General features: G+C 41.4%; 1 protein-coding gene across 9 annotated transcripts; it reads right to left on the reverse strand.

Moving 5' to 3' along the window:
* Positions 1-27,530: 27,530 nt before the first annotated feature.
* Positions 27,531-84,611, reverse strand: CD47 (CD47 molecule). Of its 9 annotated transcripts, XR_013975075.1 has the most exons (12): positions 84,423-84,611; positions 73,011-73,358; positions 72,092-72,175; positions 57,269-57,358; positions 47,449-47,556; positions 46,319-46,411; positions 45,326-45,418; positions 43,498-43,590; positions 41,768-41,812; positions 34,985-35,016; positions 33,736-33,760; positions 27,531-31,137 (listed from the first exon to the last, which is right to left on the reverse strand). XR_013975075.1 is itself a non-coding variant. In XM_080918788.1 (11 exons), exons 1-11 carry the CDS (start codon positions 84,466-84,468, stop codon positions 31,133-31,135), a joined length of 1,017 nt encoding a protein of 338 aa, XP_080774914.1. In that variant the 5' UTR covers positions 84,469-84,611; the 3' UTR covers positions 27,531-31,132. The 9 variants fall into 9 exon arrangements, 8 of the variants coding, with proteins under 8 accessions (XP_080774914.1, XP_080774916.1, XP_080774918.1 ...); XM_080918788.1 differs by lacking the exon at positions 41,768-41,812; XM_080918790.1 differs by lacking the exon at positions 34,985-35,016.
* Positions 84,612-144,179: the final 59,568 nt, after the last annotated feature.

A 144,179-nucleotide genomic window follows, 5' to 3' on the forward strand; every position in this document is an offset into this window, starting at 1 on the left:
CATACACGTATGACACACAAACATGCATGCAGGCAAAACACCCATACACATAAAAATTTCTTAATTAAAAGAAAAAGTTAAGCAGTTGAGTTGGGCCAGCAATGGTTCGGTAAGCAACCATTGCATGTCTTTCACGGTATTGCATTTGTACCCTGAGAAGATAGCAAAGAGCTGCCAAGAATTTAAATAATTAATCAGATTTTTTTTTTCAGAAGACATGGAAGAAGCCCTTTTTACTTAGTATGAAAGAGGCTTCTATCTTCCTCACTAAATGACTCCTCATTCTTCAAGGATTCATTCAGGGTCATTTTCCAGAAGCCTCCCTTCATTTTCTTTTTCTATTTTTTTCTTCTGAGTGTCTTCCTTCTTGATTTATGATCCAGTAGTGATTGGTCAAGTATTTTTCTGGGCACATTCAGCAGCACAGCAACACTCACAATGACAAACCTACAGGTTACAGTGACCTGCTTTTGCCTGGTAGCTCCGCCAGAGCAAATATATATTTCTGGGGCAGATATATATTCTAGATCTTATTTCAAGGGATACTTTTGTATCTATATTAGTTTTCTATAGCTTGTATAACAAAGTATAAAAACTGAAGTGAATTTGAGAACTGTTATGGAGATCTGAAGTTCAAAATCAAGGTTTCAGCGGGCTATTCTCCTGCTGACCACTCTATGGGAGAATCCTTCTTTGTGTCTTTCAGCTTCTGATGACTCCAGAGGTTCCTTGGCTAGTGCTTGCATGAATCTAATCTTTGCTTCTTTTATGTCTCTTCTGTCCTTACAAGTACCTTTGTCATTGAATTTAGGGACCTCTGGTCAATTTAGGATAATCTCATTTCAAGATATTACCTATGGTCAGATTCTGAGATGGCTATTCCTTGGTTTATATCTAAAGAGTTGACTTAAAGACTCATAAAGATTACAAAGTACCAAGGAAACGACTCAAATCAGGACCAAGGCAACTTATAAAATGAAAGGTTCATTCTGCACTTACAATTCCACGGGGATAATAGTTCATGCAGGATAATGGAGTAGAGGCAGCAGGCAGCTGAAGCAACAGCGGAGAGTTTTCATTTCACACCACAAAGAGGAGGTATAGAGTGCAATGGGCAGGGCACATGGATTTTGACAACAAAGCTGCCTCCAGTGACACACATTGTCCAACAAGATCACAACTCCTAATTCTTCCCAAACAAATGCACATATTTGGGGACCAAGTATTCAAATATATAAGAGCCATTCTTATTCAAACTACTACAGGGTCTGAGAACTTGTTTTTTTTTAAAGGGTATCATACTAATACAAATGATTTTCTGTTTTGGTTGATATGTTTGGATTATGTAAGCTTTGGCTTACTGTGCATGAGCCTACCCACGATGCATTTGATTGTCCTCTCCCCACTTTGGGAATATATCTTTTATTTTTCTCTTTGAGAGTCTCATGGACTATTTTGCTCATATTCACCCCCTCTCCAAATCCTTTCCAAACCCCCTCTTCTTTACTCACCCAAACTGGAGTCATATATTTTTAAGCCTTCAAGACCAATTGATGCTGCTCAAATATTCTTAGATGGCTTTCAGCTAGAGAGTGGTCAACTTACTAGGGGCTACGTCCTTAGACAGAACTATCTGTACTTCTCTCATTAGCTAACAATAATGCATCTGGTTTTAATCATATGCATGCCTAATTATAAGTAGGTATTATTTCTAAAAGTTCACTCAGAGGACAGAGCTTGCCTTATTGGTATTCATCCAAAAGTGGTCCAGTCTGAATTGACTCCTTACTTATAGGTTCCAGATGTGTTTCCAGATGTGTTTGGGTAGAAATGGGCATTATCCAGGGATCACTAAAGGAAATGGCTTACTTCCATTTTTAAAAGCAAGTATATGCAGCCTGGCACAGGTACAGGTACCAGGTTGCCAGCAGATTGTTATATGTATTGTTTATAAGAGAGGTGTGTTCTATGCCATTCTCTACAGTTGCCTAAAAGAGTTAGCTTAATTGCATTGTCAACAACCCTTTTATAAAAAAAAAAATCCAAAAAACAAAAAAGCTATCACGGTCTCAATTTCCATCTATTAGAAGAGTGTATATTATGAGAGGGTCACTACCAATTATGCAGACCAGGCTGTGCCTGCTCCAAGTTACTGTCTTCCTCTAAGTTATTTGAGACTGTGACGGAAACACCGTGCCTTGTCTTGAGTGACCATTTTATAAAGCAGAGTTTGGCTTCACATTGAGGTAGAATGAATGTACATCTCATTTGTGGATACCATCTGTCCAGCTGCAACCATAAGGAACTAATAGCTGATAACTTTTTCCTGTAAATAAACAGATTCTGCCTATAAACTTAACAAAGTAGATCAGAAACACATGGGTACATGGGCATATTAAAACCCCATCAGATAATCTAGGCTCTGAACTTACCAAACACACCAGACCAACAAAGAGGCCAGAATCCTTAAGAAGAGTCCGTGAAAGGAAAGACAGCAAACACACACAGCTGTGCTGGTTGGTTTTTTGCATCTGCATACACGCCTACACATATCTGGGAACAGGACCTTAATTATGAAAATGCTTCCATAAGAGTGAACTGTAGGAAAGTATATGGAATATTGTCTTAATTAACAATAGATGTAGAAAGGCACTGTGGGCAATGCTATCCTGGGCAGATTGGTGGTCCTCTGTTGTATAAGAAAGCAGGCTGAGCAAGCCATGAGGATCAAGCCAGTACAGAGTTATGATGGGTTGAATGAGAATGGCCTTCATAGGCTTATATGCGTGAATGCTTGGTCTCCATTTGGTAGAACTGTTTGGGAAGGAGAGGGGGTGTGGCTTTGTTGGAGGAGGTGTGTCATGGGGAAGGGCTTGCAGATCTGTCTCTCCACTGTTCCAACTGCTGTGTGTTTGCCCTACCATCATGAACTCTAATCCCCTGGAACTGTAACTTTATCTGAACACTTTCATTTTTTTAAAGATTTTATTTATTTTATATGTGTGAATACACTGTTACTATCTTCAGACACACCAGAAGAAGGTATCAGATCCCATTACAGATGGTTGTGAATCTCCATGTGGTTGCTGGGAATGTTTACTTGGGATTTCTGGAAGAGTTGCCAGTGCTCTTAACTGCTGAGCCATCACTCCAGCCTTACTGTCTTTTATAAATTGTCTGACCATGATATTTTATCACCATTGAAAAGTGACTAATACGGCAATGCTCCTCTATGGCCTGACACTTCCAGGCTACCTCCCCGAGTCTCTGCCATGCTTCTGTCAGTGACTGACTATAAACTGCAAGTTGAAATAAACCCTTTCCTTCCCAAACTGCTTTTGGTTATGCTGTTTGTCACATTAATAAAAAGCAATACAACTACAATAAAGATGGGTCCGACAACCTATCATTAGACTACCCTCTGTGGTGTGTGTGGTTAAAGGACTGAGAAGCAGAGAATTCCTGCCTCTGAGGCTTCAGTTTAGTAGTTCACACTGCCTGACTTAGTTCACTCTGATATCTATCTATCAGTCCTACTATTCAAACCTGGACATGTGCCCACCCTATTAGTTTTTTTTACCCCTATTACAGACCTCAACAATTGGTTTCTGCAGATTTGGTTTAATTCCTCAAACCTCTAGCAGAATTCCGAATAGCTTCATTAATATTGAACCACTTGCAGTGACTTCCTCTGTTGCTGTTTCAACTAGGTCCCCACATCCAGGTATAAATAAATTATATTTAAAGTCCATGGATGCTTTGATTTCTTGTAGACGTTCTATATTGTGTGTGGAGTATAATACATGATCTTAGAGTTGATATCAGGAACTAAGATTGGAAAAAAAGAAAGAGGGGTTGTGGATAGTCAAACTGAAAAGGGCTAGGGTGATTGCCTGGCAAACTGAAAGCACTAAAACCAGCAGAATTTGTGATTTTACTGCTATTCAAGAAACTCTGATATTAATGTAAAGAAATGAATGTTTTTATGTTTCTGACAAAGAATATTCCTAATGCCAGTACATTTTCCAGTTGCAGGGATACCCCAGTTTTCAATTCTACAGAAATTTCCTTTTGGTCTAGACCACCTGGCAGCTATTCCGATGAGTCACTGAGCCTTAGTCACCCAGTCTCTGGGAAATGACTGGAAATAACCGGGGCCATCCACATTCTTTTATTTGTTCCTCACTGTGCTCAGGTGACTCACCTTCTTGGAGTTTCCCTTGTGTACATTTTCTAAGATTCTTTCAGTCTCTCACCTGAGAGACTAAAGTTGCTAGAGGAGGCATCTAATAGACTTCCTGCTCCTCATGGGCCAACCTTTAAGATAGGAAAGCCAGGATTACTTATCATGGTGAGTAATAAAGAAAGGTAAGAGCTTTAGAAAGAGAGCAAGGTTAGGCTGTCTTGGGCTCACTTTCCAGAGCTGTGATGTCAGACTGTCCTTTGATGTCTGAAAGTTTTCAACAACAGCCTCTCCTCTGCAAGCCTCTATGGGTAGGTTCCACTCACAAGTCTCCATGCCTACCTGGGACCTCCAAGAGTGAAAACGACCTTCAGCAGAGACAGGAAAAGGAAAGGCAGTTCACTAGCCTGACAAACTATGGGGCACATGAGACTGAGCATCTACACGAAGAGGGAGTAGGCTTCCCTACCTGGAAGAAGAGGAATTGTCTTTGGGAATGGAAGAGGGTGGGGTCTCTAGTATAAAACAGTAGCTGTGTATGGATGGAGAATGGAGCAGCTGTATAGAGGCTGCTCCGTAGCCAGTTAAAGGCAGAGCCTGGAAAGACTCCCAAAAGAGAGGTCAGAGAGGTAGGAGCTGAATGTTTTATTTTTTTAGACTCAATTTTTTTTGGATATTATATTTATTTACATTTCAAATGTTATCCCCTTTTCCAGTTTCCCCTCTGGAAACTCCCTATCCCATCCTTCCTCCCCCTGCTTCTATGAGGGTGCTCCCCCACCCACTCACAACTGCTCCCCTGCCCTGGCATTCCTCTGACTGGGGCATCAAGCTTTCACAGGATCAAGGACTTCTCCCATTGATACCATCATATGCAGCTGGAGCAATGGGTCCCTCCATGGTTGGTTTGTGGTTTAGTTCCTGGGAGCTCTGGGGAATCTGCTTGGTTGATATTGCTGTTCTTCCTATGAGGTTGCAAACCCCTTTGGAGTTGAACTTTTAAAGGAATGGAGGGAGGGAGGGAAGGAGGGAGGAAGATAGGGAGGGAGGAGGAAGGGAGAGGGAAAGGAATGGAGGGAGGGAGGGAAGGAGGGAGGAAGATAGGGAGGGAGGAGGAAGGGAGAGGGAAAGGAATGGAGGGAGGGAGGGAGGGAAGGAGGGAGGGAGATAGGGAGGGAGAGGAAGGGAGAGGGAAAGGAATGGAAGGAGGTAGGGAGGGAAAGAGGGAGGGAGATAGGGAGGGAGGAGGAAGGGAGAGGTGTGAAAAGGAAGGGAAGGCTAAAGCAGAGAACAGGAAAGCCAGCTTGAGAAGCTGCTGTGAGTGGATACCTAGGACTCAGAACAGAGGTGCCAGTGATGTCAGAAGCTCATGTGGGTTGTTGATTTATTAACTGGGGTGAACTTTAAAGGGAGAGAAATCTCAAATCATGCTAAACTGAAGAGCCTGGGAGACATTTAAGAGTACAGATTTTTTTTTTCAAGATGAGCTTGCTTTGGGACATGTTGACCTGCCATAATGTCGCGAAATTCAAATAGAAATGCCCAGCTGTTTGTCAGAGATGCCTCATGGAGGTGCTGTCAGGGCTGCAGGGTTGTCCTGTCATGGGCTGCTCTAACAGGCTGTCTCTTGGGGAGACAGCTTCCTGTTTAACTCCATAAAAGCTTCCTCTGCCTTATCTTGAATGTGACCTTTCCCTTAATTTATAATATCTTCACTGGAATCTTTTATTCTGTTAGCATCCATTTTATACTCTCTTGTAGTGGGAGGAAGGTCAGGGCAGCACACCTTTCTTTGTCCATCAGACATTTATCAAGAAGCATGGTTGTGTCAGGCACTGTGTTAGGGCTCGATGTGCAAGAGTGAACACAGCAAACATGATCACTATATGGGGTAGAGCAGATAAATGACAATTAAGAGTGACATCCATGAGAAGGAAGGGCAGGATATTCAGCTCCACAACTTTAAGCCTGGAGAACCCAAAGGTATAATACGCATTGTAGTCAGGTCTTGCAGAAACTTGAGAGCTGGTCAGAATTGATTCTGCCTCATTCAAACTGAGCTCATAAGACATTAATAAATATAAACCCACTTACTTGTTTGTTAATTTTCATGTGAAATTAGAGTATCTGTCACGAAGATCAAAGATTGACAGCCTAGAGGTGCTGACTCATGCTAAGTAAATTTCCAAGGCATAAATATATGCAAGCCTGCGTGCCGATTTGCTAATATTTTTTATGAGAAACAGAGTCTGTCTGTCAAGCAGACCTGAGATTGACAGTCTGCCCTCTCTCTGTATAGAGGGCTCCCTGGGAAGCTTAATTATCCCAGTGCTTCGTAGAGAGCCTAGAATCAGAGTCAAGAACAAATAGTTACATGACCCACAGATTTATGGACTTCAACCTCCATGTCAGATGTACTTGTCTCTCATGGGGACAGGCTCAGTGGACTTGTCAAGAAAAGGAGCAAGTCAGAGCAAAGACTCACACACACACATACACACACACAAACATACACACACACACACACACACACACACACACACACACACACACACACACATTTTTCTATGCTCCAGAGCTCATTAACTGGCCTGATTTTTTCCTCCTTTTCTTAAGCTTGATGTGTTTACCACATAATTTGATAGAATCAACAATATGTTAATTTAGTAGTTTAGTCCTATTGCCTACACTCTCCTGTGGTTTTCCTGCTGTCTCTGGGCCTCCCCATACCTATTAGCTAATTTGAAACCTTAGTGCTGTGGTTTCCTCAAAGCTCATATGTTTTTAGTCCCCAGCAAAATTGTGTTGAGAGGTGAGACTTAAATGGAACTGACAAAGTCACGATGGTTTGGCCCTCAGGAGTGAAGGAAGGCTATCTTAGCAGGAGCAGGGTGGCTGTGGCCAGAGTGGATTCTTGATAAAGAATGGGTCTGTGTACTTTCCCTCCTCATCCTTCTGTGTTCTATCAGCCTATGTCACAGAAAAATGATTCTCAATAACTGTGGGCCCTCTACCTTTGGCTTCTAGTCTTTAGAGTAGAAGTAAACCTGTCTTCATAAGTTACCCATTCTTGGACATTTTGTTACAACAATGTAAAACAGGATAAGATACTGGATCGTCAGTGATTGCAGGGATTGTAAGGGAAGCTGAATGTAAATCCACATGTATCTAGGGAAAAGGCAAGAATCACCCTGTGCTATCATTCACGTCATCTTGTCATGATAGGAATTCACCTCTTCAGACTTCCTGTTCCTCTCTGGTAGGACCTGGCCTTCTGTGTACTCAGTCCTGCTTGGTTGCATACTTAGTAAGTGGGTAGCATGAATGCCTTTGTCTTAGTCCATTTTGTTTTGCTATCACAAAAACCACAGACTAGATAAGTTATAAACACTTCAACTTTGCTCATTACATGGCTTTAGAGTAGTGGTTCCCAGCCTTCCCAATGCTGCTACTCTTAAATACAGTCTCTAATTGTGTGGTGACCCCCAGCCTTAACATTATTTTTGTTACTACTTTACAAATGTAATTTTGCCCCTGTTATGAATTGTAATGTAAATATCTAAAAAGCAAGATATTTGATATGTGACCCCCATGAAAGGGCTGTCTGAGCCCGAAAGGGGTTGCGACCCACAATTCGGGAGGTTGAGAAGTTCAGGAGCTAGAGGCCTTATCTTGTGCTGTCATTTTTCTTGCTGCATCTTAATGTGACAACAAGTATTTCATAGTGACAAAATACACATGGTGAAGAGCACCCAGTTCCTTTGATAATTAATATTGATTCTCAACTAGATCGGATCGAGAATCAGCTAGCAGACAACCTTGGGGATGTCTATGAAAGTGTTTCTAGGTTAAGTTAATTGAGGTAGGAAGACTCATCTTGTGCATGACCACAACCATTCCAGACGAATTAAAAAAAGAAGAAGTGATCTGGATACTAGGGTCCATCATTCTCCTTCCTGGATGTGGGTGAAATAAAGCTAATTGCCCCATGCTCCTGTCACCGTGAGTTCTCTGCAGTGATGGACTCCATCCTTAAACTGTGAACCCAAGTCAATACTTCTCTGCTTTAGTTGTTTATGTCGGGTTTCTTCCTAACAACAAGAAAAGTAAGTAATGCATCCCCTAACCTTTTTTATTCATGGGTACTAACCTACCCTTGAATCATCAACTAGTCCACCCAAAAGGTCACACTGTCACATTGGTCATCACATTTCAAGATGATGAATTAGGAGGAGACATTCAAACCATCACACCTAAAAACATACACACTCTAACCTCTACAAACTTCAAAGGTGATCTTACATTGCAAAGATATCTTGAGGATGTGATTGAGTTAGGAGATCTTAAGTAGGGGAAAAGACTGGATTATCTGGACCCAGTATAACCACAATAGTCCACATGAGGAAGGAGACAATAATGGGAAGAGAGGAGGGTTTGGAAGCACAAGTTGAGGATCTAAAGCTGCTTTTCCACTGGCTTTGAAGATGCATAATTGGGTCAAGGGGTGTGACAGCCTCTAGAAGCCGGAAAAGGCAAGAGAACAGATTCTGTGCTGGAGCCTATGGAAGAAACACAGCTCAGTCCACATCTTGGTTTTAGAACATCAGACACAGAACTGTCAGGCAGTATGTTGGTAATATGTTTATATTGGTTCATAGCGTGTTTGGGGATGTTACAACTGAACTGGAGGAATATAGCTACTGTTAGCTTCTCTCAGTTAGTTTCCAAGACCTGCATGGCACTATCCACTCTAATTTCTAGGACTGATCCCTGTACACAGTGAAGGTCATGTTGGTGGGTGAGGAGTCCTTAGTGTTTGGACAGGACAGAATCTTATTTCTCACAAATAGTACAAAAGCATTAAAGCCCCAGCTCCCTGTTGCCTGTAAGTGGTAACTCTATGCCCTGGACCAAAACTACAGTGTGGCCACGTGTGTCTGATACAGCCCTCCTGGAGAGCTGTTGAAGATATAGGCTCCCTTTGAAGTTATTTGCTCAGATCAGCTCTATGGGGTACCTAAAGCAAGATGAGAAATAGGTCCGAAACTCTCATCGTGATGCAGGTTTCATATCAAAATGCACAATCAACTGACTGGAACAGGAAATAATTAATCAGGACATTACAAAGTAGTTAAGTATAATTAATTCACACAAGAGAATGTGAGTGTGTGCAGTTTTAGCTGCCAGGGTGATTTTATTTCCCTGCAAATCTAACCCACAATAAACAAACATCGGAATAATCTTTTCAAATTTTTCATGACTCATGGGTTATTACTTCCTATTAGTTACCCAGAATATTAACAAATTCATACATGAGCATCTTGAGGTTTTCTGTTCTTAGTATGGGACATAACTGTAAGAGAAATCACTTTTTAGCTGTATTGATGTATGTGTGTGTGGTGTGTGTGCATGTGGTGTGTGTGTGCATATGTATGTGTGTATATGTGTGTGCGATGAATGAGTGTGTGTATTTGTGTGTGGTATGTATGTGTGTGGAGGGGTGTGTGTGTATGTGTGTGGTAGTGTGTGTGTGTGTGTGTGTGTGTGTGTGTTTCTGCTGGGAGAAAAGGTTGCTAAATAAAACCTGGAGGGAAGTTTTTATTTCTGCCTGAAAAGTTAAAATCTGAGCACAATGCATAAAGAATTTATGCTGTGAAAACATCATCTAAGAAAGTGACTTGATCCCAAGGGTAAACTTACTGATATTGTGTGGATTTTCCTTTTCCCTTATCTTTGTTCCCCCCCCCTTCTTCCATAGAACTGGGAACTCTTTATAAAGGAAGAAGTGAAAAAATATTTGGTATTCGGAGTTGGCTGCAGCAGCAAATATTATTATTAGTTTCAACCCAGTTCTCTTGTCATAGTAGGGAGTCAAAAAGCCAAAAGCCATGCCCTATACAGGGAGTTTTATGTAGAAGTGGAAAATTCATCATACAGGAGTGTGGGAGGAAATATTTCCTTCCCTTAGTGGCTTCAGAGAGCACTGTGTGCTCTGCTGAGCCAGACAAATAGAACTGGGTTGGTGTGATGAACAGTTATTGTTTGGAAGTGCAGATCCATCAAGGCCACAATAGGAAAGACAGGGTTCAGACAGATTGCAATGGACCAGTGGGCTTCTCTCTTCTTGATGGATGTCCACGGGGTTTTAATTTACTTCCCAGATTCACCCGATCACAAATTATATACAAAGGGCTTCTCTGATCACCTGGTTCACACAGGGGTGTCCTGTCATCTGGGAAATACAGTGCTGTTCCAGTTTCTGACCCCGCCCATAGTGCACGACGCTCATTTCTTTCTAGGAGAATAACTTGCAGCTGGAATCTGTCTGGTACCCAAGAACATTGCTTTTATGTCTCCAGTCTCTGCCTTCACTGTAGGATGTGCCTTTCAAGATGAAAGTTGTGACCCACCTGTGCGTTTTAAAATACATTTAGTGGGTCATAACCAGCATTTTCATTTTAGTTTTTTGTGCAAAGAAGTAGAACAGAAAAGAAATTGCCAGAACATGTCACATCTATCAGTAATGATAACCCAAGTAGCAAAAAAAAAGTGTGTGCTCCTACCTAACCATGCTCCCTTACATACATCCGAGTACACACTTACAGTTTGCATCTACAGAATGAAAACTAACTAGCGGTGCAGAAAACATTAGACCACCCCTGCCACATGTGTGCACACCCCTACTGTATCTCCTGCAGAACTAGATGAACCGAATGTGATGAAACCAGTTTATAATTAAGAGGAAATAATGGGTACAGACAAAAGGATGAAGACGTTCAGAGACACACTCATGGAACTGGCTTCTAGAGTTGCCTCTGACCCTGCTGAGGTTTCCATATCTACCCACAGACATGCCTCTCTCCCTGAATGCCAAGAAGAAGCAGTTACACTATCTGCTATACATGTACATGGAATGTTTGGGTTTTCATACACCAAATGGGATGTACTTAGTAAACTATGGGGTATGTACGGAGTCTCTTGAAGTGTACGCAGAAGTAGATTGTGCAGGGCAGAAGAAACTTCTGGAAGAGCCTGGTGCTTTCGTGCCACAGCTCCTTCATCATGCTAAAAATAATGGAACCCTGGGAGATAATGTGCTTCATAAGTGACAGCCCCCTGGACCACTGCTGAATGGGAGTGCCTTGCAGTCCTATGCTGCTCTTTCGTTTCATGGGTTTGGGTGTTTGTCTTACACACTCAGAACTGAGAGTACCGGTTTTGTAATAAAATTCTTGCAGTCTCTACTGCCCATTCCTTTCCGGTTAGCTGAAACAAAGGTTGGTATGGTGAGTGCTATTTAGTTTAGGTGTGGTTCTGTGGGGCCACCATGTTTAAGTCACTGCAGAACACACCGAGGGGTGAACAGAAAGTGTTATTCTTCCTCGTAATAGAAGGCACCGGATGATGAACAGAAGGCACAGCTAGTATCTCAGACTCACCATTTTTAAGGATTCTTTTTGTGGGGGAACCATGGTTTTAGAATGTGGGACAGTGATATCAAAGGTGCTGATTATGCTGAAAGCTAAACCATCATCACTAGCTGATAATAACTAGAGACAACCAGGCATCACATACCGCCTTACAGACACTGAAAAAACAAAATTGGGAACATAGGTCCTTACAGCAGCCGATACCCATGTAAAGAAACTGTGAGAGAAAGAGGACACAAATGAAGTGATGTTCTACAGAGCCCATCCCTGAAGTGAAGCCCCCGTGTGGGGCTCTCACTCAGCTTCCTTAGCAACAATAAACAGGGGAAACAACATGGGACCTATTTGGATCTTGAGAAAGATAACTACAAAGGTGAAAAAAGAGTAAAGGTTGTTAATAAAAGAAAAGCAGAAATGAAAATACTTCAATGATGCTATTGGAGAACTTATTAATATTAATTTGAAGGAACTGTGATGACTTTAGGGTGGTGTGTTAATGCTGTAATATTTTTAATAGTGTTTATTGTCTTTTAATAGATATAGCACCAAACATTTACTGATGAGCTGCCCCGACAGAGGAAATTTGCCTCACACTTTTTTTGGGGCAGAGAAGCTGTGGGTAGGGGACAGGAGACATGATATCCCATGTGGTGAAAATCATGGAGTTGCAGAAAGCATCTATTCAATTCATCAGAACCTGCTTGACAGTTTTCCTAATGAAAAACTTCAGTGTCTATTTTACAGAGGTATTTGTTCTTCTAAAAAGCATACTTTGAAATCATATTGCATACTAGGTATTGATGTTTTGGACAGATACTGCTTCAGTTTTTCTTTATAAGATGCCATTGATCTTTGGGATATACAATTATTTTAATTACAGCTTTTTAATTCTCCTGACTTGAAAGATTCATAACTTCTTGTATATATATATATATATATAGAGAGAGAGAGGGGGGGGGTTAGATTATCCATACTATGTATCTTAGAACCAAGAAAGAATGGTGACTCTGTTTTCCTCTGTTTGTTTCTATAGTAAAATTCACTGCTTATGTATTAAATTTTAAATATGTCAAAATGTAGCCGTCAAGCTGAAATAGGTCAATCTGGTCTTACTGCCACCAGGTCTGTCAGTCATCTGGAAGATATGGCTGCAGGAAGTCACTCTGGTTTGTTCTTCAGGAAGACAGCTGTAGGAACCATATTTCCAGCTGGTATAAACTGCTACCCAAAAGCCAACAGATTCAATGGTCTGAAAAGCAACCTTTCTTGGCACTGTGGGGAACAGAATAGAGCTCTGAAACCTTCCAGTGTCTGCTATCAACAGGGTGACAGCAGATAACATTTCTCCAAAACTTGTGTGTCTCATGGATAAAATGTGTCAAAAGAACCTTCCACATAGTGTTGTGGGATTTAAAGGAATGATTACAATTCCAAAGTGTTTAAGAAAGTGCTAGGAGTTCTTAGAAGCTTAAGTAGTTCTTACTAACTACTTCCTAGAACATGAAGCAAGTGTCCATCAATCTGCATTCTGGAAAGAAGTTTTGCCCCAAATTTCTGAAGGACACTTTTGATTATTGGTCATTCTATAGAGCTATGATTTGGTGAGTTCATAACCAAAAAATGCCCATGGGTCACAGGTTAACTTGGTGTGTGGCATCAGTGTCCTGTAACGAGCTGAAGAACAGTTATTTCTCATAGCTCTGGATGTTGGGAAAACACGGGTACAGCAGCTCTTGTGTCTGGCTATTCCCTCTACCTTACAGCTGTCAGAAAGGCCTTACCCTTATGAACCCAATCTAATTATCTATCCCAAAGACCATGTGCCCAACATCATCACAGTGGTGGTTATACTTTCAGTCTGAATTTGGAGGAGGAACACAAACATTCAGTTGATAATAGGCTGTTTCCACCCTTACTTAAAGGCTATAGGCACAGAAGCCTTGGGACTTCCTCAGGGTTTTCTCCTGATGTGATTCACACACAGCAAAGAATCATCTCTGTGACCAGTGTGGTCATAGGTGGTTGGAATGCTGCATTTGTCTAAGAACCTGAAACACCGTAGTGACTCATAGACAGGGATGGTAGGGGTGCTGCAATTGTCTAAGTAAGAACCTGCCACACAGTAGTCAGTCATAGATAAGGATGGCAGGGGTGCTGCATTTGTCTAAGAACCTGCCACACAGTAGCCACTCATTGAGTAGACCCAGTGACAGTGACTGATGAGGAGAATCTCAGAATCTAAGGCTTGGCCTGTACTTATTCCTACTAATAGCAATTTGTGGGTTTTTGCCTTTCTGAGGATGCTTACACACTATCACCTTCTTATTCCTAAATCACAGATAGTAAAAAAAAATCATAGATGTTTTATTGAAACATACCTATGATAAAATTTATAAACTATGCATAGTAAGAGACTCATAAATAATAATAGACCAACTATGAAAACTGCTATAATAAAAGCATGCAGTTATTATCTTTAAATATCCTATACAGTAGTCACACCTTTTGTAATGATGTGGTGCAATGCTTACATGAGAGAATCAGGAGAGGGGAAATAATACATAAACAAGACCACCCATGTAAAGATTAATTGAACAAGATATGCAGTACCATAGCACTTAATGTGACAACTCAAATATATTTGAAACCCTGAACAAAGGAGTAGTTCATATTATGGGTAGCATGTTGCAAGATTTCATTGTGCTACTCAGAATAGTGTGTAATTTCAATTCAAGCCTTGGTGGTTTGTTGTTGTTGTTGTTGTTGTTGTTGTTTCTGGAGTTTCCCATGTAGCATTTTGAAACGGAAATCATGGAAGGTGAGACCTCCGATGACAGTGGAAGGGGCTACTGTATATCCTCCATGTGTCATATATTCAGGCCTTAGTAAATGGGTCTATCTCCTCCTGCAGCTCTAGAACATGTATTCATTTTCTTCCCTAGGCCTTTCTGCTGGGATCCAGGAAGCACCGTGGAGCCAGACGCAGAAAAGGGAGGCAGCTTCTAATTGTCCTTGTTCCTAAGCAGCTGGTGATCTCCTCAGGACTTCAGGACCTGGATTTGATGAACAGGCTATATTGGCAGAGGCTGCAGGCACCTGGCTTTTCTCTCTGCTGTGCCACCTGCTAGATGGCGTGGCAAGGGGAGGTTGGGAAGAGCTAGTGGGCTTAGAACTAGAGGGCTAGCCTTAGAACTAGAGGGCTAGCCTTAGAACTGGAGGGCTAGTATGCATATTGCAGGCATCCTGGAAGAAGAGGGAAGAGGACCAAGGGAGGATGTCCTTGTCCTCAGGAAATGAAGCAACTACAAGATGTTCCATTTCCACCCTTTGGGCAAGTTGTTTGCCCTCTGAGCCTGTATTTCCTAATGCCTATGAAGAGTGGAAGAGACAGAAATAGAAATTCATCCTCTTAACATTCCAGGCAAACAAGCTAAAGGTTAGCTTCCCAAATCCTACCCCCTTTGAAGACTGATGGAGAAGATTTGCTAAGTTTGCTACAGGCAAGGAAACTAGCTAGGGGTGAAGACCATAGAACTCTGCCAGGAGTACTAAAGTAATCTCACCATGACTGGAGGAGGAAAGAGTGGGTGTGGAGGAGGAGGAGGAGGAGGAGGAGGAGGAGGAGGAGGAGGAGGGCATTGATGAGGAGGGGTTTGGCAGAACACTTGCAGGCCGTCTGCTCATTTCCACTCCATGGCTTTCCCAGAGAGAGGCAACAAAACCAGTAAGATCCAAGTAGGTAATGCAAATGAGCCTGGGGTGCTAGGGGCTTGTGCAGAAAGCATTAACATTATTTCTTGCTTCCAAAAAGATACTTTTTCTGCTTGCTGGGAAAGCCCCTGTGGGTGTGTGTTTTGTTTTCTCAAATTCTGTAGATTGAGGCACAGAGAAATACTTCTGTGAACAATAGGCACAGCACTGAAATACATGCTCAGATAGCTACGGTGGAAGGAGCTGTGAGAACCAAGATCCTCCTGTCTAGCAAAGGGCCTAGGCTGTGCAACCCCAGGTGCTCTCTGTTCCCCGGATGGCTGTCTCCTCCTCCTCCTGTTCCTCCTCCTCCTCCTTCCCCCTTCTCCTATATCTTCTGTTCTTTCTTTCCTTCCTTCCTTCCTTCCTTCCTTCCTTCCTTCCTTCCTTCCTTCCTTCCTTAGAAGCTGGAAATTAGAATTTTTTTAAAATGTAGGATCTCTGTTGTTTTGTTTTTTTAATTTCAAATCCTTAAAAAAAAAAAACAAAACAATCAAACCATCTTGCACACAGCTCTCTGAATGTTAAAAGGCCTTTGCTACACTTTTCTGAAGGTACCCTGGGCCCCCTTAAGCTGCTCCTACATGATCAGGAAGGCAAGCCTTTGAATTTTACTTAGGCCTGGTTTCCTTAGGGGTTGCCTCTGGTCTAAAGCAGGCTGGGTGGAAGTGATATCAATTTTTCTTCCTCAGCTTTCCTTTTTGGTATCTCTGTAATACCTGAGGTGGGAACTCCCTGAGGTGGGAACTGGGACCCTTGCTTCTTCTGTAAGTTACCTGTGACCTCTCCTTGGGGTCAAAGTAAAGACATGCACGTGGGCCTGGAGTGCTGAGCACAGGGCAGCAGTGCCTGGTGAGCAGGGTAGGAGGAGACAAGAAAGCAGCCTCTGGACCAGCCCCTCATGCTGCACAGAAATAAGCTGGGATGTAGGAAGATGTGTGTGTGTGTGTGTGTGTGTGTGTGTGTGTGTTTGTGTGTGTGCTGGCAGCTCACCAGCTCCCAATGATGAGCTGAGACACTGGCTGTGTGTACTGTAGGCATTCAAGGTCGCCCAGCCTCCCCTGGAGTTTAACCAGAATTCAAGCAGAATAAATGAGTGGACTTTAGAGCTGAAGTTAGGGGAACTGCATTAAGACCAGGGGAAGATCTGAGGTGAACAGGACGTGGTATGTGTGTGTTGGGGGGTGGGAGAGCGAGCGCTGCTAAACAGATTTTTGAGAGAACTGTTTCCTTTTTCATTTATCCAAAAAGAAAATCTGTTTCTGATTTTCTCTTGCAAGCAATATGTGCCTTTGATGTCTATGAGAGCTGAGGGCTTGGCCTGGGCATGGTTAAGTGTGTCTACCAGTCCTCACAAAGTGACTATCATTTGGAGTAAGGAAGCCACTGTCGGGAATCTGGGTTGTGTGGGTTCCCCTTTTCAAGGCTTCTTCATCCTTTTCGAAGCCTGGAGACCTTTGGGTTCTTGGGTTTGGCTAGGCCCTTGGCTCACTGCTGGTGAAGGATCCAGCCACCAAAGCTGCCCTTGATCTTGTGCTAGTTCTGTGACTTCTGCACTGTCGGCTGCTGTTTAGCACTGAATAGCTCATCCTTTTCTTAATATTAAAAAGGTCAGCTTGTATCCAACAGTACCCTTAGCATAATTAAGAAATGGGAGAAGCTAGAGAGCTGGTTCGGCACTGAAATGTTTTTTTGTTTTTCTTACAGAGGACCTGGGTTTGTTTCTCAGCACCCACATGCTGGACTCAGAAGCATCTGGAATTTCAGTTCCACAAGAGCTGATGTCCTCTTTTGGCTTCTCCACACCCCCCCCCCCCCCCCGCTTTTCTTATTGGATATTTTATGTATTTACATTTCAAATGCTATCCCCTTTCCAAGTTTTCCTGCTTTACCATCTGAGGGCATCAAACATGCACCTGGTGCAAATACACTCAGACACATAAAATAAAGGGAAATATAAAAAGTAAAATGAGTAAAATTCATTGAGTTCTTCAGCCTCTCATTAGGTACTTTTGTATGTAAATGAATGACGTGAGGTGCGAGAAAACCTCAGAGTTCCTTTGAATAGGAGGCAGTTTGTGAACTGGGGAATGCCAGACTAACAGAGATTTAGTGTTCTGATACATTATCAGAGGCAAGAATTTACAAGAGAAAAAAATGGAAGCAGAACAAAGAAAGCATTTGATTGACTGAATCCAAGATTCACTTTTCTACGTTGCCCTGGGAAATACCCTAATCATAATGGTCCTATGTCAGCTGCTATTGACTGGGTGAGGCCAAGTTTGCATCCATCTGGCACTGCCAAGAGATGATTAACAATTACCCAAACGAATTGCTGCTTCTTTGTGCAGTCTAACCAAGAGCAAAGTTATTTTCAAGGCCTAGTTGTGTTTGCTCAAGAATTTTCTAGGCTTTGTTCATATTTTGGTTTTGCCATAACCACATCTTATAAAACCTAAAGCACAGCTACAAAAGGGGGAAAAGGGTTATACCTTTATTTCCTTTTCTCTTCAGATGTAAAAAATGAGGGGCTCGTTGTAGGCAGAAGGTATGAAACCCACTAAATTTTACGTTCTGTCTTGGAAGAGCTCTGACTCTGCCTGTATTTTCAGTCCGTTGCGTTGTATCCGACACAGGGCACGATTGCTGATAATGTCATTTCCAGGGAGAAGGAGTCACTAAGTGGTACCTTTCCATCCATGGAGGAGAGGGATGTGTGGGATGAGGGAGACAGGAGTGAAGCCGATGCAATTAAGACTGACATAAGAAATGACACTGATTTATGTATCGTCCCATCTTTCTCCCTGGGATTTTGTGGCATTTGTCACACTGTCTTACTCACCTGTCTATTTATAGATCCAGAAAATATTCCTGAAAAGTGAGAAGAGACGAATATGGAATGGTGAGACTCTCCAAGGCTAAGTGGAGTCACCTCTAACTCCCAGTCTTGCTCCTCTTGTGTTCCTAAGCCTTCTAAAGATGGTTTCCCACCCACCTCATCCTACCTCCTGCTCCCTTCTCTCCACTACAGTTAGCACAGATCAGCTCAGGTATCACCCTGGGTGCTTAAGTTCATAAGAGAGACAGGGAGAAAACAACCTAGAAAGTGAATTAAAGTAAGGTGATTTGACAAAACCCCATGCATGCCCTCTAATGTGTACTATGATGCTGAGATTATTGAAAGACTAGACAAAATCAAAGAAAGAAAAACAGTATTTTTTTTAAACAGAGTGTTCCTCTGGTGTGCCTATTGGCAGAGAAGGAACATACTAATGGATTTAGCTGCAGTTTTGTTTCTCTTGGCTCAAAATGGTGTCTTTTGTTTTTGTTTGTTTTGTTGTGTTATTTTCATGAAGAATATATCAAGAGCCACAGACTGAGAAGTTCAGAGCCAATAGCTCTTTTTTACTTCTTTTGGGGTCAGTGTTGATATGTGCATGTGCCTGTGTATATATGTTTATATATATGATAATCATATTATATGTATATATGTATATTATTTGTATAGGATGTAAATGTAGATGTAGATAATGCATATGATATATGTATATGATGTGTATGTATATGATGTGTATGTATATATATGTATATGTATATATATGATGTGCATGTATATGATGTATATGTATGTGTATGTATATGATGTGCATGTATATGATGTGTATGTATGTGTATGTATATGATGTGCATGTATATGATGTGTATGAATGTGTATGTGTATGTATGTGTATGTATATGATGTGCATGTATATGATGTATATGTATGTTTATGTTTATGTATGTGTATGTATATGATGTGCATGTGTGTGTGACTATGTATATGTGTAGCTGGAAGGCTAAGTCTGTCTTCCTCTGTGGCACTCTACATTATTGGTTTTGAGGGAATATCTCACTGAGACCCAGAATCCACCAGTTTGCAAGACTGGCTTGTCATGGAGCTCCAAGGATTGGCCTGTCCCCCAGAGTGCTAGGGTTCCAGGTGCCTCCTATCACACCCAGCTTTTATGTGGCTGCTGGGGCTAAAACTCAGGCCCTCGTGGCTGCACAGTGAGCACTTCCCCGACTGAGCCACCTCCTCATTCCACAAATAGCTCTACAGTACCTGTTCTGGGTGTTCGTATCCAGAATGGAGATCTACAACCCTGAACATTGAAAGGCAAAGGAAATTCGTAGGAGAGTCTAGCTGCACAACCGCCCATTTTAAAGAGCCTGAGATGCAGAATTCTTGATTAAATGCAGATGTCAGGATGTCCTGAGTTGATTTCTCTCATTTAACATTAGACTGTCTTGATTTAAGAAGCTCAGTAAGAAGTATAACATGATTCACTCACTTTTAATTATGCATATAGATAGACATTTATTTACTAATTCCAGTGAGATATTGCTTAATTTCCATTAATGTCATTGACTTCTGGCTCCCTGTATAACATTCCTGTTAATATTGCTGGAATGCAGTTAGTCATTTATTGTTTATTGTATGGTAGAACAAATGATTTTATAGTTGTCACTGACAGGCCCATCCCTCTCTCTGTGAATTCTGTGATAAAGCCATGACTCATAGTGCACTTGCATTTCTAAGGAAAGGAGTGAGTGATGGGTTTGGAGGAAGGCCTGAGAGGAGACTATGTGTACCACTTCTTTCATCTGGTGCATTAGGACTGTAATGTTCTACTGTACAATGGAGTAAACAACTGGCTGCCCTTGATATGATTATCGTCCTGTGATTGGCTCTCTGCAACCCTTTCTGTTCCTTAGGGACAGATAGATGACAGGCTACAGGAGGAGCCTAGAAAAGTGACTGCATTTACAATCTTCAAGCAAAAGCAAAGCAACACACACACACACACACACACACACACACACACACACATACACTCACACAAAGCCAACCACTCCACCACCACCAAACAAACATACCAAGCCAAAAACAAACAAACAAACAACAACAACAACAACAACAAACCCAAAACCAAAAACAAGCAATGAAAACCCCACAAAGCATCTCTTAGTGTACCATGAGCTACTGACTCTTCATAAAACCCTGTCCAAACTGGGAGTTGGGAGCTAAACACTAACACAGAACACTTCAGCCTGTTCTCAAAGGACGGTGAGGATATGGTGCTGTAAGCCATGAGTTTAACAGAAAGCCATACGGCACGTGTACTCTGGTCCTGTCAGGCATCATCTCAAAAAGAGTTTCTCTGCTGCGTTTGAAGGATGCTTTAGTCCTACTTGAAGTGGGCACCATTCCTGGTCATAGAAGTAGGACCCAAGCCTCAGCAAAACTTTCATCCAGAAATGCTTGCATTTGTGAAGTAGTATTAATGAGGCTCAATTTCTTCAATATGTAGCCCTACTCCCATATACTTTGATTTGCTTTCTGCTGGTTATTAGGCTAAGACAGCTCTGTGTTCTTAATCACATTCTGTCTAGCATGATTGGAGAGTCTGCTCTTAACATATTTTTCAGAAGTCTTGAGAATCAGTCACTGGCATGAGGGAGTAAATTACATTGAGTACTGCTGGCGGGGATGGAACCCGGAGAGCCCTCCACGTGCTACAGGACGCCTCTTCTCACCTCTCTGCATTCAAGTATAAGAATAACCAGCTCCCCGATGTCACTTCCTGTCTGCTTTCACTAACCAGAATATTGTGGCTGAGAGTGGTGTTTAAGTTTAGCCACGCAGGTTGTATATGCTTCAGTCTATTTGGTTCTTTGGCAGCAACAGAATATGACAATACAGACGTCAGTATATGCATGCTCATTTCTAGATTCTGCCCTGGCCAATGAGCAAGAGGTAAAGGAGGGAATCCCTTCCACTCACTGAGCCTGGCGCTGTGACAACCATACCGCTCCTCACAGAATCTCACACTCAGTCTTCATTTGTACAATGAAGAGACTTGAAGATGTTAACCGTGCAAGGTGACACAGCTGGTGAGCAACAAGTTCCTGGACTCCTCACCATGTGCACTGTCCCACCCACATAGCAACGTCTCCCATGAGATGCTCAGAAGGTAGGAGCTTAGGAAGCATCCCTCTTCCGGAGATAAAGAAACTGCTTCCAAGGGCGTGTATAAATACGACAAACCATCTTTTACATCACTAATGATCACTAATGACTGGGTTTCTGAGCACCACCATGGCTATTACTGTTTTTCCATCTGACACTTGGCCAGGTCTTTCTCTTCTTCACTCTCAGGCTAATAATAAGATTTAAAAAGCTGACAGGACTCTAAACATCACCACAGGGAGTTCTACATTCCCTTACTACTGCTTACAAAGGTTTCATTTTTTAAAAGATCCTTTGAAATGATAAGTAACTTATACTCAGCAATAGCTTTTTAAAAAAATCATCTGTTCCCTCATTGATTCTTCTGAAAGACACATGCTGATCTCTCCCTTTCTGCCTACAGAGGCCATCCCTTCTTTTTAGTCTCCAGCTGGAAGAATTACAGTGCCCAGGAGGACCAAGGTAGATTGGTCGAGACAGCATCTATGGCTCTAGAAAGTGTGAATTCAGGAATCCTGTCTGTATTTTATCACAAAACAAATTTATTTTCCACAGAGAGTGAAATTGTGGCAGCTTTGTTTCTCAGGGGAAGCAGGAAGAACAATTGTTCATCATAAATTAATCTACCAGCCTTCATGTCTCAGTTGCACGGATCAGAACTGGAGAAGACCTGGCATAGAGATGTCTGCCTGGCACTGACCTGCTGTCTCCATACCCACCTCCCCATCTCCAGTGTGACTATAATCTTGGGAGGTCACTTTCCTGTCCTTTGAAGAACTAGAGGGATTCACACAAAGAAACCATGAGTGGCTCCTCGGGCGTGGCACCCCAGACCTCATGAAGACACAGGAAGACAGATGAGCAGCTTCCCTGGGGACTCTCCAGCCCAGGAAGCCGATGTTCTCAGACCTTGTTACCAGGATTAAATGCTTATGAGAACCCCGGTTGGTCTTTCTGCTTTCTCTACTGAGTTCGCTTGTGCTGGTTAGTTTATGTCAACTTAACACAAACCAAAGTCACTGGAAAGGAGGAAACCTCAGTTAAGAAAATACCTCCAGAAATTCCAGCTATAAGGCATTTTCTTAACCAGTAATTGGTGGGGGGGGCAGCCCATTGTGGGTGGGGTCATCTTGGGCTTATGATATGGCAGGGCTTTTTCTGTGGAGACATATGTATAGTAGAAGGCTGTTGGCCTGTTTGCGTGGGCGGTCTCAGATAACTTCTAACATAACCCAGACTTCTCTGCCATTGTGTCCCTCCATGTGATTCTCATAACTCTGCCTCCCGTTCTGTTATTCCTTCTGTCTCTCTGCCTGGTCGGTTGGTCTTTCTGCTGGTCCTTCTGCCCCAGCTCCAGCTGCCAGCTTTTTATTAGGGAAAAGCTACACTCCTTACTCATCCAGTTGGCACTGGAAACTACATGACCTTCCTGAGGGCAGCTTGCCTTTCTTTGGGGGCAGATGAGGAAGCAACACACATTTACATATCCTATTAGCCAATTGACAGTTGAGAATACACTTTTCATAGCTAGTAAATTCAGGATTTGTGGGTCATCCCAACATGGTGGTCTTGGGTTTTATAAGAAAACCGGCTAAGTAAGCCTTGAGGAGCGAGCCAGTAAGCAGCACCCCTCCATGGCCTCTGCATCAGTTTCTGCCTCCAGGTTCTTTCCCTGCTTGAGTTCCTATCCTGACTTCCTTTGATGATAAACTGCAGAGGAAACTAATCTAAATAAACCTTTTCCTCTACAAGTTGCTTGGTCATTTTGTGTTCATCACAGTAATAGTAACCCTAATTAGTATATTCACACAAGAAAGAAAATTAATTGTATCCAGAAACCTAAGGATAGGATGTGGTCAACAATTCCTATCAAATCCCTTAGTCAGATGTTTCTCTCAAAGAATGTAAATACATATTTAACATTTTTCCAGGGCGCATAATCACAAAAATATTCAAATTTTTAAATATGTGGTTTTAAAAAACATGAAAGTGGAGAAAAAAAACTGTATAATTTCAATGCACAATTCTTTTAGGCAACTAAATGCCACACTATCAATGGGCTTAAAGCATACAACTATAGTTTGTTTTGTAGCTTTCTTTGACCAGAAATGTGAAGATGCACAAATTTATTATTTTTGGATGCTTCAAAATATTCACACTTAGATTCCAGGGGGCTCTTGAATTGAACTCCAGGATTTTTCACATCATAAACGGGAAGTACACTGGATCAGCATCTGATGGCTAATGCAGGATAATCTGTTCTCTGACATTTAGTTGCTATTAGAACCACTTCGATCAATACATATATGATAAAAGACATGGCAGTACTGAATCCATGATTATCAAACTAAAGAATGTATATATACGTAAAATAAAGTTGTTAAAAAACATATATACATATAAAATGGTGAGAGTATAATAAATATTGAGAGCATAAAAAATAATATTAGCATCTAATTGAAAGTGGTAAGCTAGATACAGCAATAAATGTTCTTAACAAAATACCTCCCTAAAACAAATTTCCCATGTAGTTACATCCCAACCAGGAAGGTTTCAATATCATCACAAAAACATAGTTCATAATTTTCGAGAAGTAGCTTTGGGAAGATTCTTTTCAATATAAATGAGATAATATTCTGCTTTATTCTATCCTTTCAAATTAGATCTATACATGTCATATTAAAGAAAGAAAATTTCTACTTTTCAGCATTGTTTTCTAAAAAAGCTTGGTACTTCCCCTAAGGTTTCCCTACCAGAGGTAATATAAATATTTGAGCCATGGTAATATCTTGATTTACTAGAAAAAAATGTAAACTTAAAAGGCATACCTGGATGGCCCAGGTGCAATAGAAAGTCTATATTGATATTACAACATTTTAGATTTTCTATAGAGTTCCTCAAACCAGTCAGTGTTACCTGATTTATGGAGAATGATGTTAAAACACGGCAACATCAATTTTGTTCTCTATGGGTGAATAAAATTATAAACATATGGGGGATGTGAGAGAGGTGAGTCAGAATAGATAGATAGGTGGGTAGCACCTTCTTAGAGGCAAAGGGGAGGAGGGATGGGGTGGGAAGTTGTAAAGGGGAGACCATTTGGAATGTAAATAAATAAAATAAACAATAAAAAAGAAACAAAAAATTAAAAAAAGAATGTATATATACATATATGTGTGTGTGCATATGTGTGTGTATATATGTGTGTGTATATGTGTGTGTGTATATGTGTGTATGTGTGTGTGTGTACACACACACACACATGCAAACATACAGACACACACACCATACACATCCAGCCCATACATCTGTGAGAAGATCACTTAATAACCCTGGAGTGAGAAAAGGTTTCCTCAGGTAACCAAATACATGTTCTGTTGACCTGCAAATGGGAGGCTTATGAACAACACCTTCTAAAATTCCCCAATTGAGCTGGGGGTGGAACTCCCTGGAGAGTATAAGAAGCTGTCCTAGAAAAGAGCTGTCTAGGAGGTTAGAGGCCAACCCACACAGGACTGTCATTTAAGGTGATAGGGTAGCTATTCCCACAGAGAGGTGTTGGGAGACCAAAGGTTTGTGGACTGACCAGCTGCTCTAGAAATATATGAGTTCTCTTATGCTCTATTTAGAAAGCCTGGTATTGTCTAGGTTGTCATGTTAACCTGAAGAGATTTCTCTGGTACCTATGACAATTCAAAAGAAATCTACAGTACTTAGCTGGGTTCGAGTACTCAATTCTACCCCTTGGGAGGCTAAATCAGGAAGATCATGAAGGTTGAGGTCATCCTGGTTTACATAGCAAGTTTGATGGTGAGATTCTGTATTAAAGAACAAAATGTGTGCATGTGTGTATAAGTGTACATTCATGCGCACATGCATGGTGTTTGGGAGAAGGGCCTGTGAGCCAATATGTACGCTTGTTTTAAGTAGAGGCACTCAGAAAACCTATTACCATGCTGCTATTGTGTTCACCATCCGTCCAGAGAGCAATTACACGCAGTAGTGCAAAAACTGCAAAATTAGCATGCTGTCACCAAGACTGACACTACACTGCAGTTTTCACATTTGCAGAATATTGATCTCCAAATCTGAGAAATACATACCATCACCCAAATTAGATAAAGATATTTGGTATTCTGCATCTGGCGACTACAAAGCAGAAGGGTTGTTACCTTCTCCAATAACTAAATATGTCCACAACCGATTCATAACCAGAGTTCTGATCATTTCTATAAGGTCTATAGGGCTGTCTTCAACATTAGATAAGCAGCCCGATTATTTGTACCTTAGTGTTAAATACTTCACTCCCCTCTGCTGTGGTGGGTGAGTTACCTGAACCTAAAGTTTACAAACAGTCTACGGTGTGAGCTCCCATAAGGCAAACACTGGTAAATGGGCAACTTCAGGCATTACCCTAATCCATTGTTTTGTAAAGTTGTCAAACCTGGGACCTTACCATGGAAAGGTGCCACACAAAATGGAACCCAGTTCCACTTGAAGCCTATACCTCGGTGGGAGTTCTAATCAAGTTGAGTACAGTTCTGTGCTACACCAAGTAGCTTTCAGTGCAGGAGGCAGGCCATTAAATGCTCTCTGAATTCCATTAGATACTCCTGCTGTGAGTCAAAGTCCTCCTAAGTGCATAAAAATTAAATTGCCTATGATGTAGGGAACAGGATGGTACTCTGCTGCCAAATATTGCTTTCCATTGAAATGGTTGACAATCACACATGTAATGTAGACTTGGAAGAAGGACCTGAAGGAATGTGACACTGGCTGGGAGCCTGTTTCTCAAATCTAATGACTTCAGTTGTCTGGTAACTACCCAGTTCTGCTTCAAGACTTTGCCCTCTGTTCAACTCCCAGCTGCGTTAATGTACCGGCGATACAGAAAACAATCCCTGTTCCAGGCTGAAAGTAGAGGCGAGTCTGGACAAGTCAGAGCAAGAAATGCTTGCCTCAGTGACTCAGAGACAGTGTACTGCTATCCTTAGTAACACCAGTTTGGCAAACTCTAACACCATCATGTAGACAAACCTCTGGCCATGTCTCTGAGAAACCATCTAGATTGGGTGGGGATGAGAAAACCCACCCTAAGTGCTGGATTGAGTATAAGGAGGAAAACAAAAGCTTAAGACCATGGCACCAAGACTTCTCTACCCTGAGGGACTGTAAGCCTCAAACTATGAGCCAAAATTAGCCCCTTTCTTCCTTAAACTGCTTCTGTCAAGCGATTGAATTACAGCAGTGAGACATGTGAATAACACAGACCTCCCTGTCAGCTTTCTGTTTAAGGCCCTGTAGTGTCAACTGGAACAGGGAAGGCAGGGTCCATGGAGAGAAAAGATGGAAGCCGGCAGGACAGCACTCCAACTCCTTGACTAGCTCAGAGGCCAGACCCCAGCTGTAACAGCTAGATTTTCAGATCACGTTGACTAAAAGATCTACACGCCCCTACACCTTAGATCTGAGTTTTCTTTAACTGCAGTCAAGTAGCTTAATCAAGGACAAATTAAAATGGAGAACCATCCGTTTTAGTTTGGGCAGAGGCTAACATCACCCTTCAGAGCCTCAAGTGCTTTGCCAGGGTCTTTAGCTAGGGAGCAGTATTGTCAGGACTAAAACCCAGAACCTCTGTTTTCTTGTGATGTTCTCTACTGTGGGAAAAAAATTATGAAAAGTTACCTATAACAGACACTGCCTCTGTTTCAAACTTCTAATTAAAATTCTGTGAGTCATATATTGAATATACTTAAACTATTAAGTAAAACTTCTTTTTGAGAATCACCCACTCCATTACATAGGATTTTGAAGACTAGAACAAATATATTAGAAAACAAAATTTCTCAGAATTGTGTTTGTGGTTGGTCGTCACAGCAACAGAAATAACCCAACAAAATAGCTTAAAATGTTTTATTAAGTATATATAATATTACAGGGTAATATTTACACAGTTATTTTTTTTAAATAAAAAAAGTATCTTGGCAAAGATTGCAGGTATTCAAAGCTTCAAACAGTGATAAATTGATTTAATACATAAAAAAAAAAAAAACCTTTAAGGGTAACACAGCTGTAAAACAACTTTGGTCTTTAAATCACTGCAAAAAAAAAAAAAAAAAAAAAAAAAAAAAAAAAAAAAAAAAAAAAAAAACAGGCTACTGACAAATAGCATACCTTTAATTGCTATGCAAAAAGGCTCCCGGGGAGAGTTCCTTGCACATAGCAACACTGGAGTTCTCTTACAATTTAGAATGGTTAATGTATATTTATATGATGTGGGAACTAATTCTCAACAATGGCTTTCTGTAAATAATGTTCTGTTTAATAAAAATAAAAAGTGTTTCCCTCTTTCATCCACGATTACAACACTGAAGAGCCCACCAATGCTGTCTTACAGACATGCTTGTTCAAAATCCTTTTTCTTTCCTTTCAAACACTAGATTTATGAAAAATTCAGCATTAAACAGTCATAATTAAGGGCAGTCAAAGTTAAAGGCAGGACAATTTCTTGGCTACTGCTCATCTCTTTAAAGTTAACTTGGATAATCAATGTTAGCCATCAAAGATGGCCAAACAAGAACCCCCCCCAAGTGGATTGTGGCAGTTAAGAGATATTTGAAAACTCTCGTCCCTAAATAAACTGTCAATTAATTACAGTAAAAAAGGCAAAGGGTTGCCAGACATTTTTTCCCTCCAGTTCTCAAATACAGGCGTTTATATTTACACACATCCTCTGGCGGCCATGTTTGAATACCCATTGTAAGACAAGATAAACCTAGACAGTGATATACAGCTGAACTCTTACTAATGCAATAATAACAGAGTGAATACATCACCTTTCGAGCTTTAGAGACCCAAGTACGATTTGGTCATTCTACCGACTACAACATCCCGAAAGAAAGCCTATTATGATACAGCCCCGTGACTTTTAATCAGATAATTCTCAACGATTTAAACAGGCCAGACTAGCAGTTTCAGGTGAACTGGCACCTTTTATAATTTTCAGAGCATGTAAAATTTGTCAAGAGACAGAAAGAGAGAGAAAAAAAAAAAGACAACTCTCGCTCACCCCATTAAAAAGAAAAATTAAAGTGTAGGCAAGTTTTGCCATCAAACTTCAGCACTGCACATCTGAAGTGCGCAGGGCACGCAGGGCAGAGAAGGGAGGCGGCGCTTTTGCTGTGAAAGGAATCTTATAGTCCTGTGAGAAGAATAAGACAAAAAACAAACAAACAAAAAACCCACAGAGCTAAGCAGAGACCCACGAAGCACCAGGAAGGGTGAGTGAGAGATGAAAGAGGCCCCCAGATGGATGGGGGTGACCCTAAGAGACAGCTGTGAGGGAGGAGGGCTGAGCACAGCAGTTAGAAAGACAAATGGCACTGCTCTCTACTGCTGTATAAACGGAGAGCAGACAATAAATAAAAACCCAAGAGAGGATACGCGAGTGGAAACTGGAATCAGGGAGAGAAAAGCACTGCATGGGACAAACAGATGCCCGCCATCCTGTTAGCAATTTAAATCTGATGGGACGAGAACTGGGGGCCACTGCGGGGCGGGTTTAAAAAGGGTGAACTGACCCAATGATGCCCTGGCAGGAGGATTCTTGCGGCTGCCGTCCTTCGGACAGAGAAGCTGGTTATGAGGAGCATAATTTGTCCGGTGTTTCCCTGGTTACCACCGATGGGACTGTCTAGGGCACTTGTGCCTCAAGTGGTCGGCAGCAAAGAGAACATGGCAGCTGGTTAAGACCCAAGACTGAATCCCCAGCAGAGGGGCATTGAGTACGTATGAAAGGTACAGCCTTGGTTCATAAAAAAAATTTGACTATAAAGGTTTTCACACCTGACTTTCCTGATAGAGAACAGGAAAAGCTCAAACTGTTCCAAGTCCATCTGCTTTTTTATCTCTCTCCATCAACACTGAGTTGAAGTTGAACCAGCAATATGAGCAGAGCAGAAAAATATTTTCAGAAGAACTAAAAGCATCAGGAGCCATCAGATGTGTATAAAGGTGTTCAGCTCCCCCTCACTGAACTAATATTTTTGACACCTACAAAACCAGGGAGGAAATCTAATTTTCTTTGAGAAGCACTATCATGGTACTGTGATCAGTTTTCTGAGAGGCCTCAACAGGTCATGAGTTTAGGTTTGCCACAGACAAACCATTTGGTCCCCACATGAAAGATGACAAAAGTTTGGCATACGAAGAGGCACATGGAAACATTCAGTGGACTGAGAAGAAATAACTATTAGTAATGCAAATACAATATGAACGTCTTTATTACACAAACAGGAAAAATTACTGGTGTTTTTCAGAGGGCACTGGTGAGCAGTCATAAAAGCTTGGCACATTACCTAGTTTTAAAGTTTTAAAGAGCTCAAATATTTTCATCAGATATAATTCCACCCAATAAGGACCTTTGTTGTTTTTAAAATGTATTCACTAAAAGCACAAAGTTGGCATCTGCTCTTCTGCAGATGTCTTGCTTTTGTCCGTACAGAAGATGCATGTGCCTACTTTATACATGTGCACATACAAACACGCCCACAAACGAGGTAAAAACAAGTGCTAATAAGCTAAAAGTACTCCATGCGGTCACAACTGTCAGGACGTTGGTTTGCTTCTAACTGGGGAGGGAATGTGGTCATTTTGTTTTACTTTTCAAACTTAGGGGAAGAGGAGGAGGAGGAGGAAGGATACAGGAGGAAGGCAATGAGTGTTCAGCATGCAACAAAGAGACAACAGGCGTAAAACCCCCTCCCTGGGCCTTTCGAGGGCCTGACGGGGACACATGTTGCCATGCAGGAGACGCATAGTTCAGATTTCAGTCTTGCTTTGTCATGCCTCCAATCAGAAAACATGGGAAGAAACACTGTAGATTTTTCTTTTCTTTTTTTTTTTTTTTTTGTCTTTAAACCAGAGGTCTGGAATACATATGTTACAACCATAGCTATTTTTGTTTTCCTGAAGAGTCTGAGCACAGTGCTTTGAGAATAAGTCTGGCTCCTTTCTGCAACTGACACTTCTGTGTCACAGGACCGTGTTTAAAGAGGAGAAAAGGTACTGGATCTTGTAACGCAAAGAGTAGCAGGACGGGACAGGGAGCAAAGGGCTGTGCGCGAAAAGGAAAACCACATCTATAACAAAAAAGGGATTCGCAACTTGGGTGCACTGTCTGTCAAAGGGGGTGTGTGTGAAGGATGGTAACCCCCAAGAATGAAGACACTAGGGCCATCAATATCACAACACAGAGGGGCCACACGGGATTTGCCCAACCACATTGATCTTTCTACTGTTCAGCTAGCAGCGTAAGTGGCAAAGCTGCTGGGAACCTGAGTTTACTAAGGCTTGCTGGATACCTCTGTTTTCCATAGGTATCTCTGGGTAACTAACCCTCGGGTTAGTGCTCGGCGAGTTTGGCTGGGACTCGATATAAACTCAGTGTTCAGAGACTCAAGGACCTAACAAGCATCATTCTTGGAAGTTGCCCCTGAAACTTTTTGCCCCTAGTTGAGTAGAAACAATATTAAAAAAATGGATTTCAATTGGTTACACAGCACATCGTATTTTTTTTATTACGTAAATTACAGCTGCTTTGAATATAAACTTAACTGAGATAATTTTTTATGGTTCGATGACTTTTTTTTTCAGAGATGAAAGTCAGTTACTGTTGTCAGTTCCTTCCAGCTGTGAGTCACGAAGGCCATGGTGCTTAGACAACTGTATTCCTTCAGTCCGTCGGTCCCTGCCGGTCACTTACTCTGGAAAACAGAAACATCGACGGTTGGTCACTACCCGCGCCTACTGCCTATGTATTAAGACATGAACTGCTTCTAAAACTTGAAACTGTATCAGGGATATTATATCAAAAATAACGAAAATGTATCTGTAAAGGTCACAGACAGAAATCAGGCACATCATTAGCCTTTTCAGTTTGCTAAGTAAAATGCCAATGACTCGGGAAAATAAAATCAACGCAGACGGATAACCTTGGTTTGCTGAGTAAGCTCAACAAAATGCAAGAGATGTTGATTTTTCAAGGCAGAAGTTATTGATCCCAGAATAATATTCTATCGTGTTCGCTTTAGATTTACTGCACTCGGTTAATATGAGTGAAAGAGACTTGTGGTCTGGCACAGGTGAAGAGGAAGTTTTTGGGAAGGCACCAAGAACTTTGCTCAGGGTGACATGCACGTCATGAGTCCAGTGTGGACATCAGAAGAAGCCCATTAACAAACATTTAAAAACCAAGCTAAATGTGGACAAAATCGGGGCGTTTTTAAGGTCATCACGGACCTCATACGCTACATAAACATGAAAAAAAACGAAGTAATAGTTCTTTATGGCATCTCCTGAAACAGTGACTTAAAAAAAAAGTCACATTTTAAAGAAAATGAACAAAGAGGCCCTGAGGGTTTTCACATTGGTTTTCTGCAAATGGAGAAGAGTTTATGTATGTATTTATTTATTTTTATCCGCTTACAGAAAGCTGACACCACAGTAGGTAGAAGGAAAGAACACAGTAGTTGAAAAACAAGACACAGAGGGTAAACATGATAAAACCATGCCGGGAATTCTGGCATGGTTTACATTTGTTCCCACTATAAACAATATTTTTAGGTCGCAGCAGCTTGTGTAGCAAAACACACATTTAAAAGCTACGACAAAAGCCTGTAACCATGGGACCATTCTGGACTTCCCGTTAAGCCAAAGCCTGTTTTAAATATAGCTCAGCCAACACATGATCGAAGTGTTTTTAATCTTATACAGAAGTTAATTGTGCTCTAGGGAAGAAGGTCTGCTCTGTTACCTGCACTTCTCTGTTACGGAGGTGAATGGGCAGGTCACAGACTTTAGCGGTACAATCTAAAGCAAAGCCTACGTGAGAAAGGATCACTTCCAAGTACTGATGGCATCAAGATGTTTTTGAAAATAGAATAAAAGTACAAATGGAGTTGAATGCCAATGGGGCTGGAGAATCATAGCATATTAAAGTTAATGAATATTTTAAGGTGGAAAATCACAGACTCCACTAGGAAGAATTAACAAGTACATGTGTAGGTCATATTCAGAAAACTGTTTTGCTGTTGATCTGGAGTTCAGAGAAGAGGGCAAAGTTGGGGTGAGTAAGAAGTCTCTTTCTCTTTAATCCTTTCCCACATGGTTGGGACTAAGTTCCTGCATGGAAAAGTAGATACATCATCCCCAGTGTGACATGGAACAAAATCTCTCCACGTGTATAAAAGAAACTGTTAAGGTGAGACGAACGTGTGGCAGGCTATCTGCACATCTTATGCAAGGCATGTTAAGCATCCGATTAGCAGGAGCATGATCTGAAACATGTACCAGATGCAGAAACTGCTCTGCTGAGGAACTAGAGGTCCCTGTTCACGAGGCCCTAGGAGTTCTGCTCTTTACCGAAAGAAAAATGACACTGTCACAGGTCAGAGAAAGAACAGAATACCAAACTAGATCTAAGGAGTAAAAATGGAGAAACTTGGACATTCACAACTGACAGTGTTTCTGTCATTTTTTTTTAAAAGTCTGTAATTTCAAAATTTTTTTGCTTTCTTTGTAAATGTCCATGTGTCAACCAGTGCACAATCACAGGTGAGCTTTAAACTTTAACTAGGCATGCATCAGCCAGTGCACATTCACATGTAAACGTCATACTTACCATCATTCATCATCCCTTTTGACTCTTTAAATGCTGAGGATTAGTAACAAGCAGGCAATTAGTCAGAAGGCAAGTTAGTAAGATTTCACATTTAGAAATAATCTCAAAATAAACATATATGCAACAGCACAGTGCCAAGTATCCCTTCACTAGACAGCTAGACTCATTTGAGACTATCACTCATTGCAAAGCAATTTCTATGGCTCACACCCACAGCATCCACAAAAGCAATCAGAACTGCTGGGGAACACAGATCTAGATTTACACAGGCAGTAAATGACATGTTTTGGTATCACTCCATAGTGGCAGCCTGCTTTTCCCCCCTTCTAAAATTGACAAATTAAAAATCAGAAGCCACAGAGATGCTTCTTTACTGAGGGTGCAACATTTCATCTTGTCCAGTATAAAAAGGCCCAATGGTCCCCTTGCCCAAATGTCACTCAGTTTAGCACGGAACAGTGCGAACATTACAAAAGCAATACTGCCAATTTCTGACGAGGAGTCACAGAATCAAGAGATCATGGCAAGAGAACATATGAACAAAAAAAGCAAGCAAACAAACAAACCTCCCAAACTAGATTTTTCACAGGAGATTGATGGGTATTTGAATATCTTTGAAGGACCAGTTCATATTATGATCTGCTAATAGACCAAGATTATTAATTTTATAATAATCACATACCGTTAAGGGGCTCCTCTACAGCTTTCTGGAAAATATTTAAAATACATTTATATAAAATACACATTACTTTATATATTTTATGCTAAAACTTACGCTATCACTGAATCTGTATTATAAGTAGAGAATCCTATGGTTTAAAAGCAAAATAACAGCAAAAGGTAATGAAACAAAGCTTCCCAAGGCTAGTTAATAGTTTAATAATAACCATATTGTTCTCTTAGTATTTTTATCTGTGAATAATTCCCCACTCCACCCATTATTCTCAGTTCAAATAATCCTTACAAAAGTATTAATGTATAAACATGAAATTGCAGTAGCAGAGAGAAAATACGGTTAAATAAGAGATAGTAGTAAGGCAGAATCATTTTCAGATCATGCAAATTGAACTCAGTAATATCAAGAAAACTGTTAGGATTTAATGGTCCATTGCTTAGATTATCTCTAAGATGCACCGTGGCTAACAGCCCTAGCACCTCTCTTCCCAGAATAGAAGGCAGAGGTGAATTAACACACTCTGCCCAAGCCCACCTTTTGGGTGTGTCCTTAGAGGCTGCCTGACTTATTGTCAGTCACTATTACAGAAACCGCAGTACAATATAGACCCCTTCAGACCTTAATTTCATGTAAGAAACTCCTAGGCCTGTCACCATGGTGAGTGTATATGGTAATTTCTTTCTCATATATTTCTTCCTGAATTTGATCTTTTTCTTACAATTTTCCCAAAGACTTTATGAAGGTATTCAAATACAATGAAATATTTAGGAAAGAAAAATACTGATAAAATGGTAGGTTGGTCATTATTTGGAATGGAACCTCTCAACAACATATACCTCACAGACTTTACTTTATTGTAAAGTCAATGTTACACAAATTTCACCTTCTTAATGGCATCCTTGAAACTGTCACTCTATGAACTCACATCATACACATTCAACAGATGGGGAGACATACTGGCATCAGCTCTTTTCTGATAGAAAAGATAACTGTATTCCCCTCATAGATTCTGGATATATAAAGGGAGTACAATCTTACAGGGGTGCCTTTATCTCATCGGTACTCAAATGCCTCAAGGTAAGTCTCATGACACAATCAGATCTATTCAAGCACAGGCCCTGAAATGACTGCAGCATTGTCTTAATTTGATATCACATTAAGCAGAGAACAAGACAGTCTGACGTTCCAAACACCAATGCCTCATTCTAATTTACCAATCAATGGGCCTTAATTCATTTAATAAGCTTGAACTTACCCTAGGAGGTTGTATAGTCCTCTGGTTGGAAGCTGATATAAATAAAAATATAAATGCAACCAATGAAAGGCATGAAGCAATATAACAGCTCATTTTAAGATAACATGTTCAGGACTAAAACCAGGATGTGCTAGAGACCCCAGTGCAGGAGTCCTAGCCTTGGTGGTCTACTCAATAACTACAGGGAACTCTTGATCGAATGATTGACAGGAGAAAAGGAAGCAAAACAGTGCATATAGCAAATAATAACAGACTCTCTCGTATGCATGTGCCTCTCTCAAGTCTGATACCTGTTACAGCTCGGGTTGAAAAGATGCTGCCAACTACCTCTGTTCTCCCAGGCTTCTATCTCTTTCTACTTCTCAGCCGGGATGGACGGAATGGGGCAACGAGTAACTTCCCCTTGAACATCTTTCTGAACAACTCTCCTTGTTCTTAACTCGGCAGCCTTCTTCCTTTCCCATATTTTCAGTTCTCAAAGCTCCAGGCAGCTAGTAAGCTACAAAGCATGATCCCCTCAAAGCCCCTCCAGTGAGCATAGAGCTCCCCAGACAGCTAGTTTCAGGCCAAACCAGGGCGGCCGCCTCCGTGTATTCCTCCTTGGTATTTTGAGTTGCTCCCTTTACTGCTTCTGCACAGATTAGCTAATGAAGATGCAAGAATAGAGGGCAGAAACTAAATGACAAGAGGGAAAACAACAACATTAGATTGGTCCAAAAAAAAAAGAAATGAAAAGAAAACTTCCTTGTAAAACCAGTTCAGGAAGTCATAGAGCAAACTCAGCAGGTCTTGACACACAGCCAGTGTCCCAAAGACAGGAAAACATGACCAGAATCAGTCTCTCAACAACTCAGTACTCTTTTTTCCTAGACACAGTTTCCTACTCCACCCATCTCAGTTTAAGAAATCCAAGCTTCTCAATTCTTTAAACAGCATAAGCATTCCGAGAGCCACGGCAGAACGCACAATGTCGTTTTGAGATAGGAACAACGTAGAAGAATTTCCAAGTCATTTTGGACTGCTGAGAAACAATGTTAGGGCTTAAAGGATTCCACAGAAACTCAACTGGCTAGCATACAAAGGCACGCCCAAGACGCTGAGTTCCCCTACTCTGCCTACGCAGACAGCACACTTCTGAAGCTAATGAAGCTTAGGCTTTCTCCACCAGGAACACTGCAGCCAACAGGCCAGAAATATCATGGTACCACCAGAATTAGAAGAGCTTAAACAAAAACAACTAGAAACTTAGGGGCCGGATGGACAGGTCTGAAAGGAAAACAGAAGGTAGGCAAGGGAGAATTTGGAGTGTAGAGCTATAGGTAGAACAGAAGAAAGCAGTTATGGATGTATTACACTGCTGAGCAGGAGACTGGGAGCAAACCACAGTCCTTCTTGAGTTTATATAAACTGAACTCAAGTAACAGGGATACATGCTCAGCTATAAATGAGGCATTTACACCATCCCCCATCGAGGCTCAGAGAACACTGGGGAAGAGAGGGCAGAAGACACAAAACAGAACTACATAACTGCTGCCTTCTGGGCATACTACACGCATTCTAGCCATGAACCCAATGCAACTACAGCTGACTACAATACACCTCAACAAGAATGGGCCTGTCAGAAGCCAGGAATTGATGGGGAAGAACCCAAGGAGCCCGGGTCCCTACCATCAAAGGAAAGGCCAATGATGGATTCTGAGCACTGGAGAGGCATTCCCTCAGTTGAACAAATATTCATGAACTTGTCAGGCTCCAGTAGACAGTTCTAAACTCACGGTCACATAGATGGCCCTAGTTAAACTTATTAGGTCTTAAAACAAAAGAGTAACTGTAGCAAAAAGATCTGCAGGGTGGTGAGTGGGTTATTGGGCATGTGAAGGGCAACAGTAATAAGAATGTATATTATATATACGTGTCTGAAAATGTCTAAGGACACATTCGGTGACTGAAGACCAGGAAAGCACAGTAGTGTGTGCACAAGTTCAAAAACAGAAAAAAACAGTGTTTAACTGAGAGTCACGCAGGGAAGCCAGATTTGTGCCATTCTCAACCTTGCTCAGAGAGGTTGTGTTCTCATCAGGAACCAAAATGCTGAGAGCCAGTGACCGGATACTCAGCCATACATGGGCCCTCTGTCTCCGTTCATGGCCCAGTGAACATCTCGGAAGACGGAACAGAAAGCTGGAGGTGGAGAGGAGAGCTGAGAAACACTGCCCTCTGGACAGCACTGTCACTCACAGACACACCCAACTCAGCTCATGCAGCTGTTTACACAAGAACTGCACAAGATCCAGCCAACCAAAACTCCAGTATGGTTGCAGAGGGCTCATAGGACCTCCGTCTCTAGATAAAGAACTATTGGCAGGTGGTGGCTGCTGAGGGAGAGAGAAATCACTTTTCTCTGGGGATGTGGCTCCACTAATTGGACTCAGGAGACTATCATTATCATCATTACGATTATTGGCAAAAATACTGCCTATGCACATGTGGTCAGCATTAGTCGGACTCAGAAGACTATTGATATTATTATTATTATTACTATTTATAAGTGATTAATAAAAGGAGACATGGAATCCAAAAAAATGGATTAATGGGTCCCAGGGAGAGGTGGAGGGCAAAAGTTTGGGGCCTATATGATCAACACACATTTTATGCATATACGAGCATTTCAAAAAATAAACAAGGAGCAATAACCATGAAGATTTTTATAAAATTAGGAGTCATTATTTAATGTTTATTATAATTGTGTGTACACATATACACATGTAGTTTAGGTGAAGTCATGCTACTTGGGGAGATAATACTCCCCCACAAAAGCAATAGACCATGTACCAAAAAAAAAAAAACCCACTACAAGGCATGAGAAACCTTCCAAGCTGTTGATCAGGAGAGTTCAAGGACTCCCCAAACAATATAGGCTATTGCCATGGCCCTTGGTTACCTCCTCAAAATGGAAGGTAAGACCCTACTGCTGAAGACACCACACACTTTGGACACAGTAGTTGGAGGAATAAAGCTAGATCAACCTGGAAGTGTCTGTTTTAAGGACTAGATCTCCGGGCACAGAAAGGAGCAATGAAAGCTGCCAAAGCAGAGAAGCAATCAATGATCCTGCCCGGCTGCTGCAGTCATGAATCATTAACAGTGACCATAGCAGCAAGATATACCCAAAGGTAGGATGGTCACACTTCTGTACTGAGGGTAACTAGCAGCTTTCTAATTAGATAAGAAGCCTGATCAATAGGAGGGAATTCATACTTGGCATGGCTAATCCTAGCCAACAATCTGTGGCTGGTAAGGCCAAGGACCCAGAAGAGAACCTACTCTTCTTACTTCACCTAAAGCAAACCTATGTTTAAAAACTTATGCTTATGGTCACGGATAAGTGTAGTTCCCACTTTCTTTCTGAAGCAAATGGAGATGATCACAGGAACAATTGGTCAATATGCAGAGGACAACAGACCATCCCTGTGTCTAACCAAAACTGATTAAGCTACAAAATAACCCCTATACCTACGGTTTAGCACACAGGTTAGCAACACTACAAAAGAGGGGGGCAGAAAGCCTGTTAAAGCCAAATGACCAGGATGTTTGCTACAACATTTTCTGTAATGCACATGACTCCTCTAGAGTGTCCTTTAAAAGACAGGGAAACTGCACCCATGAAAATCTTAACAATATGGTTGCCTAAACAAGACCTGCATAATGACAGCACTGGTTGACACGGCAATGTGGCTGGGGGAATCTCACAAGGCCCTGCCCCTCAAGGACAAGCTACAGGCAACTCTTGACTACTGAGAGGAGTGTCAGTCAGCCTTCTCTGGGGATGAGCCTCGTGTAGATGATTGAATCCCAAGGACTCAGTCACAGACATATATATGGGAAACCCTGAATAAACACAAAGTTGTGTGTGTGTGTGTTTACATACATTATACATACACATATTTTATATATATATATACATACATTTATATATATATACACACACACAATTAAATGAGGCCATGAATTTGAGGCAGAGCACCAGAGGAGAAGAAGCAAAGCAGAAATTATACAAATACAGTAATCATATAAAATGAGAGTATTATTTAAAGAGAGAGGGGAATGCATCCTAAAGATAACTCCTTGGCTTTTGGTGGTCTGCACTGCTAAAATTATAGCACTAAAATGTTCTGATCTGAGGATGAATAAATAGAAATTAATCTTTCCTACTGACATCTTTGAGAATTGAATCAATTGAAATTTCTTTTTCTTAAAAAAAAAAATGACTGCAAACTGCAAGATTTGGGGGTGTTAATTTTCCTCAAGAAATGTGTTCATTGACGTAAGAAGGACCATTGAATTAAAGCTCACCATTTAGGAAAACGAGCAAGTAAACCACCCCACACACAGACAATAGTGATCGACTCTGATCAACATCTCCATATTTCAGTGGATATTCTTCCTAAGCTGTTCCATCTTAATTCATTCACCACTAGGTGTATCCTAGACAAACATACTACATATTACTGCTGAGTCCTGTGTTTTGTATAATGTGCATGCCTGACTACTAAAAGTGAACTATAAATCAAATTTGAAACATACAATAGGAACCTAATGATGAGGATGAGAGAGAGTTGCTAACAATGAAGACTGCAGGACCAGATGCTGGTTGCTAAGAGTAATGAGAAGGTTCAAGTGTGCTGTAACTTACCGAAATCTAAGCCACATGACGTCTTATCGTGTGAAGCCAGTTATGCCCCAGCCTCATGAGTTCTGTGTGTCTCTGAGAGCCATGAATGGCTTTAAGTGAGTGACCTTCACTGTGGTAGCACTCAGGTTTGTCCCTCGAATCCAAGCAAAAGAGCAACCTCTATTCAAAGAGGTAGAGTGAAGCAGGTTGAACTATACCACACCCAGCAGCCTCGCCAATAAACTAAGCAGTGTGAGAACACTGAGTCATCAAGACACCGTGTCTACAACATACCTCAAGCGCCATGCCCTACATGTAAACCTCAAGCACCATGGAAATTTTGTAAAGCAAAGGAGCTACCTAACTTTTTGATTGGTAATACAAAACATTCATGTGTAGCATTTCCCCTGAGATTAAAACCTCCTCCATCCTACAGGGAAGTTCCCCAGGCTCAAAAGGTGTTAAGAAAAAATTGCTTCTGGAAGCCCTTGCAACTGACTGGATTCACTAGGCTCCTCTGTCTCCCAGCTTGTAAGAGCAATAAAGATGACTGCTGGTCACTCTCAGACAAGATGTGCTGCCTAGAAGAGACCAGACAGGCACCTGGATAAAACAGATCACGATCATCCAAGCTGTCTGGAAGAAGCTCAGAGCAACTGAGCTGTCTATACAAAATACCCCAAGCTACTGAGCTGCCTGAAGGCTGCGTAGGGCTCCAGTTTTCATGGGCCCTTTGTCACCATGCTAGAGTGGACTTTCGCTAATGCTGGTGCTTTTTCAGACACTCCTGCTCCTGTAAGTAACCCCGGAGTACTCACTGGATCCCTAAATAGGATTTTGGGGTTATCCATGCTTTGACCTGCCACTATTTTCCTATGTGGGAAATCTTTCACCTCCACAGGAATACTGCATACAACAAGGATCAGAGATAACATTTCAGAGTTATATTCACATGTGTAAATGTGTTCATTGTGAGTCTAAGGTGTGCTCTATTGTGCTAGCTTCCTGTCCACTAGCACTATGGGGTTGCTAAATCCTCCCTTTCTAACTAATGTGTCGAACTTACCCTGACACAGAACTATAAGAACAGTAGCCATGAGGGACACTATTCAGTCACGATCCTTGGATGGTACAGAACTAACTATATGGGAGTTAATTTTACCTGGGTTCATTCTCTCTAATGGCGATATAAACCATGTGGTAAATAAAGGAAATGATTGGTCTGCTGCTGTCATGTGTCATGAGCCTGGGCACTGGCAGTCCTCTTTTTTTCAAACTCAAAACTCCAAAGCTTTAAGCATCCACGCGTGCTGACGCGCCGTCTCCTCATGATTCCTGGTATGTTGCCCTCACTCTAAAGTACCTGACTACACTCCATAAATATGTTTCCAGGCTTTAGGTTCTGCGGGAACAACTTTACCTGTGATCTATAAACAGCTCGCAAACACAGATGAGAAAGGATATGTGAATAATTACACACACACACTATTGCGTGCTTCTGTATCGTCTCAGAAGACCTGAGACGTGGTGGCAGACGCAGCTCTGACTCCAGCAAGAGGATGTGAACACCATCCTTGTGCCACCCAAATACAGCCACAGCTGTCCGACACAAAACAAGCCCTGCTACATCGAACACACCTAGCTTCTGCTCATTTTTCTCATGTGCTCCTATTATCATTTTCTGACTTCGCACCATTAAAATCCGTTTCATAAGAAAAGAGTTCAATACAATTTAAAAATTATATTTTGTCATAGAAAGCAAATGTTAAAGTTGTATCCCTGCAATTAAGGCTACAAATTTAAACTCAGAAATAATAAAAAATACAAAAAGTTATGTTCACCACAGGGATATTAACTAATTTTAGAAAGACAACTTCCTAAGAATGTATTTGAAGATTTTACTGCATTTAAATCAAAAGTCACCCACTTCTACAAAGGTGTCTGGAAGGAGCAGGAATTCTTTTGGAAACATGACTTTCACTTTCTAAAAAGAATGCTCAAATTTGCAACCTTAATGCTATGGATGTTTAGCTTTAAGCAGTCAGAACACATAAGCAAAACACATTCACTGTCCTAGTCTACCACAGTGTCTAAGGAGCAGCCATCTGTACCTTTTCTTCTTGCCTTTCAACTGACCGAAGGTGTCTCTCTCCACTCTGGTGTCAGACAAGTTAATTTGAAAAGTTAATTCAGTATAGGCTCAAAGTGTCAATAAAACTGTACTAAATTCTTATATTACATATAACATTTATCTAGCAAATCATCGTTAAGAACACTGGGCACATTGATTTCGTGTTCACTTTTGCTCTGATTTAACACAGTAATATGGATGGGTACTGAGGCTTTATGAGCTGCCGAGAGAGATAAGCCGTGGAGAAAGCTGGAGATCGGAGGCAGAAGGCAGCCACTGGACAATGGTGATGCTCATGGCAACTACGCGGATCAGAACTTTTGCTCAGATATGGAAGCCTGGCAACAAAAGGATGCATTCCAGACAGAGTGGAAAATGTAAGAGCAGAGAGCTCACCATCAGCCAGAGACACCTAAGCCCACTGCTATGAAGCTGTGTGAATACTGTTCTTAGCATTCACCACTGGAGCAAAAAAAAAAAAAAAAAAAAAAATCAGCGGTGTCAGCTCTCAAGTCCAGACACAGGCTGATTGGAAGACTAACAAAAATAGAATATGCATCTGAATTCAAGGCACCAGAGTCAGCTCTGAAACGCCAGCGGGCTACAGATATCTTAGCTATGCTTGATGTGGTGTAAAGTTAGGAAGATTCAGTAAGGACAACTAATATTTAGGAACTCAACAGAAACTAAATGCAGGTAGACTCTGGAGCTGTTTACATACAAACATTAAAGAGAAAAAGAATATATATGTATATACATACATAAACAGTAAATCAAATTTCATGATCAGAGATTGAGAAATAAAGTTCAGAAATAAAGGTAGAAAACTTTTTGAAAATCTTATGTAAATACTATAAAAATTGTACAGACTATACTACTTAACTTTTTGTATTCATTTTTAAAAGTTCATCTAAAAGCACATTGGAGATACTGGTTTGTTTCAATGACATTAACTTCTGGGTTTCTTCTTCTATGGTGAAGTGTGTGCTATATTTCATAAAAGTAACAAACTACTTTTAAAGGAGAGTCATAAATCTTATGTCTGGAGTCAGGTGTGGCTTACACAAGACACACTGCAGTTCAGGCACCACTAAAAGCATTTATCTGTGTCTATACACGTTCCTAATGAGAACGCAGAAACCCCATATTCGAGGCTGACAGATTAGGCACAGAATGGTGAACCCAAGTCCACACCTACTAAAAGCTGATTTTAAAGGCAGTAAAATCTTGAATGTAAAGACTTCCTTTAATATAGTGGCTTTTCACTAGAAGTGTTTTAAAGTAGTGCACTGGAAGTCGCTGAGTATTAAATTACAGATGTGACAGGCTTTAATTTCCAGTTCCTTTCTCTGGAGGGGTGTCTGTGTATGTAAGCAGTGTATACAAAGACCAGAGGGACAGACAAAGAACTCCACAAGAGGAACCTGAAACAGGAACAGACCTTTCATACTAATTAAAATGGAGTCTCCAAAGATATCTTTTTTGCTTATAAAAAATTTTATACCTCTTAATACACTGAGCCATTTTCTTCCTTAGCTCGTGATAAAAATCTGAATGCCCTCTCCCTCTTTAACTGGTATCTCTCCCATTATTTTTTCTAAATTTTGGAGACAAGAACAGATTTCTACCCACAGCTGGAGGGATGCACCAAATTCATTTTATAAATATCTGAAATTCTTTGCAGAGGCTTAAAAAGTAAGATAAACTTACCGACAAACTTCATATAAACTAGTCCGAGTAATTCTGCTAGAGCTATGATACCCAAACCTGAAATCAAAAGCGGGCCATGCACTGGTTCACAAGCTGTAGAAACAAATAAAAAATATTGTTAGTAATGCATAAAAAGTAAAAAAAAAATCTTAATTTAAAGGATACAACAATAACTCTTAAGATCAATATTTATCCTTCAGGTGTGGTTTTACATCCCCAACTCTAGGTTTACACACTTGGCAGACGGTACCACTGAGCTACACCCCAGCATGTGCCAGCCTGAAGGATATTATGTTTTATTCTAATGACAAGTAAAACCTTTTTTACATGTACACGGTATACAAATATCTTTATTCCTAGCTCACTAAATTAGCTTACCTATTAGTAGGAAAAAAGGCATTTTTAACACAGTGTATCCTTACTGTACCAAAGATTAGTGAGAAATAAAGTCACGGTAAAGTCAAAGAAAAGTAAAGTCACAGGTGCGTTTCAAGTAGAGCCTGGTTATTGGACAAGTTCTCCCACAGGTACAGGCACCACACACAGCTGACTATGAGAGCAGTCATCTCATAAGCTGTATATAGGCAGCGTTCTTGAAGCAACGGGAAAAATACAATTTGTAGCTGGTGTGTGTGTGTGTGAGTGTGTGTGTGTGTGTGTGTTGGGGGCAGTGGAAATGCTGAAAATTCCAAATGCTGGTAAAAGTATTCGGAGAAGCAAAATATCCCTCCCTGTTTGGTGTTACCAAACAGGATTTGCCAGTTTACTACAAAAATTAACTGTACCTCACCACACAATGCAGAAATTACAGCCCTTGGTGTTCAGCCAACTAGAGCTGAAAATTTATATCCACAGAAACACATGCTCATTGATGTTTACAGTAACTTTATTCATCTGTCATAAAAAGAGGAAAGCGACCCCTCAGTAGGTGAATGCAAAACGCTAAACACATTATGGCAACAATATTTTTCAGCACTAATGAGCTATTAAGCTATAAAAAGACATGGAAGAAACTTGAGATTTATATTAAAAATGAAGGCAGCCCACATGAAGAGGCACACCCGTAACCTCCGTATTGTGTGTAGATAAGATCTGCGCTTTCCACTCAGTAAGAGTCTAGTGCTAAGACATTCTGAAAAAACACGAAACTCCGTGGAAGGTTAAAAGTTCAGTGATGTCAAGAATCAGGGGTTGGGGGAGAAACACATGAACAAGAAGAACATGGGGGAGATTATTACACAGGACAGCACTGGGCATCATACAAGTTACTGCACATCTGTCACAGCCACAGACTGTACTGCACAACACCAGTTACCAAGCTCGACATAAGCTATCAACGGAGAATAGAGAAAGGGCAGTATATACGGCAACTCTCTACTTCCCACTACGTTCTTCTATGAACCCACAGTTATTCTAAAAAGAAATATCCATTTAGTTAAAAGAAGAAGAAAGAAGGAAAAAGGAGAAGAAGGAAAGAAGAAAAGAAGGAGAAGGAGGAGGAGGAGAAGCAAGAAGAAGGAGGAAGAGGAGAAGAAAAGGAAGAGGAGGAAGAGAAGAAGGAGAAGAAAAGGAAAAGTAGGAGGAGAAAAAGGAAAAGGAGGAGGAGGAGAAAGGAAAGGAAGGAGAAGGAGGAGGAGAAAGAAGAGGAGAAGAAGAAGAAAGAAGTAAGGAGAACGAGGAGAAAGAGAAGAAGAAGGAGCAGAAGAAGGAGAAGAAGGAGAAAGGAGGAGAAGAATGAGAAAAGAAGGAAAAGAAAGAAAGAGGAGAGAAAGTTAGAGCGTTAACCTGACTGAAACTCAGCTCAGACACACAGAAGAGGGTGACTCACCCATGATGCAGAGACACAGCCCAACCACAGCAAGGACATAGCCGAGCACTTGAGTGATCAATATGGCAATGGTGAAAGAAGTCATTCCAAAAGCTGGGGGAGGAAAGGACATCACAGAGGCGTGTTGAGAGCTCTGATGTTGCAATCAGTCCTGTGAACATCTGACACACTCAGAGGTGGACTGCAGTTGAGACTTCGTCAGATGACATGTTTCCCAGCTCACCTTCCCATAGGAATGTCACCCATTCTGCAAGCTTTTACTGTCAGGCATCTGAGAGGGACTGGCGCTTTTTAGTAAAATCCTAAAGCAATGTTGTTATGTTTATAAGTTGTGCAGTATGGATGGCCTGTTACACATGGTTTCTGTACATGCGCACAACTGCTCTGAGGGGGGAAAAACTACCACACAAACAAAACCTCTATACTGTGTGGGTGGACAAGAGCTGTGCCTTTCTAACGAGTCTTTAAATGCAGCCCAGGGATTCAATGCTAGATGAGACTCTTTACCAGTAGCAAAATTATGACCTTGACGTATTTTTAAATGCACAAAAATGATATTGGCAACTGTTAGAACAGCTATACAGTTCAGTGTTACCAATGTTTCTGAAATTCATGCCTTATCATCTTGCCTCACAGAACCAGTCTTTCTACTGCAAAGGTTTACTATAAGAGGGAAAAGAGCACTTCTAGTACTGACTTACAGCTACAAAAAACCCAAAAATTAGAACATGCAATAGCCATTAAAAATTATATGCCACACTTTAAAATTACACCAATGTCATTAAATATGCAAGAAAACCGCTTTCTCCAAAATGACTTTTTAGACGACCCAGAAACCTTAAAATTCATCTGTATGGGGAGCGTTACTAAGAACAAAACGGACAACGGGATAATGCCGCTTTCACTGAACTGTTAAAACCACACAAGAACATTTTCCCCGAGTATTTTTGTAAGGAAAAGGGCAAAAATCAGACTGTAAGAACAAAGACTCACCTGTCATGAACACATTGTACTGAAGTAGTATTAATATTCCTGTAGAGATTACAATGAGGCCAAGTCCAGAAGCATTCTTCACGGGCTTTTCTCCTGTCAGTCAAGACACATATTTAAGGTATTTTCTTATGTGCTTCGCTGTAAAGCATATTCTACTAACCGTCTTATTCCCAGTGCTACCTTATAAACTGTGAGCGGCTTAAAATGTCTTCCTCAGGTCCACACAAAGTAAGTAATTCTTATTGTATCATTTAAGGCCAACTAAAAGATCCATGTCTCAACCTGCTGATTTTTTTTTTTTTTTTTTGGCTTTAACTCTTTAAGTTCGTATTCCCAATGATAAACTTGCCCTCACTCATTCAGTATTCATCCTGTCCCCCAAGCCAAATCAGCTGCTCTTTCATGTTGTTTCCTGATTTCTTCACCTCACCAGGCCCTCACGAAACACATGCTGCCAAATCTGTTCCAAAGATCAGCCTGCCACAGTGTCCCTAGGAGACGGCAGTGGTTCGCTACAGTCTACCATGATAAGCCCCCGGCTTCGCTTTCCTTCCCAGCTTCTCCCTGCCTCTGCTTCCCACCCACACATCCCTCTCTCAGCTGCAACGGTCGATTCAGATTGACAGAGCTCCGGGTTCATCCCACATCTCAGCCGGGAAACATTGCCTACACACAGTGGATTGAATGGACGTTCCAGGTATATTCCTGTCTTCCTGTCCTTAGGAACCATGACTACAACCTCATGTGTCAGGATAAATACTGAATGGAAAAGATTTGCAACTAAGGATGGAGAAAGAAGATCTGACCTGGATTGAGTGAGTGCGTGAATACCTAGTTTGTGTCCTGTTGTGGGGCCTAGGGAGGTGGCTCTCGCTCTCATACGGACACAGAGGTCAGGAGGAGGCAGTGATGGGAGCTACTCTACTAGCTAAGCACCATCTGTAAACACCAGAAGCTGGAACATCAAGGACAAGGATTCTTCCCCAGGGTCCCCAGAGAGGAAACTTTTCTAGAGAGTTCAGAGCACATCACCTGCCATAACCCAGCAGCCCTAAAATCCAATACACACTCCCTTGGGATGCTGGCTCACCTCCGCCCACAGCCCTGATCCTGGTACCCATGCATCTTACCTGGGATGAGAAGGATGGCTCCAACAACCACGATGACTGTGAGCACCACCCCAGCGGCAAGCAGCAGAATGATTCTCTTATTCGTATGGCTGGATTTATATTTGAGTGCTTAAGAGAAAAACAAAGAATTATGTAACTCAGTCACAACTGATGCTATTTCTGTAACATACAATGTGAGAAACAGACAACCCTCTGCATGTGAGAAACCTCTGAAGCACCACTCCTTACATTTTTACCCACTGCCCTTGTGCATTTCTATAAGTCAAGGTCATTTGGATGTGGATGCTGAAGGGGTGGCTGATATTTTATTCCCTGCCCTTTATACAATCAAACGACATATAAAAGGCCCTCTAAACTAAAGCATCATTAAGCATTTTCACATTTTCTCCCATCTGTGCACAGAACATGACAGAATACCTGGACCCTACATACTAGATGTCAGTAAAAGTTCCCCCTTCCTACCTAGCAATCAGTGTGCTCCTAGACACTTTCAATTTTCCACTGAGGAGCAAGATCACCCCAAATTCATAACACAGCAGAGACACACACAATGCTGGTAAGACATAGATACATAGAAAGAAACAACAAGAAAACAAATGTTAAAGAACTTAGTAGAAATCTAGGTAATGTAATTTGAAAATGAGACTAGAATAAGCAATAAGCAAGTCATATCCATGTGAAATCCCAATGAAGAAAAATCCCTAAAACTTTAAACTAAGACACTGAAATAAAAACACTGCCAAGGTGGATTCATGGCTGGCATCATTGGTCCTCATGTAGACTAACCCTCAGGTGCCACTTCCCTTGCTGACACAGAATGTTTCAAATGATAGGTCTCACAACATTTTCTTTTGTTCTCTATTGACCTTTGTGTTTGGTAAATGATGAAGCTTTTTTTTTTTTTTTTTTTTTTTTTTTGCTCATAAAGAAAAAAATAAAGGGAGGGAGGGAGGGAGTAAGAGAGGGAGGAAGGGAGGAAGGGAGGGAGGGAGGGAGGGAGTAAGGGAGGGAGGGAGGGAGTAAGGGAGGAAGTGAGGGAAGGAGGTTAAGAAAACCATTAAAGGCCACCAGAAATAAGACTGAGGAACAGAGCACCGCAAGATGAGAGACTATCACGTTTCTAGTGCCGCTGCAAACTGATGTCCCGCTTACTGGCAATCAAGTGGGTGTGATGTTCTGAACCAGAAATGCCCCTCACAGGCTCAGGCATTTGAACACTTGGTGGTACTGTCTGGGGAAGGTAATGCAACTTCTAGGTCATGGAGTCTTGCTGGAGGAAACGGCACTAAAAGCAGGCTTTAAGATCCCTCACTCCCTCCCTCCCTTTCTCCCACCCCTTCTGCTGTGTGTTTAAAGCTGAAGATGTGAGCTCTCTGCTTCATGGCTGCCATATTTTTCTGCCATTATGAACTTTCCCTTTAGAAAACCATAAACCAAGATAAATATCTCTTTCTTCCTTAAGTTGTTTTTGGTCATGATATGTCATCCCAGCAACAGAAAGTTACTAATACAGAGGGCAATTGTTTTAAATGTTGTGTTTGGTTTTAATTTTCCTTTACTAAAATGATGAACAGATTAAATACAACAAACTCAGGAAAGTACTTAACGACCATAATAAAAATCTATCATGGAGACACCTGAAGACTTTTATTGCTCTGCTGTTTGAGTTCCTTTCCTGTGGTTATGATAAAACACTCGAAGAACAGCTTAGGAGAGGAATGGGCTTCTTTCAGCTTACGGATGACTACCATGGAGGAGCATGGGGAAGAGACTCAACCAGGAACCGGAAGTAGAATCGGGGAGGAGCACAGTTTGCCTGCTCCTCATGCTTAGCTGAGTGTCTTACAAAGCCAAGGACCGCATCTGTACCGGGAAAAGTGCTGACCACTCCTACACAAATGATCAATCAAGAAAGTTCCCCACAGGCCAATCTGATCCAGGGCAATCCCTCAACTGTCCCTTGTCAGGTGACTTTAGGGTGTGTCAAACTGTGAACGCTAACTAGGAGAGGCTCCTACTCACTCTTCTGATTCCAATCTCAGTTCTGGTCACTTTCAGAGGAGACAGTGAGCCACAAATCTGAGTAACTGACCTTCCGTGGAACCAGAGCGAATCATGTGGCAAGATCCCTGGGCTTTGGTACGGCTGTTTACCTCTATCCAGCCCTGAAGCTCACATGATGACTGTTCAGTCCCACCCCTGCCTACTTGGAAGATTTCACAGCTTCCCTACTTTCAAAACTCATACCAGCTAGGAAAAAAGCTAAGTGGTGGGTCACAAAAGACAAGGACCCATTTCAAAAAGGCAGAAATACATGATTCTCTAGGCATAGGTTTTCATTTTCCACCTAATTCCATATATACTCCTATCTAAATGCAGTATGAAAACTCTGCAAGAGTTGCAACATAAAAGTTGTTTCACATGTACCATAATCAATCAAGAATTCATAAGTGACTCTTCCAGTTTTAACACAAAAAGATGAGCAATTAAAATATTAGAATATAGTTTAATCTCATGCAGGAACACTGACTGGTATCGTTCTTAGTAAAACTAAAAGTCTGAAAAACACATAAACTTCATCCCATTCAGGCTTGGGAGGCAGAGTAAATAATGCCATCAATAGCAAAAGTAAATAAATAAATAAAATACTACAAAATATTATGTCAGAAACTCTTTCAGGTAATCTATGTCCTGAGGGATGTGTTAGTCCTTGGTTATTGGTTTGACTACTATTTTCCAGGTTACCTAATTTTTAAAAATTAGGTATTTTCTTTAATTAGCTTTTGTACCAAATACATTACTTGGTCTTAAGTAATCTCAGGCAATGGAAGAACATCTGTGTTTCTTGAGCAAACACTCAGAGGGAGTCTCTTTTGGCTCATATTCTGCTCACAATGGCCACATTCAGCTGGTCCCCACAGCAGGGAAGGAAGGTTATCTCCTTAGCCTAGTTACTACTGAGATTCCACAGAACCCAATAATCTCCAGGGTTTCTGCTGGTGATCTCTTCTTGTTCCTTAAGCAGTAGATGTATCCCTATGGATGGAATTTATCAAGCCATCAAACACAACAGAGACAACATGGATGAAAGCAATTTAAGATAAAAATAATTTTAGTGTATTCTCCCTCCTCTCTCCCTCTTCCCCCTTCCAACACAAGGTTTCTCTACATTGTCATGGCTGTCCTAAAACTCATTATGTAGATCAAGCTGACCTTGAACTCAACAGATATCTGCCAGTCTCTGCCTCCCAAGTGCTGGGATTAAAGGTGTGTAACAACAAACCTATCTTAGTTTAATGTTTTCTTAACAAAAGACTCTTATAAAACTTCCTAGTATAATATATAGAGTGGTACAATAATCCATGTGATTTCAACAATGTGTGTGCTTTTAAAGATTCCCCTCAGCCAAAAACTCCTGAAATCAACATGTAACGTACATAAGAAATAATGGCATTTAAGGCCTTACTTTGTTTCTTGAGACAGGGTCTCACTGTGTAACACTGGATGACTTGGAATTCAATTTTCAGACCAGCCTGGGATTAAAGTATGTGGCACCATGCCTCTACCAGAATTAATATGTATATATGTATATATATTCTAAAAGTTTCTAACATTACTGCTACCAAATACAGGAAAAGCAACTATCAGCGGAAACAATATAATGTGACTTTTTATTTGTTTTGTGATGCAGTCTCCCTGAACAACCCATGCTGACCTTGAATCTGCATCCCTCCTGCCTCTGTCTCTCAAGTGCTGGGATCCCAGGAGTGTACCACCTTGCCTGGCACAATGTAACTGTACTAACCATAACATTAGGTATTCTTCTAATTCAAATATGTCTTTATAATTTCATATTATATGTACTATAGGACAGATGCAAATTTTTACTGTGTATGCAGTAACATAGCTATTTATTAGCCCAAATCAAGAAAGAAGTAAAAGGTTACTTTATTCAACAAGAATTAAGTACTACCAACCCACAGAAGGCAGAGGTCTAGCCCAGTCTTAGTTCCTTGTGTGCTAAACCTTTGAAATCCCAGTGAATAAAGAGGCTGTGTGCTCTTCTAGCAACCTGAATGAGGGGTTAATGATATGAACGGACATGATTTTCCAGGTCTCTGCCACTGACACAGAGCACATATTAAGATGGCATATGAGTTGTGGCTGAAGAAATCTAGTAAAATAACCAAGCCAATCTGGGGTTAAATCAAATCTATCATGTTAAAATATTTTTAATTGAACAACTTTATTTAAAAAAAAAGATATATGTACAGTTTTTAAAAGCATTTCTGCATAAAAGTATATGAAGACATTTTTGTCAGTACTTGATTAAAAATGAGATACAGAACAGCCACAAAGCCCACACAGATTGTAGGCTACCCAGAAAAATCTAACACTTGCTCAAAAGACATGACATTCAAATGGTCCCAAGCCACATGACTATTGAGAAGAGACAGAAGGTATACTGTGGAGATAAAATTTAGATCAGATTAAGAGTAAATCATAAAGGGAGACAAACCATCGATTTAATTATACTCTTCTTTTCAGATAACTCTGGCAAAGTAATTTAGAATCCTTTGGCATCCGTTGGGAAGAAACCAATATTATCTTCAATATAATTTGATAAGTACATATGATAACTTTTAAAGAGAGAGAGAGAGAGAGAGAGAGAGAGAGAGAGAGAGAGAGAGAGAGGAGAGAGAGAGAGAGAGAGATGTGGAAATGGTGCTGGAGAAAAATGACCTGCCATGTATAGAGTGTTTATTCGCCATTAAGTGGATAAGAGAACTGTAATAAATCCACAACCTAGCCATCTTCTCTGAGGAAATAAGTTCATTAGGATGAACACTACAAAAGATCACATTCCTTGTCCACAGGCCTAGAAAAAAAATAGCTTTTTTAAAAAAATGGCAAATATATGAGCACAAAGAAGGGAATGTCCAGCAGACATCTCCCAAGGACAAATTACTCTGGGCTAATGGGACGTTTCAGAATTTCTGGGGATATTCAGAGCACTGTTGTCCAGATAGTGTAAAGGGACTGGTGACTACATGCTGGCTCTCTCCCACAATAAAGTCAGTGAATAACTACATGGCTTACTGATCATATGAGCACTACAAGGAAGAACCAAGGCGAACGATGTTGAATAAAATTCACATTAAACTTAGCATAAATTCACATTATCATTAGGGGTCAGCAACCAGGTCACAGACTGACTTTCTGTAATAACACTGTCAGAATGATATTTCTATCCTCTTGTTTGGACAGAGCTCCTCACTGCAGTGTAGTGTCTGTCCTCACTTCTGATGAAGAACTGATTTCCTCAACTTCCCCAACAATGACTGTAATATCTTCCCAAATAGCACCAAGTGATAACTAAATTCCTTGTGGGGCAATTGAGTGGGGATGAGAAAGGAAAGTAAATGAAGGGTGTCCAGAATACACAGAGATAAATCCCAGCGCCTCTCAGGTCACACAGTTCTGACATGCACAGATCCCTATAGTTCACATGCATAACTCAAGTCCTACAAATACAGTTTGAAGTTTCATTACCAAAGTGCAACCAGAGTATGCTTCATGAGACGTCTTTAACACACTCGTCACCATCACCATATGGACATAAACAGAAGTGTCATTGTGTCACAACTACTGAAGACCAGACACTGCACGGTTATGCTCAGTTTGGACAGACAGCCAGGCTCCTGGTGATGATATCTCCCAGTGATGAGCCCACAGGCACTCAATGTATCATCAAAAAAGGAAACTGGGCAAGAAGGGTGAACAGCCAGGAAGTGACAACTGTGAACACTGCATGTGGCAGTCAAAGAGACCCCATGCGGAGTTACAGAAAGTTTCCTGTGGGGATGCTGACCCTGCCACCTCAAGAGACAGCCAGGCAGCTCAGGGAAGGTAAACTCAGTATCATGAATGAAGTAAAAACCATGTGACAATGGGAATGTCCCAGAGGATGCAACTCTGGAAAACAAATGACAAAACAAACAAAAAGCAAAGGCAAACATCAACAACAAAAACATTAAAAAAAACAAAAAACAAAAAAACAAAAAACCAGCAGAGACTTCTGGAACCCGAAACTGAAGGCACAAAGGTGACCTGCAGCAGGCTGATATAACTAAGGCTGATGAGCCTGGTAATTTACCAGGGGATGTTTGCTCTTTCTAAAGTCATGGAGCAAAACAAAAGGCATCAAGCTGTGCTTAACACAACATTTTAAATACTGAGTTTTAGAAGTTTGATTTGCCATGCATTAATTTCAACATTACCATAATTTTCGGTTTCTATGACACTATAGTAGTGAAGTTTTAATATTTTCAAAGGGGTTTTTTTTTTTTTTTTGGTGTATTTTTAAATGTTTATACAGGCTCTTGCTATGTAGCTCTGGATCACAGGACCACACTTCCAATGCGGCTTGTCTTGGCAACATGTTTTGAAGGCCACTGTATGACAGTAATATTCCTATATATTATCAAGACTGTTTGACGGAATTCAGCTTCCACAGTCAAGTTCACAGCCATGCGGCTGAGTCCAAACTAAAGACCATGTCTCTGGACCAGACAAGGGTTAAAGGAAAAGAAGACAAAGAACGGAGAACCAGTGTTATGTATAGCTGGGCCTTAAGCCTGAACTACAACTCCATGAGGTATTAGAAAGCATGGATCTCAAAATGTAGGCAAAAACTTCTCACAGTATAGATGAAAAATCTTGAAAATCAGCCAGGAGTCGGTTGACAACATGACTAACTCTTGAGTTGATCCAAGACAATGAAATGGGTCTATCTTAAGGTTTCTATTGCTGTGATGAACGCCATAACCAAAAGCATCTTGTGGAGGATAGGCTTTACTTCAGCTTAGAACTCTCGGGTCCCACCCCCTCACTGAGGGGAGGCTGCAGGTGCCCTGAGCTGTGCTTCAAGACACAGCTTTCTGTAAACCAACTGTCCCAGAAGGCACACAGAGGCTTCTTCTTGTATGTCACAGATTCACATGCAGAGCCAGAGAGACCACTAAGAGAAATGTCCTGCGGTCAAATATGGACCAGGACGAAAGGGGATAAAGAACTAGAAATCCTGAAAGGAAAAGTCTTTGGTCTGTGTTAGCATAAACTCACGACCACACAGGTGGGACAGCACGTCAGAACCAAGGAGACTTCTACAGGGTGGAGGGGAATGGTGATTGGCTGATCAATCAACTGATTGATTGCTTGATTGATCCGGGCCAAATACAAGATAGGTAGACATATCATCTTGAGGGCATCAACTGACATGTGGCAGCCTCCAAGCCAACAGGCATGGGCACACATTTCCACACCTCAAACCTTTAGCTCAGTGCCCTGGAGTCGCCATGGGTACGGGTAGAATAAATCAGTATGTGAGACCAACACTATTACTAACAGTTTCGTAAGCTAAAGCGGTGCGCTACGTCCATCGTTCCTGCAGACATTCAGGACAAGCAGACAATCTAGTGGTTAACAGCACTGTCCAAATCCACATTCGCCGGGAAACAGCTGGATGGCTTCGGACTAACTGCCTGTCTCCTATTTACAAAGCAGCAACAATAGCCACAGCACGGGCAGAGTCCCGGTGGGAAATAAACGGTTTCAGTGGAGAGAACCTGGCACGGTGAGTGACTGCTCCTTAGAGCAGGAGCTCCTCAAATATTCAGCCGTTCTTATGACTACTTAGCTTTTCATGTGAGTCAAGTCCAGAGTTTTGTCTTCCACGTACCACTCTATCTGTCCCTTAGGGGCCTCCCTTGTTTAAGATGAACCAATATCAGACATTTCCCATAAATATTTCTCTAGGTTCACACACACACACACATACTCTTTAAAATGCCACTGGTATAATAAAATTACTAAAAAGAATATCCAATACAACACTACTACAACACTGAGAATTCTTTATTTTTTAACCCACACGTCAAATTAACGGGAGTTTTTTTAGAAGTCTAACGGTGTCAGGCCCCTGCGATGAATGACGGACAGCGGCGCTCCTCAGAGGTAGCTGTAATTGACAGGGTGGATCTGGAACACATGTTGGCAGAGTTTATCTGCAGCCTTAAAATATCCCTGCTGTCTGAAAGCTCATGCACTTCTATCAGAGTTTCGTGGTATCAACATTTGGAAACTTCCTTAATACCCATGAAGATGAAAGTTTAATAAAATGTTACCCAGCCAGAGCAGGAGAATACAGTAGCCATGACAACACTCTGAAGACAATGGGACACAGGGATGTACAAACACATAAGCTGTATGAGCCAATAGACCATTTCCTTTTATAGAAGTAAAACACCAAAGAAAGACAGGCAGAAATGGAAGATGGAAGGTAAAAGAAAACCCTTATTTCTAGATACATGGCCAACAGATGATTTGATAACTTCTTATATAGTGTATTCCACGGTCAAAAAAATAATCATTAGTCTTATTCTGTATAAATATAGCTGATCATAAAGAGCTTCATTTCTGATCCATTCTACTGAGGATGGTGCTGCTAATGATAATGTCATAACCAGAAAACTTCTATCAACCGAAATTCAACAGCACTGCTGTGAAATCACTGTATGATCCTTAAAAAGCTGTTTCCTGTCTGAATCACAAGACAGTCCTGAAAGCCTGGGTCTGCCACTGTGGCTGAAAGCTTTCCCTAACTCCAGTGATTATGGAGCAGAGCCTGAGGCCATATCAGCCCTTTCCTTAAAATAAGAGGCTTACTGAAATTCTGAGATGACTTCTAACAGTGTCTGCAGTTTTGGAGGTAAGGGCTATGGTGTCTCGACAGTTGCCACTGTCAGACCTTGTTCTCCTCTTTGTCCATTTAGACATAACCTGGGGAAATTTCTGAAACAACTAAGTATTTCCACAGCCCTGTGCATTGTGCAAAACTCTTCAAATAAACCACCAGTCGCCTCCCGTCTGTTCTTATGTCTCACTGAGGACACACAGCCTCAACATCAGAGGACAGAACTTCATGAGCTATCCAGCAGGCATCTTCTGCAGTAATTCACTAGCACTCCTCCCACCAGAGGCTGAGGAGCAAATTTAGTTAGCACCATTTTCTCCTTACCTGAATAGGTGTTTAGTAGTCTTCAGTGGCTATATTAGGGGGCTTATAGGGCAAATACACCATATTTTAAAAGCTTGAAAGTTTAGTATGTCAACCTAGAACTTCACAAATGTGGTCAATTCCTCTTTTAACATTGTATGGAAACGCCGAGAAAATGAGGCATGTTCCTGGAGCGATGGCAGTAGGTTGGTGTGTGGATCCTGGTGAGTGTAAGCGTCAACTAGGATGCATGTAGCTGGCTATGCCATGATGAGTTCTGTACTACTGAAGGCAAATCAGTCACAGCTCTGGGTTTGGCCTTCAGAGATTCATTTATGCGGCTGTCAAAGGAAGACCACAGAGGTTTCTTCTACCAGGGGCTGCAAGCTGTACAACAAGCTCCAGTAGGGGTTGGGGGAGGAGGAATGAGGCACAGCATCCTAGGTCCCTAGAGCATAGGGGTCCTTTTTCACAGGCTAGTTAGACAGACACTGACCATACCCTAGAACAGTGGTTCTCAACCTTCCTAAGTCTGCGACACTTAATACGGCTTATACACTTAATATCTCACGTTGTGGTGACCCCAACATAAAAACATTTCATTGGTACTTCCTAGGTATAGTGATGGCTGCAAATCCTAATGTAAACATCTGGTATGTAGGGTACTTGATATGCAACCCCTTATAGGTTAAGAACCACTGCCCCAGAAGTGCACATCGTATCACTAATGCACACAAGGAAACAATGCATTGAAATACTTACTTAAAATACCAAACTTGCCCCAGAACAGGAGTATTGCCAAAATTGGAAAGATAACAATGAGGATCTTTTCATTTGGAGAAAACCACGAGACTGTGGAGAAAGAAAACAAAAATCGTAATTAGTGTTTACTATACTCACCACTAATGATCTCAAACATCTGCTTATTACTCTAGTAGAAGACAGAAATAACTAGAGCTGTGGGCCATGGTTTACACACACACACACACACACACACACACACACACACACACACACACACACAGGCACAACATATCCCATGTATAACTTACTCAATAACAACTTCTTTGACTGCATGTGAGATGTGTGCACCCATGTGGAGCCCAGAGGTTAATGTCTGGTGTGTTTCCGACTTGTGTTTTGAGTTCTCTCACACCTGAAGATCATGGATTAAACTAGGTTGTGGCCATTGGGCTTCAGGGGTGGAGCTGTCTCCGAGTCTACAGTGCTGTGCCTCACAGATTTTGTGTGGATGCTGGGCTTATACCTGGACCACTTCATCCGCTGACCCAGGTCCCTAGTCCCACAGAACAACGTATTTTCTTCAGGAATCCTACAGTTCTGGTCACTTGGGTATGCCTCCTCACACTCCTCTGTCCCGTGTTCTGAGGAAGGGCTGGAAGCAGGAGAGAACATTCGCTGGCCATGTTGCCAGGTGTGACTCACAAAACTCTGTGCGACTGTAGACAATGTCTGAACACCTCTGTTCCTCAGTACCCTCGAATGACGTAGAGCCTATTTGTTGAGGAATTTCTACTAATGCTAATGAAGATTATATATGCAAAGGGCATAAGGCAGAGGTTGGAGCTTACCACTTGCTCAGTGACTGCTGTTATTATTTGTCTGTTTCTTGAACATCTGTGTGCTTATCTATGAACAGTAGGTGCTCCTGGGGAACTAGGTAAAGGAGCTCTCAGAACCACTAGGCCCGTCTGATGACTGTGACTAAGATGTCCCCGGCCTTTTCTCAAACTGGCTCTGGAAGAGAAGACTTAACTTACAAGCCACCGACTTTAAAAAAGTCAGTCTTATGTAAACACGAGGAACTTTAGGTCATTAGGGAAGCAGTTTAAGTGTATTTTAGGTCACACAGTGAAAATCTATCTGACCCCGAATCCTATATACATGGAGCTTAGGTACTAAGATTATAGATAAGACTTGTTCAGAACTTCTAAAATATAACATTTTACTTAACTGATAATCCCATTAGGCTGAAATTTTATATGTGAATTCTGTTTTCCTCTAATAACGAAATCAAGTGAACGCACTGAGAGATTTCAATGCTGTCTGTACAGGGATGTGTGCTAGAAGAAGGTCCCTTTGCTCCTGGCTCCTGTCCCGAGAGAGCATTGGCATTCCTGAGATCAGCTCCTACATGCCTTCTGTCCTTGGTGTCAATGCTTAAGTCCATGGGCTTTCTCCACAGTGACAGCTACGTGCTTCTTATATTAAACTTATACACTAAATGCTGGCGAAAGGTTTATAACACTCTATACTGAAACTGTAACTCTACCCTGGAATACCGGTGCTTCAGAGTCGAACGTTCTGCCCTACACACAATATATTTGCTGTTGAGGATAACAAATATTCCAAAATAGTGAAGTGACAGTGTGCTGGCTGGTGTGCTGTCACTCTGACACAAGCTAGAGAAATTTTGGAGGAGGGAACCTCAATTAAGAAAATGATTCCGCCATACTGGCCTATGCGTGAGCCGGTGGTGTTTGTCTTGGTTGACAATTGAGGGCCCAGATAACTGGCCAGTGCCATTCTCAGGCTGGTGGTCATGGATACTATAAGAAATCGGGGAGAGCAAGGCCTAAGGAATAAGCCAGTAAGCAGCACTCACCCATGGCTTCTGCTCAGTTCCTGCCCTGAATTTCTGCTCTTGCTTCCCTCAAGGATGGAAAGGAATCCTGAGTTGCTTTTGGTAGTGGTGTTGTACCACAACAGTAGAAACCCTGACTATGACAAATGGAATGTCAGTTTTTGATGCTCACTGGCTGCAGATCTCTGAGAGAAATGCTTATAGATATCCTGAATGATCAACTGTGTAATTCAGTATTATTCTATACCATTTCCTATACCATAAAATCCTAGCAGCAAAGAAAGAAGGCACTGCTCTTCTGCAAAGTTGTGAACAAAATCTTACGGCTTAAAAAGTAAGCTCAATCAGTTCATTTTTCCTAATCAAGGCCTTGTATTATTCTGCTTTGAATTGTATAGACTAGCTATTCATTTCTGTATGACATATGGGATTGTTAACTTAAAGAAAAAGAGGCACAGTGAATTAAGAACCTGAGTACCTCTGTTTTCAAAGCCCCCCTTTTCTCCTGTATTCCCACCCTAAACCTTCTCAATAGGCTTCCTCATTCCAGCCATGGTCACTCCATGTTTTTAAATTTTACTTAACTCATGTCTCTCTCCCATCCCACATCTGCGCAGACAGAACCCTGCTAGCACTTACACTAACATATAGTCAGTATGTAATCTCATGTTTGACTTGAGCTGATAATCACGTCTCTTCACTGGCCTTTCCTCCTAAACACCAATCTTAGGACACAGTAGCAGGAAGCCATTAGCACAAATAGGCATTTTCAACAACAGTTGTCTCTTCATTTTCAGTTATCCTACCAGCATTCAAAGAGAGCCCATCATAGATAATGCTCTCCTGGACATAACAGCAGCTCAGCAGTTAACTATGGGAGACCCTGACCCTAGGAACAAAAGTATAGAACAGACTCCTTCGGGCAGTGGTTTGGAGAAGGGCTCTGGGGAAAGAAACTGATCTTGTGTGGGAAGGAGCCTGCCATGCCAAGACTGAGAAGAGGAGACACCAAAGCACAGCAGTTCAAGGAGCCAAGTGGATGACATTCATGGATAGAATCTAGTGGTATAGACTAGACTGGAAGGGTGGATGGAAGCAAGATCACGATGACCCTTCACAGCTTGGTAGGGCCTAGATTTGATTCCAAGAGTGATGGATGGTGAGTGATCGAAAGGCTCTCACGACGGAAAGATAATAACCTGATTTTCTTTCTAACCAATCAGTAAGTGGCAAGCTGGGACAGTTGCAGGCAAGCTGCCTTGGCACAAGAGACATCGGGAATGAGTTCTTGCAACAGAGCCGATGGCTACACATGACCTGGAAGATCCTAAGAGGCGATGAAACATGGACGAGAGCAGTTCAAAGACTGAAAGAACATGATACACAGCAAAAAAATATTAGGGTCGAGGATTGCTATTAGGAACATATAAGAATGTGCTAGAGACTGATGCAAACTTCACATACCCTGCCCTCATTACCACAATAGGACGGTTGCGTGTTCCCTGGTAGCAAGTATGCGGGCTAGAGTGGCAGGGGATGTCTTCAACTCTTTGTTTAAAAAGACTGCCACAAATTTCTGCTGGAGTCTAGCTCCTGTCACAGCCACAAACGTGTTACCTTTCTCTAATCTGTTGTGTGGGGGAAATGCTGATACACTGACTGGACATTTAAAAATCAATTGAGCTGACTGGAGAATCGATTGAGCTGACCGGAGAATCGTGGTGGGTATACTTTTATAATGTCAACGCTCAGAAGGCTGAAGCAGAAGTGTCATGAGTTCAAGGCCAGCCTGAACTATACAGATAGACCCTGTCAAAGAAAACACTAGGGGAAAACCCCCCGATGCCTTATATAAACCCATTTAGATGCCCATTAAGCCACTGATTTACTGAGGTGTTGTCAGGTGTCATTAACTCCTCCCCCTCAAGGGAACGGAGAGACAAGGCACGTCTCTAAGATCCATTTTCAGCTCTGACTTTCTATGGCATTAAGGAAATTAATTAAGCATAAAATGATCTAAGAACAGTATCTCAGAACTGGGAAAGATACTTCAAGGGCATTCACTCTGATTCTACCCAAGTTATTGCTGACAACCCTCCCCTATGTGCTCCTAAGTGCCCATTCTTCAACGGGAAGATGGCACCCGGGAAAATGAACTTCTAACATCAAGAAAACAGATGATGCTAACTAAGGAGGGTGTGGACTGTAGGTAAGTGTTCAACTCTTGCCTCCAATCTGACTGTTAGTGACACCAGGGTTCCTCTTCTTCAAACACATATATACACATACAGTTTAAATGACATTTTCTCTTCTGATAATGCATTTCACAAAAGCCACAGACTATCAAAAACACCAACAGCTGGCATATGGATCCCCTTTTGAGTTATTGGTAAAGACTATCTAAGAGATTCCTAAAATGCTATAGGCTATTGCTGTTGCATATGGTTAGCTCCCAGAGGTTAAAGCTAAGACCCTGTTGCTGAAGACATTATGAACTTCAGACACCAGATTTAGAGGACCAGAGATGGATCTGGCCCAAAGGTCGCCTCACTGAGGATGAACTTCTATGGAATCGGAAGGCACTATGCAAGCTTGCAAAGGAGGAAAGCCACCAACAGTTGACACCTATGGACAGGCACAACAAAGAGCATGGTACAGTAATCCTAGGGGAGAAATAGAGGGACGTATACTTTGGTGGTAACCAAAAGCTCTTTAGTTAGACCTAAGGGCTGCTCAGCAAGAGGGAAACTCTTGCCTAGTACTGTAAACCTAATTATACAGGGCTAGTGTGAAGTCATGGATCTTAGAGGTGAACCAGCCAGGTCACCAAACTGGCATAATTCCTAAAAACATTCTAAATATTTATCTATATGCCCACAAATAAGAATCAAAGAAACATTTCTTTGCAACAGAGTCTATTATTAAAAAACAAAAACATAGCTGATCAAAATGCAAAAAGGAAGAGATTTTGCCACGCCCAGTCCCAAGAGATATATCTGTTACATAATTCCTTCATGTAAGCCTCGGGGACATTTGCCAACTTTGGGGCAGAAAGACTGTTAAGAATTAGAGAAACAGGAAGTTTTCCGTGAGAATGTGTCTCTTATAAACCATAGAGGCAACACCCATGAAGTCTTGTCACCATGGCTACCGAAACCATGACATCATAGTCGGCCATGCTAACCTCAGACTGGGAAAGCTCATGAGCCTCACCTGGCAGGCACCTGGGAAATGCTGAGAGTGAGTGTGCGTCTTCCCCAGGAAGAATTCCTCAGTCGGTTATCCAATACCTGGTGGGCAACCATGAGGCCATGCACATACAAATAACATTATATGGACCTAGAAGTTTGTATTTGAATATTTAGAAGTGTGTGTGTGTGTGTGTGTGTGTGTGTGTGTGTGTGTGTGTGTGTGTGTGCATGCACACAAACAAATAAAAAGACACCTTGAATCAGAGAGAGATGGATGCTCACAGGGTAAGGGCTGGAGGAAGTAAAGGGAAGGGAAATGGTATAATGTCAAAAAAAATACTATAAATTATACATATACAGAACTCCAAAACATAGCAAAATGAGCTTTGGCAAAAGGTCACAATAAAATTTATAACATTGATGCTTCAGGATTATAATGGCTTTACTGGGGTGTCAACATGGCTAGTTTCCATTTGCTGTATGAATTCTAAGGTGCTCTCCCAAACACCTGACATAATTTCCTGTGCAATTCTTTCTGTATCTAAGACTTGGTATGTTAGAGTTCCCATAACTATTACAACTAGAAAGGGAACTTTGCTGATGCAGTTAAGATGACAATCAGTAGACATTCACAATGGGAGGTTATCCTTGAAGGACAAAGTTGGTCCAGTCAAATGATTCTTACAGGGCCCTGGACTCTTCATGGAATAAGAAGTTATAAACATTTGAAGGGTTCATTGAGATAAAAGTCCCTTTCCCTGACTTTGCACAGAACAAGACAACATGACAAAGGCCAGCCTGAACCTGCAGAAGTAAAGGGAAGACCCTGGAAGACATCCTATAAAGTAGGGACCCCAGTCTTGCTGTGTCAAAAAACTGAATTCCGCAACAATTATGTGAGCCTTTTACAGGTTCGTAAAATCCCAGTGAGAACATACTGTGGTCAGTATTGTGATTTTTCACACGGCACTGAACATACGGCATAGTCCCATCATAATCAGAACTATAAAACCGTCAGCTAATAAATGTGCATTGCTTGAAGCTTTAGTGCTTGTGACACTTAACAGAAGAACTCTGCAGTAGCTTCACGTCATCACTATGATCACGGTTTACAGCATGCGGATGACAACGGAACTTAACAGTGTTAAGCTGATCTGTTATCACAAAATCTGGAAAGCGTAGGTCCTGAGAGTAACTATCCTCAGCTTTCTGTACCATTGATAATAAAACTATTAATAACAAATTTTAAGTTTTATTGTTTACATATTTATAAATGTTTTCATAGTAATTATATCTTGTGCTAGTTTTTCAAGCCAGGGAAATCTAGGTTAAAGTCACAGGTTTGTCTTTGACCTTGAACACATTACTTGAGTCTTGTTTGCTTTCCGTACTGAGAAGAGGTAACAGCTACACCGGTGTCCCAGAGTTTTGAGCAAAGCACAGGACAGGACATAAATAATTCATCTGGGATGCGCGCAGACAAAGGGGAGGCCATTCCCCTTCTGTCCTCTCTACCGTACGCACTGCCTAGCACTTTGAAGTAGCATCTGATTGAATCCATACTGCCCACCTCGGCACCCCACCCCCCAGTCAGTACCCAATGAATCTGTGTCAAGGCAATAGCTTATTTCTAAATCACAATGCTGTGATAGAGACGGCATCCTCATTTTGCTGATTTAAAAAAAAAAATGATGACCGAAGACTTTGAGAGTATGTGATTACTGGATGCACAGTCATAAATGGGACACTTTATAGGACATAAATGGTACCACCACCTGCAGAGCTCAGAAGAGAGAAGAGTAAAGGCCCGAGGACAGGGCTTAGTATTGTGGAATACTGTCTTCCGAGCATGACAAAGCCACTGTTCTACGGAACTATCAACAACTCTGTTATATACACAAGAGCTGCCCAAGATTGGAGATGTCGATATCTGTTATGGAGGGAAAGGGACTCACAAGTTCTCACCCTTCTCTGAGAGTCTACAGCCAGCAAACAGGTACTAGAGTTGAAGGAGAGATGTGGTTTGGGGCTGGTTCTTTCCTTTTGTGTTTGTTTGTTTTGTGGTATTATGTTACATGTTTGCAGAGCCTCCAGGACTTGACCTGACTGAGAAGAGGAAGAGAATGAAGAAAAGACAAGCACACACAGACAAACAGAAATGCTGGGGCTGGGTGGCATGGGCTCTCTGATGGGGAAACTGCAGCGCTCTGGAAGCTTGGCACGCCTACTTTATACAGTTGAATAAGGAGGTGGGGATTTGACTTACAACTAAACAAGGCCGGTTAGCTAACCTGGATAGCAACAGTTGCCAATAGAGCAGCTTGCAGGCTGTGACGTATCAGAGGGCGGGGAATCAAGCTATGGTGGACAGTTTTTGCACACACTGTCAGCATCCTAGTGGACCCGGCAAAGGCTCTGCCATCACTCTGAACCTCACCGCTGAGGGGTGGTGTCAGGCTTGGCCATTTTCTCATGGACCTTGATATGGCCATGCCCAGGTTAACAGCCCATGTTCATTCAAGACTCTGCCACTCACGTGTCCACCTCTCCTCACAGTACAAACACTGTACTGTGATTCCTGCTCTTGTATATAAGACACCCCCTAATGTTCAAAAGCAACCCTTATAAAAGTCACTGGCTCACATACACATGCTTAAAAAGGACATGGGGAACTAACTGGAAAGAAGAATGGAGATCAGTGGGAACAGGAGGACAGAGAGAGTAATAGGGACGAATACGATCAAAATATACTATACACATAATGGAAAACACTACTACTATATTTAGTACATACTAATAACCATTGTTAAGGACCCTGAACACAAGGTAAGTTGAGCCTCTTAAGTTTTCCTATGTTAGAAAACTATGAAGTATAAAAACAAAAAGAAGAAAAAAATAGAAGCTTTCTCCAAACTCAAGTCCTGGAGTGTTGGCCTAGAAAGGCATGAATGTCATACAGTGTTTACACACCGTCAGCTCCTGTACTCCAAAGCAACAAATGGTCACCATTACCTGTGTTCTACTGAGCAGAATTCAATTACATCCTGAACAATTTCCCTTTTTCATTTAAGCTTACATTTGCAAAAAAAAAAAAAAAAAAAAAAAAAAAAGCTCAACACAGTAAAAATGATTTCTAATGCCTAAATCTCCGAGTCCACAAAATAAGCATCATTATAGTAACAAATACATATTCTTCCTCAAATGATGTTGTATGCCAAGGTATATTATAATGAACAAAGAGACACCCTAAAGGATGGGAGAATGCCTTTTGCAACAACCTAGTAGAGAGGGGATTATCACCTAAAACCTACAAAGAAGTCCAAAATTTAAACACAAATTCATCTGGTTAACAACTGGGCTACAGGACTGAATACAGACTCCTCAAAGAGAAATCACCCAATTAGCAAATCATCCCAAACCAACCACTTAACAAACAAGCTTCAGACCTGAACAGTTTTCAGAGGGAGAAAGACAAAGATATAAAATAACACCTGAAGAAATGTTTCTTTCTTTGAGATTCCATCTAATTCTAGCCAGAATGCCTATCATTAGGAAAACAATCAATCAATACTGTTAAAGATGTAGGGAAAGAGGAACCTTTCTATACAGCTGGGAAGAAGAGAACGCTGTCACAGGTGCAATGGAAATCAGTAAAGATGTCCCTCTTTACAAAAACTAAAAGTTAGAGCTACTATAAGCTCTATCTGTATCAGTCTTCAGTAAACCGGAGGGATTCTTATATCGCTGCACTTCTCACAATAACCAAGCAGAGGAAATAACCCACATGGCCATCAACAGATAGAGGGAAAAAAGTGGTGTATATACACAATCGAGTTTTATTTAGCTATTAGATAGAACTAGAGATCACTGTGTTAAGTAAAATAAGCCATCCTCACCTATCCCTATTGTTTTACATGTATTTACATACATGTAAATAATTACATATGTCTATGTAAAACATGCAAATAGAAGACTGAGAGAAGGGAGAAGTAGGTTTAAAGGAAATGGGGGCAGGAACGAGAGGATGGTATAAATGTATGAAAATGCTATATTAAAAAGTGCAACGTTCTGTAAGCTAACTATAAAAGTTGCTAGCACCTTGACTTTTATGCCTACAGCCCCAAAGTTCACCACACATCTGAGGTTTGAACTCCAACATTCCCAAAGTCCACCACAGGACTGGATCTTTGGCTCCAGTGTGTGCCAGGGAAACATGCCTTTGTCTCCAGTAGTAAGCAACTGGGATTCTGACTCCAGCTCTCAGAAGTTTATGGAGTCCAGAGTGAGACAAGCAGGCTTAAAACACGTGGTTTCCCTGGTGATCAGTGTGTGGCCTATTTGTGACCCTGCTATCACCCTGATAAGCCCGGACATCTCCGGCAACCTCAGATAACATTACTAAGATCAACATCAAACTTAATCTGTCTCTACAGGGGATCTTCATGCAGCAAGATCCCTTTCTAGGAAAAATCCCAGAAAAACAAAAACAAATAAACATCCACATAGAACTGGAAGAGAGAGAAGTAAAACTTTTAAGACTAACCCATCCTAGCAATGAACAAAGCATGACATGGAAACGTAAAGAGTATTAGACAACTGCACAACACAACCCACTGCAACCATCTACTTAGTCCAAACTGATTACATAATAGGTCACAAATCAAAAGCTGAGATAACTCCTTGCCTTTTATCAGAACACCAGGAAATACACATAGTAATCAACGATAAGAGAAACTATGAAAATAGTGAGAGAACGTGGAAGTTCCCACAGTCAGATGAAACTGAGAAGACAAACTCTGGGATTCAGCCAGGGTAGTCCTAAGACTATCCTGTACACATGATAAGCACTTATGCTAATGAGTGAGAAACAGCTCATAGAGACAAAACAATATACTTCAAGGCCTGTAGAAAAGCAAGAGGGCAACCCCAAACCCAGCGATGTCAGAGAATAATAAAGTCTGTGAAAGAAGGTGATTATGTAGGGAGTAAAGAACAAGGCTGGAGATCAAAGGCTTGCTTATGAGGTTGGTGAACCCGTAACTAACCTGACAAAAGAAAAGAAGGAGGTGACCCAGAACACCATTAGGAATACTTCAAGACCACATACTCCAAAACCTACAGAAACCTAAGAAAGGATGCATTTTAAATGCATATCATTTATCAAAATTAAAGACAAGATATGAGTAATTTAAATTGACCCATTACAAGCAACAAGATTGAAGCTTTAATCAAAAGTCTCCACACAAAGAAAAGCTCAGGATAACATGGAATTACTGTTGAATTGTACCACAATTATAAGGAAGATCTAATTCCAACAGTCCCCAATTTGTTCCACAGAATAGAAAGGAAAGGAACACTACCAAATTCATCCTATGAAGCTATTATTATGCTCCTATCAAAGACATAAAAAAAGAAAACTACAGAGCAATTTCCCTTAGGAACACAGGTGCAAAACTTTACATTTCTTAAACCCAAGAACATATTAAAAAGAGACTACATCATGACCAGGAGGGTTTTGTCTATGGGTGTGGTTCAGCATACAAGAATCAGTAAGTGTATACCATATAAGTTAACTTAAGGATTATACAATCATGTCAATAATGGAGAAAGGACACCTGACAAATTTCAAAGTACCTTCATGATAAAAGTCCTGGGATAGATAGATAGATAGATAGATAGATAGATAGATAGATAGATAGATAGATAGACAGACAGAGAGACAGACAGACAGCAGACAGACAGACAGACAGACAGACATGCCACATTGCCACTATATATGTATATGACAAAATAATAAAGGGAAATACACTAGAGCCAACACTGTATTCAACAGGGAACAACTGAGAGCATGTCCTCAGAAATTAGGAATGAGATGATACCAACTTTGCTGTTCTGAGTCAATGTAGTACTTGAAGTTACAGCAATAAAACAGGAGAAATACATAAAAGGAACAGAAACAGAAAAGGGAGAGGTCAAACTATCCCTATTTACAGATAGCTTAAACAGATATTTGAAAGACCCTATATACTCTAACAAAAATAAACACTTTTAGTAAAAGCTGCAAGATACAAAATAAATATAAAAAGTCAGTAGCCTTTATGAGTACTAACAACGAACTCACAGAAAATAATTATTTGTTATGCTCAACATAGTTAGAAATAGAACTAAGTAAGGGACTGAAAAAGAAAAGCAATGAGAACTTCAAAACATTGACAACAGACATCAAAGGGAATACAGGACAATGGAAAGGCCATTCTATACTCCTGTTGTGATGAAATCAATATCATGATGTCTGTATTATCAAAAGTCGTTTACAGATTTAATGTAATTCATATCACAATTCCAATGCTATTCAAAGAACTAGGAAAAAGATAAAGAAAGAGCCAATCCAAGAGTCCACACAGAGCTACAGAAGACCACACATGGCCAAAGGTATCTTAAGGAGGAAAGCATAGCTGGAGGCATTGTGTTTATGACTTCATAACTATAGTGATAAATGCAGATAACAAACTACACACGGACACCAATAGGACAGAACATAGAAACCAACAAAGATGTCAAAATATGAAGTTGAAAAAAGACAGTGTATGTAAAAGAACAGTGATGGCCAAATTGGATGTCTTCCTGCAGAATCTTCAGCTAGATTTTAGTTTCTTTGCTGTGCAGAAACTTTAATTTTATGTTGTTCCATCTGTTGATTTTTGGAGCTGGTTCTTGCACTATTAGAGATCTATTCTGAAAGTTCTTACTAAACATTTATCTCGAAATGTATACTGAGTATTTTCCTCTAATAATATAAATCTTCTGGGTTTTAAATCAAGGCGACAGACAGCCACAGTATCTTTAACAGATATACTCAAATAGGCTAATATCAGAATTTACAAAGAGTGAAAGCTATAGGAGAGAAACTGTCAATCAACAAATTGGTTATTACATGAACAATTCTCAAAAGAAGAAACATAAATGGTCGAGATATATTTTAAAAAGTGTTCAGTATCCTTAGTCATCAGGGAATTGCACATTAAAGCTACTTTGATATTTACATCTCATCCTAGTCAGAATGGCTAGTCATCGGGAAACCTGACAAAAGATGCTCATGAGGAGACAAGGAAAGAGCAATGTTTTATTATTTATTGCTGGTGGCTGTTCAAACAAGTACCACCACTACAGAAATAAATATGGAAGATTCTCAAAAACAAAAACCCCTATTGTGTAACCCAACTATCCTACAACTTTTAGCCACATACCCAAACAATTATATTGCCTACCAAAGAGGCAGGAGTACAATCATGTTACCACTGCACTCCACACAACAACAAGGCCACGTATGGAACCTGCCTACGTGAATAATGGATGGGTAATGAAACGTGAGAACATACACATAGGTTTTTATTCAGCTGCAAGAAAACAGAACAATGAAGCTTGCAGAAAAATCGATGGTGCTGAAAAGACAAAGGACACATGTTCTCTTTCACATGCAGATCCTACCCTTGTGTGTGCGTGTGCCTATGCGTGTGTAAATATAGGTTAAGTCTAAAGTGCTGTAAAGGAGACCTATAAATGATGAAAATGAATGATTAGAAAAAAGGGAGTAGCCAAAGGACCCAGGGTACATGAATGAAGCAAAGAGACTGGGGGGAGGGGTTACAAGGAAGTGGCCAGAAGTAATGGGAGCAGGAAGATGGGGGGGGGGCAAGAGACTCTAGTAAAATATACTTGGAAAACGTCACTATAATGTTTCAATACCTTGTATGCTAATTTTAAAACTAAAAAACCCACAAGTTTAAGAAGAGAAAATGTTACAAAACAGCAGCCCTACTCCACAACAAAGATGCAGAGAAATTAGGTCATTCATATTGCTGACATTAATGTAAAAAAGAGCAGCCACTCTGGAAACTTGTTAGTGGTTTCCTTTTTAAAAAATCAGCATATACTTAATGGATAACCCAAAACTAAAAGTGATCAAAATTTTTTGCTGAGGTGAATGATTAAACAAGCTAATAAGAAATCAACAGGATTCACCGTAGTTAAAAACCCACAGGGTTAGTATTTGTTACGAACATGTGTTACATTGTCAACAAGCAAACAAACAAACACAGTCAAACACAAGAAACCCGCCATCTCAAGGGCATCACGCCAAGTGGGGCACACCTCAGAAGATCATTTGTTATTCGATGATTATAATTCATATAGATTCATTATAATTCGTATGTATTCATTTTAACTCAAGAATTTATGGATGAATTATTACTGAGCTGACAGAGTCATAGATATGTATGACACATTAGTGTCTGCCAGTCAGGAGTACCTCACGGTGTGGTTAGTACCTGAAGGGTTAGCATGGGGTTTGTGCTGAAGTACCTGCTCCATATTGTAATCTCAATGGTGGTTGGCCAAGTGGGAGGAAATGACAGAGAACCTTACACAGGACAACCGTGAACTCCCTGGGTCTGATACTCGGGCACGGCTCCATAGATGTAACCACTTAGGGTGACTGGGCAAAGGCACACAGCACTTCTCCATCTCTAGTTCCTCCTGTGCAATGCCAGTGTTTGGTTTTGTTTTTAATTTAAAAACGTGTAAAAAAAAAAAAGTCAGAAACTTCAAGCTTCTGGTAGAATGTTTATGTTGTATATAACAAAACGTTCCCATCTTAATGGCACAAAATAAAGTCTGGCTCTTAGTTCTGTGGGTGGAGGGGGGAGGGGTTATTTTGAAAACAAGGATAAGACAGTTATACACAAAATGAGCTGTCTTCAACTCAGACACTGGGATTCCCTTCCCACTCAGCTCCATTCCATTTCTGTCTTTTTCTGTCTCAAGCTCATGGTTTGTTTCTGTTTGTTTATTTGTTGTTGTTATTCGGTTTTGTTCGTGTTTTTTTTTTTAATCGGTTTTCTCTCCGTGACCCAAACCACTGTTCCTAATGTCTGGCCCTTTAACTCCCATGAACCTATCCTCTCTCTCAGAAAACCTCCAACTAGGTAGAAGATGATCTCTTTCTGTACACACTCCTGACTGACTAGATCGCCCTGAAAGGCAAACAAACAAACAAACAAACAGAAAAGCTCAAATTAGCATCCATCATAACGTAAGGTATATGTGAGCTTCTGCACAGAGGCCTTCAAAATTCTTCTTGCCCCTAAGCCATTCCTTCCCTTCTTTGCAGACTTCCGGGCAGCACATGGACACCACGTCAAACAAACACCCAAGAAATGAGATTTTTATCCTCATTTTAGAGACAGGCAGCTTGGACTCAGTGAAGAGCCTTCCATGATGAATGGGGTGAACAGGGTGTGGAACTCAGACTGCATGATCTCTACTCCTCGGTCAGCATACTAAATCAGGCCAACATCCCCTCCCAATCTGCCAACAGATATTGTGTAATTTTAAAAGCAAGAACAGATGGAAAGTAGCTGACCTAATTCAGCAGCCCTGATCCCACCCAGAGCTGGTTCTCAAGGTGCCGTGCCATCAACCCTGAGTCTGCAATACACCTTTTGGTTTAAGTGGAGTTTAAGATGCACTCTTTAAAACTGTTAGGGTTCCTTGTATGTGGTTCTAAAAAATCAGCCAGCACAGCAAAAAGAAAAAAAAATTAGAAAAGAAAGGAGACTGTTTACTTCAGAGAACAACATTGCTGTCCACAACTCACCAACCCACTCATGAAAAGTCAGGGCGCTAGCATCAAGACTGAATTCAATTCGGTTAAGTTGAATCCCTGCTTTTCCAGTTGCTGGCAAGTGTAGCAAGCTGGCCAGAGAAGCCTCCAGGAATCAGCATGATTACCTAATTTGCAACCTCCTTTCTCCTTCTCCTCCCCTGGCTGGGTAGTGGGGTAAGAACAGTCTGATCCTTGGTCAGTGTTGAAGGCTATAAGACCACAAAAAGACGAAATAACCAGGAGGAACTTTGCAAATTAATAGAATAATAAAAAGTACATTTTGTTTGCAAAAGTTTATTTTCGTTTGGTAAGTTGAGGGCTTGCCCTGAAGCTCTTCTTTAAGTAACTCACCAAGGAGTCCAGGTTTGCCTCGAATTTGCAGCAATCCTCTTGTCTCAGCTTCCATAGTGTTGAGATCACTCATGGACCAACACACTCAGATAAATTACATTTGATGACAACAAATAGAAACACCCATTACCTCAGCAGGCGAGTTGTTTTTGACATGAGTTTTCTTGTTGCCCTGGCTAACCTCAAATGTGTTACATAGCTGAGGCTGGGCCTTGCTCCTGAGGGAAGGAGCTAAAGACAGGAGACAAGTCTGGCTACTACTGTGCTCTAAGGGGGTCGCTTTCATTAGGGGACAGGAGACCTTTAGACAAGTTTTACGGTCTTATTTTTACTTGCTTTAAGAGTATTTTCTCCTGCTGCTGTTTCTCCCAGAGTACTGGGAAGAGGTGACTTATAAGCAGCCTAACTTGGTTTCTGGTTCTGAGGCCTAGAAGTTTGACTGCATGGTGCTGGTATCTGCTCAGTTTCTGAGATGAATCTTTGTGCTACCTCACGACACTGTAGATGAGGAGTGTGTGAAAGAGAAAGAAATGCGAGTATTAGACTCGCTTTCTCTCCAGACGGATGGCCCGCCTGCCTGAGAAGAGCCTCAATTCCTCCTAGTGACTTCTTCCACGTCCCACCTCACAAGACTCCCACCGTGGCAACCATATTTCAACACACACTTCAGAACAGACAAGCTGCATCACTCACCGGTGCGGTTTTTCAGCTCTATAACTGTTTTGCCTACCCTGGATAGCACAGTGACTTCACAAGTGTAGTTTCCCACCAAAGCATCACGGGTATCCATTTTCAAAGAGGCATCTCCTTTGAGTAAGTCTGAGACTGAGATTTTCGCACTGGTAAAGTTATTTTCCATAGTAGAGCTACTTTTATTGCCATCGTAGATGAAAATATATGACTTGTTGAACTTCCACTTCACAAATATCACGTCTGTGCTTTGCGTCTCCACGTTCAAGACGATGCAAGGGATTACCACGGTCTCATTGCACGAGGTGAACTCTACGGACTTGATCTTACTAAACAGTAGTTGAGCTGAACCTGGAAGACAGACACAAAATTATTTCATTAGAATCTGCATGTACGGTGTATTATCTTAGTTGTATTCCAACCCCTTAACATAAAGAAAACTACTTCAATTGTCCATTTATGCTTGTAATATAGGAACGAGATGAAAAATAGCAACAAATTATTTGCCCACCATCTAGTAGTTTATAACTTTTCTTTATTCAGTCTTAATAATACAAAGCATGCATTATCATGCATCTTAGGGATAAATTTACCAATTGTGTTGGAATATGCAAGGTGCAGTATCTAGCTTTGAAAGCTCTGAAGTAATCATGTCTGCTTATTGATATACATAGGAAAATACTATCCTTACTATGGGAACATCCTGAATAGAAAACCAAATATTCTATTCGGGCTCAACTTCTGTACATGTCTTCTAGATGGAATGTGCTGAAGTGATATGAAATTTATCTCTTCACTCAGGCTGCATAACCCAAAAAAAAAGTGGCCAGTTCTATTATACGTTAATATACAAAGCAACTGGAATGAATCAAATCTTATCTTTCCAAGAGGATGGGAAGTCTTGGAATACTAACGAGGAAAAAAAAATGTTCTCTGTGGCTATTTCCCACTTCAAAAGAGACAGCGATAGACACTTTGCATGCAAGTCTCACAAAAGATTACACACAATTGAATGGCACTTTTCCTACCCCGACATTTCATTGAATCTACAGAACAATTTGGAAATGTAGATTACAGGTATTTCTTCCTCCAATAGACCCTAAACTACCCTAAAAGCCTAGAGCCGTGTGGAAACCAAGAGCAGATGCTGCTGATGAGTAGAGAATGCCCAGTGGTTCTTCTCAATGGCATAGACCACCCGAGCGCCGCTCACCATTCGTCTCCAATGGCAAAGATGTGGAGAAAATCCAGTTGTATCATATCACATGGCCATTTATCAAAAGCTCTTATCTGAGTAGCTTGTTGACTTTTCCTTCAAAATCCAAAGTACCAAGGAGTATAAAACATTAACTCTGTTAATCTTTAGTATTTCCTCTTTCTATGTAAACTAGACAGAATACTGGGGGCATGAAGTGTTACTCTTAATAGCGTAATTATTAATAAATACTCATCAGGTTTTGATTGGAATGGAAAGTCCTTCACCAGAATATACTCTGGACTTTGTTCAAGGAAACTCAAGCACAAGGCCTCATTGTGTATTACACACGGCTTAGTGTGCAGCGCTAAGCAGTTCATTTTTCTACAGCATGGTTTCATAAGAAGGGTCAGCGCAAACAGTGGGTGACTTCCTAGAACACTAGGGAGCAACCCAGGAGAAAACAAATAAGAAATGTTCCCTAAGCAACACCATGCTGCATAAACACAGGGCAACAGCATAAAACTGGACATGGCAGCATCTACTGAAATAAGCTTGGCCTTCTGGACACTCCTGGGAATGTGCCACCTAAAGCAGCCTTGGGGACATCCACCGTTGACCTTTCCCAGTTCTCTAGAATTTTTGCCACCCAAATATTAGAAAGCCCCAGGCTTCATGTTCAATTACAATCTCTATACCCTTGGAGTTCTGCGTTATTTCCCTGGAGAAAGAGACATTGAAGGTAAAGCATCGCATTGTACAAAGGAAAGAGGGGAAGAAGTGACATCACGAAGGAAAGGAAGTACCAGAAAACACCTGAAGAGATTCTGAAAGGGACATTAAGTTCCCAGAGTGTCTTATAAATGGGTGATTGGCACTATCTAGCAGGTCTGCAATTGTAAGATTCTAGACAGTTTCTACTTCCACTGACTTGAACTTGACCATCTACGGTTGTGTATGTTGTTGGAATGGAGGGTCATTCACAAGATTCTTTGATAGAGAGTAAAATGCTTCTTTGTAATGAATTTGTACCTCTCGGAAGAGGGCTCCAACAATATTAATTTTAAAAACCTGAAGATCTTGACCAGTTTTGCATCTGTTAATATATCCTTTAAGTATTCTTGCTTGCCTATGATGTGTCTGCTCTACCGATTTGCCTTCAAAAGTGGTTTTTGTCTACTTGCTGATTTGTTCCTTAAAGAGTAAAATTAAAACGTTGATGTGTCCATTTTATAGCAGCATGAGTCATTTCAAGATTTAAAAATTATATTCGATGAGTCAGTTCAAAATTATGCTTTTCCAGAAGATTCAAGACCAGCCATTCTATGAGGCTTTTCTCCCTAGAAGACCCCAGGTAAGAATGGCAAACACTCACGATTTTCTAACTTGTCTGGGATATACCTTTCAGTGCTTTCACGAGCTATTAATTATACTCTATCACTTCTTGAAGTAAAAACATTTCATAGCTGAAGTAATTTAGGCAGAATAAATGCTGTCAGTAAAATGAAAAGTAAATTTGACCTAGCTAAACCAAGACAGCCTTCATAATAATGAGTAAGTAAGAGGAGCCCCAAATATTCCTCAACATGTTATTTGAACACTAACACTGTCTGATATGGGCTTTTTCTCTTTTGGAGGAAACTGTGGCTAACACACAGAGTAAATGACAGTAAACAACAGACATAAGAAAATCCACACAGGTAAGTCAGGCTGCAGCGGTCCTTTTCCAGACTATGGAAAGTTAACCTAAAAGGATGATGCGGGGTTACAGGCAAATTACCAATTAAACTGGGGAAGATTAACTTATAACAAATGCCCAAAAGCTTAGATCTCACAGCTTTCATGAACACAGCATCAAAAACTGGAACCTCCTTCAGTCAGTCCTGAGCTTGGCTGTGCAGTGGCAGAGAGGTCTTACCCATACAGCTCATAAGTGTTCAGCTCAGAAAAGTGGACATGCAATCAGCAGTTAAGAATAACCTGGATAAAACACTGTCGGGATAGAGGGATATGAAAATAAAGAAAAGAAAAAGTGGGCCTTCTCTTAGGAGCTTAAAATTCTTGTAGGGAGAATGTAAGAGGTTAGACAACACAAGGTCACACATATAGCTCTTTCTGTACCCACCGTGCCATGGAGGGCAGAAAACCAACCTGTCTAGCGGGTTCCTGAGAAAATTTGCATTGCTCCTGAAGAACGGGAGATTGTCATACCGTGACTGCTCATCTGGGCCCCTAATGTTTTCAGACATCTTGTGTAAAATTTCTCCTCCGTTAATGACTCCGAGGCAATTCCCCTTCTGCTCTCCGAGTGTGCTCTCCAGCAGCCCCCTCTCCCTACTTAACTCAAACTGAATCCTTCCAGGAAGCCTGAGGCTCATAACGCTTCCCACATAAACTTAATCACAGCCTTGACTATCCATGGGTTTTTTTCCTTTCCCTTCCAGAAATGAGTTCTTTCCTTGGAGCTTGTTTCTATTGCTGACTCTTGTCCATCATCAGGAGGACTCCTGAACTGCCAGCCTCCACATCCCTTTATTCCACTTATGAAGTGTTTTGAATCACCTTTTAATAACTGTATATGCGCCAAACTTTTAAAAAGCTTGCATATTCGTCTCTCTTACCCAGCATCCTAAGACAATGGTCTATGTGCACTTCTTGACCTCAGTGCACTCCCAGACTGTGTCAACAGGACTCCAGTTTGCTCACTAGTTACTATACGGTTGCACCGGCTCTTACACAATTCACTAATATTCTCTTAAGAAGAACCAAATTCACACGGTTCATTTTGTCTCGACTTCTCTATAGTTCTTCAGCCAGGGAGCAGCTTCTCCTTCTTTTTTCTTACTTTGTTCCTCTAACTCTAATATGCCTGTTTATTTTCTCCACCTCATCATAGCTTTTAAAACCTAGTCCTTGGTTCATACTACCATATTAATGATCCTAAGGTATGGTGGTTTGAAAGAAACTGGCTCCAGAGTCTCCTATGTTTGAATGCTTGGTCCCTAGTAGGTAGAACTGTTTGGGAAGGATTAGAAGGTGTTGCCTTATTGGAGGAGTGTCACTAGAATAAGCTCTGAGGTCTCAAAAACCTAAACAGTCCCAGTTGACACTCTCTCTGTATCCTGGTGCCAACATGTAAGTTCTCAGCTACTGCTCCAGCGCCATGCCTGAGTTCTATTATTCTCTCCACCATGATGATGAAGCCATGTCTTTAACTGTCAAGCAAGCTCCCAACTAAGCACTTAAAAAAATTTCTCTTGGTCATGGTTTCTCCTTAGAGTAAAAGTCAGTAACTAAGACAAGGGTTTTGTGGTCAGCAACCTTGTGTCAAGCATTCCTCTTTATTCCCATAGTTTTAACGATGAGAACACTCTCTTACTGAACCAGGCCCAACTTTCCATCTAAACTGAAGACTTTAACCAATGGTCTGCCATGCATTCCAAGGAGAGTTACTACAGTCATTTAAAAATTAGCCTTGTCCCCTAAACTATATAACATTATTTTTCCCCAATCTTCACCTTCCTAAAAATAATTACAATTATCTAACAGTCGTCAGACTTGAACCCATATATCATTCTTTCTCTTTCTCTAGCCACCAAAAAAAAAAAAAAAAAAAAAAACAAAAAAACAAAAAAATCTTGTTAGGCTACCCTAGTCAGCAGTTTCTAAATCCAAAGCTTGTTGAATGAATGAATTACACCCTCACCCTCATCCCCTGAACCATTGCCAGATCTCCAAACTGGCTCCCTGCCTCAGTCTTCCAAACTGCTCCATGCCAGTGAATTTCCATAGTCCTCAAAATAACTGTTCTAAATGCAAATGTGTGCTCCACTGCCCAGCGGCACCCCATCACCCCCACTGTCAAAAAGCCAACTTCTCAGGATATTATCACAGGAAACAAACAAGGTCCTCTGAGATCCTTTCCTGCTTCTTATCTTATATTCTCATTTCCAACCCAATCTCCCATCACCATGACCTTCCTGCAACTCCCGACCACACACACACACACAGATAGGCAGATGTGCTCCTATAAACATGGCTTAGCACCAACTGATCCACCAACAGGAGGCCCATGCCCGTCTCTGGGCATAGAGTACCTGCTGTGGTTAAGAAAACACACCTTGGATGTAAATCCACGTCATAGTTGTAGACACTTAGGCAAGTTGCTTACCCTCTGTACTTCAGGGTCCTCATCTACAATGCACTAATAGTCATATCTACTTTACAGGAGATTTTGTGGAGATTAAATCAGACGATCAACATGAAGCTCTCACTGTTGCACCTTTCACACACTTTCTAAAGGTGCACATATAGTGTGCCTGCTCTCTAGTCATAGCATCTTTGAGATGCTACTTCCGGTCCCTCTGTCCACTATCAACCGTCTCTCTATCACTGTCCTTTCTTACTGACCTTTGCTCACCATGTAAATGCACTGTTTTACATCCTTTCCCGTTACTCTCAGAAGGGTAGGAAGATGACTTCACTAGCATCCCAAGAGTCTTTGCAAGCATTCAGAAAGAATTCTATATGTTTTTTTGTGAATGTAAACTTTAAAGCCAACACATTAAAAAATCCAAAAGCCAAACAGAAAGGAACAAAGAAAAAAAGAGAAAATAAGAGAAAAGAAAGAAAGAGAAAAGAAAGTTTACAAGTCATGAGGGTGAGGAATCACTCTTCATGTAGCAGGTGAGTCCCCAATTCTTCTATCACCCTGCTTGGACTTGCAAAACTGCATGTTATAACAGAAAAATCTCAAGTTAACTGCACACATAAATAGAAAAATTCCTCAAGAAAGAAAAGAGAAGAAAAAAGGAAGCAAACTACATAAATGCGCTTAAGAAAGGCCTTCGAAGGAGACATCAAACTGCAGTCAGAAGCATGAGCAGAGGTGTGTTGGAAAGAACACATACCTGAAATTCCCTACACTGTATGTAGATTTGGAAAGAAATATCCAAAAAGCAAAAACTACTCAGGTAAGATCCAGGAAAGGAGATTAGAAAGATGGCTGAGACAATCTGTAAAGTGTTCCTTGAATGTCAAGCTGAGTAGTTTAGACTTGACAATTAATGGTTCAACTCGGGTTTCCTTTAAGAAAGACAGCAAGTCCCAGCAGTAGGAAAGGGGGCTTGAGGGCAGGAAGTGGAGAAGAAAGACCCATTAAGAACCTGCAACTGTCCAGGTAAACAAGTAGAAAGGAGACCTAAAAACAGCATTAAAAATCAAAGCAGCCAAATCAACAGAAGTCACATGTGGGAGGTGAGGGAGATAAAAAAGGAAAAACGAAAATTGGAAACTAAAATAGTCATGGAACTAGCTAGTTGTAGATTAATTATATGGAAAGGAGGCTGAAGACTCAGGGATGTTATCCTTCCAGTGTATCAGCCTGAGCATTAAAAATGCCAGCAGTACAATGAAGTGGCAGTGTCCAGTAGATCCCCAGACAGATGACTTTAGATTTCAGAGGAAGGGTCAGAGCTGTAAAGACCAGGGAATCGGCAGGAACATCGGGGAGAGTTGAAATCATCTGTATAAAGAAGATGGACCACAGGGTCCTTGTAAAGCACACAGCAGAGAACAGAAGCTTGAGAGCGTCGATATTCATGGAAATAATTCTCAAAGAGTAAGTCAGGGAAGAGAATAAAGTGAGAGAAGCAAACAAAACAGGCCACCAAGGTGATGTGGCCGACTCCATGGCAGGGTTAGGGTTCACGTGGACATCGAAGATGCCAACCCTATGCTAAAATCCAACCATGGACTGAAATGTAGCTTCTTTCTAAGTAATGATGCCATTGGCCAGGTGAGACCGAATGGAACTCGCACTCAGGAGGGAAGTGACAGAAGGCTGCAGTAGTGGTTCTTTAAATAGACCTCACACAGTCGGAAAGCAGAGAGAAGACTTCAACAAGTGAGTGTTGGGGCGAGGACAAGGGCAAGGATTTTTTGAATCTTGTTTTTTTCTTTTCTCTTCTTTTCTTTCTTTCTTTCTTCTTTTCCATTTTTATTATGATGAGGTAAAACTTGGAAAAAGGCTGTAAGCCCAGGGGGAGAAGTCAACAGCAAGGGCAAGATCTCAGATACAAGGCTGAGTCTGGAAGCAGGTTTCCGGAATGATGGATATGAAAGAGGGGCAGACAGGCTGTCATTCTCTTGGATAAGTGAATTGGGTTCTTCTGGAGCAGGCTGGAGGAGGAGAATGAGAAGGGCTATCCATGAACTTAGGTTTAGTTGTATTGAGAGGGTGGCTGGGGAGCCCAATACCTCCCCATCGTTTTTTACAGAGAAGTGACTTATCAGCTTGGGGTGATGTTCATGGATGGGTTGAGAAACCTCAAGAGCTGTTAAAGGAACTGATGCAGACACTTGCTGGCAGAGAGGTACTCTACAGCTCTTCCTTTAGAACGGCCTCTGACAGAGAGAACTTGAGTTTGGGTCTAAAATTAAGTTAGGAGGGAGAATAGAATCCAAGCTCCCCTTGGTAGGTGCTAAAATAAAGGTCAGGGGCACAGTGGGGTAGTCTGCAGCTCAATTCAGTGTGACTCAAAGCATCCTGCCATATTTACTGGCTCTAAAGAGTCCTTATAAGAACAGAACCAGTCAATCTAGAATTACAGTGGTTAGGGCAGTTTTAAAGCCAGTTAGATCCTGAAGTATGATCTTATCATGAACTTAAGTTATACCAAGTGCTACTGAAAGATAAACAGGTTTTCCTTCTAAAAACCACACAGTCCGTTACTAAGAGACTCACAGTTTGAAATGTGTCTCTATGCCTTTAAGAGTACTGTAGAGTGCTCCAGTCCAGGGTGCTACATGAGCTCACATTGGCAGAATATGAAGAGTAATTTTTCTTTCTTACACATAGACTCTCTTGACCTAAAACTCAAAGGTTGAAGAGATTCCAGACTTTGTGCAATGCTTCATGGGTATGGAATAAAAAAATCCAGACAAGGGCGGAGCCTCTCACTTCTGTTTCAATTCCTTGCAACCAACCACAAAGAGAGAAACTCGAACTCCACATCTGGACTCTTTTCTAGAGCTGTGGTTCTCAACCTATGGGTGACAACCCCTGGAGGGGGGGGTGAAAGGTCTTTTTTGAAGGATCCTTTCACAGACCCATAGACCAGATACCCTGCATATCAGATATTTACATGACAACTCATAGCAAGATTACAGTTACGAAGTAGCAACAAAAATATTTTTTATGGCTGGGGGTGGGGGGTCACCACAACATGAGGAACTGGATTAAAGGGTCACAGCATTGGGAAGGTTGGGAACCACTGGTCTAGGGAAATAACCACTTTTGCTGAGTGCTCTGGTTCCTATTTTTGTACTACACTGAGTTTAGCAAAACTGAATCCACAACCTTATTCTATTTCCAAAGAGTTACTGAACTCATACGCAAAGTGAAAGTAAGTTTATTACCAAGTATGGATTTTATTAGACTGAGGTACAAGCTATAAAAATATAGGATCTTGTATTTTATATAAAAAGCTAGCTTTGACAGCAAAAGCCCCAAAGCCAGGTAAAACTGCTCCCCACAAATGAGTGCACAGGAAGAAGGCTGCTGAAATAAAACCACGAATTCGGATTGTGTATTTAGAACATATATCAATGGAGGGGGTGGGCTCCTCCTCTTCTGCCTTTAGAACATGGCCTTCCACGCTTTCATTAGCACTTCAGGGATGAAGATAAGCCATCTGCCAAACCCAGACGACAGCAGAAGTGTCCCATCGTAGACCTTTAATGCAGGGCAGGAGCATGCAGCTCCAGACAGCTGATGCAGCCCCACAGACAAGGACACACACAGAGGCATTCAATCCTTTCAACTGGCAACTTGTGCTTTTAAAATAATCCATTCTTCAAGAGGAAAAAAAAAACCTTCTCATGTGAGCAGCTAAATTACTGCTAAATTTAGATAATAAAAACATTTTTAATTTAATCATGTACATGCCCGACTTTTAAAAGTCACTCTGAACAAAGAAAAATAAGTCAACCATCAAAAGAAATTATCAGCTCATACATAGAGCTGACATTATTTATTTAAGGTTGTATTTACTAGTTAGTGACTACCCTGGAAAGTGCTACGCCTTTAAAGCAAGTGTAATTGGATTTGCTGTGGAGGAATACAGACTTTCACTCCATGTCTTTTAAACCATTACAGGGGGCTGCTCTCCGTTTTAATTGGCTGAAGAGGGTGTTAGAACCCCACCCCACTCCCCCTTTACCACAGAGGTCACTGAAACTGTAAAGATTACAAGGACATGGCCCCTGGTTACCCATTCCATTATAAATGAAACTGAAAACAAAATCGAACTTCAGTACAAATGAACCTTAAAAATCTGTGACTTTTGTCCTATTCTAGATTCCAAATCCAGTCTCCGGGTTCCCTTGATACCGCTTGTGTTCTGAGACCGCTAGCATGTTTTCATATGTGTTCTTTTGAACCTACATGAGATATACACACAAAAGTCCATTTTTCCCTTTGGCTAACATTATTACTTCCTGATTTACAAATATCTAACGGCCCAAAACCATAATGCCTGTATTATGGGTTTGTTTTTCTTTCCTAGATAATAGCAAACACAATAAAAATAGTGCAAGTTAGGAATTTTGCAAGTCCTTATAGAACCAAATGTGTTAACATCGTACAAAATGAGCATTATTGAATGTGATCATAATTATTGCTAACAAAGGCCTAACACAATTCATATCATCAAAACTACCATTCTTTTATATATATATATATATATATATATATATATATATATATATATTTTTTTTTTTTTGCTTTTTAACCTACCCTTAGAATCAGGCTTATAAAAAAGAACCTAATATGTGGCTTATACTTTTTACTCTTCAGACAAACAAGCTTTACCGGCCATAGTCTGAATTGGTGACATTTTATTACAGATTTGTATCTGGCTCAATAAGAAAGCTCTCTGATTATACAACAGGTATTTGAAAACAGTGTTACACTGACAATGATAGCAACAAGCTTCGTAAAGACAACTGAAATCGGGAAGCATCTAATACCCACAGTTAGATAACAGGTCTTTATTATTATAATCAGCTACAACACACAGGATACTTGGGAGGGGAAGAGGTAGGCAGAGGATTAAGGACATCTTGGAAACAGATCCCAAACACTGGCTTTTACAAGAGGCACACCGAGGTTAACCATCAGCTTAACGGTCAGTTAATTTAGCATCCTAAGACAAATTTAACATTTGCTGTTGTTCTGCTTCAAGTCTGTTCCGATTCTTACCAAAAGTTCGCAGAGGAAACTGCGGATGTGAAGCTTGACGGGCAGTATATGGTCACAAAAAATTCCTATTCTTTCCTCGGCTTTTACAAAGGAGGTACGCGTTTATAAACAGCAAAATACTTTACAAAGGGGGGGGGGGGGTGCATCCTTGGCTTTGGACCACTGGCAATATCTGGGCAAAATCCAAAAATACGTTTCCTCCAAAGGAGAAGAAGAAAAAAAAAACTTTCATCTACAATAAGGAATATATTAAAGTGCTGGCGAGCGCGGGGGGGGGGTGTAGCGGGGGTGTCACGAGAAGGTGTTTCCAGGAAGCTTGTTTTTAGGTTTAGGTTTTAAAACAACAACCACCAAAATAAGCGGCCAGGAAAAAAAAAAAAAAAAAAAAGCTTTGATAAAAGCTCGGTGGGAAATAAAACTTGGGTCCATCGTGTTCTCTCTGCTCCAGTGCTTACGCGGTAGGGCAAAAGCCTTTCTGGTCGACTTCACCAAAATGCGCACTTCATCACAAGAGGCCCGGTCCTCCCACTCTAGTCCTTCAACCCAAAATGCAGCGTGAAGGCACTGAGAAAGGAGAGGGGTGCGAGAGAAGAAGAGGGGGGTCCCCGGCAGCTGCCCCCCTCGCTTTCTTTGCAGTTCGGTTTTGCACAGTTGCGGTTGTTCCCCGTCTTCCTACGTGTGTGCACTGGAGAGTGAGGAGCTTCAGCCCGCTCTCCCCAGGGGGGGAAAGGGACTAGGGAAGGAGAGCAGAGGGAGGAGGCAGGGGCGCCGATGCCCCGCCGGGCCCTCCCACAGTGGCGCTCCGGGTGCGCAGGGCCCGCGCATCCCGCCACCCCTCTCCTCTTCTCTCTGCTCTCCTCCGGGCGCCGCCTGGCCGGCGGGGGTGCAGCCCACACTCCTGCGGGGGCGCCTGGGTGCTGCGCACCAGCCCGAGAGCCGGGATCCCCGAGCCACTCACCGCAGCAGCAGGAGCCCAGCAACAGCGCCGCCGCCAAGGGCCACATCTCCGCGCCGCCGGGGGGTCGCCGCCGCAGGTGTCTGGAGCAGCCGCCGCCTCCGCTGCCTTCAAGGGAACGACCAGCAGCGCCGCAGCAGTGACAGGCAGGAACGGCCGCCCAAGCTGCCCCGGGTACGCGCGTGCGCGTGCTCGCCGCCCCGCGCCCGCTCCCACGCCCCGCTAGCCGCGCACGCGCACTCCGCCCCGCCTGGCCGCCTCTGCTCGTTTGTCGTGACGCCAGCCTCACACCCAGCTCTGGGCAGGCTCCGGCGGAGAGCGCCAAGAGGCAGCCTGTTCCCCCGGGCTGCGCGAGCTGCACTCTTCTGCTCACGGCCCGTCCCTCCAGCTCTCTTCCGGCTTCGTGTCCTGGGCCGGCCTGAGAGACGGAGCGTGGGGCACACACGCTCACCGGAACTCAAGGCACGCGCCCCTGCGCAGCCCCGCTGCTCTCCACTCTTCCCTGGCCAAGCTCGTCCTGACCTCGGAGCCGCCCAACGTCAGTCCCAAGTCCTCCTCCCTCCTCTCCCGCTCTGAGCGCTGCTTCTGTTCTCTCCACCTTCCCTCCCAAGGCGCGGGAGCCCCAGGGCAGGGCGGAGAGAAGGTGCTGGGACCAGCTCCTGGCCCCCAAGGAGCTACTTCCCTCTGGCTCCCCCCTGGCCCTGAGATCTCCCCGATCTGACTTGCTCCAGAAGTGGACCTCCTCATCTGTTCTTCTTACTTTGTTGGCTAATGTTTTTATTTCCTCCAATCAAGTTCCATACATGATGAGCATTTTAAAAAACGTGGAAAGCAAAACCACGATTTCCCCTTGTGGCAGACAGGACTCAGTGTGAGTAGACAAATCCATGACACGGCCAGCAGTGTTGGGAAACTAGCTTATGTCTGCATCCTACCCTGTTTGGGTTCAGTTCTTGAACAGTAGGTTTAAAAGTGTAGCTCTGAGCCACACCCTTCATCCTGAGGCAAAAGTCTTCTGACTAAAATGACTCGATCTGATTTCAGTAATACGGCACGCATATTCTGCCCATCCCCTGGGTAACATTCTCTGACCTTTTAGAGTAAAACTCTAAAAGGCAGTAATAGCTATTACAATATTGCACTTAAAATCTTCTACCCGGCCATCTCCTTCTAAATATCCAGTGTAACCGTAATACAAGATTCAGGATAAAAATCGCCACTGTCTATGAGGCTGTGACAGTGTCCTTATTTCATGATTATTTTCCTAAGGAGATAACCACTCCCTCCCAGGTAAGGCACCAACAACAAACTAAAGTTGGATTCCACCAAAGTAAGTCTTGAACCCAAAGGTTGACTGAGTTTGCTGTAAGCGGTTACTTCTCACCAAGCACTGTGGAAGATCTGAAAGCAATTGCACCTAAAAATTTCACCTCGGCGTGAATGCCTTCCTCGTTCTTCTGTTACCCTTCATAGTTGGCATACTCTAGTACCTACTGAGGACTTTCTGAGAGGTGCAGGAAGAAGTAGCTGGAATCTCAAGTACGGGGTCAATGACCTTCTTCCTGACACTCTACTTCTCTGAGGAACAGTCAACAGACTCTATCATGAGAGTCACAAGTAGTCACAACTTTTCTAAAGGACATGATTGCTGTTATGCTCAGAGAATAGCACTCAACAAACATCCCTTAGTCTATAACTCTGTGTCTGTGTGTCCGTGTGACAGAAAGAGACTTTCTCCACAACATTATCAATTCCTTAAAACCCAAAAGCTCCCTTCTGTCCACTGATCAAAGTGATGGAAATTATACAGTAAGTGTATAGTAAATGTTGATGTGACTTAAGGGTTAGAGTTGTGATGATAAGTTTTCAGTGGCAGCCTAGATACCCTGAGGCTATCAAAGGAACTGGTTGTTTCTAGTCTACCCACTGCTGATATGGATAGAAAACAATCATCACTCACCAGACCTTGAACATTACGGCCACTGTGTATCAGAGAGCAGTTGCTTGGCTAAAAAACGTCTGTCTGCTGTCCCTGGAAGCAACTAACCCTGTAAAGCCGACTAGTGACTGGAAAAGACTGTGCCCAACCAACGAACTGGAGATCCAGTGATGCTCTGTGTTATGCTGGGAGCTGCCGAGGCCATATCATTGCCTTTTTGTGCAGATAATGGAATGGGCTTAAGTTGGGTGGATGAGAAGCCATGTGGGTGGTAATTGTTCTCTCAAGCACTTGAGATAGGGCATGGGGTTGGGTTAGGGACTATCCCAGAAAAACTGCCAGAACCTAAAGTTCTTAAAAGTTGTCTTTCAATCGATCCAAGCATTTTTATCCAGACTTTGAGCTTGGCACGAGAGAGGATGGGTGCACATTAGACATTTTAAACCCGGTAGCACACATTAGCTGTGCTAACTAAGAGTCTCCACACAGGCTGTGGGTAAGGTGTTGTTATGCTCAGTTTATATAAGGAAACAGGATGTGGTACAGTGGGCAGGTGTCCTGGAATCCCATATTCTGGTGCTCTCTGGAGCATATTCTCACTCGGGCCCTTTCCTTGGTGTTTCATCAGACACAGGATTTCCCCTGAATCACTTCTGACCTTATAGATAGGGAGTGTGGAGCTTTGTTACAAGCTCACTGTCTGTGGTAAGACATCTAGCTACCCCAAGGCCAGCAGACTTCTCCTAGCCTTCCTTCTCAATTCATGACTAGTTTCTTCTCTCTCATGGTGAGTCTCACATCAACTTTCCTTTTCCTCCCAATATTACATCTGTTTCTGACTGAGTCTAAAATCTTACAAAGCAACAGCCGTATACTTAGTCTTGATGTTCCCAATTACTTATATGTCCTTGGTATATGTCGGTGATGCGTGTTCATACATGCACAGGTACAAGGGCACATGTTTGTGCTTACATGTAGAGACCAAAGAACAATTTTCTGTATCATTTCTCAAAAAGTATCTATACTTTTTGAAAGCAGCTTATAGATGAGACACCTTCCCGGACATTCTGCTTAGCTTTCAAATGAAGATTATATTTTTAACACTTCTGGCCTGGAATTTACCATATAGGCTAGGCTGGCTAGTCAGTGAATCCCGTGAGTCTCTCTACCTGTTTCCTATTCCTCAGTGTCAGGATTCCAAGACACCATAAAAAGTTCTGTGCTCACAAATAATCACTAAAATACCCAGGAATGTTAAACGTTCAGGGTTGTCTTTTCAAAGGAATCTATACTGTTTCCCACCCAGAAGGCTGGGAGTGGAAGTGGCTAGCAGCTCAAGTGACTGCTGCTGCACTATCTTAGAGCTAGGCCGTTCCTCGTTCCCCCAAGTTCTCACAAGCAGGGCCTGGGGAAGCTAGTAGTCTAGATAGCCTCTACACTGTTTGCCTGACCAAAACCATACCAGATCCTCCGATAGGCCCTAAAATTACACACATAGCACTTCTAGAGAACCCATCTTCATGGAAGAAATAACAGCGCTTTGAGAAGAGTTTCATTGTAATTGTGTTCCAGTGAACACATGGTATTGTGTTACATCCGGAAACCTTTCCCCATATTTTACTGTACTTAAGTGTGCCTAAAAGAAACTGCCCAATGTCAGGCTCTTTAAGTTTGAACCATCACTAGCTACTGAGTCATCCTGAATGCACTTTCTTGCTTCACACCGATGGCTACTCTGCCAGCCCTCATTTTTGCAAAGACTGTAGATGTGGCTTATTAGGGTGGCTTATAGGCTATGAGTCAGGTATTGCAACAATGGCAGGCTCCCAATAGAAAGGCCAAACTCTAGTAGTTCTTTAGTATAGGAAACGGGCTATTGCAACAGTCTCAATCTGATCCTGAAGCCTCAGGGAGGTCCTGGAGAGAGGCTGGTCTTCTGTCTGCATTGGAATTCTGAAGAAGTAGCTTCCAAAACCGGTGAAGGAAAGCCTCAGCAGCCGTATATCTGAACTTGCCATTGAGAATGAGGGCCAATGTGCAAAAAGCAAAAGCATACTTCAAAAAGCATAGTTTCATGGGGGCTGCCAGGAGAAGTTGTTCCCAAGATGTAGGGTGGGTCTTCACAGCTCAAATAGTGAGATTAAGGAAATCCCTTGAGGCATGTCCAGATGCTTGGGTTTCGGCTGATTCCAGATGTAGTCAAGTTGACAACCAAGATTATACATCAGATGATCATTCTGGAGATCAAATTTGGGTCTTGCATTTGCAACATTTTCATGGCTGAGCTTTCTCCACTACCCACTTGGTACCCCCCCCAAAGGAGGACCTGCCATTGTCATCAGGAAGACTGGCCATTGTCATCCCGCTGACTTCTGTTTCATGGTCAGGCACTTTACAGCAGCAATGGGGGCTCACTCCACATCTGTGTGAATCTGCTTTCTAGCCTGTGTTCCCTCCCGTTGCTCCCTCTGCCCATGTGCTCTTCCTGTGTTCTCTTCTCTCCTCACCTAGTGCATCCCACACCATCCTTCAAAGCTGACATTAAGCATTACCTTCAAGGGGTCTTTCCTCACCCCATTTGTCGTCTGTCCCATAGCTCACTGTTACTTCACAGATCTAATTACCTGTCCCCTGACTCTTCATTCACCTTGTCAATAGGTATTTATTTCTATATATGTGTCTCTTCCTCCAGCATATTAGCTCAGAGGAGTCTGTCCTAGGTACGTTTATGTCTCTGTATTAGTCAGGGTTATTCAGAGAGGTAGACCTGACAGGCTGTCATATACTCATCTCTTGGTATTTATGAAAGATGGGTTACAGGACTTCAAAACCTATGAATCCTCAAGTCCTTTCTATAAAATTGTGTATTAGTCAAGGTTCTCTAAAAGAACAGAACCAACAGAATAAAATATTCCAAAACGGGATTTATTAGAATGGTTCTTATGATAGGAACAGAGTAGCCTAAAATGGAGAGAGTGTATAGATTATATAAAACCACAACATTTATAATGATTCACCTTAACTGAATCTGAAATCAACTAAAAGACATGCCTCTGGGAACATCTGCAAGGGCATTCCTAGGAAGAATTAACCAGGGAGGGAAGAGTCTGCTGCAGAGTGGGTAGCAACTTTGGGTTATAGCCCAGTTCTAAACAGGTCACAGGAAAAAACAATGGAACTTTGCCTGCCAGCTTTTGCTGTTTGCTGGTGAGTTCATCCACTCTGCTAATACTGCTGCTGCTGCTGCTTTATCCTTCACTGTGCCAGAACCTCACTTCTTTGGCCTTCCAACATGCTAAAGACCAGAAGCTTTCCAGGAATCCTCCAGAGTTTCAGTGCTGGATTGAGGCTGCTGAGACATCCAACCTTGTACATCAGTCAGGGACAGGCTTCTCAACATAAGTAACGTAGTTGCAGATAACTTATTTGATCATCTCTAGATTATCAAATCATAGCTAATATGTAATAGATATATGATATATAATGAAAATTGATGTTATCCTGTATACTTTTAAAAAGTGACAAAAGAAAAAAAACTGTACCTATTTGTAAAATCACAACATCTTTTTCTGAATGTTTTCCACATGGTGTTGGTTGAATGAATGAATACATAGAGCCTACTCAGGGTATGTATTATATGTAGGTAAGTGCATAGATAAGTAGCTAGAAAGATAACTGTGTGGAATGATGGATGGATAGATGGTCAGATAGATGGGGGATTTCAGTGAAGGAATCGGATTATATGATTTTAGATGCTAGGAAGCTCCCATGATAGGCATTCTGCAAGCTAGGGAACCAAGAAACTGGTAGCATAGCTCATCCTAAACCACAGCTCCCGGGTACTAGGGAAGTCAGTGATGTAACTCTCAGTACAGGGCTGAAGATCTGAGAATTTGGTGAACTGCCGGTGCCTCTGCTTAAGTCCAAAGGCCAGCAGATAATAAATTCTAATATCTGAGTGCAAGAGTAATGAAGTGTCTCAGTTCCAAAGACACAGAAACCTCTTCTCCTCCATTTTGTTGGATCCTGGTCCCCAGCTGATTTCTAGTCTATCAGCTCACATGGCAGTGTTTCCTCCAAATGCTTTAAAAAAATATCCCCTGGAGACTATGTGAGCCAGTGGCATAAACGCCCAGGTTTAAGGGAAAATATAAGGAACAGAGCTGGTCATAGGACACAGAGGTAGAGAACCAATCTTCTGTGCACTTCCCTCACAGCACACACAATCAGATGGTTAACTTTTCCATGGCCATGGCAAGGTCATGATTCTTGCTCCTGACTCTGTTCTTCCTGCCACTGGTACTATCCATGTGGGGAGCCCATAGCTGCAGAAGTCTGAAAGCACCAGAGAGAGTCAGCTTCTAGGTAGATTTTATAATCAAATGCATACAGGTCTTTGATAGTGTTTGGGGTTTAGAAGGCCTGTGGTATCTAACTCTACACTTTGAGGGTAGATGACATATATGTAGTTGGTGGATTGAAGAGCCATCAATGGCTTGAGGACTTTAAAGGAAAAGGCGCCCACCCTGTAAACTAGGATACGCTCCCGTTTGTAAAATCTGTAGCCATGGTCTGATCCGCATGGTCTATTTTGCTTTACAGGATAACACATTTCATTCTCTCCTGGGGATTTGGGCCTAGAAGTCATTGAAGACGTTATTCTGCTAATTACAGATAGGTGCCTTTTCAAATATGTCTTATGTTAATTCTCACAACATTTCCCTAAAGAAGAGCATAGTTATACCTTCTGTTCATGAACAGAAAGTAAGGTTCTGGGAGTTTCATATCACACCTAGTATGTGGTACATTTGGCCTTTGAAACCCCACCCAAAGCTTAGATTCTGGGTCAGTCAGTGTAAGGAAGGAGCAAAATCCAGGGGAGTCTACAGGCCTGCCGCTCTGACCATTTTTTCCCTCTTCTCTTTCACTGTTGCTGTTTCTAGGATGGTTGTCATTGTCCACTCAAGATGTGCAGCTCACCTCTGAGGCACATTGTTCATGTGTTTTCTGCATCCCAGAAGAAAATATCATGCTCCGACAAAGTTACTGAAGAGAGATTGATAACAGGACTGTTGACAAGACTGTGGGTGGAGTTATGGAACACCAAAAAGACAGGCAAGTCACCTTTGTGGGCCCAGCTATTGCACCCTAGCTGTGAAGGAACACAGGGAAGAGACAGTCAGCAGACAACTGAGAAAAAGTAGCAACTGCAGGGAAGGCTGTGTGACAGGAGCCATGACCTTCACAGCAAACAGAGCCAGCCTGGCTTTGCAGAAGGGTAGCAAGAAAGACCGACTTCTTTTTCTGTCTCCAACTCGCATTACTGGCAAGTCTCAAAAAGAAACCAGAAAGGAAGGGGCTGTTGGTGCAGGTGAAACTCATTAAGTTTAGCTTTGTTGGCCCAGGACACGGCGTAGAAGGATAAACTGCTTGAAGGAGGCAGTCATCGGTGCAGAACCACGCCCAAAACTCTTTAGACACCACGGAACTGCGCCAAGGTTGTTCATTTCTGTGGCTGGAAAAATGAATTACCATAAGAGAGGTGTAAAGTCAGAGAAGATGACTGTGTGAAATTCTGGAGGCCAAGGGTCCAGAGTCAAAGTATTGACTGAGCCTTGATCCTCGAGAGGTCTGGAGAGGATACCCTCCGTCCCACTCCCACACACACTCCTGGCTTCTTCCTAGCTCCTCCTGGGTCCTGGCAGACTTGGCTTTTTCTGATTTGAGCTACAGCCCTCTAGTCTCTGCCCTGTCTGCACATGCTCTTTGTCTCTGTGTCCTCTCTTCCTCACATCAAGGTACCAATCATGGGTTTTAGGATCAATCTAAGTTAAAACCCCCATCCATATACAGCTGCAGCAGACCCATCTCAAATTAAAACTATATTCTAAGGTTCTAGATGGAAATGAATTTGCACACTAAGTAATGATAGGGAGTGAAATGTGTTATTTCTGAACAACAGCTTCAATCCCTAGCATGTTTTCTCTCTCTCTCTCTCTCTCTCTCTCTCTCTCTCTCTCTCTCTCTCTCTCTCTGTCTCTGTCTCTCTCCCCCCACCCCCTGCTATGACAACCAGGAGTATTGCTGCTCCCTGGGGCATGGCCCTGGAGTGAGAATAAGACAGAAGATGGAGCCCCAACTGACCTACTAGGACCACACAAGAATATAAATAAACATATCATCTTTCCTGACAGATGTCTCGTGCAGTGTTCAACCACAGTCCTGTTCTTCAGAGATATCCCCAGTTGAATAAAACTCCCAGCTTCTGTCCTTTTACACATGAACATCCTCAAATGGTTTCAAACCACTCCACATGGTCAAGGTTCCTCTGTCTGTCCCAACCCAAGGTGACTTCTTACTTCACTACGGCTAAGACATGCAAAGAACCTGACTTTAAAGATGGCCGAGGATCAAGTTCCCCAGGACAGGCAGCATGGACGATCTTAGGTAAGTTTTCTATTCCTGTGTAGGGATACCATGACCAACTCACACAGTCAGGTGACCCCTGGGACTAAACCACATGTCCAGATGAGAATTCTTTATATCTGGAATTGGGAGAAAACTTTGTGGTTACATGTCTTTCATCTTTCCTATTTGCATTGAATGGCAACATGCCCCACCCCTGTGCCAAGGGCAGATGCAGATGCTGATATGGTCCCCTCTATTCACCTACCACATCTTCCTGTACCACTCTGGTTAGAGTGTGATGTGAAAGCATGGTTCCCCGGGGTGGCATCTGAATAAAGTGGCAGCCACAGCCCCCGAAAGTTGCTCAAAAATGACATTCTTGTACCCTGCACCCAATCTTCTAAGTTAGACACTCTGGGAGTGCCCAGTAGATTTGTGTTTTGTGAATCTTCGAAGGGATTCGAGATACAGACACTTGATCATCTCTGGCCTGGAGTACACCTTAAGAGGGTAGATGGTTTTCCTTCAGGGGATATGTAGTATTCAGATGTCCCCAGCTTCTCTATGCCCTTTGTTTCAGTGGAAGTCTTACAGTAGGGCACAGAATCTCAGTTCTCCTTATCTTCTGAGCATTTTGTACCATCTGCAAGTGTCTCTTGGGTTTTCAAAAACTTAGTCATAAAGCACATCAACCACAAGTGAGACTTCTATATGAACAGCAGGGTCTCTAGCATCTAATGCTGAAAAAGTAGATTCCATGTATGTTCTGACAGAAAGCAACATGTACTTCCAAGTGGCTTCCTTGTGCTTTCTCCATAATCAGTTTAGACTCAGTTTGGGTCTCTGTAGTTACAAAGTGCTCTCTCTCTCTCTCTCTCTCTCTCTCTCTCTCTCTCTCTCTCTCTCTCTCTCTCTCTCTCTCTCTCTCTCTGTCTCTCTCTGTGTGTGTGTGTATGTGTGTGTGTGTGTTTCCATAAACAAACAGTAGCTGAAATCTTTACTAATGTCTCCTGAGTTTCCACTTAGATGATGACATTTTCATAAAATTTGGAAAGCTTCTATAAGCAGCACCTTTGTCTGGGAATGAAATAAACAAGACTCGGGATCTCCTGGAGGAATGGCAGATCAATATCCATTCCACCGGTGGCAAACTCAGAAGCCTGTGTGGCACTGTGTGGATAAGAACAGAATGAAGTTATCCTCTACGATAATTGAGAGAAAAACTTGTTCATTCTCAATAATCATGGGGGCTGGAGCACCTGGAGATGGTTCTGAGAAACTAGGCAAAATGTTTGGCTTAACCTACTCTGTTTGGGAAAGTTTGGGAACATTCTAGATAGGTCAAGTATAAATATTGGTCCAGTAAAGATAGAGTAAGGCACGATGCTTGCTAGTGCATAACTCCTTCATTTGTTCAGGTGACTTTCTTGTTCAAGAATACTGAAGAAATATGCTTACCTGACCTACTACCCAACTAGTCCCCCCCCCCCCTTTGAGCCTATGCATATACAGTTTTTCCCCCTATCTCCCAAGAAATGTTTTGTGCCAGCAGGATTGAAAGCTAGATGAAAATCTATCAAAACACTAACTGGAGGAATCGATAGTATTATATGTAAATGTGTGCATCTATCATAAACGACAGGCTTGTTTCTATGCAAGTTAAGATGTTCCCAGTGCCTCTAATTGGCACCCTGCCTAGCTGTGCCACTTGTGCTCTGAGGAATGTACATGACTAGGCTCACCTTGCAGAGACACAGAAGACAACTGCATATGGGCTATGATTTGATTTTTCTTCAGGGACTTCTCCGTAGCTGCCCTAGCTGGCCCAGGCTTGGAGCCTGCTAAGAAATTCCCCCATCGATTACCCCTTTGCATTCAGGCACTAAAAGTTGTTTAAATGCAAATTATTTTTCAGGCGGTAGAGACATTATTATTCATTAATATTTGGGCTCTAATGAGTTTATCAGCTTAGAAGAGCACCTGCTAGAGTCTTTAGGTAATAGAAACCAGGGAGACAGGTTTTAATAAGGACAGGCGAAAGAGGATAGAGTAAGTTCTAAAGCACCGTAGAAATCCTGAGATCAGGACATGGCATGAGACACTGGGTACCAGGTAAGAAGTAGAGTGAAGAAGGCGAGAGTGAAGGTGGCTATCAAAATGCCTTCACAAATCTATAGGTTAATTGTGCTTTAAGTCCCAAGCATTCTGAGCAAGACCATTTACAGACCCTTTGCTGGGATGGGGATAAATGCCACATGAAACATGATATCAGTACCTCCCAGGACTTGCTCATCTGTCATGCCCAAGTCCTGTAGATGTGCTGGGGACTATATAAAAATCTATGTAAATCTATATAAAAAATCTACCTTTGTGGAGCTTCCAGAGGCCCATTCCGGTAGAAGAGGCTGAAAGTGCAGGTCTCTTCCTCAGGTACGTGTCTGGGTGATTTGAGGACAGTTAGGTTTGGGAAAACAGTGGTCAGCATGACAGACCATCAGCACATCAGAGAGACAGAACGTAAGAGAGTATGTCCGAGGGATGATGGAAGCTCCTGTTCATGCAGGACCTTCTTAGACTTCAGATTTAAACTTTTAGCCTGATGAGAGGTCTTGAGTACAACAATGATATCTCCCAACTGACAATTCGGTTAAAATCTTAGAATGGTGACTCATGCCTGCAATCCTAGTACTTAAGAGGTAGACACAGGAGGATCAGGGGCAACCTCAGATACATAGCAAGTTCAAGGCTATCCTGGGCTACAGCGAGCAGTGTTTAAAAAAACGAAAGCCTATTACATATATTAGAAATCTCAGTGAAGAGCCAGAGATGGTGAATATTTTCAATTAGGAGGTTTCTTGAGTGTACTGAATCTCCTATTGTGATACTGACAAAGTCAGCTAATAAATGAGGCCATGGACCTCTAAAATGTCAGTCACTAAAACAGGTAGTTATTTTATTTTTCACATTCTGACCTTTTTGCCACTGTAATGATGCAAGCGAAAAATTTTAGAAAGTTGTTTAAATGCAACTATTATTTTAGAAGTTTACTTAAAATACATATATTATATGTAGATACGTTTTCTATATATGCATATATATTAATTGGAGTTAGCTACATAAAGAGATAATGTGCCCCCTACAGAAGTCATAGATTATTTAACAGAAGCCCCAATACCAGAAAAGGGATATTTCCCTTCAAGTTATTTGTCAGGGGGCCAAGATACCCACACACACAAAATAAAAAAAAAAAAAAAAAAAAAAAAAAAAAAAAAAAAAAAAAAAACCACCAAAAAACAAAATGAAGGCTATTGCCATTGCTTTTGGCTGTCTCCCAAAACATGATGGTAAGATCCTATTGCTGAAGACATCACAGTGATAGACTTGGAGAATTTAAACCAGTACTGACCTGGAAGTCTCTTCCTTAAGGGCGAGCTCTCATAATGTTAGAAGCTGTTGTGGCAGCTGTCAAAGGAGCAAGGTTATTAACAGTCCTATGCAGCTGTAATTCTTGTGATCCACACTCATTATAAGCCCAGCATCATATCACTAACAGTACAACAACAGTTCTTATATCTTGGGGGATAACCAACTGCTTGCTCAATGGAGGGCTGACTCAGTAAGAGGGAACTCATTCTCAGTACTGTAAGCCTAGCCGAGAACTTGATGCTGAAGAGTTCATATACCCTAGAGGAGAACCTGTAACTCCCATTTTGTTAAATTAATATACGTTGCCTTCTAAATATGTATCCCTCTATATATACATCAGTGCAGCTCTTACCCTTCATCAAAATCCTTTTGGCATCAGATGAGGACTATTACTGAGATTGACAAATGGCCAAAATACCCAAGAGGTGCCCAACCCTCGCTGATATATCTACTCAGGGAAAATAAGGAAGAAACAGTGGGAAAATTGTAGAAGCCAAAGGACCAGGACAAAGGCTGTGAGGTAGTGTCTGCTGGGTATGGCAGAAAGGTTGTACCCACGAACTCTCAACAATATGGCTGCCGCAGAACACTTGAGTAGGACTCTATCAGTTGATATTGATACAGTAACATGGATTTGGGAGAAGTTCTCAAGTCTCCACTCCTACACTGTGTGTGTGTGTGTGTGTGTGTGTGTGTCCTCTGAAACCTTAATGGACAGCAGAGTGATGAACTGTAGGAGGCAAGTCAGTGTAACACTGTTCAGTAACTGTTGGTTCAGACTTCAGAGTCTGACCCTGGTGATTTACCTTAGACATATTTAAACACAGCACAACCTGGTAGAAACTAATCTTGAGATAATTAACTCAACCCTGTGTACACAACAAAGCATGCGTAAATCTCCTTGAGGAACAAAGTAAGCGAAACCCAGATAAGTCATGACTGCATCGAAAACTCCCCGGTAAAGTACCTGTGACACTCTCCATAAAGATGGGTTCTATAGGTTGAATGAGCAAAACAAATTCACAAGAAAAGGCTGGAAGAGGATCTGGTGCTGGAAGGCGTCCAGCCACACAGATTGCTCAAAGGTCACCAGGCTAGAAACCACACCAGCTCTAGCCGTACAGGAAGAAACAGGCTTTACACTCCTACCCTGGAGGAACTCCTTGTACTTAACCTTTCAGGTTCCCCAGTGCATGTGTTTAAGCACAAAGACTCCTGTACCCATATACTATAGGAAGTGATGCAGGCAGTCAGTGGCTGCGGAGTGAGGGAAAATCAGTTCTCTTCATAGATGAACCCTCTGATAAGATGCCCAGGCCTAAGTTTAGCCCTACATCTGTGTATATATAGGAAACACTAACTGGGCTTAGTAGGATATATGTACCTGTATGTATATATGTATATGATGATTACATGTATAGTACATGTATATTACCTGTGTTACATGTGTATTGCATGTCTATTGTAAATGTGTTGTATGTTCATTATATGTTTACTCTATGTTTGTTGTATGTGTATCTATTTTATGTATATATATGTATATATATTTTATACATATCTATCCTGTATATCCTGTGTGTATATAGTTGTGTATGAGTTTTTTTAAAAAATAAACTTCAGCTGTAAAAGAGAAGATAATAACCTGGAACCAAGGTCTGTATGCTGAAAGGAGACCCAATAGTATTTGCTGTCAGACCAAATGTGGGGTGGTAGAGAAATTCAGGAGGAAATGTAACTCTGAGGTATTTGGTTATGAGTAGAGGTGGAGTGAACTGTCTTGGGCTGAGGAAAATGAAGAAGAGAGATAAATAGGAGAGGCCACTAAGAATCAGCTTGAGTCTCCAGAATTTAAGAAGAGTCTGGGATAAAGGAAGCAGACAGGCTGTTCACTGCCTCTGCATGGCTCCAGTAGTCCCTGATCACAGAGCTGTGAGATGGTAACACCTAATTCCCAGCAGCTTCTGCTGTGAGCCTCCTCTTTAGAGAGACCTTGCACACTGTCTTACTTTGTCTTCCCCAAAAGCAGTTGGTTGCTTACGCTGAGAAGGGGGAAGCAATGTAAATTTCACTTCTGTCCTGTCCGTCGTGTGGTCAAGATTAGCAAACGTCAGATCTTCAGATCTTTGGAGATCTCCCGAACCGTGTGTGCATTCGGATAGCCTTTGCACTAGTTAGATGCACTAATTTTGCTGGAGGTTCCTATAGATCATCGTAATTTTCCCCCTCTCCCTTCTAGCACTTCTCACCGAAAGCTGGCTTCCCTCTGCTTGGATTCTTTGCACCCAGGTAGCAGCTGAGCCAGTGGAGTTTGTCCGTGGCATAGGGCACCCCCCCACCCCCCGTAGAGCTGTTTACAGCACGGAGCAGGCAAAAACCACACTGGGCGTATGCTGATTATGACATATTTAAAATATGAACATTTATCAGAGGTAGCAGATGGAGGCAGCAGTGTGGAGCTCCCAGAACCGAGGGCAGGGAGTGTTTCATTCAAGTGTAAAGCTCACACCATCTAGACTCAGCTGGCACAGGCTCATAAACCCAGTGAAGAGAAAGCAGGGTGGAAAAAAAGCCACCTTTGTGCTAAGTTCGGAAGGTCACAGCATTCCCTGACCTTGAGTCCTCCAGGGCTGAAAGACAGTATTCACTGTGGGAGGGGAAGCAAACCTTCCCGACTGATGTCCTTAATGTATTTGACTTTCTTAAAATCTAGTCAGTCGAAGGAAAATTCAGAAGCTCAGAGTAAATAGAGACAGAAATCATTTGACTCTTCTGACAACCTTTTGATGCATGCTTTACCCAAGAGCAGTCTGAGACAAGGAATTAGGTGTGTCTATACGCGAAGGCTCTTAAATATTAGATATGTTCATTTATTTCTGTTTTGATTTTTTTAAACTGACTTCCTCACAGCTCTCCCTGCAAGCATAAATATATTCAAAGTCTACTTTATTGACTACTTGCACTAAGAACTATGTTTCAGCCATGAACTTACTACCTCCAGGCTCAAGTACCAAACTCAATACATTAATGGTAAAAAGAAAGAAAGAAAGAGAGAGAGAGAGAGAAAGAAAGAAAGAAAGAAAGAAAGAAAGAAAGAAAGAAAGAAAGAGTCATTTTAACAGGAGAAGAGCTAAGATTGCGTCATTCCGTTAGGCAAAGTCAATTTTAACGGTTGATCTTGGGTTTGCAGAAGTGCTTGGAGTTGCTCAAAAAAGGGCCAATGGATTAGACCAAAGCAGTAAACCTTCGTTTGATACTTGTCTTCCATTATGTTTTGAGAGCCACTGAAAAGCGAAGTGGATAAGTCACATATTTCCTCCCAGCGCCCTTTTATGAATTCTCACGGAACCCTTGCATCATTATATATGGAAGGTATGGATCCCATTCTTTGCAGAACCCCTCCCTCATGCCCCAGTCAGAATTAATCACTACCCCCTCCCCAGTGGTACCACCAGGAAGGCATAATGTCACATTTAAATATACCACATTTTGTACTTAGCTGGAGCTCATGATGCATTGTGAATCTGTCAGAGAAAGTATAGCTTAGTGCCGGGCACACAATTGGTACTGAATTCATTGAATCAAAGACTAATGACTGTAGAGAAATATGTAAGGCGATATGAATAGGAGAAAAAGATCATCAAATGTCCCTTTTTATCATAGTGTCTTCATATAGAATAGATCTGTTAGAGAGGCTCCCATTTGGGTGGATGACAATATCTACAGTCTACTCTCAGGGTTGTTCTTATTTCTGGTGTTTTGTTTGTTCGATTGCTTTTTAGCATTCCTTTGATAATCTTATTGAGCACTGATTCAATTTATATCAGGTGATAGCGGAGTGGGGGAATAATAAGATGATTAGAAGACTTTCTGCTCTGCAGCTGCCTCTACTTCCTAATGAGCTGGACCAGAGTGCTGGGTGGGGAGGGATACTGAGAGCAAGAGGGAGGGGATGAGCCAGGGTGACACCAGGACAACTAAAGCTTTGAAGGAGCTGCAGAGTCTCAGAGGAGCAGTTCTCAGTAGGAACTGTACACATTAGACAGTTCGGACATTCTAGGGGGCCTTCCATAGAATATACCCCTTCTGTGGTCACATATGTCTGTCATCCAGTGAGCAAAGGCCAGAGATGATAGATGTTCCTGTGACTGATTTAATACATATATTCCAGCGGGATGTGTAACTATACCCCATACACTCACATGGGTGAATATCTGGTTATAATTTTCACAGCATAACACCTAACCCATGTCATGTATGAACACAGAGCACGCACTACACACCTTCAGAGAATACTGCATTTCCTAGGCACACAATTTCTTTGTGAATAAAAAGAATATTCTGCTCCTGCTGTCTTTGGAACCTTGCCAGGAATTGTTCACTGTCTTGAAAATTCATAGACCTGTGTGATATGTTGGTTCTTAGAATCTATTTCCCCCAACATAGCAGATCGGAATCAGTCTCCATTTGTAGCCAATGATTCTCAGTGCTTCTAGGGTAACCTTTTTTTCTTAACTTTGTTTTGTTATATCCTTTTTGTGCGTGTGTGGTCCTGTTTTGTTCTTCCAAAATAGGGCCTCCCTAAGCATCTCTAGTTGGCTCAGAACTCACTCTGTAGCCTTGACTATCCTAGATCATGAAATCCTGCTTCTGCCTTCAGAATGCTCAGATTACAGGCCTGTGCCTTCATGACCAGTCTGTGCTATGTCTTAGTATCATGGTATCCAAGGATACACATACAGAAATTTTATTTAATATGTTGCTTGCCATTTTCTTTATTTCTCGTGTGTGTGTGTGTGTGTGTGTGTGTGTGCACGCGCACGCGCACATGTATGTGTGCAAGTGTACATGTTTGTGCACTTACATGTGAATGTAGAGGCCAAGGGTAGATAGATATATGTTTTTCTTAAGTCATTTCACCTTACTTCTTGAAACTGTGTCTTGCACTGAACCTGAAGATCACAAGTGCAGCTGAACTGACTGGCCAGCAAACCTAGTTATCCTCCTGTCTCTGCCGTCCTAGTACTGGAACTACACACATGGTTTTTTACATGGATGCTCTGGATCAAATTCAGGCCCACAAGCTTGTGCAATGATGACTTTCCTGACTGAGCCATCTTCTCAGTCTGTCTTTTGCCCATTTGCTTGACGTAGTAAAATCACTATATGGAAGCTTAGAGATGACTGTGGATACCAGTGTTATCTATAACATTTCAAGATAGTAAACACAGGTCACTTTGATTTTAATCAATCACCAAATTAGTTATTTAGACTTTAAATATTTCACAATACAATAAATGTCTAGTGAACTGTCCAAAATATGGATACTGATTTGGTGGTTCTGGCTTGAAGTCTGAGCTTCTACTTTTTCGTCAAAGCCCCTGGTCATGCTGATGGTGTTGGATGCAGACCAACCATACTCTCCAGAGGAAAAACTCAGGAGCCAAGGTGTAGAGTCTCTGAAGAGGCTTCCTGGGAGATGATCTGTAGCTAAGTATAACTAGACAACTAAGCATCCGGGACCACGGGGTAGGAGATGAATTCTGAGGAGATATCAGAAATTTGCCCAACTGTCAGCGTTATTTTATAACCAGAGCTGTGCTCTTTTAGACCTCTGTACCAGAGGATGTAGCTCTACTGACTGTGGGATTCCAGAGAAGATGCTTGTATAATTGTGCTGCCAAGAAATCATTAGAGCCAGAACCAAAATCACAGTAGAAGTAGAAGAAAGAGGAGAAGATGCTCTTCTGGGGTTATGTTTTCCTAAGAGTATGATTGCCTGCAAGCAGGTGGTAAGGGAGGATGGAAGAATATTTGTGCCCTTTTGTGTCCTGGTGGAGTGATGGAGAACATCAAGCTCAGGGACAAAGTTGAGGGATTTGGAAGAAAAGCTGTAGCAGTGACTAGAGAAGGCACATTGACATCATGGTCTCCTTGGTGTTGAAGATGGGCAGATAGATCGGATGAGTTGCCTGTTTCCTAGGTTTAATTTCTTTCCTTTTACATTCAGACAACTTTCTCCCTCCCTCTCTCTCTCTTTATCTCTCTCTCTCTTTCTCTTGTGTACACACACACTACATGCACACACATACATACACAGACACATACCACATACACACACATACACACAAACCTTACATACCACACAAATACACAGACACACACATACAAATGTACTCATACATTTTATACATATAGAGACACATATACACATACAGATATTCCAACACACACATACACACACACATACACACCACACATACTATATACTCATACCACATATACACACATACAGATACATACACACCACATGCACACAGAAGACACATACACATATACCACACACAAATACATACAAATATGACACATAGGAACACATGCAGACATACAGACACACAGGTACACACATGTACACATATGCATATACACACTATACCCACATACACAAACATATACACACATACAGATACACATATACCTACACACAACACACATATAACACACACATACCACTTACACATACACACATACAGATATTCATACCACATGCACATATACACACAGACAGATACACACCACACACATACACACACATACAAACATATACACATATACCACACACAAATACCTACACACACATACATAAACACACAGGAACACAAAGAGACATACACACAAGCATACAAACACACACATATCACACAGAGAGAGATAGACACACACATCACCCACATATACACACATCATAGACAGACACACACACACATACCTACATACATACATACATACATAAATACATACACCATACATGCAGACACACACGCAATCCCACACAGACACAAATATAGACACACATCGCATATGCAGACACACGTGCGCGCGCGCACACACACACACACACACACACACACGCAGACACACACACACACACTACTGCTGCTTTATACCTCTGCAGACATGGACTGCTTCAGTCTGGAGTCCTGTACAAAAGCCCACATCACAGTATTACCTAGCATTTTTTCAAAACCCTTGCAGGGGTGCCCTGTCTGTGAAGACTCTTCTCAACCTCCTGACTTCGTGCCCTGCTCACAGCTCCTTCTTGCCTGTGTCATGCAGCACCGTCAGCCGGGCTGGCGGTTTCCCATTTCTCTGTGGACTCCTGAAGGGCAGGGGTGTGTCTGTTCTATCACTACTCCTCAGAAAGTCATAACATTTACATGTATAACTTTTCCACCTAAAGTGGCTTTCACACTGGGTTCCCTCCTCCCTCTGAACTCTCTCACCATCAATACTATGCTTAATTATTTAGATTTGATTTATTGGGAGTCAATACTTAATTTAAAAAACTAATTTTCTATTTCAGAATTTAATAAATAATAACATTAAATAACTATCAAGAACAAATTAGAACATAAAACACTTAATTCTTCACATAATTAAATTTTAAATAAAATAAGTCCTTTACCCAAAATCTACTTCTTAGTTAAATTTTAATTCTAATTTTCATTCTTGTTTGTCTTTGTCCTGTCTGTATCTCTGTTTTCTGTCTCTTTCTATTAGTTCTATAGTGAGGTTTATGTGGAAGTAAATGGACTTCCTTCAGACTTTCAATTAAATAGGGTAAGCACTACTGGCTCAAGAAAAGCATAGCTCCTTTCAATGCAAGAGAAAATTTAAAATGTCTACAAATTAGCATATTTGGGTTTGAATATTAGATTCCATCTTTTTGCAACAAGTGTCTAATTTTATCACAAAATAACAAATATTAGCAGTTAAAATATGTAGAACACCTGCCTTCCGACTTTGTAATCAGATGACGTACTATAACACAGTAAAGACATTCATGTGCACACAGCACTCACACCCACACATTCTCTCTCTCTCTCTCTCTCTCTCTCTCTCTCTCTCTCTCACACACACACACACACACGCACACACACATTCACACACACACACACACACACTTCCCGAAAGCTGCTGTGTTTGTGTGGCTTCTAAGGAGAAAAAATCAAGGAAAACAAAATCCATTATGAGACCGTGTTTCTCAAACTGAGGTAGCCCTTATCTCCAGCTGAGAATTATGGGAAGCAACTGGAGTAAACAATGTAGCTGATCCCCTAAATTGTTTATTTTAGCCAATGAATTAAACATCATTTTTGTATAAAAACTAGTACAGATACTCGAAGGAAGAGAATGCAAATTTCCCATGAAAATTTAAAGACTGTGGCAACGTGAGACTGTGAAGAAATACTGAGCTTCTGATAAGCTGCTTGGGCTCTGTCCCAGACTGCCAGTCACAGGTTCTGTTGGTTTTTTTGTTTAAGAGGGAAGTCAGGCACTCTTGCACAGGATCCACACAGAAACAGACACAGCAGCTACACACCTCACAGAAGTCAATGTGGAAACTGACATCCGGCTCGAGGAGGAACTGAGTTAGCTCCGTCTCTGAGTGGTTCTGGTAACAGAGTTGTCATGACACCCCATCAGCGGCAGAGAGCCTCATGCCTTTGCCCTTAGGGAATTCTGATAAGGCTCTCTAAATCAGTGTCAACAGCTCTTATGCCCACCAGCAGACTGTCTTTCCACACTCCACATTTCTCTTGGTTTGGGCTTCTTTTAGCTTTGTTCTCTAACTTTAGTTTACACAAGGTCTTCTCGTTAATATGCATTCGTTGTTTCAGTAGGACATTTTCCTACATGTACACAATGTAATTGAATCATATTCACAATTCCATTCATGTCCCTTGTCCTCCTTTCCCCTCCAACTGGTCCCCCTCCTTTTCTATACAGTCACCTCTCTATTAATGTCTTTTCATTACATTGGGAGCCAATTTTCTCTCTAGGTCTTCTGCTCCTATTTCATATCCCAAATGCCTAAATAAATTTGCATGTTAAATGTCTAGCACCACAAAAGAGAGAGAACAATCCCTTCATTTAACCACAAGTATCCCCATTTTCATATAGATTTGGTGCCATGTTGGCGGAGAAGGCATTTGCTTGCTACATGCTGTCTGCCCTTGAGCCAACTGTCTGCTCTTGGAAAAGGCTGGGTGTGCAGTGGGGGTGCCCCGATTTAAGGATGGTAGTCATGCAGCTTTTGGGCCAACCATGGTCATGTTTCCTCTGCACTGGGAATGCGCTGTGGGAATCCTGACTCACTCTGAAAGATGTCAGATACTAGCGAGTTAGTGACAGAGTAAGATAAAAGAGCCAAAGGCTTAGTACTGAAACCAAAATTACGTGCAATTTAAAGAATGAGCTCTTTAGCTGAATGAAGACTCCTGCATGTTGTGGGTATCCTCTTTTATATGTCTTCTTTTTAAGGTTTTCTTTTAAATTTCTGTTACAATGCGAAGTTAAATAGAATCCTTAGTTCCTAGCCCCCCATCACGATGCCCAAATAGAATCCCCTGCCTGGAATATTAGTGCTGCTATGATACCTGCTACTAAAATAGTTGTTTTAAAAGACAAATGGACTTGTCAGAATTCTGAATGCCAGGAGTTCAAGATCAAGACCCAGCAGCTTTAGTGTCTGCTAAGTCAAGTCTATGCGTCCAATGTGTTGCTCTGTTACAGTCTCTGGAAGGGAAGGCACTGTCACCTCAAGTGTACGAAGGGAAAGGGGAGATTCCTTCATATACTGATCATAAGAAAGCCAATCCTAATCACCAAGGTCAGAGCCCTCAAGTTACCTCCTACAGACCACATTTTCATACGTTGCATTGGAGACTGTGACATAATACGTGGTTTACTCTATTGTTGTGTGATTTTCACCTGAGGAATGGGACCAGTTCCAGGTAGGGAACTGATCACAGACTAAGGCAATGACTCTCCCAAATATGGTTTAGTAGAGCAGTGAGTTTATTGGAGTGAGTTATAGGAATGTAGGTGAGGGGCTACTTATAGAAACATAGATGACTCAAAGGTAGGTATATCACCTACACTCCCAGCCCAGCTTCAGTGACAATTTAGGATCACTACATCCTTGGAGCTCCCTGCTCCCTTGCAGGCAGGTCTATATGTCAGTGAGTTTCTTCTCCTCGGAAATAGCTTTGCTGCTTTTATAATCTTGAGTAGTGATGGCTTACCTTGATTGTCAACTTGACACACGGAGGAAGAGGGAATCTTAAGAGAATTTCCTTGTTAGATATACCTCTGAGCTTGTCTCTAGGGACATTATCTTGATTGGTGATTAATGTGACAAGGCCCAGCTAGCACACTGTGGGAGATACAATTCCCAGGCAAGTGGGCCTAGGTTGTACAAGGAAGGCAGTTGGCCATGAACCTGGGAGCAAGGCAGTACACAGCATTCCTCTGTGGTTTCTGCCTCAGTCGCCTGCCTTGGGCTCCTGCCATGACTTCTTTCAGTGATGGAAGTTATCCTCTAGATGATGTGTAATCTAAAATAAACCTTTTCCTTCCCAAGTTTCTGTTGGTTTTACTGTTTATTACAGCAATAGAAACAAACTAGAACTTAAATTGGTACTTGAAACATGGAGTCGTTGCTGTGATGGGATGGACTATGTTGGTTTGGGGACTGGGTTGTAGAAATGTTTGAAAGTTTGAACTGGAAAAGGCATTGAGGACTCAGAGCTTAATGCTACGCTCTGTGGGTTGAATGAGACCAACAGAATGGATGCAAAAACAATTTCCATCCTTCTGTTGCACCAACATCAAGGACAGACATTATCTCTGGGTTAAAAAGGATGGAAAAAGATATACCAAGCTAATGAACCTAAGAGGCAATTTGAAATAGACAATGTACTATCTGAAAAAAAAAATAGGTTTCAAGCCAAATCTAATCGAAAGAGACACAGAAGGATTCTACATACTCATCAGAAGAAGAAAAACTCATCAAGAGGGCACTGCAACTCTTAATATCTATGCATCAAGCACAAGGGCACCCACGTTTACAAAAGAAACACTACTATAGCTTAAATCACACATTGACCCTCATATACTGACCTTAATATTCCACTCTCCTCAAATAAACGAGTCATTCAGACAAAATCTAAATAAAGAAGTAGTTAGAATGATAAGTCAAATGGGCCTAACTGATAGTTACAGGAGATTTGAGCCAATCACAAAAGAACATATCTTCATCTCAGCGCTTCATGAAACTTCCTCCAAAATCAAACACATAGTCAAACTCAAACTCAATGCAACTCTTAATAGATACAAAAAAGTCTTGAAATAACACTGTGCATTCTATTTGACCACCCCAGACTAAAGCTGAAGTGGAACAACCAACAAAAAGTTTACAAACTCATGGAAACAGAACTACTCACTATTGAATGAAAATTGGCCAAGACAGATATTAGAAAAAGATAGAAGACTATCTAAATTGAATGAAAATAACATAACATATGCAAACATATGGAAACAAAATAATGACAATTCTAAAAAAAAGCAAGTTCATAGCACCTACATTAAAAGAAGGAGGAGGAAGAGGAGGAAGAGAATTAGAGATATCTCATATACTAACTAACAACACACCTGAAAGCTCTGAAACAAACAAACAAAAATCTCATACTCAAAAGGAGTAGACATCAAGGAATAATCAAAACCATTAAGTCAAAACAAACAAACAAACAGAAATACAAATAATTAATGAAAGAAAGAGTTGGTTCTTTGAGAAAAATTAATAAGATTGAAAAGACCTTTTTAAAATTAACTAAAAGGTGGAGAGAGAATTTCAAAATTAACAAAATCAGAAAAAAAAAAAACCTAGAGAATCAGAAGGACATATTTTAAAACCCTGTACTTCACAAAACTGGAAAAAAATCTAAAAAATAAAAAATTTTCTCCATAAGTACCACTTACCAAAGTTAAATCAAGAGCAGAAAAATAATGTAAATAAACCCCTATAACCCCTAAAAAAAGAGACACAGTCATTAAAAATCTCTCTCTCTCTCTCTCTCTCAAAAAAAAAAAAAAAAAAAAAAAAGCCCAGGTAGTTTTAGTCATACTTTCAGAGATGACTTGGCACCAATACTCATCAAGTTATTTTACAAAACAAACAGTGCCCAGTTGTTTCTTGAGGCTACCGTTGTCCTGCTCTGCAAACTACATAAAGATCCAACAAAGAAAGACACTTAGAGCAATTTCTCTTATGAAAACAGATGCGAAAAAATCAATGAAATACTTGCAAACCAAATGCAAAAACACATAGAAAACAATCAACCACCATGATCAAGTAGACTTCATTTAAAATATGCAGGGATGGTTCAACACACATAAATAAACAAATGTAATCCTTCATAAACTCACTGAAAGAAAGAAAAAAAAACAAAAATCACATGACCATTTCATCAGATACAAAACAAACAAAAAATCCTATGAAAAAGAAAGAAAGAAAGAAAGAAAGAAAGAAAGAAAGAAAGAAAGAAAGAAAAAATGGCTTTTGACAAAATCTAACATTTCTTCATGATAAAAGTTCTGGAGAGACTAGAAAAATAAGGTACATACCTCAATGTAATAAAGGCAATGTAGAGTAAGCTCACAGCCAACATTAACCTAAATGTAGAAAAACTCAAGCATTTTCACTAAAATCAGGAAGAAGAAAATGATGTCTCCTTTCTCCTTTCATTTTCAATGTAATACTTGAAATCTTAGCTAGAGAAATAAGACAACTAGAGAAGATTAAGGGGCTTTGATTGTGTGTATGTGTTTTGTGCATATGTGTTTTATGTGTGTGTGTGTGTGTGTGTGTGTGTGTGTGTGTGTGTGTTACTTCTTTAAATTCTACTGGGGATCTCCTAAAACAGATAAGTACTTTCAGCAAAATAGCTGAATAGAAAAGTAACCAAAGAATCAATGCCCTTCCTATATACAAATGGCAAACTGAGAAAGAAATCAGGGCAAATACCTCTCACAGTAGTCTCAAATAATATAAAAATGTCCTGGGATAACTCTAATGACACAGGTTAAAGACTTGTATGATAAAAACTTTAAGACACTGAAGAACAAAATCGACTAAAAGTATCAGGAGATAGAAAGTTCTTCTATGCTCACCAGTTGCTAGGATTAATATAGTAAAAATGGCCTTCCTATCAAAGCAATCTAGATTCAATTCAGCCTCCATCAACATTCCAAAACAATTCTTCACAGATTTTGAGAAGATAATTTTCAGCTTCATATGGAAACAGACACACACACACACACACACACACACACATACACACACACACACACACAGCCCAGAATAGCCACAACAATCCTGAATAATAAAGAACTGCAGGAAGTCATACCATCCTGATTTCTAGTTGTACTCAGAGCTAAATTAATAAAAACAGTGTAGTATTGGCACAAAACCAGACATGTCGATCGATGGGATTGAATCGAAGACCCACACATAAAGTCACGCACCTACTGACACCTCATTTTTCTTTAAAAAAAAAAGAAGCTAGATCTATATACTGGAAAAAGAATATTTTTTCCCAGTAAACTGGATGATGAATCCAAATAGATTCACACTTAACACCCTGAACAAAACTCAGCCCAGTGGATCAAAGACTTCACTGAAACCAGATACTCTAAATCTGATAGAGAAGAAAGTGGGGAATAGTTGTGAACTCGTGAGTTCAGAAGACTTCCTGAACAGAATGCTGTTAGTATATTGTCCTTCAAACAAAGAAATAGCACACAGAATGGGAGAAAATTTTTATCCACCACACATCCAATAAAAAACTACTATCCAAAATACACAAAGAACTAAAAGTAAAAATCAATCAATCAAACAAACAAACAAAAGCCCCCTGCATGTCAAGAAAACAAATAACCTGATTTTAAAACAAGGTATGGACCTAAACAGAATTTTTACAAGAAGACCATCAAACAGCCTGGAAACACTTAAAGAAATGTTCAGCATCCTTAGCCATCAGGGACATGCAAATCAAAACTACTTTGCAATTCTATCTTACACCTGTCAAAATGTCTAGGATCAATAAAATAAGAACTAGCTCATGCTGGTGAGTATGTAAAATAAGGGGAACACTTGTCCATTGTTGCTGGGAGTACAAAGTTGCACAGTCATTATGGAAATCAGTGTGGTGATTCTTCAATGTGTCTCAAGATCCAGCTATACCACTCTTGGGTGGTACAGGACCAAAAGGATGCTTTCCCTTATTGCAGAGACATTACACAATAATGTTCATTGCTGCTCTATTCATGGTAGCCAGAAACTGTAAAGAGTGGGTAAAGAAAATGAGGTTTATTTTCATTGTAGTATTGTTCAACCATCAGAGAGAGAGTGGGAGGGGGAGAAATTATGAAATTTGCAGGTAAACTGATGCACCTGGGGGGAGGAAATCATTCTGAGTGAGGTAATCCAGACAGAAAGACAAATATGGTTTATATTCAATTGTATGTGGATATTAGCTGTTAAGTCATTGATAACCAATCTATCTAGAATCCATAGAATGACAGAAGTTAGGTATAGAGCAAAGGACCAGGGAGCAGGTAAATCTCCCTAAAAAGGAGAAATAGAATTAATAGTTATGGATGGATGGTGGGGGTTCTGTAATCAAGTAGGAGGGAGGAAATACTGGGTAAGAAAGTCGAAATTATGAGTCACTTGAAGGGCATTATATAATCTAATAGAGTAGAAGCTGACGATCTAAATGAAACCACCAAATAATGGGAGATAAAGATCCCCAACTGTTCATGTTTTATGACCAAATGAATCTTTAAATACCAGTAATGGGTTACATGTATTTGAGTTGTTGGCCTAAGGCGGGGGGGAGGGTCTCATGGACCTTCAAACAACCCTGGCTGTTCTCTCCATAAACCGATGGCAAGGCTCCACAGCTGAAGACCACTCCTACATTCAATATGGAGAAGTCAAACTAGTGCCGACACACACTCTTCACCGCTAAGTGTGAGAGTCTTTGGTATAAGAGGCACTTTTCAAGATACCAAAGAAGAAAAATAAACACCAACTCAGCTGCAAACCATTTGTCTACAATGACGTCCTGCCAGCAAGATACTCAAGTGCAATCCTGGCACAAAAGCTTGTGGAGTCACCAATGAATATGTAATTTGATTTAAAGTTCATTCCAGGAGATGAAGCACATACCCAACCATAGTGGTAAATATTCGAAGTCTGCTCTCTGCTCCCCATGGGTGCAGTCGCATCTCTGGATTCACAAGTGAAACACACATACACACACACACACACACACACACACACACACACACACAACCTTTATATTTCAGTATGCCTTGGCTAGTTCAATGGCGGGGCTACTTTCAAACCTCCCTGAGGCTAACACACTCTTCCCTCTGACATTCTTGAGTTATTCCTTTCTAAGATCTATACGCTGGGGATGCTTTTCCCTGATTTCTTACATAGTTGGTTTTCCACAGCTCTCATGTTCATATCTTCCTCTTCCCTGTCCTGCATTTCTTCTCCAGGAATCCTCAAAGTCTTGACCCCGTCCTCCTGCCCAGCCATTGGCTACTGGCTCTTTATTGAACAGTCAGAAAACCAACTGTTGGCAAGGGACCTACCTGCAGCAGACGTGTGAATTCCCATGTAAGCACAAATCAAATCCCCAGTATTCAACACTGTTTGGGTGACCAACAACCAAAGATTATATAGCCAGAGGACCTAGGATAAAATCAAATGCTGTTCTACTAAAAGAGCTTAGCAGTAAAATTACTCCTAATTGTTGATCTACTATACTCACAGTTCAGTGCCTTACTCAACGTCATCAGAGAAGCTGCCACTTGAAGCCAGTGACCCAGAGCCAGCCATTATTCAGAGAGTGAGTGATTTTTGGAATATTCAGCCCTTAATGAGATACCTCCAGCAAATCTCTCCTTCAGGACTCGGGGGTGGGGCGGATTCTGCAGAAGAGGAGGCAGAAAATGTGTAAGAGCCAAAGAGGTAAAAGGGCACCAAGAATCAACATAAACACACAAATGAACTCTCAAAGACTGAGGCAGCAAACGCAGGGCCAGCAGGAGACTTTACCAACTAAGGTTCTAGAGTTGAAAGAACCAAGCGAATAACTCTTATCCTTAGCCCAGAAGCAATCTCCAATTGAAACCACGTACAAATAAAGTTTTTGTCAAGGTAGCCTCACTGAAGAAACAAACCACTCTTAAGGTAGGTACATGCCAAGCAGCAGATGCCAACACACAAAAAGAACTCAGAGGCATCTTTGGAGGCTCCTTGTCTTGGATGTCATTTCATATTTTTCCCCCGTGGTTTTGTTTTTTAATCTTATTTTTATTCTCTGTTTATTATTTTTCTTTTTTTCAACCTAAACTTCTTTTGTATATGTATTATAGTTTCCAGCTGAATGTTCTTTTTGGGATTCCTGAATGTGCAACTCAGAGTCTGTATCTGTTTCTTGTGCCTTTTCTTTAGCTCTTTTCCTACGGTTTGTTTTGTTATTCTCAAGTTTTGGATTTTGTCTTGTCTTTTGTTCTGCATTTTATTTTGTTTTATTTTTATCCCCAGGAAGCCTGTTTGTTTTCTGATGAGAGACTTAAAGGGGTGGATCTGGGTAGAAGAGAAGGTAGGAAAGAACTACAAGAGTAGGGGATGAAGAAGTTGAAACTAAAAAAAAAAAAATAGCACTGAGGAAATTCAAACAATAGAGGTAGAATTTTTATGTTTTTAAGGGAAGTAAAACCTCAACCAAGGCTATTTGTTAGTGTGATATTTTATCATAAGACCATGCAAGGGAAGCTGGTGCTTTCCTGGGATAATGGATGTCGGTCAGATAGGGCTGAAGAGTCAGTTATGATTAATAAGACACCAGCATCATTGAGTCAAAGTCTTTGGACTCAGTGATGAGACAGAAAAAAAAGGGGGGGGGCACTTTTGCTGAGTCAGCACACTGAACCAAGAGTGTGTCTTAAATTGGCAGCAGCTAATTTGACAATGTCTGAGAGTTCCCTCCTGTGAAGACGGCTTCCGCGTGGGAAGCTGAGGATTGGAACCATGCAGCAGGGGTAGAGTCCCTGGAGAAGCTCGAAGATTTTACATTGGTGAAAGCAAAATCACGTGTGATGGAGACCCCCCACGGTACTGTAGATGCCAGGACTGTGGAAGGCCCACCATGAGCTTTGGTGGACAGGAAGGGAGCCATGCTGAGCCTTGATAGGCGCGCTCCAGGTGGCAGAGCCAGAGATGTAGATCCTCTTAAGTCCTTTGAAGCCAGAGATCATGAGAAAGTTCCAGATGCCAGTTATTGAGCTAACTATACTGTTGGAATCTAGTGTTACTGAATTTTCATTAGAACTCTCCTTGGTTCTTTCCTTTTGGAATTAGAAAATATGCAATTTAGTTCTGACGTTGTCGGTAGCCACAAGTGAGAAGCTTTGAATTTTTAAGGAGATAGTGAACTTTCATGTGTTGGAACGTGTAAAGACCATGAGACTTTAGGGCCTGTGTCATGTTTTACGTTGTTATGTTAACATGCAATCTTGGTTAAAAAGCAAAGGTTATGGTTGAACAGTGATGTGTCTGTGTGTCAAGCTGACCAGGAGTAGATTTATGATAGCTCATCTTGGTTGTCAGTTTGACATACTTTAAGAGAGAACCTCGGTTGAAGAGTTGCCTCTATCACAGTGGTCTGTGAGCATGTCTGTGGGGCATTTTCTTGATTGCTATCTGATGTGGCAGTGCCCAAGGCACTGTGAGAAGGACCCTTCCTGTGCAGGTGGTTCCGGGCTACTGAAGCCAGTCATCTGAGCAAAAGCTAGATATGTTTAGTAAACGGTGTTTCTCTGTGGTTTCTGTTTCAGTTCCAGCTTCTAGGTTCCTGCCTTGACCTCTTGCTCTAACTTCCTGCAAACAAAGTTTTCTTCCCAGGTCCTCATATTTTTTTATGTAACAGGAAAGCAAACTACAAAACTGGTGGTTTTCAAATCCTGTAAGTTTTAAAAACTTGCAGGGTCTTGTACATTTTTTTTTTTTTAGTATTATGAATTTTAGGTGCCTCGTTCCTGTCTCCAAGAGAAAACATTTATATTAAGGGAGAATGGCTTTCATAGGTTACACTTCCTAAGAAAAAGCTGTTTCCCAGATTATAAATCCCTCGCAGTGGTGGATCTTGGATCTTTAAAGTTCTACTCCCCTGCCTTCAATTTCCAAGCTGCCTCAACGTGGTAATACCCTCCTTAGTCTAGAAGAGTTTTGCTTTAATTCTCTAGGCTGGGTTTCCTCTCCTTGCCTATGTCTGTGTAAGAAACCTTCACAAAATCTCCAAAGACAAAGTTCAGAGGGCTGTCTGTTAACTGAACACACGGGTGTTCATAATGGCCGGAGAGGGCTTGGAAGCTAGGGTCCCTTCTCCTAAACTCTCACTGTGCATGTATTCATTTGTATCTTCTAGAATAATAACACACCTTAAAACCTGTCAGTGCTTCCCCAAGTTCTTGACTGACTCAAGCAAATTAATCAGCTTCCAGGAAGAGGCATGGGAGCCCTCTCCCTGTTGCTCAATGCACAGGTGGCTTGATCTTGGTCCTGTGACTGGAATCCAAAGCAGTTTTGGGAACTGAGCCTCAACCTGTAAGCCCTGATGTTATTTCAAGAAAGATGGTGTCAGAATTAAATTGGATTAGAGGGGAGGATCTGGATTAGAGCAGAACAGCTGGTGTCCACTGCTGCAGAACTGCCTTCTGGCAGGGAAGAATTCACGTTTTGAGGTCACAGAAAGTCTGTATTGACTGTAAGCGGGAGTAGAAGGAAAACAGACAGTTTTCTTTGTCTTGACACAGAGGTTAAACTTCAACATGAATTTTGGACAGGGACAAAAACATTCCAACTGCTGCATCTGCTCTGATTGACTGTAGAATTGATTGACAAGATGCATCATGAGTATTTTAACTGACTCCTAGATATCACTATTTCATAAGGGAATCATCATATTCCTCACAGAGACCTCTCTAATTCTCAGAAAATTATTTCTAACAACAAGCCAAAATATCTTTTCTGATTTTGCTCCTTTCTGGTAGAATCATATAGGAAAAGTTTATTTCTTCCCTCTTCAAAACAGAATCTCAGCTCCATCGATTCAGCTACTATGAAACCTAAGTTTCACTTTCCCGTGTGAAACTTACTAATTCTTTGTATAATGCAGGATTAATATACCTCACTACTCAGTTGCCTTCTGCACTGACTGGTTTTTTGTGTCAACTTGAAACAAGCTGGAGTCATCACAGAGAAAGGAGCCTCAGTTGAGAAAATACCTCCATGAGATCCAGCTGTAAGGCATTTTCTCAGTTAGTGAGCAATGCAGGAGGGCCCAGGTCTTTATGGGTGATGCTATCCCTAGGCTAGTGGTCCTGGGTTCTATAAGAAAGGAAGGGGAAGCAAGCCAGTAAGCAGCACTCCTCCATGGACTCCGCATCAGCTCTTGCCTCCAGGATCCAGCCCTGCTTGAGTTCCTGCTGTGACTTCCTCCAGTGACTATCTGGGAAGACAGACTGTTAAGTATAAGCCGAATAAATCTTCTCCAACTTGCTTTTTGGTAATGGTGTTTTCTTGCAGTAATAGAAACTCTGATTAAGATATCTTCTCTTACACACACACACACACACACACACACACACACACACATACATACACACACACTGTTTAACATGAAATTTTAAATTGTAGGGTGTATTATTAGTCAACACATGGGGGCAAATAACACCTGGGATGTTTGATCAAATCTCAAGAAATCAATTATTTGAAATTTACCTAAAATTATACTATCTATATATCTTGAGAGAAGTAATGCCTCTTGGGTTGATAATGCTTCGCACAAAAAGCATAGACTAACAAAAGCTCCACTACCAATCAGGAGGATCCCCCTTTCCAATGGTTTTGTGGAGATTTACATAAGCTTTGCCCAAGGAGTGGCACTATTAGGGGGTGTGGCTTTGTTGGAATAAGTGTGCCCTTGTTTAAATAAGTGTGTCACTGTGGGGGTGTGTCCTGAGACACTCCTCCTAGCTTCCTAGAAGTCATTCTACTCCTGGCCTCCTTTGAGCAGCAATATAGAACGTTCAGATCCCGCAGCCACGAATCTGCCTGGATGCTGCCATGCTTCCTGCCATGATAATAATGGGCTTAACCTTAGAACCAGTAAGCCAGCTCCAATTAAATGTCTTTTCATAACAGTAGCTCTGCCCAAGGTGTCTCTTCACAGCAATGGAAACCCTAACTAAGATGAGACTACACACTTAGGACACATTTGAGCTGGATGTATCCTGAAAGCCCCCCTTCCTGACACTTAGCGTCTATAGTAAAATCCTATACCAGCTGCCAAGGGAGAGAAGCAATGAATAATTCTACACAGCAGTAATACCTGTGAACCACAATGACCAACATGGTAATATATTCCTAAAGGTACATAAATGGCACACATATATGGGTCATAACCAACAGCTATTAAATTGGAATTACGAGCACTCAGCAGGAGAGAAATCATGCCTGCTACTGGAAAGCTAACCAACATCCTGGGGCTAATGACGTCACGAACTTTGGAGAAGAATCTGCTACCACCATTTTGTGAGACAAGAAACACTTCTAACTACATTCTAAATCATACCCTATACCCACAGATAAGTGTAGCTGCCATCCCTCACCAAAGAAGCCTCTCTTTACAGCAAGTGGAGACCATCACAGAAAATCACTACGGGACACAGTGATCAACAGATCGTGGGGATCCCAACCCTAGTAGATAAAACTACATCCCAGCTCCTGCTTCTATGGGTCAGGGGATACCACTGAGGAGGAGATAGGAAAATTATAAGAGCCAGAATATCAGGAGCTCATCTATGAAATCGTCTCTCTTAGAAATGTTTGCATAAACAAGACCAGAACAATGACAATATCAATAAACACGTTCATGTAAAAGAGGGAGTGTTTCATAGACTCTCTCCTCTAGACAAAAACCTATAGATAACCACTGGCTCGCTGTTCAAGGAGGGAGAATTAGCTTCTCTCAGGGCTGAGTCTCCTTATTGGTTAGCAATAAAAAATGATAAGCCCTGAAACTATATATACAGAAACACCTGAAATAAACTCAAGGTTATATTTACATATATATACATATATATACATATATATACATATATATGTATATATATACATATATATGTATATATATACATATATACAAACACACGCACATATATATATATCTTTAATAACATTTGCATATCTTATATATGCAATAATATATAATGCCACTATATATTATTATTACTAATAATAATAATAAAGAAAAAAGATTAACTTGAGAGTTGGAGTTATGGAAAGATTTGGAGGATGATACCTGGGGAGGGTTGGAAGGAGGAAAGGGAAAGAGAGAAATAATAGGATTCTATTTTATCCCAAAGTGTATAAAAATTAAAAACAATGAAAAAGTAACAACAACAACAACAACAATAATAGTAAACAGGTTGTACTAGTTAGTTCTTTATCACCATAACAGTAGTTCAGTTAATTTATATAAAGAAGAGACTTACTTTGACTTGTGGTTATGGAGATTCCAGTACAAAATTAAGTGCCTACCTATGGCTTGGAGGTCTACCTTAAGGATGACATTCCTGACATTCCTGACATTCCTCATGTCAGAAATGAAGGGCAAAGTACAGCTTTCACCCCTTGCTTTAGTAAACAGGAGGAAACATAGTATGGGCCAATCATTTTAAAGACTCATATCCCATGACCTACTAACCTCCCAAAAGCTCCACCTCCTAATGCTTCTACCACTTTTGTTGGTACCACCCTGGGGAGCAAGCCTTCACTATTTAGCCTATGAAAGGCAGCCAACATCCAAACTACATCAAAGTCCTTTAATCTATTTACATCTTTAAATATTCCAAAGTAACTGTGCTTCACCAGTTCATAAAGTGATGGGCACAGCTTTTGCCCCTCCCCCACTTAAGTTTAATTTCTACTAATGCCTTCTAAAATTTGTAGGAGTTTCTGTTAAAAATAATAGCCCCTTTTTGACTCTCGATGAACTTTAAATCTTTATCAAGTGAACTGCTGTCAATCTGAAGCCTTCTTGCCTTGTATTTAAGCAGTTGATTCTTTGAACTTGGATGCAAAACTTAACATTTAACCCTATTAAATGTGTATTGTTAATTTTATCCCATTCCTCTCCTTTTCAAGGTCTTTTGACTTAAGTTTGATTTTTTAATCTGTTTTATCAGCTTTACTTTCAACTTTCAGTCCTGTGTAAATTTGATAGTCTGAGTTTTTTGTATTGTTTTTGTTTTGATGGGACAGGACTTTACCATATAGCACTGACTGGTATGGCGCTCACAGTGTAGAACCTTGAACTTACAGAGATCTCTTTGTTTCTGTTTCCTGGGTGTTGGGATTAAAGGAAGGTTTCACTACACCTGGCTATCCCAGGTGCATATTAAAATTCAAACATCTAACTGATTAAAATGATGGTTTTAGGAGAGTGGAGAATGACTTCATAGTGGTTCTCAAACTCATGTTAAGGAATTACTCAGGACATGTGTTTAATGTGCTTGATCCCTGAGTCTCATTTCCTGAAATTTGGATTCAGTGTGTCTGAGACGTGACTCCAGGAATGTGCATTTTTAACAAGCGCCATATGCTATTCTGATGCTTTTGGTCTTAGGCCACATTTTAGAAGCATCTTCAGAAAGTTTCTTTAGGTTGAAATTGACAACGTGCTCCTTGGTTTTCACGGGGTGCTCAGGCTTTCTGGCACTGTGTAGCATCTAGAATGAATGCTGACTGGATAAAGGTGTGAACAAAGGACGCACTGGAATGCATAATGGTACTCAGCTCATAATTTAGCTATATTTTCCAGCTTAATTACAAAGCCAATATGATCAGCCTTTTCAAATACCCTGGGTAATTAGATGAATTGATACCTTTGATGTTCCCCACTGGGATAAAAATAAAAGGGGATGTTTTGCATGACCCATGCTTAATGAACATATGTTGTCACTTAGTGATCACTACATTCCTTTCCAAGCGCTCAAGAATCACGTACTTACTTCATCTGTCTGCCCTGAGATTTAAGGAGTGTCTTGTATTAACTAACTCTCAGAGTTTCTCTTCACCATTTTTAGCTTCACTTGTAAAAAAAAGTCAGGCTTAGGTGACATTGTATGTCTTTCTCCATCTCTCTCTGTCTCTCTCTCTCTTCCTCTGTCTTTCTGTCTCTCTCCCTCTGTGTGTGTATGTGTGTCTATGTCCAAACTCATGTGTGTTATTGTGTGTGTTCGTGCTTCTAGACACTAGAGCAGTGGTACTCAATCTTCCTAACGCTGGGACACTTTAATATAGTTCCTCATGTTGTGGTGACCTCCAGCCATAAAATTATTTTGTTATTACTTCACAACTGTAATTTTGTCAGTGTTATGAATTGTAATGTAAATATCTAATATGCAGGGTATCTGCTATGCAATACCCAAAGGGGTTATAACCCACAAGTTGAGAACCATTGTGCTAGAGGATAACCTTGCCTATTGTTCCTCAGGCTTCCCATCTTTCCCTTAAGACTGGGTTTCCAACAGGTCTGAACTTGTCAAACACACTAGCAAGCCCTAGAGCCATGCTAATCCCTGACTCCTCCATGCTGGATTACACGTATGCACCACCACACCTGGATATTACATGGGTTCTTGTGACCAAACTAGGATATTCATGCTGCAAGGCAAGGACTTCATCAATGAAGGCATCTCCTCATCTGGTTGTCCTTGTTCCTTAATGTTTCTTCCAAATAATAAAAATCCAAGGACCACGTAATTTGACAAGTCTGTACTTTTTAGTTTTCCTTCAATATACCCCTCAATATACCTTTAATGAAAATTTAAGGATCACCAGGAAAATTCAGACATTAGACAGCATTACCCAAATTAATGCTTGTTTGCATTTTTCCGGTTGCTAGGTTTTTTTTTTTTTTTCCTGACCCAATGGATTACTGAACTTCTTCTGTTCCTTTCACAGAATAACTCCTCCACCGTTTTCTGCCTCTCCAGATGGTCGCTTGAGTTCTCAGAGTACACTTCTTAATTTTGTTTGTTTGCTTACTTTTTTTTCAGTTTTCTCTTTTAGATTGTGTGTATTCAAGAAGTAAAATCAAAGATAATTCACAAAAGCCAAAGCTAAACATTGTTCCTGAAAGGATACAAGGGTTACACTTAACTCTTCACATGAAAGAGGCCGGAGGGAAATGATTCTAAGTAAGAGAAAGAAAGAAGGCAGAGAGGAAGGATCTAGGTACATAGTAAAACAAGGACCTCACCTCGCAGGAAGGAGACTGCCTGACTAATCCACTAGCTGGAAGCAGAGGTAAGAAAAGTGACCTAGGAATGAACTCACTGAGGGGTCATAGATCCCAGTCCCTTAGCTGTGGGAGGAGCCCCAGGTAGAGACTCTCTCAGCTATGACACCAAGCACCCATTTTATTCCCTTCTTATTGTTTGCAGAGGTATGAAATTCCCCCACCCCTCATCCCAACTTGGGACAGACATGGAGATTTCCCACCGAGGCTCTGGGAAGACTTCCTTTCAGCTCAATCGCCCACTGTTTTCCAACTGCTTCCTAGTCTCCCTGGCCCTTGATGCTCTTGAATTTCAGAGCACTTTTCTGCATAGCCATCTTCAGGTACTGCTCTGGATTCTTGCTGCAAATCGAGTCTTTATAACTTTGTGGTGTGCATGCAAACAGCACCCTCCATCCAATTTATTTCTGAGGAAACAGGATTCAGAGAGTGGGTGGGTAATAGTTCCTGTTCTGAGGTATTGCCACCACTAGAAAGCAGAAGAGGAGGCAGCCATTTTGGTTCCTTGTGCCCTCTTGCCTGCTACTCACTGTGCTTCACAGTGAAGCAGATATTCCCATTGGTTTTATCACACAGAGCTGTAGAAGAGCTTCCTGAAGATCTACTGTGGGAGAGGATTTGTTTCAGTTGTGTAAGGGTCTGTGGGAAAGGCGGTGCTTACTTGACTCTACTCTTCCTCGGAGCCTCATAGGGGAGTGGGACTTGATTTGCCCATCGAACTGCCTTTTTCAGGGCTCAGCTTTCACCTGAATATACATCTACTTACCTCTACAAAAAGAAGTGTATACACAGTGCAGAGAATGAGAAAGACAGTCTCCTCTTCCTCAACACAAGTGTGACTTTTTTGAGTACACATTGAGACTGAGCGATGTTATCTAATCCAGTTGGATAATGGTTATGCACTCTGGTCATTATCAACAAGTGCCTATAGATGTAACTTATACAGAAGTCTGCAAGCTCACAGTAGCCTTATTTGTACAGAAGAAATTATTAAGATGAAGGTAGAAATTTAGAGAGAAATTTTTTTTTCATTAGAATGAAGCTCCCAGTGAAATAGCCAGAGTTGAGGTCAATCTAAGGCCAGTGGTAAAATTCCACCACAAACCTCCGAATACAAAGACCCACTCCCTTTCAGGAAGAATAAGCCAAACTTTGAAACAAAGCCACCTATGATTTTCAACTGACCCCCTGTGGAAAGTTCCAAATGGTACACAGTGGTTGTACTAATTGAAGGTTGCTTCACCCCACCAGAACATAGCACCCTGTCTAGTTATCATTATTAGAATTTTGCTCCAACTGTTGGAATTCTGCCCTTATCAGTTGTATATACTCCCCTGTTAGAGTGCTCAGGGTCATCTCCCTCCTGAAGTGGGGCAACCCCAACATGTTGGACTAATAAAGCTCCTCTTGCTTTTGCATCGATCAACACCTCTGTGAGTCTCATTCAAGGGGTTCTGGAAGAGGCTCAATTCGAACCTCACACCAATCCAAAGGTAGAATAATGACCAACTGTCCTCACTTTGTGGACAATTTTGCTGAAACAAAGAGAATCCCTGACATGCCAGGATTCATTCAACAAAGAATGAACAAAGGCTCAGCCCTGTTAACTACAGTGTCTTCCTATGTATGGAAGATGCTTGCTACTCGTTTAAAGTTATTCATATGATGTTTTTCATCTAGAAAACTATTGAAACTGTGACAGGGAAAAAGTAGAAATGCAAAACTATATCAGAGATTATAGTACAGCTTAATTAAAACCTCCCATATCTTCCACCCCCCCCGTGTGTATTTGTGTGTGTGCTTGTGTGTGTGTGTGTGTGTGTGTGTGTGTGTGTGTGTGTGTGTGTTATGAATAGAAAATTTGGCAGCACAGATAATTTGTGGTCCATTTTCCCCATCAATAAGGTTCTTTTAAAAATCTCATTTTAATGGTTGTATGGCCTCCATTGAGGTTGTTCAATACTTTAACCACTTTCCAATTGTTCAATATTTAGGCTGATTTTTGTTATTAAAGGTAATGTTGCTTTGAATATTTTTAGGACTTTAATGATTTCTTTTGGAGAAGCTTCCGGGAACTTCTTGAACAAAGCCTTGGAGGCATAATTAAGAGCCACTGTATTCTTATTTCTAAAGTGCCTCTTGGAAGGCTGTACCTCATAGTTCAGCACCCATCTGACTACTGATAATACCTGGGTTTTCAATCTTCAGCAGCCATAGAGTTAAAAGAAAAAGTCGTCACACATTCTTTATTTCTTTGTTTACTAGCACAGTTCAAACATTTTTCATCCCTTCCTCATTGAATTTTTCTAAAATTGTTCATACACTTCCCCAGAACTTTGATTGAGTTTTAAGATCTTGTTCCTCATTTATGTAAATGAGTTACAAATTTACTATAATAAATCTCTTTATGACATCCCTTTTTTGAACACTTTCTTGACTTAAGTTTGGCAGACATTTTAGAAAATGTTATCCTTCAAAAATGTTAACTGTTTATAGTCTTTAAACAACCAGTTAAACCCTGTACACATACCTTTGTTGCAGACTCTTTTCTCTACTGTTAGCTCATTAGCACTGACTTCAATTATTTTATAATGCCTTTCAAACTGCCACATGCCAGACCATGTATGCTCTTTGGTTGGTAGCTTAGTCCTTAGGAGCTCCTAGGTGTCTGGTTTAGTTGATACTGTTGGTCTTTCTATGGATTTTCATTCCTGTCAGCTCCTTCAGTCCTTCTCCTAAGTCTTCCAGTAAGATCCTGACCTCAGTCCAATGGTTGATGGTCCTTGGCCCTTGGCACTTATATAGCAAAGGGTTGCCTGATTTGGCCTCAGTGGGAAAAGATACACTTAATTCTACAAAGGCTTGATACTCCAGGGAAGTGGGACGTAGGGTAAGGTGGGGTGAGTGGGGTTGGGGATGCACCCTCTCAGAGGCAAAGGGTAAAAGGGATGGATGAAGAACTCTTGAAGGGTGGACAAAGAAGGGAGGCAGCATTTGGAAAGTAAACAAAACAATTTTTTTAAAAAAGTCGCATCCATGTAATGAGCAGAACCTACCACCCAGAGCTTCGATGCATCTGCTGTACTGTGTTATTCCTCTCTTACAGCCTTGAGCTTTCCAAGGTGGGGCAGAAGGGGAGCAGAGAGGCAGGGGAGTCATGATGGAGGCAGCAGAGGAAGATGGTTCAGATCAAGGTGAATTAGATAAGTTTTCTCTTGTTTAGGTGGGCTATTTATATCTTTATTGATTGGTGGTGAGTTTATTGTTTAGATGTATTGTGGATTAAGAATTTATTATACATCTATCTACATATACATATACATATACACATCCCTCCCATATATATATATATATATATATATATATATATATATATATATATATACCTGCTTAAGTTAATGATTGTGGAGTCATGTTTTCACCGGGCCCATGGAACGAGATGTGTGGAGTGGCTATTGGGCCTGTTCCCACAGAGTGAAACCACAGGCGGGGGCGGTGGGGGGTAGCAATAGAATTATTAAGTATTTACGGCAACCGAATTTATCCATATTTTATGGGAAAATGTGGCCCATTCATTTTCACCAGTGGATAATATTTCATCTTTATAAATATCTGTGTGCATATTGTTGGAGCTTATGGGTAAGGATTTCTCTCCAGGCTACATGTAGGAATAACATTACTATACTGAAGTGTATGTGCATGATCTGTTTTACAAGACAAGGCTAAGTGTTTTTTCCAGTGGTTGTACTAATTACACCCCCAACTGCAGACTTTGATATTTTCAAGTGCTGAAATCGGGCTGCCGTTTTCACCCAGTGGACCCATAGCAACATTTTAGGCTTGTTTGTCTAAGTAGTTAGTGCCCAAAATGCGAATCTCAAAAACAAATCCAGCCTCTCTTATTTGCGTTTTTAGTTTCTCTATAGGGTCAGGCACTTAGCAGACTGCTCATGATCTGTTGGGGTGAGCCTCGCGCTCTGCTCCAGGACGCGGAGGTCACAGCAGTTAGTACGAGTGAACAGCGACCCAAGTACAAAGGAAGAAACTGCCCCGTTCTAACCTGCATCTGCTCCGACGCTCTGCAGAGCAGGCATCTAAGCCATGTCACCTCTCTGTGTCCTACCTGCTCCTCAGGCACAACAGAGCTGACCTTTCTCCCAGTCCCACTGTGAGGATGAAATCCTGCGGCAGAGCTCTCTGAAATCTTTGGATGACAAGAAAGACAGAAGCGCCAAGTGTGATGGTTACCGGTGCCAGCAACTCTAGAAGGCAGCATAAAAATAGGAAGCAAAGAAAATTCCATTTTATAGAAGCTTCAGTGAGAAAACTGGCTGGTCAGAATGTCATTCCCGGTTTCTAGTTCATGTAGACATTGGCTTTTATAAAATTAAGAAGGGAAAAGTACCCTTTTTTATTTTTGTCTTTGCGGGCAGGCAGAAGTCTTTTGCACAGCCGGGTTCCTGTGATGGCTGAGTCAGTGCCTCAGAAGTAAGGGTGACGCCTGAGGAGCTCTGGTCAAAACTGTTCTTGTAGGTGCCCTTCACGCTCTGCCTTTCATCCCAAGGCATCTAAGCCATAAAGTCTGCAAAGATGTTACAGTCTGAGGACCGAGGAGGGTTTAAGCTCTGACACTGTAAGAACATGGTAGTTAATCTACACAGTGGTAACAGATCAACCTTCGGCTCTGGCCTATCACCTTCCACTTTATCTTCTTAGACCTCCTTCCTGCCCTATGTGTGAGAACATGAGACGCAGAGAGGGGACGTTTTTCAACAACCACAGAACAAGATGAGTCATGCCAATAATGTGAAGGCTCGTTCTAAAACTGCCTTAGCCGTGATTCTAGTAGCTCATATCCATCTTGGTCTGCTGCTCTAAGTGAGTTGTGATGAGCCATAATCACCTTTACTTATAAATTCGATGGGCTGTGGAGACAGTTCCAAGCCACAGAGAAGGCATTTCCCACTCCGAGCTCGCTGCCTGACACGCCACTCCGAGAATCTCAAATGAGAGGTTTTCGGGTTTCTTCTTTTTTTCCTTTTCTTCTGCTCTAGGTCCGTACACTAGAGGTTTTAAAAGTTAAAATTGCACAGTGTGGTTTGGTTGCTGCGCCCCATGGAGAAGTTCAGAAAGTAAAAGGTAGGGGGGTGTAGCCTTAGGCTTGTAGGGAGAACGAGAATGACGTGTGTCCACCCACACCAACTGTTCTGTGAAGTTATGAATCATAGTGTACTCAACTCCTAATTTTCACCCAGGAAGGGAAAGCTACTGAGCACTGTTGAAATGTTTTATTCCAATGTTTCTCCCTAAGAGGGTCCTCAAAATGCCTTCTGGGGGATGTGTGCTCTAATTGGCATAATTAAATTATTGCCCTAGAACTGGTGTGGTGTGGCTCCAGCCGTGGCTCCTTTCCATCAGGAAACATTTCTTTAAAAAATCATTGTCCACTGGAGTATCCAGTTACATGGTAATCTGTTTCTTGTATTCTTTGGTCTCATGAGGAGGGGCATGCTTTAAGACTCAAATCACCTTACTGAAGAAATTAGTTGAAAAGTGGGATGCTGGCCTGCTGATAGTTCCTTTTACAGCCCACACCTAATAAAAGGTTGAAATGATTTTTTTCTCTTTTGAAATTGGCAGATTATTTATTCCAGTTTTAGTTACAATATTGCTACAGTTTTTTTTAATTGTATGTTTTTTTTTGTTATTGTTTTGTTTTTTAAGTTTTTTTTTTTTTTTTTTTTTTTTTTAAACAAAGGACAAGGGACTGATCATGCAGCCTTGTAATGTAACAGTGAGGAGGAGTGTTGAGAAACAGAAAAGCCACTGTGGTAAGTGGAAAACACCCTGAAAGATCCAATGGTGTGCATTAGTTACAAGCCCCCCCCAAGGGCATGCTCACTTTTGATACTGTTGTAATCAGTGTTGAAGGTTGGCAGAAGGAAGGCGTGTTTAGGTCACAAAGACTTTCATGAATGACTTAATACTGTTATTGTGGAAGTGGACTTTTGATGGAAGCAAAGGTCCTTCTCCCTGTGCCTGTACTGGGCTTGCTGCTTGCCTCCTACATGGCGTGGCATAGCAGCTAGATGACAGAACCTGTTCTTGGACCATCCAGAGCCATAGTTCCTATTACCCATTAATTACCCAGCCTGCATCATTATGTTTCAGAAGCCTAAACCACATGAGAGCATCATGGTTTCAGGTTTATAAGTTGTGCCTGTAAGTGAAAATTTAAAAGGAACACAGAGGAAAAAAAAAACAAAACAAAACAGATGGTGGGTTAAGATGGCAGAATCAGGAGAATCCCCTCCCACCTCTTGTTTTCCATCAGCGTGCTGACAATATTGCTTGAACAATAAACGTGGCTATGAAAATACCCGGTTAAGTGCCAGAGAACTTATATAACGATATAATAAGGCATAGGTTACAGGTCGCTTTCTGTTCAGGGTGGTTGGTGTGAGTGCCTAGCTTGCCCAGGTTCCAGGTGGAGAGAGAAAGCCGGGTTATAATCAAGAAACATTTCTGTGTCAGCATTTCCAGCAAATCACTTGTAGGGATTTTTAGAAGAAAGGGGCCTGATTCTCCAGTACTCCTGTAATTTGTCATGATATAATTTCTCATTCTAAGTAAATATTCAGTTTCATGCCTAATTTTGTATTTGTAATTCTGCATCTTTTTTTTCTTAATGAGGGTTCCTATAATTGGTTCCGCATCGTGTCTCACAGCATCTGAAGGTGCCTTTGGTTAGGTGGGTCATGGGAACAACTGGCTATGCACCGTGAACTGGAAAGCCAGCCCCGGCTCCCACTCCTGACTTTTCCGAGGATTCTCGTCAATGCGCTGGACAAAATGCCGCTGCAGACAGGTTTGGCTTCCGCTTCCCCTGATATCTCCAGCCTTGTATGTGGCTGGGAAGTCTTAGTCACAAGCTAAACAGCTGGAAATACTGATTGAGAAAGTCAGTGAAAGAAAGCAGAGTGAGATCATTTCCAGACACCCTTCCCTTACTCTTGCCTTCACCTGGGGGGGATCTTAGCCTCACCTAAAAGCCTTGATGCAGACAATTCATAGAAAAGTTTTTTCTTTTCTGAAAAGCCAGCCAGATGCCTTTTTACGTTCATCTAAACTTCTGGGCTTTGTAGAAAAAGTTTAATCAAATTAGATGACAATGGCAAAGGAAAGGAGAGAGAGAAAGGAACATTAGGGTGTTTTATTTGTTTTGTTTCTGATTCCACCTCCCCCAATTTCCTGTTGTGCTGTGTGGTGTTTGATTTAACCTCCATAATGTTCAAAAAGGGTCTTATTATTTTTAATATCTAGAATTGCCAGATTCAGCGACAGAAAAGAGGAGGTGAGCAGATAAATTTGTATTTCGGGTAAACATAAATGATTTTAAATATATGCGTTCCCCAAATTGGAATTGACAAGGCATATTGAATTTTCCCATGTTGTTTTGCCATTCTTCCAATTTGAGAGGAGCTTTGGAAGAGGCACAGTTGGTACCCAAGCCCAGGGCTTTGCCTTGTAAGCAGTGTTTTTAAGTGCCCCCCTTACTGTATCACGAGACTGTGCAATTTCTCCTCCACCCTTAGATAAATGAGAAATTATTTGTCCCTTAGAAAAGACCTTCCCAAGCTTTCAAAGCAACAAACTTTTTCCTGGGAGGGTGCCCAGGAAACTGCACCTAAGAATTTCAATATTGCAGATAGGACTCCTGGGGGAGAAAGCAACAGGGACTCCTCTGGAGCAAAAACTGAGACCATGTGGCTTTTAGAGGAAGACATTAGAAAGAGGCTATAAGCCTGGAGCAGTTGTCTTGCTCCTGGAAAGCGACTTCTGCTGTGGTCCTGACAGCAGGAGGGAAAGGAGGCTGGGGGAGTAGGGGACCTTCTCACCCGGGTGTCACTAGAACCTGAGGCCAGCTCACATTTCCCGTCACCTCTGAGGCTGCTGATTTACCTTCTCCTCCCATTCTACACACTGCAGAACTAATTGCCTGCCTAATTGCCAAAACTAATTGCTCTGACGTTCATTGTTCATCTGCTCTGTCTCTGGCAAGAGCTTGGGCAGACTGGCTCCCCTACGGGAAAGACTGGGATGATTCTTTCTTTGGGAAGAGGGTGCTTCAGAACTGTTTCTCCTGTGGTTGGAGACCAAGGAAGCTTCTTGCTCACTTCAGGAAGGACAATAGCTCTCAGTAGGGTGGGGCCGGTTTCCTGAGTCAGTATTTCCCAAGGTGTTTCTCTCTATCGAGATATAAACTCTGAAACCTAGAAAGGTTTACAATTTTCCCAAGTCCCAAACTCCTTCATGGCAGGGATACATTTGTGACTTATCTTTCTCAATTCAAAGTCCAAGAATTCTATTGTTTTATTCTGTAATTGTTAGAGGTAAAATAATAACTCTTTTACATTTCCATACAAACACTTTATCAAGCCACTGGTGAGTAACAAGTCTCACTTGTAGTTTGAATGGGACTCATTCTTATCTACTTAGTTGTTACAGCTACTAAGCCTTTTCGGTGTGTTATGTCACCTTAAAGGGTATAAATGAATACTTTAAGTAAGGGGAAACTGAGGCAAATGAATTTAACAATTTGCCATGCCTTGCTTCTGGATTCTGATTTATGGATCGACTTGTGAAACCATTTATGTGTTGAAACTGGAGCAAGTTTAAATTAACCAAACAGATTGGTCAATATTATATAAAGGCAGGATCCATGTGTTGCCATTCCTTCATATTGCTGAGATAAATATAAACAGTTACAAGACCAACTTGCAATGAATTCGAGGTGTTATGAAAAATTTCTGTCATTTTCTGCTTAGTGGAAAATCCAGTGGGTTGGAGGCATTAGGTGTATGGTGGGGGTGGGGGAGGTGCTGATGTGCCTCAGTTTCATCAATTCTGGGTTGAAGACAATTAGGCTCCATGGTCTGAAGACTCTGCCATGCTGTTCTTCTCAGGTGGAGCCTGTCCAAGGTAAAAGCATAGGATGTCAGAGGCTCACAGCAGCCTTCAGCACGGCTCCCCAGTGGCTGTAAATGAGTTTTATTGTTTGATGAATGATCTTCTGTTCCCTAACAAAAATAATAAAAGGAGTGACACTATTGGGTGGGATAAGCATTTTCTCACCCAGAGAAAACCTATGGACCACACACAAAGCAACTGTTTGGAAGCTCCAAAAGTAAGTTGTATAAATTGGATTTTGAGGGAAAAGAAAGTCATGCCATGGAACAAAGATAGAGGTTTAAAAGTAAAGAAGGAAAAAAAGGTTGATAATTCCATTGGCTAAAAAAAGGATCTATTAAAGGGTAATTATGTGCACTAAGAAAGCTCTGTATCAGGTGGATTTAAAAGGGAATGTCTGGGCACATTAGAGAAGTGTGGAGTGTGGGGAGGGGGATTTTTCCCCCTGAGGGAAGAATTGTCTTTATGAAAACCAAAAGCTTTCCAATAAATATTTTTGGTCACTGATTGTCTTGTTAATTCTTTTGGCTGGCTTTATAAAGTATTCACAACCTTTTAACTTCCACATCATTGCAGAAGCAAAAGAGAGTGGTAAGATACAGCTGGAGATGACCTTGACTGTAGTAGGACAGGCTTGCAGCCTATGGTGCTCAAGACTATAGGATGGGGTGACGGAGGGAGGTAGAGGCTAGAGGTCAGAGACTGTGGTATTTTTCCTGATCTGTGACCTTCAGCAAGTCTATCCCTTCTCTGGGTCTCAGTGTCTTTCTTCTTACATGAAATGATAGAGCCAAACCCATCTGAAGCCCTAGGCTACATGTGGCTTTGTAATTGTACAATATGGTAACAATTTCTGGTTAGAAGCTGTTAGTCATTAAGGTCAAGCCCATGGGAATTTATCATTAACACTGCTGCAAATGAAAGAAAAAAAGGAACAGAAAGAAAAGAAGGTTAAAAAGGAAAAGAAAAGAAATCATGGCATGCCCCTAGGTACAGAGGAGGAGATTGATTATAGAAGTGTGGGAGAGCAGACACATCTGGGAGAGTCCATCCTGCACATGACCCTGAGCTAGGCCATGGTGGAGCTGAAGAGAGGAAGGAGGATGGGAAGATGGGAACTAGATGCAGTGGCCAGGAGGCCCAAAGGTACAGAAAGAGTGGGTAACCAAAATATCAGATTATATATAGAGCAGCCCAATCCCCTGGGCTGGAGAGTTCAGGGTAGGCAGCAAAATATGCCAGCCAAGAGGATCTTGTAACAGGTAGGGACTGAGGGGTGCAAGGATAAAGAACCTAGAGCCAGGTTCTCTTTGATATGTTAAGTAGGCACCTCTGCCACTTATAGTCGGATTTGAAACCTAACACTGGGTCTAGTGCAAATGTTTATATTTCTGTTTGTGTTCTGGAAATCGTGTCTCCAGAGCAGTTTAATTCTAGACACTCACCCAGAAGAGGAATGACACAACTCTTCCTCCACTTGCTTTCTGCTTTGATAATGGTAGGAGTTAATCATTTTTCTCAGCACAGAGTGCTGACCAGACAAAACCTGGCTCTCTTAGAGCTGTAGGTCACGAATATGACTGTCATTTGAAACTCCAGGCTGCTTTGTGTGCAGATGGAGGGACACTCCCATCTCAGAGTCAGATGATACTGACTGAGCAGCTGCTTACAATCTGGAGGATACAAAACCAAAATCTGGCTGTCAAGAGGACTCATTTCTTTAGGACCTCTCCTTCCGTGGCTCATAGATGCCTCTCTCTGTCTTCTCTCTGTCCCTTCATGACAAGTTCACTCTTAAGGGGTCTGCCTCTCTGCCCAAACCTTGCCCCTTCTCCAAATAATATACCAGTCTCTGTAAAATAGACATCCTCTCCACCTTTCTTAAGAATTGTATTACATGCTATTCACTGTGTGTGTGTGTAATAGGTGAGTGTGCAGAATTGTATTGTATGCTATTCACTGTGTATGTGTGTGTGTGTGTGTGTGTGTGTGTGTGTGTGTGTAATGGAAGATGAGTGTGAAGAATTGTATTACATGCTATTCACTGTGTGTATATAATAGGTGAGTGTGCAGAATTGTATTGCATGCTATTCACTGTGTATGTACGTGTGTGTGTGTGTGTGTGTGTGTGTGTGTGTGTGTGTGTAATGGAAGGTTAGTGTGAAGAATTAATTGTATTACATGCTATTCACTGTGTGTGGGGTGTGGAATAGAAGGTGAGTGTGCATATTACAGCTTGTGGATGGAGAGTAGAGGACAAATCATAGGAGTCTTCCATATTTCCACCATGTGGGTCCCAGAAATCAAACTCAGGTCATTAAGCTCAGTGGCAGGGTGACTTTACCTGCATCACAACACAAAAAGTACATGAATAACATGTAATAGTTTTTTTAAAAGATGTATTTGTTTCATGTATATGAGTACACTGTAGCTGTCTTCAGACACACAAGAAGAGAGTACTGAATCCTATTACAGATGGCTGTGAGCCACAGTGTGGTTGCTGAGAATTGAACTCAGGACCTCTGGAAGAGCAGTCAGTGCTCTCAACTGCTGAGCCATCTCTCCAGTACCTTCATGTGATGTTTTTAAAGGAACTCACTAGACTCTCTAGTCTATTAAGACTTCTACCTTATTTTTAGAAAGGCCACCTCACTAGTCCTAACAAATTTCTTTTAATTTAATTACCTCTGTTAAGTCCCTTTCTCCAAAACCAGTTGCATTCTGAAACATTGGAGGATAAGGCTCTAGCTTATCATTGAGAAGACACCCAATTTAATCTGTACCCCATAACATGACTCACAAGAAAGAGACTTCCTTCCTACTTGTTACCCAGAATTTGTTCAGAGAGCCCTCTTCTTCCTACATTCGAAGGGGAAGACCATTCATTGCGGGCGCTTTGCTAAGGCAGCAGAAAATATCTGTAGCAAGCCATTGGGGAAGGACCTGCATAATTCAGTTGTGACAGTAACTGTATTTCCTCCTGCAACCCCTGGCTAAGCTGCCTCCTCGTGGGGATACAGCACGTTCATCATGGCCACTGTGAGCCAAGCCAGAACTTCCAGCTTAGGCTGGGCATGACACGTGGACACGTGTCATTTGGCGGGAGGCAGAAACGGCCTATCAAAGGGAAACACCTGCCACAGAAGGTTCATGGATGCCTGAGAAAATAAAGGTCAAAGACTCTGGGCTGAGCCACCATTTTCTCCAGCATTATTCAAGGGCAGAAGGCAGCTATCAGTTCATAAGGCTGTGAAAGAAACTAAGAAATGTCAGGGTGGTGAGTGCTGTCCTACAGAGATAATAAACCCTAATGGAGGGAGTCGGAGGAGCTGGGAGGGAGGGAAAGTCAGGGCGCATGGCTAAGAGCATAGGAAGGATTTGATATAAGGGCCTGGGACCTCTGTCACTCTATGTCTATGACATAAAACCTGAATGTGTGAATGCAAATATGTTTGTGCTTCTCCTGTGCATGTGTGTGAAACATGTGTACCTGTGTGTGTGACCGAACAGAGTAAGCGGAAAAGGGGGTGGGGAAGAGAAAGTATTAAAACCATGACAAGTTGGTAAGTATCTAAAATATTTAATTGCCACAAAGTGTCCTGAGGCTTTATTTACAGTCAACTCTTCCATACTCCAGGGTATGGCTCTATAGTGAGCTGTGGAGTTAGTCACACTGGGGTGCTTAACCTGGGGACTATTGATACTGACCCCTTTTCCAAGGCCAAGGAAAGGGACTTAGTTTTAATATAATCATCCCCTTTTGTGATCCTGTGAGTTTTATCTTATACTTTTAAAAACATTCAAAATAAGGATGCACAGTCTTTATCATATGGGCTAGAAATGGCAAGCATACAGATAGACCAGAGAGGTTAAACATCTCTAGATCAAAACCAGCATTTTAATAATGTTAAGTAGAATACGTTAAAATGAATTATACAAGTTGAACAAGGAAAAATGTTCTGTGCAAGTTTTGTTTTATGAATGCAAACATTTATATGTATATTTATATGCATATTGTATATATTTGTGATTACATATTTATTCCTAAGTGTAGAACATGATAAAATGTCGGATAGTCAGTGATCTACAGGCTACTAGACATCAAGACAATGAGAAACAATTCATGTTTTAAATGATGAATGAGAACTGTGCTGAGTCTTATGGTTTGGACCGGAGCAGCCTGTCCAGTTTAGCCACATTCTGGCCATCTTCCTGGTGAATGGAGACCATGGTCTTTGTCTCTGCCTGGCTAAGACCTGAGTCAGTGTCTCTGAGACTCAGGTCGGTTCCTGAGGCTACCCGTTTGCAGAAAGTGTTAGAATCAGAGGCCCGGCTTCCCGGGTAGAATGTCTTCCTGTCATTGCTGCCAGGAAGTATCAACTTCCTGCATAGATATCGATGCCATCAGAAGGGACACACCTTTGCTGGAAGGTGACAGCAAAGAAGCAGAGCCAACCTGAATGGGGGGGGCAGTAGAGGGTAGGGAGGTGACATGCAACAAGCGTTCAGGCAAGGAGGAGCAGAGCCAGAGAGCTGCTGAGCTGGGGGTGTAGGAAGAATCCATCACAGGAGGCTGTTAAGCTCCCACAGGATTCTCAGCATCAAGTATAGTGGAAGGAAAAACACTGAAGGCAGTTCATCTGGAAAGCTCAGCAGAAACAAATCTTGGAATGAAGCCATGCTTTGTTCAACCGTTAGAATTGAACAAAGTCAGGACTCAGGCTGCCGGTGACTCAACTATGGTTGACCTACTAGTAAATTTTCTCCAACTCACGTTTACTTGGTTAATTTAGAAAGCATAAGCTTCATTAGAGCAGGGTTCTTTTTCTTCTTATTTCCTCAGCAATCCTAGCATCTCGGAGAGGCCTCGACACACACTTGCAGAGGAATTTGAATGATCTGCTGGGAATTGCTAGTAGACATTCCAGTAAAAAGCCACTCGTGATGATGCACACTTTTAATCCAAAACTGGAGAATCAGAGACAGGTGGATTCCCATGATTGACTCATCAGACAGTCTGGCAATCAGCTAGGCTCAAACCACTGAGAGAGGATCTGCCTCATAAGACAAGATGGATGGCTCCTGAGGAATGACACTCAAGGCTGACCTCTGACCCTTATACACTAACTAACACATTCCCATATGTACATACACTGGCACACACAAGCACTCTCTCTCTCTCTCTCTCTCTCTCTCTCTCTCTCTCTCTCTCTCTCTCTCTCTCTCTCTTCCCCTCCCTCCCTCCCTCCCTCCCTCCCTCCCTCTTTCCCTCCCTCCCTCCCTCACCGGAAATTGATTGAAATAGTAGCAACAAAATTAACTAAATGTATGGTGCTTAATAGTTAGAAATCAATTTCATGCATATTCTCACCTTTAATCCTTACAGAGTTCTACCAAATATCTGGTCATTTCCTTATTTAGAAGTCAAGGATGCTGGTTCTGTGCCACTCTACGACATATCTGTGATTTAATCACCATTCTCTAGTATCAGTGCTGACTTAGCACTTCGCTTGTGTTTTGTATGTTGTACATTTGATGAAAGCTTTATGTATCTAAGGAGGTGTTTCCATAGTAGGTTCTTCATTACTGTAACAAAATGCCTGAAAACAGAAGACACTGACTCCTCATAAGGAAGACACATTATTTTCCCTCACAGCTTAGAAAAATCTTTCTTTGTCCATGGTTAGCTGGCCCTGATGCTAGAAGGGGGAGTCCCCAGGGAGCAAAGCTGTTCACATCATGGTGACAAGGAACTGAGGAGAAATGGAAGACAATCAACCTCTCACAGTCTTTCTCCAGAACATGTCTCAGTGATATAAAATTACCCACTTCTCAAAGTTTCACTGCTTTTAAAACAAGGAGGGACATCAGGGCTTATTTCAGAATCAAGCTAAAGCAAAAGGTGTGTGTGTTCCAGTCTGGACTTTATAGAAAGCAGAAACCCTGATGGACTTAGAGGTGTCTGTGGAAGAAAAGTTCACTTGTATGAGTCATGATGGGAAGTGAGTCAGATAGACACAGATGCCTGTCAGTTACCTGTCAGCTACAGAGAAGTAGGAGGAAAGAGACTTGAGCTAAGCATACCTGGGGTCGTGATGCAGATCTAATGAGACATTAGTCAATACAGAGGGAGTCCCAGAGGAAAGTTGTCCGTGGCTGATTCCTGCACTAACTGAAAAGGCTTGGGCATGAGCATTCGTGACTATCTGTTTCTGTTGAGTCTTCTAGACACCCCATGTCTTTGGTGTGAAAGCTGAGGGAGATTCCCCCTGCACTGTGACTAGACGCTGCAGCTAGCTGGGGTATCTTTTATACTTTCCTTCCTTCCTTCCTTCCTTCCTTCCTTCCTTCCTTCCTTCCTTCATCTCTTCCTCCCTTCATCTCCCTCCCTTCTTCCTTCTAAATTGTGTTTTGTGTGTGTGTGTGTATGTGTGTGTGTGTGTGTGTGTGAACTAACTTGAAGGTAGGTGTTCAAGAGAGCTAAAGGCATTGGATTCCCCTGGAGCTGGAGTTCCAGGAGGTTGTAAGCTCTTCAGTTTGGGTTCTAGGAACTGAACTTGGGTCCTCTGCTTACAGAATATACTGTTAATTGCTGGGCCATCACTCCAGTCCACCTGACTGCACAGATAGCAGCTGAATGGCAGATTTTTCTTGAAGGAAGGAGCAAGTGGCATGTTCCCACAGCAGCACAGAATACTACAGTCATCTCAAGTCATGTACCTTTCTCTGTACTTCCAGCTTAAATGGGTCAATAGGACAGTGTTCTAAATGGCATCTTCTCACTTCTTAGTTTGTGAATCGGAGACCTCATAGGGACTAAATGCCCCAGTTTGAAGAAACTAGACTCCTACCAGAAAGGTTAACAGAAGACAAAGAATTACATCAGGCTGAACAATTAACCTTGAACAGGCTGGCCCACACCAACTGTTATAAAACCCAAATGTGTCACCCCATTTTTCATATCTATGGCGGAGTTGGCCGATTGATCACAACATTCTTCCTTATAAGTTGTATAGTCTGCCTCAAAATTATTCTCAGCACACTGATCCAGACAGCCACTACCCATCTATCAATGCTGACACCTGAGATGAAACCAATTTATCATCCTAACGCTAGGTAAGAGGGGCAAGTATAGGGTCTTGGAGCAAGTGTGTGTGTGAGTGTGTGTGTGTGTGTGTGTGTGTGTGTGTGTGTGTGTACACGTGTATGAGAGTGCTAGCAAAAGTTTGTTGATAAACACTTGAGTCTGTTGAAAAAAAAATAGAAGCTAGGTTCCTTTTTAAAGAAGATTATACACCTCTTTGGAGCAAAACAATTTTCCATAATTCTGTAACAAGGATTATACACAAAATCAACCACTAGATTACCTATCCACCCATACACAGCTATCAGGGACATGTCTTAAGACCCTAAACACCTAAATATTTATTGACCATAATAGACAAGAGCTCATAGGTTCCAGGTTCTTATTATGAATCCTTAGGATTCAATTACTGCTGCTTTCGTAGCTCTAGAATGCTGTCTGTTCCAGACTTGCCTCTAGTGCTAGAGGAATCTGCTCCTCCCTAAGGAGCTTCCATGTAAGTCTCATGAACCATTACAGAATCATGTGACTGTGCTTATATTAAAAATTAATGCAATTCTTATTTTATTTTCCTGTCTCTGGTAAGAAGCACTTATATAGAGAAAGTCAAGAATGACTTCTGGAAACTTAACTGGTACACAAAGGCACTTGAGACTAAAAGACCGATGGAATTATATTCTAGAGAGAAAATGACCCCCAGATACTGTTTTTAAAGCAATCTCTCTCTCTCTCTCTCTCTCTCTCTGTATGTATGTATGTATGTATGTATGTATGTATGTATGTATGTATGTATTTATTTATGCTTTGTGTGCATTGGTGTTTTACCTGCCCTTCTGTCTGTGTGAGGGTGTTCGGTCCTCTGGAAATGGATTGCCAGTCACAGTTGTTTGCTGCCATGTGGGAGCTGGGACCTGAGCCCCAGTCCTCTGGAAGAGTGACCAATCCTCTTCAGCACCCCCTCAATACTTCTGAGCATGGATAAAAATATTCTCTATTCATTCTACTAATCTCTACCTTCTGATAAAAAATGAACTGTATATAAATACATGTCTCCATGCATTTATTAGATATTATTGGACAAGGATAAAATCTAAAGAGAGATTTTTTTTTGCAAAAATAAATATCTATTTTGAATTTCAGTACAGCAATATTTTAAAGTCTTGTCACTGAATAGTTTTAAGCTAAAACATTGTTAGTATCTTACTATTCTTCATGTAATTTACCAAAACAATGTATCACAAACTAAAAGAGAATTTAAAAATTAAACTAATAATATGTTATACTTAAAAAAGCAGAAACTGAAATCTTTATCCCACACTTGACAACACTCAAAATATACAACTTATTTACTACAATTTACAGACATTCTAAATCATTTCCAGGTCTTTCAATGAGTCATATACCAAAATCAGCAGCCTTTTTATGCTACGTGATCTTTTTCATTAAATACAAAAACTAATAGCATGCTACCTACTTCATCCTCTTATCAAAACTCAAGCCATTGTCTCCTAATATTTGCTTTGTATAGCTGAAGAAAAGATGGTGTGCATTGGCGTGTGTGTTCTTGTTTACGTTTTGGATCGATGCAAATAATAAATAATCAATATGCATTAAGCAGTGATTTGAACTGAATTTTCATTCTACCTCTGACTACTGGGGAAAGCCCATGAAGCCTTTTGTAGCCAAGTTTCCTCGTCAGCTCAGAATACTAACACTAATGTCTATTTACAACTAGCTTTTAAGTGGTGCCATTTATTGGAGATTTCAAAATTGCTCAGTTGGTTCCCCTAAATGTACTTCTAGGAGTAGAAGCCTGAATCAGTTTTCAAAGCTTTTACTTATGGCTAATGTTCCTGTTCATATATATTCTGTACCATATATGTCTAGAGGTTATATAGTAATATTTAGCATGCTGAAGATACTGGAAGTCTATTTCTTTTGAATATGCATAACAACCCCAAGCCCCAAAACCATTCTAATTTGTCTGTAATAGAAATTTATGAAGACAGATGATTGCCTTCCCTAGGGATTAAGCTCTCCTGGAATTGGTTTGAAGCTGGTACTCACTAGGTATTCTAGATGTACAACTGTCCAAAAGTTTTCCAATGTCTCCATCATCCTCCGGTTGGAACTGTCCATTAGCCCAGGAGTGCCATGTTGGTGTGTTGGATGATTTGCTTTTTGTTTCTTGGAATCATTCAACTCCCAGATAACTCATTCTACATGCACAGAAAATAACTCTTCTTTCTCACCACTTTAAATTGTGTGTGCGTGCAGGGGAATGGCATACTAGGAGAGGCCAGTGAGTAACTCTTCAGTAGCCTCGTCTCTCTTCCACCTTTCTTGAGACAGTGTCCCTTTCTGTTGCTCCCCACAGTAAATACCAGTGAGCTGGCCTGCAAGCTTCTGAAGTGTCTCCCATCTTCACTCCGTTTCTCCATTGGTGTGCGAGGATTCCAGGTTGATGCTGTCACTTCTGGCCTCATATGACCCTGAGTTATTTGAACTCATGTCCTCACACCTGCGCCACAAGCAAGTGTGCACTCACTAAGCTATCTCGCCAGCTTTTTATTTTCAGTTTTTAAAACTTTGTTTTCCATGGTAACCTTGCATTCAGCAGGGACTTTTCACATCTCACTGCTCTTGGACTTCCTTATTGGACCTAATGAGGTTCATTAATGATGCTTGGGGAAACTTTCTCAAACAAGGTTTTCAGATGCTAGGGAAGCATTGATGGTGTGAACACCACAAAAGCAGTAATATGTATTCCAGCATCACTGCTGGCCCATGTAATGTTTTCCTCACAAGTGGATTCAGTTTCATTTAAAGACATTGATCCATAGGATAAAGTTGGTGAACAGAATATCGAATGTAACCAGTCTTCTTTCTTCATGGGTTTACGGTTGGGTTAAAGTGAATGCAGCCCAAACTGTGAGGTGATATTACAATATTCCCATAGTTTCACACTAAGGCACAATAATACAGATCTTTGTTATACAGAGCAGAATTGTCAACTCTAAGTTGGATTTCCTCGAAGGTGGGAGAGAGTCCTGACTCACAGGCGCATAGTCTCACTCACAGCAGGAGGCTGAGTAGAAGCAAAATTCCTATTAGGGATAACATAAATGTGAACACATTTCATTTTGCAGCAAACACCTTCTAGAACTTGCTTAATAGAGGGCACCTTTGCAGTCAATCACTCCACAAGAGTTTCAAATTGGATCACAAAAGGACACAGGTTGAAGTTAGGGTTAGAGGTTGTAGATTACATCTCCATGTGCCTATATAATTACACCGTGGTGGTTTTTAGTTGAAAGCTTGTAGATAATAAGCAGAGGACTCGTTTACTGGTTTTCTTTCTTTCTTCCTTCCTTCCTTCCTTCCTTCCTTCCTTCCTTCCTTCCTTTCTTTCTTTTTTTTTTTTTTTTTGAAGCATTGTGGGAATGGGGACACACAGTTGCTGGCACACACTCCAGTCCAGCAGAGGATAATGAGTTTCTATGCTGAGTTTCCAGTCACACAAGAGCTACAATACAGAAGGGTCCAAGAGACAATCTGAAGGACGTCAGAGTGGGAACATTTCCAGGCAAACTTGTCTTGGCAAACGACAACTGTAGATACTTCATCAGCTTTTAAAATGCCATTTGGCCCTTACACTTGACTTCCACTGTGGAAGCCCAGCTGAGTATTTTCCCTGCTGAGTGGGAGGGTAAGGAAGTGCTCAAGATTAGTGCAGGCTTTAGGCAAAACTGTAGTGTAGATTGCAGCCTGTGTGTTGTTTCAATGCTTTGGCCTGTCTGCACCACCATGCATGTCACCTCTTCAGATAAAACTCCCCAGCAGAAATAGCTCCCTGCTTTTTAAACAGAGGCCCCAGCATGATCGATCTCCACCCCCACTCTCTCGGTGTCATCTATAAAATGTAATGACTCTAATATTTACTTAACTCAGGACCTTGACTTATGGACATTAATGTGTGCTAATATTTCTAGAATTCCTTTGTTGTAATAGCATTCCTAGAAAATGGTATTTATTTACTAAAAGATAAATAAACCCAAGATGAGAATATTTGTCCCTCTAGGAAGATTCACAACCCCCTGTATATCCTGGGTTAGAGGCTACCATCAAAGCTTGCCTGCAAATGTTTCCTGTCATTCACTTGGTACTGTACCCGTCAATGAGATCATTTGGGAAACTGTGCCACCTCCTAGTTCAGCTGTGACACCTGTGCACAGCCTCATGTGTATCCGTGTACACACACCATTACTAATTCACGATGGCCAGCTCTTCGACTGAATGCTGGGAGAATCTTAATAAATACCTTGGAAAAACACATGAACAATGCTAAAGATCTGAGGAACTGGAGGAATGTGATGGGTTAGGGGAAAGTCAGGTAGCACTTAAAGGCCAGATGGCATTTCCTGATGTCTCCTACTTAGTTACTTTATAAGCCTCAAAAGTCCTGCTGATAAACTTCTGAAAATGCCGCTAGAAAATAACAGATTTTGAGAATCCCTTAAGTGCGTTAGAAGCCACTTCAGCATTCGAGGTGAATGGTTAAGGAACATAAACTTGATCTGCTCTGGTCATAAGTACTTTCAATGCACAGAAAGTATTCCTTAAAGGCTCTGGTCTCTCTGTTTTATCCAGTGACAGGGTCTGTGCTTTATACATTGAAATAATACGTTTTACCAAAAATGGTGCATAAAACCGAAACAGAAATAAGATATTACCCTGGCCACAACCATGACACAAGTCTTCAAAAAGGAAAAGACAGAGAAGCATTTCAGTGATATCTTAGATACACAAAATATAGGAGATTTGCTCAGTGTTCTATGGGAACTAACACACCTTAAGAATAATGGTGGGACTCCCAGAGTTAAGTGAACTTGGAGGAAGTGAATTCGAATATGAGTAGATAAAACCTCAGCCTCCCAGAGCATGCAGGGAGGTTCTTTGGGTTAACATAAGAATGAAAGGAAATCTGTCTCTTACCAAAGAGTATGCTATGGTTCACTCCCAAGGAATCTTCGAGAATTCCTGGCAAGGAGTTTGGCAGTTTATGCTAGAGTTGCATATGTGTAACAGGCTAGTGGTGTGAGTGTGGCTAAAGTCTGTGTTTCTAAGTAAATGCCCTTCTGTCACTTTCAGTCCCCACCCTTGTTTTTCTATTCATCATTTCCCACTCTATATTTCTGTTGCTTTGTCTTCTCTCTTGGCTTTTCTAGTGCTTTTCTTGATAACATCTACAAAAGTGATATATTACAAATAACATAGTACATACAACCCAGTCAAGATTATCTGAAAGAAGGGAGCCTCAATTAAAAAATATTTCCTTTCTTATCTGCTTGTATGAAGCTCAAGTCCAAGTGGATCAAAGACCTCTACATAAAAACCAGTACACTGAAACTAATGGAACAGAAAGTGAGGTAGAACTTAGAACACATAGGCACAGGGGAAATTTTCCTGAACAGAACAATGGGCTATGCTTTAAGATCAAAAATCAACATATGAAACCTCATGAAATTACAGAATTTCTGTAAGGCTAAGGACACTGTCAAGAAAACAAAATGGCAGCCAACAGACTGGGAAAAGATCTTTACCAGTCCTATATCTGATAGAGGGCTAGTATTCAATATATACAAAGAACTCAAGAAGTTAGACTCTAGAGAATCGAATAATCCTATTTAAAAATGGGGTACAGAGATAAACAAAATTCTCAGCTGAGGAATATTGAATGGCTGAGAAGCAACTAAAGAAATGTTCAACATCCCTAGTCATCAGGGGTATGCAAATCAAAACAACCCTGAAATTACACCTCACACCAGTCAGAATGGCTAAGATCAAAAACTCAGGTGACAGCAGATGCTGACAAGGATTTGGAAAAAGAACACTCATCCACTCTTGGTGAAATTGTAAACTGCTACAACCATTCTGGAAATCGGCCTGGCAGTTCCTCAGAAAACTGGACATAGTATTACCTGAGGACCAAGTTATACCATTCCTGGGTATGTACCAAAAAGGAGCTCCAACATCTAACAAAGACACATGTTCCACCATGTTCATAGCAGCTTTATTTATAATAGCAGAAACTACAAAAGCCCAAATATACTTAACAGTGGGATGGATATAGAAACTGTGGTATATTTACACAATGGAATACTATTCAACTATTAAAAACAATGATTTCATGAAATTCCTAGGCAAATGGATGGAACTTGAAGCTATCATCCTGAGTGAGGTAACCCAGTCACAAAAGAACACTCATGGTATGTACTTACTTATGAGCAGATACTAACCCAAAAAGCTCTGAATACTTAAGAAACAATTCACAGAACTTATAGAGCTCAAGAGAAGGAAGGCCAGAAGGTAAATGCCTCAGTCCTTAGAAGGGAGAACAAAACACTCATGGGAGGAAATAAATGGACAAATAGAGGAGCAGGGATTCTAGAAAAGATTATCCAGAAACTGCCTCATCTGGGGATCCACCCCATATGCAGCCACTAAACCCAAGCACTATTGATGATGCCAAGTAGTGCTTACTGACAGGAATCTGATATGGATGTCTCCTCAGAGGCTCTGCCAGAGCCATAGATACAAAGAGGATGCTGGCAGCTAACCATTGGACTGAACATGGGGACCCCAATGAAGGAGCTAGAGAAAGGACTGAAGGAGCTGAAAGGGTCTGCAACCCCATAGGAAGAACAAAATTATCAACCAACCAAACCTACCACAGCCCCAAGGGAATAAAACACGAACCAATGAGTTTGCATATGCTGCAGAGGATAGCATTTTCTGACATCGATGGGAGGAGAGGCCTTTGGTCCAGCGAAGGCTTGTTCTCCTCGTATAGAGGAAAGCTAAGGTTCCCTGAGGTGGGAGAGGGTGGTTAGGAGATGGAGCACCTTCATAGGGGCAACGGAAGGGGGAGAGGGAGGGGGATGAGATTTGGGGTAAGGGGATAACATCTGAAGTGTAAATACAGAGAATATCCAATAAAAAAAATAAAAAAGAAAGAAGAGAGAAAAATATCTCTATAAGATCTGTCTGTAAACAAGCCTGGAGGGCATTTTCTTATTTAGTGATTGATGGGAGAGGGTCCAGCCCATTGTGTGTATTCAACCCATGGATGGGTGATCTTGCTGAGGGGATAGCAAAGAGCAGGATGAGCAAACCATGAGGAACAAGCCGGTAAACAGCACTGCTTCGTGGCTTCTGCACCAGTTTTTGCCTTTGGGTTGCTGCCCTGCTTGAGTCCCTGCTGTGACTTCCTTTGGCGTGGAAGTAAATAAAGTTTATAAATAATAAAAAAAATAAATAAACCATTTCCCCAAGTTGCTTATATTCATAGCATTTTATCACAACAATAAAAACTCACACACACACACACACACACACACACACACACACACACACACACGGAGGAGGGTTATACACCTATCACTTAATTTCCCCCAAGAGTTTTACACTCTAATAATTTCATGTCCGTGTCATTAGAATTAGTAAACAAATTCAGGTTAATCGATTTGACAGTGAAAAATTACTAGAATATGGAGCATGAATTTTAAGTTACACAGTCTGGTTACAGCGCCTGTACCTTTCTTTCTTTTTTCTTTTTTTTTTTTCTTTTATATCATGGAATATAA

Source organism: Micromys minutus (assembly GCF_963924665.1).
Source record: "Micromys minutus genome assembly, chromosome: 7".
Taxonomy (NCBI): Eukaryota; Metazoa; Chordata; class Mammalia; order Rodentia; family Muridae; genus Micromys; species Micromys minutus.

What these genes read in the sequence shown, in the direction of transcription:
- CD47 (XM_080918788.1), bottom strand. Translation starts at nt 84,468, where the DNA reads ATGTGGCCCTTGGCGGCGGCGCTGTTGCTGGGCTCCTGCTGCTGCG. An exon ending in AGAGCTGAAAAACCGCACCG is followed by an intron (nt 72,176 to 73,010) that starts GTGAGTGATGCA and finishes GTGGTCTTATAG; the next exon opens with CCTTCAACACTGACCAAGGA. An exon ending in GGACTATACAACCTCCTAGG is followed by an intron (nt 33,761 to 34,984) that starts GTAAGTTCAAGC and finishes AATATTTTCCAG; the next exon opens with AAAGCTGTAGAGGAGCCCCT.